This window comes from Ceratotherium simum, chromosome 27 (assembly GCF_057802395.1).
Source record: "Ceratotherium simum simum isolate JZ-2026a chromosome 27, ASM5780239v1, whole genome shotgun sequence".
Classification (NCBI taxonomy): domain Eukaryota; kingdom Metazoa; phylum Chordata; class Mammalia; order Perissodactyla; family Rhinocerotidae; genus Ceratotherium; species Ceratotherium simum.
The window spans coordinates 12,640,524-12,784,702 of NC_141926.1; the positions used below are offsets into that span (position 1 = coordinate 12,640,524).

At 44.5% G+C, this 144,179-nt stretch overlaps 1 protein-coding gene across 3 annotated transcripts; it reads right to left on the minus strand.

Annotated features, from left to right (window-relative positions):
* Window positions 1-21,437: 21,437 nt before the first annotated feature.
* Window positions 21,438-78,926, minus strand: LOC101396197 (interleukin-10 receptor subunit beta). Of its 3 annotated transcripts, XM_087418142.1 has the most exons (13): window positions 78,732-78,898; window positions 68,786-68,877; window positions 67,682-67,723; window positions 66,342-66,468; window positions 64,823-64,995; window positions 62,516-62,676; window positions 58,613-58,781; window positions 45,027-45,150; window positions 40,324-40,481; window positions 37,737-37,903; window positions 34,132-34,279; window positions 26,955-27,112; window positions 21,438-22,399 (listed from the first exon to the last, which is right to left on the minus strand). In XM_087418142.1, the coding sequence occupies exons 2-13, from the start codon at window positions 68,838-68,840 to the stop codon at window positions 22,061-22,063; spliced, it is 1,821 nt and encodes a 606-aa protein (XP_087274268.1). In that variant the 5' UTR covers window positions 68,841-68,877; window positions 78,732-78,898; the 3' UTR covers window positions 21,438-22,060. The 3 variants fall into 3 exon arrangements, with proteins under 3 accessions (XP_087274268.1, XP_087274267.1, XP_004429752.1); XM_004429695.3 differs by lacking the exons at window positions 21,438-22,399; window positions 26,955-27,112; window positions 34,132-34,279; ... (1 more) ...; window positions 40,324-40,481; window positions 45,027-45,150 and adding exons at window positions 47,409-49,681; window positions 54,355-54,485 and having other exon boundaries at window positions 78,732-78,926; XM_087418141.1 differs by lacking the exons at window positions 58,613-58,781; window positions 62,516-62,676; window positions 64,823-64,995; ... (2 more) ...; window positions 68,786-68,877; window positions 78,732-78,898 and adding an exon at window positions 46,413-46,552.
* Between the last annotated feature and the right edge of the window lie 65,253 nt (window positions 78,927-144,179).

Here is a 144,179-nt window from a genome sequence, read left to right on the forward strand (position 1 = left end):
TCATAGGGTTGTGGGAATTAAATAAAAATGCAAAATGCTTAGAACAGGGCCTGCACACAGAGAATGCTAACTAAGGGTTGGCTGTCACTCCTGCCCCGTGGGGCAGGTATGCAGCGTAACCCTCAAAGAAAGCGGAGCGGAAACTGCCCTGTGTTTCCTGTTTTTGAGGAATTGTTCAATCCAATCTAGAGTCTATTCTTGCCACGATTTCTCCTGCTCAGAGACTTTTCCCCCATAGGTTGAACTTTCTGGGCATTTTTTAGTCATAAACCAAGGGCAATAAACCTGGGCTCATAAAATGCCAGCTCATTAGTTAGTGGCGGTTTCATGAAAGTTCTGATGGGCGTGGAAACAAAGGCATTATTTCGTGCCTGCTTGGTCCAGATAGGAGTGGTGAGGCAGCCAGGAGACAGAATGTGACCTTGACTCAGGAAGAAAATCACATTAAGTTTCTGGAGCATGAGACAGACTTTCTTTTGTTTTGTTTTTCAGGGAAGTGAACTGGCTTGAGCCTTGTCTGAACTAGGGAGTTCAGCATACAAGACAGCTCGCCCTCAGTCCTTCAGGTAAGTCCCTTGCTGAGGTGAGAGTGGTCTCAGGTTCCCACAAAAGAACTAGGACCACCTCCTGCTCTCCCTCCTTCCCATTTTAAGCACTAACAAGAGGTTATAAGTAGTCAGGAGAAAACAATGAAGCCTGTCACTGCTGTGTTAGTTTCCTGTGGTGGCCTTAAAAAATTACCACAAGCTGAGTGGTTTGAAACAACAGAAATGTATTCCCTCACAGTTCTGGAGACTGGAAGTCTGAAACCAAGGTGTGGTGGGGCCGTGTTCCTTCCAAAGGTTCTGGGCAGGATTCTTCCTTGCCTCTCCCTGGTTTCTTTTTTGTGTGTGTGTGTGAGGAGGACCAGCCCTGAGCTAACATCCAATGCCAATCCTCCTCTTTTTTTTTTGCTGAGGAAGACTGGCCCTGGGCTAACATCCGTGCCCATCTTCCTCTACTTTATATGGGACGCCGCCACAGCATGGCTTGACAAGTGGTGCGTTGGTGCGTGCCCAGGATCCGAACCGGTGAACCCCGGGCTGCCACAGTGGAGTGCGTGCACTTAACCGCTTGTGCCACCAGGCCGGCCCCTCTCCCTGGTTTCTCTTTTTTTTTTTTTGTGAGGAAGATCAGCCCTGAGCTAACATCCATGCTAATCCTCCTCTTTTTGCTGAGGAAGACTGGCTCTGAGCTAACATCTATTGCCAATTCTCCTCCGTTTTTTTTTTTTCCCCCAAAGTCCCAGTAGACAGTTGTATGTCATAGCTGCACATCCTTCTAGTTGCTGTATGTGGGATGCGGCCTCAGCATGGCCGGAGAAGCTGTGCGTTGGTGCACGCCCAGGATCCGAACCCCGGGCCGCCAGTAGCGGAGTTCACGCACTTAACCGCTAAGCCACGGGGCCGGCCCCTCTCCCTGGTTTCTGATGGTGGCCCACAATCCTTGGCGTTTCTTGGCTTGTAGACACATCACTCCAGTCTCTGCTTCCATCTTCACGTGGCCTGCTCCCTGTGTGTGTCCGTGTGTCTCTGCTTCTTCTTCTTCTTCTTCTTTTTTTTTTTGGTGAGGAAGATTAGCCCTGAACTAACATCTGTTGCCAGTCACCTCTTTTTGCTGAGGAAGATTGGCCCTGGGCTAACATCTGTGCCCATCTTCCTCTACTTTATATGTGGGACGCCTGCTACAGCATGGCTTGATAAGTGGTGCATAGGTCTGCACGCGGGATCCAAGCTTGCGAACCCTGGGCTGCTGAAGCAGAGTGCACAAACTTAACCACTACACCACCAGGCTGCGGGCCCCATGTGGGTGTCTCTTCTTATAAGGATATCTATTGGTCAACATATTAGAGTCCACCTTAATCTAGTATGACCTCATCTTAAATTAACTAGTGCAAGACACTAGTTTCAAATAAGACCACATTCTGAAGTTTGGGGTGGACATGAATTTTGGGGGGATGCTATTCAGCCCAGTACAGCTACTAAACATTTTCACATATTCCTCTTCACTAGTTTCAAGTTACTTGTCATTATAGCACTGAGGTCCTCAGAAATCTGAAGCCGTGGACAACTGATTGTGTTCCAGTTCTAGGATTTATTCCTGCTTAGGACAAAATCATGGAATGGAGTGAGCCTGTCTGTGAGCAAACATCCAATGATGGCAAGTCTTGAGATGCACAGCCTGTGATTCTGCCTCCTTTGAGCATTTTAAATAGCTTTATAGACTCCTAACGGGTGTTAGGATGGGAAGGCTCCTTAGACATTCACATCCAGCTCAAACTCCAACCTGGTTCAGCCCTGACTGATTAACTTCATGCCGGGAAGGAGACCACCACCTTCTGAGGCAGCTCGTTCACTCTTAGACCAAAGGGATTGATGGACACAGCTTCTGTCCGGGGAGCTGAAGTCTGCCTCCGGGTGCCCACCTCTGCTGTTCTGCCTTCTCATCAGTCTTCCGCAAGACAGCCCTGGAAAGCTTCAGTCCCACTCTATCATATCTCCAGTTCCTTTAAAAAAAATCCCTGTCCTGTCACCCTATTCACAATGTGGGGCAGGTTTTCACGGTGGTAACAGACCTAATTATAATTTTCCACATATGTTCTGACACAGGCCCTAGACACTTAGTAATTCTCTTCCTTTTTGTTTCAAACTTTTTAAATTTTATTTATTTATTTATTTATTTATTTTGCTGAGGAAGATTACCCCTGAGCTAACATCTGTTGCCAGTCTTCCTTTTTTTTTTTTTTTTAATTTTTTTCCCCCAAAGCCCCAGTAGATAGTTGTATGTCATAGCTGCACATCCTTCTAGTTGCTGTATGTGGGACGCAGCCTCAGCATGGTCGGAGAAGCGGTGCGTCGGTGTGCACCCGGGATCCGAACCCAGGCCGCCAGCAGCGGAGTGCCCGCACTTAACCGATAAGCCACGGAGTGGCCCAGTCTTCCTCGTTTTTTGCTTGAGGAAGATTAGCCCTGAGCTAACGTCTGCGCTACTCTTCCTCTACTTTATATGTGCGTGCCACCACAGCATGGCTGACAAGTGGTGTAGGTCTGCGCCAGGTCAAAACCCACAAACCCGGGCCCATCGAAGCGGAATGTGCTGAACTTAACCACTACGCCATGGGGCTGCCCCTCAAACTTTTTATTCTGAAATAATTTAAAAGTGATAAAGAAGTTGTAGGAATCATGCAAAGAACTCCTTTATGCCCTTAACCCATGTGCACTGATTGGTACTTGGTGTTTTTGGAAAACAGAGTGGGCCAATGACAAGGCCACAGGGGGTTTCAGCAGATCATCCTCATGGCCTGCACACTGGGATTCTGAGAATGCAGACTCAGGTTACATAACTTTCTAGGAGACACGTCACACACAGTTACCACGGGCTGCGTTTGACGTCAAATACATTCTCCGGCTCCTTTTCAATTCTTACCTTCTTTCTTCTGGCACTCACCCATGAGAAACCTCAATTCCATGAGAAACCTCTGGTAAGAGTATCTTGTTAGTTTTAGTCCATCATTGCAGCTTCTCAAAGTCTTGTTGAAAGTCTCATTTAGGGGCTGGCCCCATAGGTAGTGGTTGAGTTCTGTGCACTCCGCTTCGGCGGCCCAGATTCTCGGGTTCAGATCCCGGGCATGGACCTGCACCACTCGTCAAGCCATGCTGTGGCAGCGACCCATGTACAAACTAGAGGAAGATTGGCACAGATGTTAGTCAGAGCTAATCTTCCTCACGAAAACAAACAAAAAAAAGTCTCATTTAACATGTTCATTACTCAACTTAGCTTATTTTTAATCTGCAGATTTGAAAGGAGTGGCTTCCAGACCTTTATTTAGTTTGCTGATTGACTAAAAGTGCTCCTGGTGCACAGCCCTTAGGCTGTGTGAAGTGGCTTCTTTGGCCGCAAATCCTTCTAACTATATTATTATTGTCTAGTCTCTATTTCCTCTTATTTTCCATGTGGTTATCATGAAGATGTTGTTACACGACCTGCTGAAATCTAGATACTCAATGTTAATCGTAGCAGTTTCCAAATTATGTTCCTTGACTAGTATTGTGAGTATTTATGGATGTTCTTCCAAAGAAGGGTCTTCTCATCAAATGTTTAAAAATGATATGCACTACATTCCCCCTCTGGGAAAATTCACTACATGTGTTAGCATATGGTACGCTCTGAAAGTCCTATAATAATATGTTTTCAAACTAATTTTTTTTTAACCAAGTGCTTCACAATTCCTCCGTCAATCAATTTCCCTTTTTATGGGGGCCATTTTAAGGAACTCTAGTATTATGAGAAACACCGTGAAGGAAGAGCTGGTCTATAACATTTCACTAATTCCCTGTATGAGTTACCCCATCTGTAGAAACAAATGAGGTTACTTTGACAGTGTTCAAAACCATCCATTCAAGAATCAGTCCTAGATACTCATTTTTTTTCTGGTAAATCAGAATTAATCTTAATGGTGTATAGTTTCCTGAATCTTGCTTTTTTTCCTTTTTCTGAAAACGTAGTATTCTTTGTCTATGTCTAGTGTGTTGTCATCGTCTTAATCACCATGACTTCTCCAATCTCACTCACTGGGTTCTGCAGTCACCGTTGTAAGTTCTGTGAGGCCCATGAGACAATGCACAAGCTGAGTGGCTTTGTCTTTGCTCGGGAGGGGTCTCTGGGTAACTCTTCTTGGTATTTCACAGTTCTTGTCTCAGTGCTGTGTATACGGTAGGCTCTTAATAACCTTCCTTCTGGGCCTGTGCAAGACCTTTGGAAATCTGGGCTTGCTGAGCATCCTCAACATCATCTTTAGATAATAATAAGATGTGTGGATACATCTCGGCCACCAGTTATTTTTACCTACCCTCTCTGTGTTGGTTCACTAGGGCTGCCATAACAAAGTCCCACAGACTGGGTGGCTCCAACAACGTATATTTATCGTCTCACACTTCTGGGGGTTGGAAGTCTGAGATAAGGTGTCCGCAGGGTTGGTGTCTCCTGAGGCCTCTCTCCCGGGCTAGCAGGTGACCATCTTCTCACTGTGTCCTGACATGGCCTTTTCTTTGTATGTGCGCATCCCAGGTGTCTCTCTGTGCGTCCTAATCTCCCTTCTTATAAGGACAGCAGTCATATCGGATTGGGCCCCCCTCAATTGCCTCATTTTAACCTAATCACCTCTTTACAGGCCCCATCTCCAAATACAGTCACGTTCTGAGGTACTGGAGGTTAGGGCTTCGACATGTGGTTTTTGGGGGACACAATCCAGCCCATAACACACTCTATGTTTTTTCTCATTTTATTCCTCTCTTGAATCATTTGTACTGGAATCAGAATTCCGTACCGTGGGAGCCCCCATCCTGCTTGAATCGCTAGAGTTCCTGACCTTGGAGTCATCCTTCTTTCCTCTAAACACCTGCCGTCTGCTTTCCCAAGGCCTGAGTACATGCCTGGATCATGCAGTGTCCCGTCCTTCCCTGCTGTGAACTCCAACGTAACGTGTGATGTGGGGCACATCCTGAACTGCCCTGTGCCTCAGCTGCCTTGTCTGCAAAATGAGGGGAATAAAACGGTGCCACCGCAACGGAGGTTGGGAGGACTCAGGACAGTGCCCGACAGAGCGAGCCCTCAATACATGGCAGATATTACTATTATTATTATGATTATTATTAAGATGCATTGCATCGTCCTGTTCTACTAAAAGTTCAGGCCATGGAACATAGTATGAGACATAAAATCTGACCAAAAAGAATGCATTTCCATTATTTTGTGAATATAAATTGTCACCATTTAATTGATAAAATCAAAGTTGTTAGTTTTTTATTTCAATAAGAAAACATGTTAAAAGAATCGTCTATATCTGGTGTTATTTTGTGCACATCTCACATTTAATCCTTAATTGTCTTCAAGATGGGCATCCTTTTCATCACCTTCCACGTTACAGATTAGAAAACTCGGCAGATAGATGTTAAGTATTTTGCCAAGGTCACTCAGCTAGTCATGACAGAGCCAGAATTGGAACACAGGCTAGGCTGCCTCTAGAGCACAACGTAACTTCCCCATCTGTATGAGATTCCCAAGGCTGCTGTAACAAAGTACCACAAACTGTGTGGCTTAAAACAATAGAAAGATATTCTCTCACAGTCCTTGAGGCTAAAAGTCCAAAATCAGTACCACTAAGCCAAAATCAAGGTGTCGGCAGGGCCACGCTCCCTCCAGAGGCTCTAGAAGAGAGTCTGTTCCTTCCAGCTCCTGGTGGTTCCAGACATTCCTTGACTTGTGGCCACATTGCCTCCTCTTCTGTCCACATAATCTCCCTCTGCCTCTCTTTTAAGGGCACTTATAAGAAAGGCATTTAGGGCCCACCTGATAATCTAGTCTTTAGCTCGAGATCTTGAACTTAATCTCATCTGCAAAGACCCTTTTTCCAAAGAAGGTCATGTACATGGGTTCCAGGGATTAGAACCCGGATATCTTTCAAGGGGGCATTTTTCAGCCTACCACACCATCCCATCCTACTGGCTGATTAATTCCATGATTTGATGAATGCGTGATGCCATGGTGGACAAAGTGGAGAACCGTAGCCTCCATGATGGCCCCATCGTGGAAAAGCTGAGAGGTGCTGACATCATAGACTGTAGGAAAGTCATTTCCAAATATTTTAGAATAAAGTAAGGTTGCCACCAAGGCACAGTAGAGAGAAAGAAGCCCTAAGAATTGAAATTACAGCTATACAGTAACAAGTGAAGATGAAAGAGGAGTGCAAGTCAAGTAATTACCCATGAATGTTTTTTGAGCCCAGACTCAAAGAGAATCTATTCTAAAGATTCAAAGTGGCACACAGCCAAAGCAATTGTTTCGGAGCAGCTAGAACTTCCTAACAGGTGTGCCAGCAAGATTGTAGCATCAGAATGAGCCAAGAATCTTCTAGAGGGGAGCTTTTGAGAAGCCACATTTGCAGCAGGAAGAACAAAGAGGGGCAGCCCTTTGCACTGAGTAGAAGGTGTTTTGTAAATGGGGAGCCAAGAGGAAGCAAGACTATTCACCTGCTGTTTTTGTTCTGGCTTCGCCATCAAAGAGACGAGTCAGATGGGAAAGAACAGATGGGATGAACGTGCTGCCGGGCATGTCGACTGTAGTAAAGGGGCCATTGGAATAAGCCCTTGACTCCAAGCCTAGAAGACTGCTGACTTGATTCTGGAGTCAGCCCCTGTAATGTCTGAGAAATATGGGGGATGGGTGTGCTGGAGAAGGAGTCCAGAGGAGTGAGGATGAAGGAAGTGCCAGGGACCTATGCAGATCAGGGTCCTCACATCATGAAATTCCCTGGTTTGATGCATAATATAGAGAACCCGTTAACTATGGCCCAGAGAATAATTTTGAGTTTAGGGAGATTTGCTGGGGAATGGAGACTTTTAGTTGAAAAAGCAGTAGGGAGATTTATCCAGTACTCTTGTATTGAGCCAGGAGAATCAATACAACTTTTCAAGGAGAATCAAGAGTGTATATCTCTTGGGAGCTCCCTCTCCCTTCCCCCCTCCCTTATTCCCTAAGCCAACCTGGACACAGATCCTCTTGCTTATACTCCCCACCCTAATTACTTCCCCCTTGGATGAAAATGAGGCAAATGAAGACGTTGAGCCCATGAAGGGAGACCCTGACAGCTCTGGACCAGCCAAAGGGCTGGCAGCAGAAATTATAAGAGGGAAGAGACTATCTAAGGAAGTGGTAACAAGGAGTTAGCTGGGGAGGGGATAGTAAATCCATGTAAAGCTTTACCAAGAAATGTTTCTCCATCTCACAGTGAATGTCAAGGTCCTTTAGTGGACTGAAGAAGTTGGGCTGCGAAGGCTAGAGAACTTTAAATTGGCAGAAATCTCAGCAAACATCTATTTGTTGTTTCAAGTGCTGGGGAGACTAGGTTGGGACTAGAATGTGGTCCTGCTGCTCTAATAACTAACAGTGGGGACAGACCCTGTGAAAAGATTGTTAAAAAGTGCAGAACTGCTTTGGAAAAGAGTCTGGCAGTTCATTAAACAGTTAAACATAAAATTACATGACCCAGCCATTCTACTCCTAGGTGTATACCCAAGAGAATTGAAAACATACATCCACACAAAAACCTGTATACAGATGTTCATAGCAGCATTATTCATAGTAGTCAAAACATGGAAACAGCCTAAATGTTCATCAACTGATGAATGGATAAACAAAATGTGGTCTATCCATACTATGGAGTAGTACACAGCAATAAAAAACAAATGAAGTATCGATACATGCTATAGCATGGATGAACCTTGAAAATGTTGTGCTAAGTGAAAGAAGCCAGTCACAAAGGATCACATACTGTATCATTTCACTTATATGAAATGTCCAGAACAAGGAAATTCATTGACACAGAAAGTAGATCAGTGGTTGCCTAGGGCTGGGAGAGGAATGGGAGTGACTAATGGGTCAGGAGGCCTCTTTTTGGGGTTGTGAAAATATTCTACAATGAGATAGTCATGATGGCTATGATACCAAACCTCTTAATCTCAAGGTCATGTGCCCAGTGCACAATAAGCCAATCACTGAGACATCAGGTGCTTAGAGATAGAGACAGGTTTATTTGAATTGGCCAAAATGAGAAGGCTGGAGGATAGGTTCTCCCAAATCCACCTGAACAAAAGAAAGCAGGGAGCTCTATAGAGCAAAGGGGCTTGGCAGGAGGAGTTTCAGAGAAACAAAGGGGAAATCTGTGTTTCTTTCACTCCAGATACGCCCTTGGGCAATCAGACTTCTGGGCGTCAAGGGCAGCTGGGGGCTGGTTATCTGGTGATCATAATTTCCTTAAAGGCATTCTTTTCTTCTGCAAAAGAAGCTCATAAATCCTTGTGACCCTTGAGTCACCCCTCAGGTTAAACAAAAAAACAGCAAATTAACAAGATTAACTTGTTTTCATCTGTGTCTGTGTTGGGAACAAGGCGGAAGGGCGATTGTGTTCTTTTTTTTTTTTTTTATAATTTTATTTATTTATTTTTCCCCCAAAGCCCCGGTAGATAGTTGTATGTCACAGTTGCACATCCTTCTACTTGCTGTATGTGGGACGCGGCCTCAGCATGGCCAGAGAAGCAGTGCGATGGTGCGCTCCCGGGATCCGAACCCGGGTCGCCAGCAGCGGAGCGCGTGCACTTAACCGCTAAGCCAATATTTACAGTAACCCTCAGGTACCCGGCTTCAGCTGCACAACTTTGTGAATATGTTACTGCACAAAATTGCGGTTCACTTGCCCAATGCACATAAACGGCCAATTAATTATGACATCAGCCTTTGGGAAAAGAGATCCGTTTTATTCTGCAAGATTGATCTGCAGAGAACAGGGGGCGTGTGCCCTCAGATCTGTCTCCCTGAATCAGGATTTGGGGCAAAATTGAAGAGGTTAGAGAGAACACGCTGGCACATGGAAACCCTCGTGGGACAGGTTTCAATTGGTGGGCTTCAAGCATTTCTGGTAAGGTTTTAAACATTTATGACAGGGTTCTAAACATTTATGATGAGGTTCTAAACTTCTATAATAGAATTCTAAACATTTTTGATGAGGTGGGGAAGGAATTTTGAAACTGGATCTTCCTAAATGAGGGACCCCTTACTTCTGATAAGAGTCTGATTTTCAAGTTCTGGTCATGTCCCGGTCCTTGGGTTCCATGGGAAGGAGGATCTTTGGTTCTGTGGTCATTTCAGGTCAAGATTTCTTCTTTTGCACATGCTCTGGCTACGTGACTTTGCAGATTTTCTGAAAGGCAATTCTTAATCACTCTGTTGATAAGAGATGCGGTCAGTTGAACTGGTCCTGGAGGGCCCAAGCTTACAAATATACTGAAAACTTCTGGATTGTACATGTTAAATGCATGAATTGCATGGTGTCTGAATTATATCTCAGTAAAGCTGTTATTGTTATTTTTTTAAATGCTGAAATTGCAGTACACACAGGATGCTGGGGCAGGACTGAGGAGGGCCACTCACTCAGCTTGAAGGTTCACCGTGAGCTTCCTGTGTTCTTTGAATCATCACTAGCGTTGCTTCTCTACGCAGCTTCCTGGAGGCCCTCCAGCATTGTGATCAGCCACAAAAGCTACCTCCAGCGTAAAACAGAAACTGTGACAGTGTGTTTCCTTGTTTTATTTGGCAAATACAATCTGTTGCCATATTTTAAAACCATATTTTCTAGCCATGCATTCTACATAGAATTTCTAGAAGGCTAGAAAAAGAAAGGGCAAATACTGACTTTTTTTTTAACCTAATCTTCTGCAGTATTTGGTTCACTCTCATCACAGCTCTCCATTTCTTTCTTCCTCACCTTTTGGTGAGAATGAAGTCATGATAAATTAAGTGGAATTTCTAATGACTCTGGCTATGGCTATACTCTCAGGACTCTGTCTTGGCAGGAATCCTTAGAGCCAATTTTTGAGGAAAAAACAAATTTGGGGGCACAGCAAATTAATTCTCATATCTGTCTCTAAGGATGATCAGAGCATCAAACGAGGACCGAGAACATTTGACCAAATACTGAATCTAGAACTCTCCAATACTGGGCTTATCTAAACAGCCAAAGAACTAAATTTTATTTTTTATTTTTATTTTTTTTTAAGATTTTATTTATTCATTTTTTTCCCCCCAAAGCCGCAGCAGATAGTTGCATGTCATAGGTTCACATCCTTCTAGTTGCTGTACGTGGGACTCGGCCTCGCGTTGGACGGAGAAGTGGTGCCTCGGGGCGCACCCGGGATCCGAACCCGGGCTGCCAGCATCAGAGCGCGCGCACTTAACCGCTAAGCCACAGAGCCGGCCCCCAAAGAACTAAATTTTAAAAGCTCATTTGGGTGGCCGGCCCCATGGCTTAGCGGTTGAGTGCACGCGCTCCGCTACTGGTGGCCCGGGTTCAGAACCCCTGGCGCGCACCGACGCACTGCTTGTCCGGCCATGCTGAGGCCACGTCCCACATACAGCAACTAGAAGGATGTGCAACTATGACATACAACTATCTACTGGGGCTTTGGGGAAAAAAAGGGAAAGAAAAAAAGGAGGAGGATTGGCAATAGATGTTAGCTCAGAGCCGGTCTTCCTCAGCAAAAAGAGGAGGATTGGCATGGATGTTAGCTCAAGGCTGATCTTCCTCACAAAAAAAAAAAAAAAAAAAAGCTCATTTGGTAAAAATACTGCATCATTGGTCCTTGTGCTCAAAGATGGCTTTTAACATTAAAACAAAATTTGCCATTGAGGGTGTAATTTCTAACTCGCTCTTTGGCTGCTAACTAAAATAAGGGCTACATTTTGGTGACAAGAAACAAAAATAGTAAAAATGGAGACTAGAGATGCTGTAAAATTTGGAATGACTTCTGATACACAGTTGCAGTAGAAAAACAACTTCAACTCAATTTACAAGTAGTCAGGATAATCTTACAGAATATAACCCTTTTCTTTTACCTGAAATATTTTCACTGGTCTCATTTTTCTCTTGCATATGTTTTATGATATTTTGTTAACTTACATAGAATTATCTCTATTTGGGCCAGCCCCGTGGCTTAGTGGTTAAGTGCACATGCTCTGCTACTGGCGCCTAGGTTTGGATCCCAGCTGCGCACCAACGCACCGCTTGTCAGGCCATGCTGAGGCTGCGTCCCACATACAGCAGCTGGAAAGATGTGCAGCTATGACATACAACTCTCTACTGGGGCTTTGGGGAGAAAAAGGGAAAGAAAAGGAGGATTGGCAACAGGTGTTAGCTCAGGGCTGGTCTTCCTCAGCAAAAAGCGGAGGATTGGCATGGATGTTAGCTCAAGGCTGGTCTTCCTCACAAAAAAAAAAAAAAAAGAATTATCTCTATTTAATCTGCATGTGTTAATGACTATTTAATCTGCAGTGTAATTGTCACATATTCAAGAAGGCTTCAGTTTGCCTTTTTTTTTTTTTTCTTTGGCAGGGAAGAATTTTCCCTGACCTAACATCTGTTGCCAATCTTCCTCTTTTTTTTTTTTTCTCCCCAAAGCCCCAGTGCATGGTTGTATATCCTAGTTGTAAGTCCTTCTAGTTTTTCTATGTGAGCCACCACCCCAGCAGGGCAACTGACATACGGGTGGTGTGGTTCTGCGACTGGGAAATGAACCCGGGTCACTGAAGCGGTGAGAGTGCCAACTTTAACCACTAGACCCTAAGGGCTGGCTCAGTTTACCATTTTTAATTATCCGTTAATTCAACAGATTTTTCTTAGTACTAGGCACTGTGTCAGGTGCTGGCCAGAGAAAGGGGTAGAAGCATGGAGAATTGTTTCTCAGATGACCAGTGGTGGGCAGCTCAGAAGCCAGGAGCTGTGCTGGAAGGGAAAGGTGTTGGCCATGAAAATATATCCCAGAGATGCTCACCACCTTGGATAACTTCTGACCTTCCTGCAAAAGCATGGGGTGATGGGTGGACCTCATTAGCTGGATATTAAAAACAAGAGTGACCCCTTTGAAGGCTAGAGACGTATGGGAGTGCAGGTCAACAGGTACTCCCAACCTGTTGGCATGATAGATGGAGGAGCGGTTCTCCTTGGTTGCACACTGGAATAACCTGGGAGAGCTTTAGAAAATAGTGATGCCTGGGGGCCAGCCCCGTGGTGTAGCAGTTAAGTGCGTGAGCTCCGCTACTGGCGGCCTGGGGTTCGGATCCCTGGTGAGCACCTTCGTATCTTGGGCGCACACCGACGCACCGCTTCTCCGGCCATGCTGAGGCTGCGTCCCACATACAGCAACTAGAAGGATGAGCAACTATGACATACAACTATCTACTGGGGCTTTGGGGGAAAAAAGGAGGAGGATTGGCAATAGATGTTAGCTCAGAGCTGTTCTTCCTCAGCAAAAACAGGAGGATTAGCACAGATTAGTCAGGGCTGATCTTCCTCACACACACACACACAAAATGAAAATAGCGATGCCTGAATCTCACCCCAGTGAGCCGGGATTAATTGGTCAGGGCGATGCCTGGGGATTGACGTTTCTAGAGCTCTCAGGGTAGCTACAGTGGGCAGCCATGGCTGAGAACCACAGCTGTGAGAGGAGGAACAGGATCCCTGGGAGGCTAATGGAGGGCGGGAGGAGAGCCCCAAGTGGAAATGAGGTCCTTTCCCACAAGGCTGGGCTGCTAGAAAGAGCCGGCAAGGGGAAGGATGGGGAGGAGAGGAAGTTGGCTCGGGCTGGCTTCTCTCTGGGCGGGTGCCTTTCAAACAAACAGAACACGTTTCTGTCACAATGTCTTAGTGGTGGCCCACAAGATCACCTGCTGGATCCCCTTCTGGTCTCAGAATTCTTGGACATTTTCTCACAGGTGGGGTTCTTCCTTCCTTCTTCACTTCCAGCTGCAAAGTTTGCAGCCTCAGCAGCTGGTCGCTCACATCTTCCTCAATATAACCAGGCTCCAGAGACTCAGTGAGACTGCAAAATCCACCCTGGGCCCCAGTTGTGCACGGGCTACGGCCCTTGTCACACATCCGGTGTGAATTCTTAATGTGGCTCTCGTGACTTGCCTTGGGCTTTTGTCGCAAGGTTTCAGAGTTTCCTGTGCAGGGTTCAACTACAGAGAAATAAATGAAATAATTAATGTAAAATATTTATCACAAAGCCTGGCACACAGTGAGCCTTTTATACACGATACCTTTGTCAATATTATTACTTATTTAAAAAGAAAAGATTTAAGTACATTTAAGAGGAAGACACCTGTTGTCTTAATTCCTCAGGCCTCAAATAGTTGTGTGCTCAGTATTTCTCTGCTTTTTGGGGGCCACCTCTCAGCACAGGCAGCAGCAGCCCCTCATGTGGGTGGCCCCCAACAACACCATCCCTGTCAAGCGGCAGTGGAAATGTTACCTACCAGACAGAAAGCCACTGGGACAAAACAATTTATAAGATAAAGCAGCAAAACAAATGTGATATGCCTGAACAGCTTTTTTTCTGAGACAAAGACCCGTTACCAGCCTGTTTTGAGAAAATACTGTATATTTGAATACAGGGATTGAATATATGTTGGAATGATGACTATTCATACTCATTTGTATATTCATTACAATTTTTCCAATTTTTTATTTTGAAAACTTTTAAACTTGTAAAAAACTTGAATGCCTAGATACCCTTCATCTAGAATCACTATTAACTTTTCAACACATTTTCTTCCTTTCTCTCCACACACACACACACATACACAATACACACATTTTAATTTTAACATCTCTGACATTTAGATGTGTTAACAATCCATAGTGAGGCACAGATCAAGTGACCACATTTCTTTCTGTTTGTTCCCAGTGGTTCAAATACTAATGGTGCATCTTACCGTTGATGACATGTTAGATTCAATAGACAACAGAATTGGTAATGTGCTCAGCACAGTGCCTTGGCTCATTGTCAATGCTACACAAATGTTAGCTATTATTACTATCTTAACATGATGCTGAATTTGCCTAGTTCTCCTTATGGCTCTGTCAATTTTGAAGCTGTGTTGTTAAGTGTATATATGTTTAGAACTGTTTTATCTTCCTGCTGAACTGAAACTTTTTGTGATTATACAGTGGTCCTCTTTAACTCTAGTAATGCTTTGTACCTTAGAGTATACTTCATATGATATTAATATCGTGAAGTCAACTTTCTTGGTTAGAATTTGGCTAGTCAGGGGCCGGCCCAGTGGCTTAGCGGTTAAGTGCTCGTGCTCCGCTACTGGCAGCCCAGGTTCGGATCCTGGGTGTGCACTGACGCACTGCTTCTCTCGCCATGCTAAGGCCGAGTCCCACATACAGCAACTAGAAGGATGTGCAACTATGACATACAACTATCTACTGGGGCTTTGGGGGGGAAAAAAAAGGAGGAGGACTGGCAATAGATGTTAGCTCAGAGCTGGTCTTCCTCAGCAAAAAGAGGAGGATTAGCATGGATGTTAGCTCAGGGCTGATCTTCCTTACAAAAAAAAAAAAAAGAATTTGGCTAGTTGGGGCTAGCCCGGTGGCGCAAGCGGTTAAGTGTTCGCACTCTGCTGCGGCGGCCCGGGGTTCGCCGGTTTGGATCCCGGGCGCCCACCTACAGACAGCTTGTCAGGCCATGCTGTGGTGGAGTCCCATATAAAGTGGAGGAAGATGCGCATGGATGTTAGCGCAGGGCCAGTCTTCCTCAGCAAAAAAGAGGAGGATTGGCAGATGTTAGCTCAGGGCTGATCTTCCCCACCAAAAAAAAAAAAAAAGAATTTGGCTAGTATATCCTCTGCCTGCTGTTTATTTCCATTTTTTTCTATATCCTTATTTTTTTGTTGGTCTTTTAAAAACAACTAAATCTTTACTATTATTTTTTGAAATAACAGTCTGACAATCTTGTCTTTCGCTGGATCATTTAGTCCACTTACTTTTGGATTTATTTCTATTATATTTATGTTTTCTATTTTTCTGCCTTTTAAAAAATTTTTTAGGTCTCTTCTCCTTTCTTGTCCGAGTAATCTCTTGACTGAGTGATTTTTCTTATTCCACTTTTTCTGTTAGTACAGAGTTTCTCAACTTCTACACTATTTTGGGCCAGATAATTCTTGGTTGTGTGTGGGCTGTCTCATGCATTTTTGGATGCTTTGCAGCATCCCTGGCTTCCACTCACTAGATGCCAGTAACACTCCTCCAGTTGGGACAATCAAAAATGTTTCCGGGGCCAGCCTGGTGGTGTAGTGGTTAAGTTCACTCGCTGCTTCGGTGGCCCAGGGTTTGCAGATTCGGATCCAGGCTGTGGACCTACACACCGCTTATCAAGCCATGCTCTGCCAGTGTCCCACATAAAGTAGAGGAAGATGGCATGGATGTTAGCCCAGGGCCATCTTCCTCAGCAAAAAGAGGAGGGTTGGCAACAGATGTTAGCTCAGGGCTAATCTTCCTCACCAAACAAACAAACAAACAAACAACAGACCTTGCCCAAATGTCCCCTGGGAGACAAAAGTCCCCTAGCCCACATTGAGAACCATTTCTCTAATAATGAAGATTTTCTAGAAATTTTAACAAACTTACCCATGTCTCAAATTAATCAGTGTCTTTATTCTTCACTGACACCAACAAGAATTTTGAAACACTATCTTCAATTGTTCCCCTTCCTGTGTTTTAGTTATTGGTTTTTAAACCCAGGATATATTATTATTGATTTATACTGTCAGTATTTGTTTAGATTTACTCCTATATTTACCAGTTTCTTTCTTATATTTCTTCTTTCATGTCATATGATTTCCTTCTGCCTGAAAAACATTCTTTAGATCTTTATCTCACAAAGGTCTTTTGATGTCAAAAGCTCTCATCTTTTGTTTGTCTGAGTCTTTATCTCTTTTCCTGAGAAATATTTTTTGTAGGATACACAATTCTAAATTGACAAAGATTTTTGATGCACTTGGAAGTATTCTCTCACTTTTTGGCTTCTATTACTGCTGAGAAATCATCCATAAGTATAATTGTTCTTCCTTTGAAGGGAATATGCCTTCTCTGATTTTGCTGTCCTGCAGTTTTGTTACCAAGCAATGGGCTCGCTCCCCTCACGGCGATCTGAGCCAATCAATCACAACGAGTTAGGGATCAAGAAAGGAAGCTTTAGTTTGATTAGCTGGAATAATCAGCTAAAGGCAGACTAATGTCTCAAAAAAACCATCTTCAAGAATTACAGAATCTTGAGGTAATTATATAGGGAAAGTGGGCAGTAAGGAGGGGTTTAGAAATGTTGGCCTTCAGGCATGATGGACTCCAGGATCTTTCATTGTTCTTTTCTTCTGTCAGTGATGATGAATATCTTGTAGGTGTGTTTCCCACCTCTGGTCAGCCTGTTCTTGGAGAGAAACTCATAGAACAAAGTTTTAATTTATCAAGCTATAGGGGAGTACATACATAAGCAGGGGCCATAAATCAGGAGAGCATGTGAATTTTTTTAAAGTACGTGCAGAGCAGCCAGTAGTCACACAGAGGAGGGGCTGGAGTCATTTAGCGTAACAAGATGGCCTCACTTATGTTCACTTACAGTTTCACTCTGATGTGATTTCTTCTTATTTGTCTGGTTTGGGATTTATTAGGATTCCTGAATTTGTAGACTGATGTCTTTTATCAGCCATTGTCTTTTCAAATATTCAAATATTGCTTTTGCCTCATCCTTTCTCATCTCTCCTTCTGAGACTGTGATTAGACATGTAACAGATCACCTCACTCTATCCTTCATATATCTTACATATTAACCTCTCATATTTTCCATCCTTATGTTTCTCTGTACTACACTCTTGATAATCGCTTCAGATCTACCCTCCCAGTGATGGTTAATTTTATGTGTCAACTTGGCTAGGCCATAGTACCCAGATATTTGATCAAACACCAGTGTGAATGTTGCTGTGAAGATATTTTTTAGATGAGATTAACAATTCAATCAGTAGACTTTGAGTAAAGCAGATTACCCTCCATAATGTGGGTGGGTCTCATCCAATCAGTTGAAGGCCTTAGGAGAAAAAAGACTGAAGTCCCTGATGGAAGAACTCATTCTGCCTTGAGACTGCCTTTGGACTCAACCGAAACATCAACTCCTCCCTGGGTCTCTGGCCTCTCCGTCTGCCCTACATATTTTGGACTTGCCAGCCTCCACAATTGCATGAGCCAATTCCTTAAAACAAATTTCTCTCCTATATATATATATATGTACATCCTGTTGGTTCTGTTTCTCTGAATGCTGACTTGTCTGCCCAGTTTACTTATTCTGTCTTCAGCTGTGTCTAAACTGCTGTTAAGCTCATCCTCTGACTTTTAAATTTGAATTATTATATTTTTCATTTCTAGGGGTCTATTTGCCACCCCCCTAAATCTGTTTGTTCACTTCTTAGTCTGTAGTAGATTGTAATTATTGCTGCCAATTATTTCCTCTCCCCTTGTAAGAGAATCACACATTCCCACCTGTTGCCACGTGACTTGCAGTTTCTCCTCGGGGAGCAGTACACTTTTCTGCTCTGTTGACACTGGACTCGGCCACGTCTTTGGCCAAAGCAATGTGGACAGAAGTGACATGCTCCACGTCCAAGCAGAAGCTCTAAGAACTGTTGCGGGAATTGGCATTTCTTTTCCCATTTGGCATGGTCTTCACCCTAGATCCTAGAATGAAGTCACTGAGATTACAGCAGACCCACAATTCGTCTCCAGCCACACATACAATGAGTGAGAAGCAAGTCTTCGTTATTAAAAGCCACTGAGATTTGGGGGTCATGAATTATTCAGCCTCTTGTGCTTTCCTGACATTATCAATGCCTTCTTGCATTTATTTAACTATTCTAAGCATGCTATATTCTCTGTTTCTATCAGGATCTGAAGTCTTTGTGGGTCTGGCTTAGCTGCTTGTTATTTCTGCTGGCTCTTGCTTATGATGCTTTCCTTTGGGGTTTTGTGATTCCTAACAGTTACCCCTGAATTTTATTTGACTACCCAGATCGTCTGATTTCGGGCTAAAACCAACTGTTTGAGATTATAACTTTGCAGGAAAGATATATTTTGCCCCTTCAATGAGAAGACAAAACCAAAACCAAAAAGGTTCCCTGGTAACCCCTGGTGGGAGTGTGTACTAGGCTGAATAACAATCCCCAAAGACACCAGGTCCTAATCTCTGGTACCTGTGAATGTGACCTTATTTGGAAAAAGGGTCTTTGCAGATGTGATTAAATTAAGGATCTTGAGAAGGGAAAATTATCTTGGATTATCTGGGTGGGCCTTAAATGCAAATACAAGTGTTCTTACGAGAGAGGCAGAGGGAGACACATACAGAAGAGGAGAAGGTGATGTGAATACGGAGGCAGAGATTGGAGTCATGCTGCCACGAGCCAAGGAATGCTGGCATTTGGAAGAGGGAAGGAACACACTGTCCCCTAGAACCTCTGAAGACCTTTTCAACACCTTGACCTCAGCCTAGTGATACTGAGTTTGGACTTCTGGAGTCCAGAACTGTGGGAGGATAAGTTTCTGTTTTTTTTGTGTGTGTGTGAGGAAGATCAGCCCTCAGCTAACATCTGCCAATCCTCCTCTTTTTTCCTGAAGACTGGCTCTGGGCTAACATTTGTGCCCATCTTCCTCTACTTTATATGGGACACCGCCCCGCCACAGCATGGCTTGACAAGCGGTACGTCGGTGTGCGCCCGGGATCTGAACCCGGGCCGCCAGCAGCAGAGCGCCCGTGCTTAACCGCTATGCCACCGGGCCAGCCCCAGTTTCCGTTGTTTTAAGTTACCAAGTTTGTGGTACTTTATTATGGCAGCTAATACGGGAGTGGGATGGGATTCGTTTATTCCTAGTTCACCCTTATACAGAAGGGGTGGCTCTTTACGATTTCAGATTTATGCGGGAGATCTCCTTTAGACCCGACCTTGGGTGAGCCCTGAGCTTTGTCTTCTGTCCCCTGAGCCCTTGTGAGGGACTGAAATCCTCAGGGTTTTTTAAATGCCGTCAAGGTGAAAGGTGGCACTGGATCAGCTCCTCTAGGCCTCTTTGCTAGGAAACATTGTTTTTTAGACATGACATCCAGCATTTTAGTTGATTTCATCTGAAAGTCAAGGAGATTGTCTAATCAGCCATATTGCGAGAAATAGAATTCCTTATCGCTAAGATTGCTGATATCTTGCAGGCCAAATGGCCTCTTACTACTTATCACGCCAGAGACATGAGTAGATTTCATCATTAAAGAGGCCGTCAAGAGCTAAACAGAGTTACTAGGAGGATGGTGAGTATGTGGGAGGCCTTGATTTCAGCACTAAGCAAATATCCATCAGTGTTGGGAGTCGGGCATGTGTGAGCAGACAATAGTGCATTTCTCAGCGGTTAGAGTCCTTGGTCGATGAGATGTCTCTGGTTCCACCTGCACAACACAAAATCTGGGGGTTTTCCCCAGCAGGAGGCAGCAGCTCAGTGGTCAGCTCCTGGCCCAGGAGAGCCTGTGTGTTTCTCTCCCCTCGTCTTCTCCCCATTGCATCTCCCATTCTTGGTGGGAGGTTGTTAGCCTCTCAGACTCCAGCTAGCCAATCTCGGGCTTCAACTGTTCCCCCATCGAAGCCCTTCAGGACCCCCCACCTCTGGAGGGAAGGTGGTACTGTCAACTCCCTCTGCTAGGAACCGCCCCAGAGAGGTCACATTCCTCTTACTCCTGTGCCTGATCAGGTGGATTTTTAGGACTAGAAAATCCACATCCACTCCATTTTGCTCAGGGTTTTAGTGACAAACATTAGAAACTGACTCTGGCTGATATAAGCAGAAAAGGAATTTCTCAGTATGATGTTGGGGAGCTCACAGCATCTCTGGAAGGGTTGGAGGAACAGCCTCAGGGGGACACAGGCAGGAACAAGGTACAAATGAGACCCAGTCTGGGGGGGACATTACTGCTGCTGGTGCTGAGTCCCGCTGACCACCGGACGCTTCTACTAGAACCAGTGCCTCTACTGCTGTTGCCCTCTTCTAACTCAAAGCCGGGCTGTGGCCTGAGTTGTGTGCCTACAGCCCAGCAGCAAGGGGGCTGGGAAACGAGCATGTGGCATCGTGAGCCCCTAAAAAGGGAGAGGTGTTCACATTTGCAAGGTTGGCGATGCCTCAGACATATGAAGGGGATTCAGGCGCAAAGTAGGCAAAAGAATGCCAAGTGTCCAGAGCAGGGATTGGATGAAGAATGGGATATCGCCTCTTCTCCCGAGCCAGATGCAACCACGGGGTGCAGAACCTGACAGCCGTCCTGTCACTCCACATTCAGGGAGGAAGAGCTCAACTGGGGAAGAGAATCGCTTTCTCCCTTGTCATAAGACCAGCCCCAGACCAGAGTAAGATCTTTGGGGGCACTGAGAACTGAAAACATGGTGAGCACTTCCTTACAACGTTATTGAAAAGAACTTAAAAATACTGAACTGGAAAATGAATACGAGGAAGGTCAATAAACTTCTGACTTTTCCCTCTACGATGCTTCATTTTTAAAATGCCAGGTTATTTCAAAAAGTGTTTTTTCTATTTCTGGAACCTTTGACGAATCTGTTTTATTGGGCAATCTGGCCCAGAGGAAGGGGCATTTGTTGCTGACCTAAGTTTGTGGTGTTAAAGTCATACCCATGAGACTATGTTGCTGGTAAGAACCGCCATTTATGGGGTGTCTACTCTGGGATGGCACTGGGGTGGGCATTTTTCATGGAATATTGCTAATCCTTAGTCCAGGTGAGGAAACTGAGAAGTCACAGGCCAGTAAGTGTCTCAGGTGGAGTTCAAAACCCAGGGCTTTCTATTCTTTGAAGCTTCCTACACACTGAGAGCTCGTGGATGCTGTTAGGCCCTCACACCCGGCACGGTTCCTGGCTGACAGCAGGCAGGGACCAAGGAATGTCCACTGAATGAATGGCACACGAGAGCCTCATTCAATATCTGACAATTACACAAATGTAATATCATTAACACATACGGATTAAATAGAGAATAAAACCATAGACCACCAGCACTATATAAAACACATGCAAGTAGAAAAATAAGTCCAGTGGAAGTCTCCCTGAGAATCCAAAACGTCTGCGCTCTGTACAGCGTTTGCTGACTGCTTCTGCGTTGATGCTGTTTTTTTGGATCAGTCTATCGGCCGTCTGGTGGGATTTTACAGCATCTCAGTTTTTATTCCTCATTTTATTTCTCACCATTAAAACTTGTTCCTTATATCAGTGAGCATCAGAGGCCTAAAATTACACTTTCAGGGGCCAACTATTTTTTTTAATCGTTAAGGTCTTTATAAAGCAGCCAGGTTCCAAGATGGAGTATTTTTGCCAAGTGAGCCTTTCTTTCTTTTTTGCTGAGGAAGATTGGCCCTGAGCTAACATCTGTGCCCATCCTCCTCTATTTTTTGTATGTGGGACGCTGCCACAGCATGGCTTGATGAGTGATGTGTAGGTCCGGGCCCTGGATCTGAACCCGCGAACCCCGGGCCGCTGAAGCAGAGTGTGTGAACTTAACTGCCACACCACTGGGCCAACCCCTGAAGTGAGCCTTTAAAATCTAGCTCTTTGGTTGTTCAGATGTTGTCCCAGCGTCTGAGAGTTCTAGATTTGGGGTTTGCTTAGGTGGTCTTGGCCCTTGTTTGTTGCTCTGATCATCGTCTGAGGCAGATGTGAGAAGTAGGGGGTCACTGTGCCCAGCTGAGTGTGTTCCCCCCTCAGAGACGAGCTCGAAGGAGCCCTGCCCAGATGGGGTCCTGGGGCTGCAGCCGTCCCCAGGATTAGGCTTGCTGCTTCCAGAGACTTCCGTAATGATACTCAGTTTGTCAAAAACTTCATCCTCATCAGAGGGTGGGAAAGAGAAGAACAGAAGCCTGCTGTGATGAGGGTGGCCCAAAAACTGCAAGAGAAAAACGAAGAAAGTTAATAAAAAATGTTCCCATTTCTTTTTCTGGGCTTACAAAGATTTTATACAGAACTCCTGGCTGGAAAATGCTGTTTTAAAAAAACGTGACAATAACCTTCTGACAGTTCCTCAAAAAATTAAAAATAGAACTCCCATATGACCCAGCAATTCCACTTCTGGAAGAACTGAGAGCAGGGTCTCAAAGAGATATTTGTACACCCATGTTCGGAGCAGCATTATTCACAACAGTCAAAGGTGGGAGCAGCCCAAATGTCCATCAACGGATGAATGGATAAACAAAATGTGGTCTATCCATACAATGGAATATTATTCAGCCTTAAAAAGTAAGGAAGCTCTGACGTATGCTATAACATGGATGAACCTTTTGCTAAGTGAAATAAGCCAGACACAAAAGGATAAATACTGTATGATTCCACTTGTATGAGGTATCTAGGATAGTCAAATTCAGACAGAAAGGAGAGTGGTGGTTGCCAAGGGCTGGGGGGTGGGGAATGGGGAGTTAGTGTTTAGTGGGGACATTTTCTGTCTTACAAGAAAAGAAGAGTTCTGTGGATGGATGGTAGTGATGGTTGCAGAACAATGTGAATGTACTTAATACCACCTAACTGTATACTTAAAAATGGTTAAGATGGGGGCCGGCCTGGTGGTATAGTGAAGTTTGTGCACTCTGCTTTGGTGGCCTGGGGTTCACAGGTTCGGATCCTGGGCACAGACCTAAGCACCGCTCATCAAGCCATGCTGTGGCAGGTGTCCCACATATAAAATAGAGGAAGATGGGCACGGATGTTAGCTCAGGGCCAATCTTCCTCAGGAAAAAGAGGAGGATTGGCAATAGATGTTAGCTCAGGGCTAATCTTCCTCACCAAAAAAATTTAAAAATGGTTAAAGGGGCCAGCCCAGTGGTGCAAGCGGTTAAGTGTGTGCACTCTGCTGCGGCAGCCCGGGGTTTGCCAGTTCGGATCCCGGGAGGGCACCGACGCACCGCTTGTCAAGCCATGCTGTGGTGGCATCCCATATAAAGTGGAGGAAGATGGGCACAGATGTTAGCCCAGGGCCAGTCTTCCTCAGCAAAAAGAGGAGGATTGGCAGATGTTGGCTCAGGGCTGATCTTCCTCACACACACACAAAATAAATAAAAATGGTTAAGATGGTAAATGTTATGAGTATTTTACCACAATTAAAAAAAATTTGACAATAAATCTGCACCTCATTTGCTAAGTGATCACAGGTTACCCTCTGACAGTTCCTCTTGTAAACTCGGAGGGAGATTATTAGGACCATCATGATGCTGCGGGGCTGGCACAGCCTGGGCGTCATTTCCTCTAGGAAGCAGGGATGTTGCAGGGCCAGGATAAATTTGTCTTGGAATAACAAGCAGAATCTCCTGTGCATCCTCAGGCTGAGTTAGGGGCCCTCTTTGGTGCTCCCCAGCATCCTATGTGTCCCTCAGTTTCAGCCCCCAGCCCTGCACTGTCCACTATGGTAGCCAGGAGCCATGTGTGGCTACTGACCACTTGAAATGTGGCTTGTTTGAATCAACATGTGCTGTAAGTGTGAAATACATACCAGATTCCAAAGATTTCATATAAAAAAAAGTAAATGTTTCAATAATTTTTTTTTTTTTTTTTTTTGGTGAGGAAGGTTAGCCCTGAGCTAACATCTGTTGCCAATCCTCCTCTTTTTGCTGAGGAAGACTGGCCCTGGGCTAACACCCATGCCTATCATCCTCTACTTTATATGTGGGAGGCCTGCCACAGCATGGCTTGATAAGTGGTGCGTAGGTCTGTGTCTGGGACCTGAACCTGTGAACCCTGGGCTGCTGAAGCAGAGTGTGCGAACTTAACCGCTATGCCACTGGGCCGGCCCCATATAATTTTTAAAAATGTTGATTACACGTTGAAATGATATTTTGGATATACTGGGTTACATAAAATATATTTTTAATATTAATTTCATCTGTTCCTTTTTACTTTTTATTTTTTTTGCAGGGAAAGATTTGCCCTGAGCTAATATCTGTTGCCAATCTTCCTCTCTTTTTTTTTTCCTCCCCAAAGCCCCACTACATGGTTGTATATCTTAGTTGTAAGTGGTTCTAGTTCTTCTATGTGAGCCGCCGCCACAGTATGGCAACTGACAGACGGGTGGTATGGTTCTGTGCCCAGGCACTGAACCCGGTGAGCACCGAACTTTAACCACTAGACTATCAGGGCTGGCTCCCTTTCTACTTTTTAAAAAATGTAGCTACTAGCAAATTTAAAACATATGTGTGGCTTGTGCTAGGTTTCTATCTGGCACATTTTATGGATATTGACTCCTCATAGTTTGTCTCTCCCAGTAGACGGGACTAGTTACAGACAGGAACCATAGTCTAATTATCCTAGTCTCTCCAACCATTTGAACAAGGAAGATGCCCATATATGTTTCCTGAAATATCTGATTTCACAGTCTCCATTTTTCACCCTTGTAGCTCTATGCTCTTAATCTTCAGGTTGAGATAGAGAAACATTCTTTAAAGCTTTGCATTTTTAACTTCTCCCCTCCAACTGTTGACTCCTAGTTGTACTTGCAATTGATCAGTCTGCTCCCCTCTTAATGGAATCTCCACATTCAGCCTTCTGATATGACTTAATTAAGCCCTTGGCGGCTGCACTGTCTATTGGTGTGAACTTGCAGGATCCCCTCTTACCAGCCCTCACCACCCCCACCAGCCTTGAGCAGCAGATGGAAGCGGAGGGCGGGGGGGTACAAGAGGAATTATGTTCTGTTGGGTAAAGGAGAAAGCTGGGAGGAGTAGGAACCTCCCCAAATCCTCAGATCCAGTGGATTCATAAGAACAGATTAGAAGCCACCCTTGATTCTCCCGGGAAATGGCGAGAGGAGAGAAGAACACAGGAAGATGCGCTAGATCTCAAGAAAGCAAACAGCAGGCTGGTCTCCTGGCTGGACGCGCACACGGAAACTGGTGAGCTGGCTCAATGTACCAGTATTGGATAAATCTCCCTACTGCTGTGTCAACTAAAAGTCTCCATCCCCAGCAAATCTCCCTAAATTCAAATTAAGCTCTAGGTCTACATTATGAGTCAAACTGGAGAATCTAGCGATTCGAGGACTCTGATGTGCATAGGTCCCTGGCGTTTCCTTCATCCTCACTCCTCTGGCCCTCCTCCAGCACCCGCCCCCGTATTTCTCAGATATTACAGGGGCTGACTCCAGAGTCAATTCTGCAAAGTCTTCTGGCCTGGAGGCCAGACCTCACCCCACTGCCCCCTCTAGACGAGCTTATGCTTGTCTCCAGCTCTGATTTGATTTGCCCGGCGGCATGTTCGTCCCATCTGTTCTTTCCTGTCTGACCCGTCTCTTTGATGGCGAAGCCAGAATAAAAACAGCAAGTGAACAGTCTTGCTTCCTCTTGGCTCCCCACTTACAAAACACTGTCTACCCAGAGCAAAGGGCTGCCCCTTTTTGTTCTTCCTGCTGCAAATGTGGCTTCTCAAAAGCTCCCCTGGCTCCAGCGCTGAACTGGCTGAGTCCTCTGTGGTGACTATCACAGCTCAGCCTCTCTCTCTCTCCCATCCTGCTGCCCTCACTTCCTTAGGGGTATTATTCCCAAGGGTACTCCCCATCAAGCCTTCTGAATGCAAATCTCGGTCTCAGAGTTTGTTTCCTGGGGAATGAGACCAAAGATAGGTTCTTTTTGGGCTGGACTTGGCATTTTAAGTGTTAGTGTATATCCAGAATTTCATGTCTTAGGGCCTCTTCAGTCCTACAGTCTCTATCCAGGTACATCCTTTCTTCTTTCTAAACCTTTTGAAAATAGCTTTCCTAAAGTCTAGGATACACATCCCGTAATTGCAGTCACTCTCAGATACACCCAAACTGAAAACACACCTGTCTCTCCCCCTATTCTCTCCCCCTGGCTGTTCGCTGGCACTTAGTCTAGAGTTTTCTCTTCCTTATCTTCTCTCTGAGCTCTGCTTTTTCTCTTCCTGTCCCTGAACCATCATCTTTGCTCCTTGACCACATGTGGCTTTAGGCAGGGAAGGTCAGGGAAGGAACATCCAGGTTGGAGGGAGGGCTTCCAGAACTGACCTCTGCCTCCTTCCTTAGGGCTGTTGCACGACCATGGACTTCCCTGAAATGGGTGCTGGGGAATGGACCACCATGCAAGACATGTGTCACCGCCAGGAAAAGAGGCTCTGCTGACTTAGGCAGCCCTGACTTAAAGGAAAGCCCTTCAGTGGTGTAGTGGTTAAGTTTGCACGCTCCGCTTTGGCAGCCCGGGGTTTGCGGGTTCGGATCCCAGTTGCAGACCTACACACTGCTCATCAAGCCATGCTGTGGCAGTGTCCCACATACAAAATGGAGGACGACTGGCACAGACGTTAGCCCAACAATAATTGTCCTCAAGCAAAACGAGGAAGATTGGCAATGGATGTTAGCTCAGGGCCAATCTTCCTCACCAGGAAAAAGGGAAGGCCCTTCCAATCAGGGTTTTCTCATCCACCTCTGGCTCCATCCTACCACCTACCTCTTTCAGGTGCTGAGGAAGAGCGTTCCCTGGGGAGAAGGCGTACTTGGTCTTCTTGTAAATGCACCACACCAAGGCGGAGCAGCCAAGGAGAAGCAAGAAGGCCACACAAACTGAGGCTGCGAGGACAATGGCGACAATCCAGGGGGAGGGTGTTTCTGCAAGGACGACAGGGTGTGTTACGCTCTTGTCATGCACAGATCGGGTCACAGCGACCTCAACAGTATTTTCGCCATCACAATCCAATGGCAATCCCGGGAAAGAGGGCCCACACGTTCATCTCAGGAAGGCATGAGGAGGAAACACAGCAGCTGCTCGAGGATCCACAGGTTGCCAACAAGTTTCATCCCTTTCCTACCTTCTTCCGGTTTGGTTTCTGGCATGATTGCTGATATACTCAAAAAGAATAATAAGCAAGACCTCTGGTGCACTTTATCTACTCGCAGGGTAGCAATGAGTGTTCCCAGTCCGGATAAACCTCTTCTGCCTTGAAGCAGAAAATAGGACTCCCCGGGGCCCCAGAGCCTGAATTATACTGCAGTGTTTTATACTGAGAACTGCAAGAGCTCTTGGCGCGGACGACTCCATCCAAATCCCTGCACTCAGAGACTTGCCCAAACTCCAGCGTGGCCTCTAGCGGCCTAAAGGCCGCGCTGCTGGGCCCACCCAGCACCAGTCTGGAAAAACTCAAGGCTGCCAAAAGAATTACCATTCATTCTGCCAACACCTGACCTTCCTTTCTTAGAGCACTTACTATAAAACGTTTTATGATCGTAAATCCTTCCTCTGTCCCTTTGAGATGAATATGTATCTCCTACAATCCAGGAGCCTCTTTCTCAAGAACTTGAAAGCAACTCCTTTACAATGCAATCATCAGGAAGGAGTGACCAGTCTCTGTGGGAGGGTGGAAGCCTAACTTGACAAATGTCAGTTAGCATTAGACACAGATGGCCGAACTGACTGACCCTCATGCTCACTTTTGCAATTTTTCACTTCCCTGACTCTCTGTTCCCTTCCCCTCCTTCATTCTTCCTTTTTTTTTTTTTTTGTGAGGAAGATAAGTGTTGAGCTAACATCCATGCCAATCCTCCTCTTTTTCCTGAGGAAGACTGGCCCTGGGCTAACATCTATTGCCAATCCTCCTCCTTTTTTTCTTTCCCTTTTTCTCCCCAAAGCCCCAGTAGACAGGTGTATGTCATAGTTGCACATCCTTCTAGTTGCTGTATGTGGGATGCCCCCCCACATGGCTTGACAAGCGGTGCGTCGGTGCGTGCCCCGGATCTGAAGCCGGGCTGCGAGTAGTGGAGCGCGTGCACTTAACCGCTAAGCCACGGGGCCGGCCCCCATTCTTCCTTTAAAATGCCCGGTCAGCACTTTCCCTTCCTGCAGTCATTACTGAATAAAATCCATTTTTACTGCTTTAACTAAGTCCGGCTTCATGTTTGACAGCATCCAGGATGTCGCCCTGGTCATTCGTGGTCGTAGCTCCCTGGTTCAGCACTAGGCCCCTTCCCTAGCTGCCCCGGCCTCCTAACCTCCCTGGGCCCAGCCCCTGGCAACCAGCACCACCCTCCTGATCAAAACCCAAAGCATTTGGTGCTGAGAGAGGCCAAGAGAACAAGCCCTGCCCTGTACGCGCAAGTCATTATTTGGGGGGAAAAAGGCATTTCTTCGTTACAGAGAAAGGGTTCAGAAAAAAACCCTGAAACAGCAAATGGTCCTGGAGTGACATGCTGGCCCCTCCCAGCACTTACCACTGTGCGGGGCTCAGAGACACTCCCTAAAGGGCAAAAGGCTGGGCGAGCCTGCCTCCCTTCCTCCCTGGTTCTTTCGTGTTTTAATTCACGCTGGCAGTGACCTCATAATCTTTCCAGTGTACGCCCTGGCCCAGTTCAGAGGAACTCCTCATCCGTTTCCCTATGAATTCTTGTTTCACTTACTAGTGAGAAGAAACGTTCGCATACTGAGGTATATGGGGCAGCCATTCTGGTTTAAAACTGATTCGGCTTGAACTAAAGAAGCCTGCCTTATGGCCTATCAGACATACACTGCACATCTGCTTTAACCATTAAAGAATGCATTAAACATTATCTCAAAGTAAAAGAATGTACTCTTTTAAGATAAGAATGCATCTTTCCCCTTCTATGAGGCCAGTTTCCGTAAGCCCGTATCAGTATTCCTGAAGATAAATTCCCTTTCCCGGACATCTGGGTGGTGTTGACCTACTAATTTGCAACTGCATACCTCTTTGAAACTTTGATGAATATGTATCCTGGGCATGTTTAATGACTGTTCTTTGTTCTCAAAAGGTATATGACTGTACTGAAAATCATGTTTCTCCAGAATGCTTTCTTCCCTTGTGGAAACTGGGTTATAATCCTCAGGCTGGCTCAAAAGTAAAAACTCCTTTATCCTTCTTATCTATAGAAGGGTTATTGGTAATTTGCATCGACACCAGACTCAAGGGGAGCTGTCTTCTAACCCACACTTCCAGCATGTTCGACTCAGACATGTTTTCTTGGCAAATCAGGGTCACGTCACAAGTGAGCTGGTTGGAGTGGCCCCCAGGCTATACCCTAGCTGATACTAGGATTGACATCCCAGCTCTTGAGGAAGTTCCAGGATCCTACTCCTCCGTCTTTCTATTTAATATTTCTGTAGCTAATTAAGCACGCATCAGAATTACTCATTGAATGCTGATTAAAGGCTGATTAAACACTGATTGCTGGGCCAGCCCGGGCATTGTTGATGACACTGTGATGAGGCCCTGGAGGGCAGCGTCTGGGTGTCCTTGTGTCTCCAGCCAGGACATCTGAGCATCTTAGACAAGGAGATTCCACAGGCACACCTGGTTGATGGTTGCAAAATTCAAAGGACACTTCTGTGACTCACCCCGAGAGAGAAGAGGGGAAGGAGAGAGGACCGTGCTTTACACAGGCTGTGAACTGTGGGAGAATCTATTAACCAACACCCTCTGCGTAAAGCTAACTTGTTGCCGCTCCATCTGACCACACTATTGGGCAGGTGACTTTTCTCTGCTTTATCTGCAGGGAAAGCATGCCTTCTCTTACCTAGAGAATGCATCTGTAAATTACAGGAAGGATAACCTGGGCTCAGACTGGCCTATGTTCTGTTTCACCCCTGCCATTTACTAGCTGAGCGACTTTGGGCAAGTTACTTCACCTCTCTGAACCTTCATCTTCCAGTCTGTAAAAGGGAAGAAGAGCCTTACAATGCTCTCATTGAAAACTTGTTGTGAGGTTTAAATGAGACAACTATGTTTAAACAAACCTAAAATGATGTTTGACAGAAGCGGATTTTCAACAGGTTAGACTTTTCCTTTTCTTTTATAAAATGTTTGGATTTTGTCAGTTAATGGGTGATCACTTATAGTCACAAAATATTTGAAATATTTTTCTTTTTGGTCAAATTGTATGCCTCAAGCCAGGTTTCATGACATAAACCTTTAGGAATATTTAATAATGTGATTCTAATAATGTCATTATTAATAATAGTAATATCCAGGGGCCGGCCCGGTGGTGCAGCGGTTAATTGCATGCGCTCCGCTTCAGCGGCCCAGGGTTCGCAGGTTCGGATCCCGGGCGTGCACCGACGCACTGCTTGTCGAGCCATGCTGTGGCGGCGTCCCATATAAAGTAGAGGAAGATGGGCACAGATGTTAGCCCAGGGCCAGTCTTCCTCAGCAAAAAGAGGAGGATTGGCATGGATGTTAGTTCAGGGCTAATCTTCCTCAGCAAAAAGAGGAGGATTGGCATCAGATGTTAGATCAGGGCTGATATTCCTCACACACACAAAATAATAATAATAATAATAATAGTAATATCTGACATGTATTGAGGGCTCACTCTGTCGGGCACTGTTCTGAGTCCTCCCAACCCTGCTGTGGTGGCACCGTTTCATTCCCCCCATTTTGCAGATGAGGCGGCTGAGGCACAGGGCAGTTCACGACGTGACCCACATCACACGTTATGTTGGAGTTCACAGCGGGGAAGGATGGGACACTAGGTGATCCGGGCATGTACTCAAAGCCTTGGGAAAGCAGAGGGCAGGTGTGTAGAGGAAAGATGGATGCCTCCAAGGTCAGGAACTCTAGTGATTCAAGCAGGATGGGGCTCCCATGGTATGGAATTCTAATTCATGTGGAAATGATTCAAGAGAGGAATAAAATGAGAGAAAATAGAGAGACTGTGAAAATAACTTGGGGCCTAGAAAATAACTTGAGGCACATAAACGGCCGGCTTCTTGTTATTTAAAGGTGCTGTTGAGAAGTTCAGCCAGCTCAGACTATGGGAGGAGGAACACAGGCAGGTCCACTCTGCCACTGACCTGGGGCCTGCAGAGGCAACGCCCTGAGTTGGGGGCTACAGAAAAAGAAAGAAGAGTGACAGAGAATTCTCTCCAGAGAGACAGCACGACTCTCATCTTCTGCGGGGCTCTGCAGTCCTGAGGAAGCTTGCTAATACAATCACAGAACAGCTTTGGATGACACTGGAAAGACTCTGGGCCTGGGAGAGGTGGAAGAATGCTGGATTCAAGCAAATAATTTGTGCACTTACAAAAGAAGGAAAAAAAAACAACAACAAGACTCGGGAAACTACAGGCCAGTAATCTTGATGCTTACTGATGCTATCTCCAGAAAAAATACAAATATTCCAGAATGGATAATGAAGTGGTTAATTACAAACCCTTAAAAAAGATAAGGATGATAACTAAAAATAATAACATTAGGGCACCAAGAAGAAATTAGCTCAAAGTGGCTGATTTCCCTTTTTTGGACACGGTGACTTGTTGCTAAATTACGGCATGTTATAGGCTGGTTTTTCCCAAGCTGTGTTTCTCGGATTGCTAATTCTCAAAAAATATGTTGAAAGATCAAATACGCTAAAAATGCTAACGTACAGGGCGACTTTTCTGAGAGGGAAATACAGGCACCACTGTTTCCAGGCACACCTGACTACAGGGCTCCTCTTTTGAGAAATATCCATAAACACTCATGGGACACAGTTGGGGCAACACTGAACTTGGCATTGGGTATCGATCTCAGCTGATATTTGCTCAAGTGTTTCACAATCACCTGGCGGACAATAAAATAAAACAACTTATATGACAGTCCACTATGTTCAGATGGATTGGTGACCAGTAAGCAAGTAGTTGGGCAGTCTCAAAGAAAGCTGTGTCCTAGAGCACACCAACTGTTTAAGTAACAAACTGGTAAGGATCCTGAAGCTCTTCCTAGCAAATTAGTAGATGAGACCAAGCAAAATTGGGTGAGAAATATTTCAGTGACAACAACCCTCATTCAAGAAGAATTGCATCAGCTGAAATGATGAATAAATGTGATTGCACCATTACAATTTTCGCAGAACTGCAGAGTGACACAGAAGATGAAAAGTTTTGCTCTCTCTCTGGAGGGAAATCTTTATTATTCTCCTTCATATTTTTGTAGCCCCCAGATCAGTGCCTTGCTCCCAGGAGGGCCTTGGTAAATGCGAATGGCCAGGAGTGGACCTGCATGTATTCATCCTTCCGTGGTCTGAGCTGGCTGAGCCTCTCGACAACATCTTTAAATAACAAAAAGGCCTGTCACCAACAGGCATGTGAAAAGATATTCAACATCAGTGATTATTAGGGGAATGCAAATCAAAACCACAATGAGATATCACCTCACCTGAGCATATCAGAATGGCTATTATAAAAAAGACAAGAAATAACAAATGTTGGAGAGGATGTGGAGAAAAGGGAACTTTCATATATTGCTGGTGGGAGTGCAAACTGGTGCAGCCACTGTGGAAAACAGTATGGAGATTCCTCAAAAAATTAAAAATAGAACTACCATATAATACAGCTATTCCACTTCTGGGTATTTATCCAAAGAACACGAAAACACTAATTTGAAAAGATACATGCACCCGTGTTCATTGCAGCATTATTCACAATAGCCAAGACTTGGAAGCAACCCAAGCGCCCATCAACAGATGAATGGATAAAGAAGATGTGGTATATATATATATACATGGAATACTACTCAGCTATAAAAAAAAGACAAAATCATGCTATTTGTGACATGGATGGACCTCGAGGGTATTATGCTAAGTGAAATGAGTCAGATGGAGAAAGCCAAATACCATATGATTTCACTTATATGTGGAAGATAAAAAAGCAACAAACAAATACATACACACAGAGAATAGACTGGTGGTTACCAGAGGGGAAGAAGGATGGGAGACGGCGAAAGGGATGAGTGGGCACATGTGTGTGATGATGGATGGTAATTAGACTTTGGGTGGTGAACACGATGTAATCTACACAGAAATCAAAATATAATGATGTACACCTGAAATTTTAATGTTATAAACCGATGTGACCTCAACAAAAAAATTAAATTAAAAAACGAATAAAATAAAACAAAAAATTAAAAAAATAAAAAATAAAAAGGCCTGTCATTTGTGTGCAGACATCTAGGCCACAAGTTTTATCACCTCGTATGCAACTGCAATGTGTCTGTGTGTAAATGATCTCAGTGTCTAGGCCAACTGGTACCCTTCCTTCTCTCTCTTTTCCTCCTTCCCTTTCCTGCTCTGTTTTTTAAGAAACACCAAGAGTGGAGACACTCTGTTAGACACTGAGGTCCGCGTCATATGTGAAAGACTCTGCTGAGGTCCTGGTACCATATTTTACAAGAGACCCTGAAGCAAGAGGCGCTTGCTGAGGACGTGATAGAGCTTCCAAACTCTCCCCATCACGTGTCTGAAGGAGCTGGAGATGTGCAGCCTGGGAAGGAAAGGCTTCTGAGGGGTGTGATGGGGCTTGACCTTGCTGGGTGGTCTTGGGAGGACTGATGAGACTTGCTTCAGGGAGCCCGAGAGGACAGAATGAGCACAGAGGAGGTGGGTGCCCGGAGGCAGACCTCAGCTCCCCGGACAGAAGCCGCGTCCATCAATCGCTTTGGTCTAAGAGTGAACGAGCTAGCTGCCTCAGAAGGTGGTGGTCTCCTTCCCAGCATGAAGTCGATCAGTCAGGGCTGAACTGGGTTGCACTTTGAGCTGGATGTGAATATCTAAGGAGCCTTCCAATCCTAACACCCATTGGGAGTCTATATAGCTGTTTAAAATGCTCAGAGGAGGTAGAATCACAGGCCGTGCATCTCAAGACTCACCGTCAATGGTTGTTTCCTCACAGACAGCCTCACTCCATTCCCCGGTTTTGTTCCGATCAGGAAGAAACCCTTGAACTTGAATACAGTAAGTTGTCCGTGGCTGAAGATTTCTGAGGACCTCAAAGTCATATTGACAAGCAATCGGATACTAGTAACAAAGACAAAAATAAGAACATGTCTCAGCAGTGAAGGCACACCATCTTTCCCCCCCCCCCACACTTAATAGTTATAATCTTTACCTCAGGCTCAAAATAGGAAGATGAAGGAAACAGGTGCTCTCCCAGTTCATTTCAGAGAACCCTGATACCATTCTAAGGGATGGGGCAAGGACTGACTGTGGTCCCGACCAACCCTCTCACTTCCTGAATTTTCTAGTTTAAATGACATACAAAGCATTCCACCTCCTTTTTTAAAAAGATAAACCAGTCGTATAGGTTGAATTGTATCCCCTCAAATTCATATGCTGAAGTCCTAATTCCTAGTACCTTAGAAAGCGACTTAGTTTGATATGGGGTCTTTACAGAGACAATCAAGTTAAAATGAGGTCATTAGGGTGGACTCTAATCCAGTATGACTGGTGTCCTTATAAGAGGAGGAAATTTGGACACAGACATGCACACAGGGAGAACGCCATCTGAAGATGAAGGCAGAGATTGGGTGATGCTTCTGCAAGCTAAGGAACCAGGTTACCAGGAAACCACCAGAAGCTAGGAGAGAGGCACGGAACAGATTCTTCCCCACGGTCCTTGGAAGGAACCAACCCTGCCGACACCTTGATCTTGGACTTCTAGCCTCCAGAACCTTGAGACAGTACATTTCTGTTGTTTAAGCTGCCCAGTGTGTGGTACTTTCTTACAACAGCCCTAGCAAACTAATACACCAGTAAGACTCAAGGTGGTTTTCTTTGTAAGTCAAGAGTGTCTTTCTGACCCTGGCTGCCTGTTCTCCTCTGAATCACTTCTCCACTCGTGCACCTGGGCTGTCCTCCTCCAGCGGCCCCACCTCACCTCAAGGGCACACACCATAGCCTGTCTCTGGTGCAGACAGTCCTGAACCATCTTAGTTTAATGTGAATATAAGACATCATAATTGACGATACCTTCCTGCATTTGAGAAACCAAAATAGTTCCAGGCAAATAAAGGGGATTGAAAGAGTATATGTGACTCGTGTCTCCATCGTGGTTATAATTTCCTCATAGAAGGGTCCTATGCAAAATTTGTTACATGAATAGGAACTTCAATATAAAGTGAGCACGGACTCTTATTTTATTTTATTAATTGTTATTTTTCTTTTGGGGTTGGGTTTGTTGACATCTTGTCTGTAGTCCTTTATTGTATGAGAAGCCAAGCTCATCGAGGGCAAGAATTGGATTATACCAATTGAATATGTATAACTTCTAATAATTAAAAACAAAAATAAAAACAAAAAATCCTGGCTGTCATTTCTAGAAATCCAATACCTCTAAAACCTTACAATGCTATTTTTTCAAAGACTAAACTCAGAAGCTGGCCCATAAGTGGCAGGAAGAAAAGAAGAAAGCACAGGTGTGAAGGGACCTGCTTATGTCCCTTTCATGGCTTTTTCTAGCCTTCTTTCACTTCTGGGCAACTTCTGGTTTTATCTTCTCACTTCCTCCCATCAGGAAGAAACAGAATTTCCAAAAGCCTTTTATACTCTTAGTTTAGGGACCTAACATGGCACCTTCTCATAAACATTTACATTCCAAAAGGGAACCATATTGTCTTATTCCTTTCGGGCTGCTATAACAGAACATCACAGACTGGGTGTCTTATAAACATTTATGCCTCACAGTTCTGGAGGCTGGGAAGTCCAAGATCAAGGCACCAGCAGATTTGGCGTCTGGTGAGGACTTGCTTCCTGGTTTATAGCCGCCATCTTCTGGCTGCATCTTCACGTGGCAGAAAGGACAAAGGAACTCTCTCAGGTCTCTTTTATAAGGGCACTAAACCATTTATGAGGGCCTCACTTTTATGACCTCATGATCTCCCAAAGGCCCCGCCTCCTAATACCATCATGTTGGGGATTAGGTTTCAACATATGAATTTGGGGGGAGGACACAAACATTCAGTTCACAGCACATGTAAACTGGAAATGGTGACACTGCAGGCACCAGTGAGGGAGGACCAGGGGAGCAGGCAGCCTTTCCAACACCCAGCATGTCACATCAAAGGCTTCCATACAACAGTGCAGACAAATGTGTAACCAGATGCCTGTGCTGTGGGCATATTCCAGACAAGGAGCTAAAGATAAACTGGGTTTTGTATTTCAAGCTTGGTGCAAGAGGCACCCAGGCATGGTAACTGTGGAATCCAATCTTTATTTCAAGTACACTGCTAAGTCCTTGAGTGGGGCAATCCCGTCTTATCTTTGCATCCTGGAGCTTCACAGAGACACTTGCATTTGATAAGTGACCATAAAACTAATTTTTCTGTATTGCTTTCTAGGCATACATTTCCTAGGGTCTTGACTATAAGCAAAATTGTCTATTCTGTGAAGAAGGCAGATATCCTGCATCATTTTTAATGGAGCATTTTTTAGGCAGGAAAAATTAACTTGAGATTTTTTTGGGCTACGCAGTATGTACATATAAATTTAATTACATCATTCCTAAGACAATACATATGGGTGACCCTTTCCTCCCAAACTCTTGAGAATTAAGTGATAAAATCAACATTTAACAGCGAGGAGATAACACATATGTAACTTAACTTACATAACATATATGTAAGTCAGTTTAGGACCACAAACGCCCTTTAGATCAGAGGCACTAAATATAAGAATAAAACTTGACCAAGGATGCATGAAAATAGCCTTAACATGTCTACATAAGGGGAAGGGGACCTCACGTATTGACGATATACATTGTTCAGGCAATGGAACAAGTTTATTTTTTTCATTATGTCATTAAATTCCCTAACAATCCTATGAAGCCGGTTAGTATCGCCACTTTATTAATGAAGTGGGTTATTATGCTCATTTTGCAGACATGAGGAAGTTGAGGTCAAGAACATGACCAGAGTGAGACAGTGACATGGGCAACATTCCAGTGGAAAGTGGGTCTTTCCACTCCCAGCCCATGTTTTTAAAGGAACTGTCCCCTGAAGAGGAGGAGAGGAGGAGAGCAATGGGGTGGGGCTGCCCTGACCACAGACTTGACCATTCTGTGGCATACATGGGGCACGAGGGTTCGTGACATGAAAGAGTAGTCACTCAGCTGATCATCTGATTCAGCTGACTCCAAGTTCCCCCAGCAAACCACTGAGTCAGCTCTGCCTTCTGCAACTTCCCTTCAGGGAGGGAAAAGCCTGCTGTCACTGAGCTAGCAACCCTGGAAGTCTTCTCTATGCATTTCCCTTGGGGTCCAGGAAGCGTGAGCCAGAGATACTGGTCATCTTTCAGATTGGGAATTTCTGGCACTCAGAGGACCAGGCCTTAGATCCTCTGGACCGTAAGGTACTGCCACCTTGCAAGACCCTGACTAGTGACCTCTTGGACTCCTCTTTCCATTGTCATGGCCTCAGACTAACACTGAACAAAGAACAGGGAGCTTATGTCTTGAATACATATGATTCGTTGAGCTTACCTTTTCATCAGAGCCATTTTTCCAATATTGTACATTATAAGTCCATGAGTCATAAATATTCCTCATGGTCCATGTTTCAGGTTCATTCTCAATTTGGGGGGCTAAGAAACGCATATGTAAAGAATTAGCAAGTGCTTCTACTTGCAATCCGGGAGGTCCAATAACGGCTAAGTATGAGAACAAAACAACAGTCAAAAATCACATTTTAAAAATGTTAACATTTATTTTTCATAACTGTGCAGACCACTTGGTCTACAGAAGTACTCTGCTCTTTGATATACCATCGCTATGATGTTGACTGATGTGGCTAAGGAGGGTAGTTGCGTTTTGTTTCTTTAAAAAAATCTGACAAACTTTGCCTTTATCAATCAGGTTTAGTCCATTTATATTTATTGTGATTTCTTATATATTTGGAATTATTCCAACTACATTATTTTGTGTTTCCTGTAAAGAAAACTTTTCTTTTTGGCTTTTTCCTCTCCTCTTTTTTCTTTCTGTTGGGTTGAATTTTCTTTATTTCCTTTGCTAGGTTGGAAGCTACAGATGGTATTTCTATTACTTTTAGTGTTTAACATATATAATTAACCATATACCTTTTCCAACAAAGGCTGAAGCTGTTGCCTTCTGAATGCTCTTTTACTAGATATTCATGTGGCTGGCCCTTTCATTTTGTTTGGGTCTCAGTTCAAATGTCACCTCCTCAGAGAAACTGTCTCTTACCACGCTATGTAAAGAGCAGCTCCCATCACTTCCTGCTTCAGTACCTTGCTTTATTTTCTTGAGAGCCACAGTCACCATCTGTCATAAAATATGTACCTATTTGTTTATTATCTGTGTTCCCCATTAGAATGCATGCTCCACAAGGGCAGGGATTTTATTTTGTTCACTACTGTAGCTTTAGCACTAAGAATGTACCTGGCACACAGTAGGTCCTCAAAATTAATTGTAGAATGAATAATAAATGGCTCGGGGCAACTGGACTGTTTGAGTTATAGCCTGTATTCTTCTCTGGCTGCTGTTACTGTTTGGGGGCTGCTAATGGGCCTGCTCCTGGCATTCTACCTTGTTTCTAATCTGCTAGTAGCAGAAAACCGCATAAGAAAACTTAATTAGATATTTTTCCAAAGCAAGTATAAATAGGTTCCATGTGACATCTTGAAGCACTTTCCTATCATATAAACTTCAAGACGCAAATATCCAACGTAGGGTAGTCACTGCTAAGAGCGCAGACGCAGGAGCCTGGGTCTGAATCGTTGCTCGGCCACTCATTACCTGTGTGACCTTTGGGCAAGCTGCCTATCTATTCTGTATCAGTTTCTAAAGGAAATTTTCATAGATGGGCCCTAAAATTTGGAACCAGTCAGGACCCAGTGAGTCAGTCAGCAATTATAGGAGCAGAAACCTTGTACTATGTTTTGCAAACTTGACCATTCTTAAGCTATTTGTATTTTTTAGTGTTCATTTTTTCTTAGTTTGTATAAAGATACTTTTAAAGATTTTATTTATTTATTTTTTCCCCCAAAGCCCCAGTAGATAGTTGTGTGTCATAGCTGCACATCCTTCCAGTTGCTGTATGTGGGACGCGGCCTCAGCATGGCCGGAGAAGCAGCGCGTCGGTGCGAGCCCGGGATCCGAACCCGGGTCGCCAGCAGCGGAGCGCACTCACTTAACCACTAAGCCACGGGGCCGGCCCTAAAGATACTTTTAGAAAAGATAATATAACTTTGATAATTTCTGACTCCAGAAATAAGAGTTTTTTACCTGAACCTGGGACAGAATTGGGAAAGGGCAGAAGGGCATCCTAGCCCCATTCCCTACCAGGTAGGGTGAAATTGTGGGTGCCATGGGGGTCCAGAGCAGGGGATGATACAAAGACCCCTCCCTACATTGACAATTCTTCTAAAGCTTCTCTCTGTCTACTCCTTGGAAGGCTGCACTTGAGTTTTGTTAATGTTCTTGTAACTCCTTATCCTCTTGTTCTCTCAATTGCTCTATGGCGGTTTAATTAGTTTTTAATTTCTGATGTTCTAATTATGTTCATCTCATGACCTCTGGTGAGTTACCAGGACCCTCCAGATCTAACCTGGGAACATTCTTTTCAATGCTTACCAGCCAGCCTGACCCAACTCATCTGCCATCAGCTGCATCCATCCCTCTGTCCTTCATTCTGGATAAGCTGGCTGTCTGTATCTGGTCTTCTTATCTCCACATCTGCCCAGAATAACCTTTATTCTTCTGCCTATCATGTCACATTTCTTTAAGTCATAATTCCAAATTGACTTCCTCCCAGAAAATTTACTACATTAATCCTTCCAGTTCTTCTCATTAACAGTACTGGAACCAACTCATTCTCATGCTCAAGGCACTAGTTATTAAATTTATATGTAAGTATTTTCTTGACTTTATGCTTATCCTTTCTTGTCTCTCCCACAAACTTCTTAAAAGCCATAGCCCTCTTTATCATCTTCCCTAAGCTCCTTGTGAAAGGCCATCTACTCAAAGATTTCTTGCCGATGGGCCAACCAATGGGAGAAAAACTGATGCAAGATGATGACATTACAATGAAATGGGAAACAAAGTGGCTTACTGTCATCCACGGGACAGAAGGTGATGTTTACCCAGTCTGAATGCTCGTCCTCAAATTCAGCCCTGACTCGCAAGGTATGGTCACCATATTTGGAAATACTTGAGAAATCACATTCCGTCAAGGCAGTACTCGTGCATATATCTTGGAATTTCCTATAACTACAAAATCAGAAAGAATCATGAGAGTTCTAACTCCAGTCTCTCTGAGGCTAACTGGTGCTTTATTCCCTCTGCCACCAAAGGATAATGCAGGATAATGAAAGAAAAATAAAGCAAACTCTTAATCATCAATTTTGATGAACAGTACGCATCATTTATATGAGCGTTTTCCAAACTGTGCTCCATGAGAGCACATCTTAATGATCCTTGAGATATCATAAGACATTTTGAAGCTGGGTACCTGAGAGTTACTGTAAATGCTCAATAAGAACATGATCACCCTTCGACCTTGTTCCCAACATAGACACAGATGAAAAGAAGTTAATCTTGTTAATTTGCTGTTTTCTTGCTTAATTTGAGGGGTGACTCAAGAGTCATAAGGATTTATGAGCTTGTTTTGCAGAGGAAAAAAGATGCCTTCAAGGAAGTTACAATCATCAGATAACAGCGCCCAGCTGCCATTGATGCCCAGAAGTCTGACTGCCCAAGGGCTTATCTGGAGTGAAAGAAATACCGATTTCCCCCTTTGTTTCTCCAAAACTCCTCCTCCCAAGTCCCTTAGCTCTATAAACTCCCTGCTTTCTTCTCTTGTTAAGGTGAATTTGAGAGAACTTATCTTCCTGCCTTCTCATTTTGGCCAACTGGAATAAACTTTTCTCCATCTCCAAGCACCAACGTCTCAGTGATTGGCTTCTTGCGCATCAGGCAGAGGAACTTGAAAATAAGAGGTTTGGTATGTTTCAAAAATAATCCATCGTGTGGTCAAACAATTTGGGGCAAAAACTGGGTGAAACATAAACAGGTGTCTGTCTTCACAACAGAACTTTCATACCCTAAGTGAAAGTTTCATATCAGAGACTTTCATATTCTTTTTTTTTTTTTAATAATTTTATTTATTTATTTTTCCCCCAAAGCCCCAGTAGATAGTTGTATGTCATAGCTGCACATCCTTCTAGTTGTTGTATGTGGGACATAGCCTCAGCATGGCCGGACAAGCAGTGCATCGGTGCACGCCCAGGATTTGAACCCCAGACCGCCAGTATCAGAGCACACGCACTTAACTGCTAAGCCATGGGGCCGGCCCAGACTTTCATATTCTAATGAGCATGTGCCTCTCCAAAAAGGAGTTGAGTATTCAACATATTTGACCAAGAAAACTTCCTTCCTTGATTATGTATTTCTGAAAGCAGTGGGACACGGTTTGTACAATATTGATATACACAGATTAGCCAAAATAAGTACCTTACAATGATTTAAAATAATGTCTTATAAGTGACTATTGTTCAATTACTTTAGAAAAATTGTAAAACAATTAATTGATCTCAGATCTCTAGCCCTGACACCAACCACTGAAGGGAGCGTGGCAGAAACATGAAGTGGATGAAGAAAAGGGATGGTTGGAAACACCTACCAGGGGCTGTAACTTAACCTCACAACAGCCTGAAAGGTGTAATAAGCTCCACCTGACTTAAGGAAACCCAAGCTCTTGTCTTGCAAAGAGTGAGGATTTTGTCTGACTGGTTCCTCAGTACTCCTTCTGGTCTTGGTGCTAAAGCCGGTTTGGCTGCCTTTAGAGGTGACAATGAAGATGATGCTGATGAAAATAATAACAGCCAACACTTGTCAAGCACTTAGGTGTCAGGCAAAGTGTCTTATCAGTCTGATCTCACTGAATTTTCACAACCTCAGGAGGGCAGAACCGAAATCACTCCTATTTCATAGATGAGGCACAGGCCTGGGGAGACTAAGAAACTTGCCCAATGGAACTCAAGTTTGACTTTAGAGCCCACAGTCTCAGGGCCCATACTACACCCCATCACACTCCTAGTAGGTAGAGATAATTAGGCTCATACTATTTACAATCTGCCCTTTTTTCACTTAATATACTACAAACATTTCTCCATCAATCAACTCTTCATGGCTGCCTCACAGCCCATCATTTGGAAAATCCAAGGGTCATTTCATTAAGGGGGTTTTCTCACATGGGGTCATATCCTTCATTTAAACCAGTGCATCAGTTGGCTGGAACACAGAGTATTTCAAAAGTTGTTTTCTAATAACTTCTCTTTCACTAGGTCATTTTTATTACATTTAAAAATATTTTTCTTCCCATTAAATAGGTAATGTGACCCATTCCCCATATTTATACCTCATTGCTTTAGATGGTTGTATATTAAAATCACCAATACATCCTCTGAAGTGCCCCTCCTCTGGCCAAGCCTACCCAATGCATGCATATAACAGAGTCTGTGCTATGCAACCGCTCAGGCTAAATTCTAAAGAAATCTCTTACTGAGCCAGAGAAGAGTAATCAGATTTTTCAGGATCAGATGTCTTCTTCAAAGACACACCCAGTGCATGCCACGCTTGGTCTGCACTTCCAGGCTGAGCAGACTGGAACCCAGGCATTGACTCTGTTACTGGGGAGTCTCTGGGAACTCTCATCTAAAAGACGAACACCCCAAACCAAACACCTCTACTCTAAAGGCAAAGAAGCAAAAAATCGAAGAGTCAAAAAATAAACTCCAGAGGAGAGAGACAGACAGAGAGAGAAGTTAATTTTCCACGGTGAAATCTCTAGAGCTATCAAGATCGAGCGGAGAAAACACAGAGATGAAATTGTAAAACCAATCAGTGCTACGAAAAAAATAAGTCGCAGAATGACTTAAGCCCTTGGGAAAACTGACAAAACTGGACTATGGACCATAGATTGGATGAAAGTATTTTATCAGTGTTAAAGCTGCTAATCTTGGTAACTGTACTGTGGTGATGTAAAAGATTATCCTTGCTCTTGTGAAATACACAATGAAATATTAAGGGCCAAAGGCATTATGTACCAGAGAGAGGGTGAGAGACAATGTGGTGAACCTGAAAAATTGGTGAATCTGGATGTGAGCTGTTTGGAAGTTCTTTGTACTATACTTGAAATTTTGAAATGTTCTGTCGTCTTGGAATTATTTCAAACTAAAAAGTTAAAAAAAAAAATGTAAACAAGGCCCATCTTATTCATTTTTCTGCTTCTTCGCTGACTTAGCAGGCCTTGGATAGGTTTGTAAAATGAAAGCTGGATGAGAAGGAGTGTGGGATTAACGGGATCCAGGACTCACAGTGGGTCCTGCCTCACTGAAGGGTTGTCTATCTTTGTATGTTTCTGAGTCACATTAGAAGCAGGTGTGTTGGCTCATCAGCCTTTGGCCTCCTGCTGCTGTCTGCACCTGGCATAAAGGTGCATCACCTGCAGTCCAGCTCGTGGTATATGGTGGCAGGCTGCCAGAGGAGGGCTGGCACAGGGAAAAACTGATAGGGCAGGGGGTCAAAGCACCACTGAGATAGTCGCTTTGAGTGACACTCATCCTTCCTTCATAGGCCTCTGCTGTTTTCAGAGAACAGAGCTTTTAAAAGCCCATAGCTGTCTCACTTGCAATTTCAGGAAGTAGCCATGGAGTAACCAAGCACCCACTACACAAACTATCTGCACCCCGCAGCACTGGAGCGTGCAGTTATAATCTATTAGAGGGGGTGGGTGGTAACACAGCAAGGGCCTTCCTCACTGCTTTGCATATCTCAGTTTTCTTGGATAGCTTCCAACCATAAATTGTTGATTTCTAGCAATACTACTTGATTAACTGGAGATGTTATCAGCAGCATTTTTCTCTTAAAAAATATCAATTGTGACAAACCTGATCCATTTGCATTGCAGTAGGCTACCACTGTGGCCAATGACACCCACACCCACAAGATAAAATGTATCTACCAGGCAGCCCAGTGGTAATCACCAAACCATGAATCATCACAACAGGAAAAAGTAAAAAGGATTTTACTTGTCTGTTTTCAGAGAACAGAGCTTTCACAAGAATTTCCCCAAAAGAAAGAAAAAAGCCAGGAGGGAGGCTCCCTGTGGGCTGTCATGGTCACGTGGGTGACAGCAATCAGATTCTCTCCCGTGATCCAGCCCAGGGCCACTATCCTCTGAAGCCTTCCTGCCAAGAGCACCCCAGAGCCATGTGGGGGATCAGAATTGGCCACTCCAAAATGTGTCTCTTTGGCTTGATTATTTTTGAGGAGAAAAGAATCTGAAGGAAACTTTGACCTTCTTCCTAACTGCCTAAAAGAATTTAAAATAGAAGGCCTGTTCCCAGGACAGTCCATCACCACAGATAACTCTGGATATAATAGACTGGGAGGATCCTCGCTGAGCTCATTCTTATCAAAGTTCTCTCTCAGGTCACACTGTCTGTAGATGGCCCAGCAAACATTTGTTTATCAAACATTTGCTTTTCCGTCTCCACGTGAATTGCCTTCCTCCTCTTTGAAGTCCCAAACCACCACCCCCAACATCCTGCTTTATCTTTAGCTGAAGATGGTATTTAAGGTGATGGCTTCGGCCACTTTGGTGAGTTACTCAGTTTTCTTGGGTTTCTCCCATGTATACATGTTATCAAACTTTGATTTTCTCCTGTTATTCTGTCTCACGTCAATTTATTTCTTAGACCAGCCAGAAGGACTTAGAGGGTAGAGGAATAGTTTTTCCTCCCCTACACCCACCTTTGGTATTGAGCTCTGAAAGTCAGATTCCCTTTGGGAAAAGCAGGAGACTCCCACTGTAGAATGTTCCTGAAATTAACTGAATTCATTCTGACATTTTCAGGAGGTGGCACCATTCCTAATGCTGTAAAAATAAAGAGAAAACGTTTGCAACTTTTTTCCTCAAAAAGGATGCCCCAGGAAATGACCATATCCTGCACTGGGCAGTGTCTCCCCTAGTGCTCCATGTCTTCAAATGGGCACGTGGGTGAGGGAGAGACACATGGTAGCTGTGCTGAGGAGTCTAGGTTTTACTTGAAGAGCCACGAGAAGAAATTGCTGGGGGTGGGAGGGAGCAGAGACCCAGAGGGAAGTGGGGATGGATGAGGGTGACCTGGATTTGGGTGGTGGTAGAAAGGTGTGAGGGGGTGGGTAGATGGATTTTAGGTATATTTCCAGAGGTATAAGCTCCAGACTTCCTGATACATTGGGTGTGGAGAAGCAGAAGTTAATATCCATTCCTGGTTTAAGCATCTGATGCCCTGACTGGGGCTGGCGGCAGGGAAATCAAGAATCCTATTTTAGAATTTGCATTAGGTTTGAGAAGCTGGAGGAGGTACAAATAGGAATGTCAGAAACAGCTGGATGAACAAGCCTGGAGCCCAGAGACAGATTTGAGCTAGAAAGAGAAATCATTTTTAAACTTTTAAATAGAAAATGTCAAACACACACAAAAGTAGAGAGAGTATAACAAACCACCACTGGCCCATCATCCAACTAGTGCCAACTGAAATATAAAGTTGAGAGTCACTGTCCTAGCTGGTATTTAATGCCAGGGCTCTGCTGCTAGCCCCCAAAGTGGCGGTGTAGCGGAAGAAGACAAGAGGGCTCTGGCATGACCTTGGCTGTAGAGAGATCTGGGCGAGGTGGAGGATCCCAAGTAGAAACAGCCTGAGACGCAGGAGGAAAACAGGGCGAGTGTGGTACCCGGGAAGGCTAGGGATGAGTTCATTAGAAAGGAGGGAGGGGTCCACTGTGTTGTCTGAACTTGGGCAGGCAATTTAGAGCATAGTAAAGGTTTCACTGGATTTAGAACTCAGAGTCCACACAGCTGCGGAGGCGAGGGGCAGAATTCAGTCTTGGGGTGCTGAGGATTGAATGAGAGGCCATGGCGACCCGATCAGTGCGTCTAGGGGTCCGATCGGGGATCGCCCGTGGGGCCATCGCTGCCGCGCGTCGTAGCAAAGCGCACCTCGCCGGGCCTCCCGGTCCCCAAACGCACCTCGGGTGGGGACGCGGCGCCAAGGCGGGTCGGGGTCCCTGCGCAGGCAGCCAGGCCCGGGAAGCCGCGCGGACGAGCCCGCGCCCCGGAGATCGCCCGGCGCCCCCTCCCCGCAGGCCCCTCACCTGACACCAGCAGGCAGCCGCCCAGCCAGCTCCGGAGGCTCCGCGCCATGGCCGCGCCGGGTGCCCAGGAGGGCACTCGGGGCGCCGCGGGGCACACGCCCCCGAGCCAGCGCCCGGGAGCGCCACCCCGCCCCCAGCGCCGACGCTTCCGGGAGCCGGCGGGGCGGGGCGATCCGGGGCCCCGCCCCCTCCGCCGCGGCCCCGCCCCCGCGCGCTCGCCGGTGCCCGCCCCCCGGCCGGGGTCCTCCTGCGCCTCCGCGCGCCCTGCTGGAGAGGCCAGTGTTGCGGTCTTGGCAGAGGGCGACGCTGAGGAGGAAGGTGGTCTTGCTCCTCCCTCCGCGAGTGGAAAACACCGATTGCGAAACAGGTGGCAAAACTGTGTGCACAGTGTCCCGATTTGGGGGCCGCTCCCGCCAACATCAAGTGCAGGCTTTGAAAGGAGCCTACAAATTAAATCAATACACGACAATGCCAACCCAGAGGCTGTGTCTGGGTAGTGGACTAGTGGGTGGTGGTTTTTCTTTACACCATTCAGTATTCCCCAGGCGTTCTCCAGTGAAACAGCACGGCCTCTATAATCCTCTCTCCCCACATATAAAATGATTTTAAAGCACTCCATTAGCAAATCCAGCTTGAGAGGGTCTTTTTGACTCCCTTCCCCCCAGGGATAGAGAACAACACAAAATCAAGTCATTTATTTGGCAATAACTCGTTTCTCTCACAAGACTGCTGAGAAAGGTTTAATTTCCTCTTTTTAACCTTGTGCAGCGGTGACTCGGGGAAACCCACAGCAGGGTAAGTACAGGGTGATGTAAGCGCAGCCCGAGGTTCACCCAGAACACTCCACGTGAACGAGCGCAGGAGGCGGAATGTGCCCTCCCCTGCAGACCACCGCACAGTTAGAGGGGGTCTTGTAACCCTGGAGATGCCAGCAGACCGCAGACTTGCTGCATATATACACTCTCTAGTGAGAAACAACTCTGAAGACATCCCAAGTTTGTATTAAAAAGTGTATTTGTACTATCCTTCACCAACCGTTATACAAAATTAAAAAATACACATACACACACACACACACACAAAAGCAGCCATAAAAAGGTTATCCCAAAAGATCACTCTGGAAATCTTTCAAAATATGATAGATGCATTCAGAGGGCTGAGAAATGGACTCTGTATATGATAAGGTCCCTTTCCTATGGAATTTTGTTAGATTATTATTAAATAACAGCTCCCGGTGTCTCAGCCCTCTCCTTTGAGCTCCTTTAGAGCAATTAGAAAAGTAATCTATTTAAAGTCCTTGAACTAGGACTCATATAAATTTGTTTCCCCTTTTGAATGGGCCCAGAAGAAAGGTCTGAGAACTCTCCTCTTGGGGTGAGGAGAGTGAGATAGGAGGGTCCTATACCTTTCATTCTCCCTGGGAGGGTCTCAGGGTTGCAGTACCTCCATTCCTATGAATTTTCTAATACTTCTCCCAGCATCACAGGATCTTGAAGGTTACCTAGTCTAATCCCCTTATTTCATAAATTAAGAAACTGAGGCTCAGAGGCTAAGCAAAGTGCTCAGGGTCACAGAGTGAAATGGCAGCAGTCAGACCTCTGAGACCTAGTCCTTGTGCTGTTTGCCACATGCTATTCTAGAACTTTCCTTGCCCCTTCCCCCCTCCTACCCCCCAGATTCACAGGAACTGTAGTCACTTGTAGGACATTTGGAATCAGCACACATAGCACTCCTTAAATTTTATGCCTCATTGCTTCTGAAGACCTTGAAGCACATTTGCATTTGTTCTCTCACTTGCTTTTTTTAAATCTTAAAATATTGCACCAAGATTCTATCCCTCTCCCGCATGCAAATGTTTCCTCTTTTAGTCACCTGCCTGACACAAGTTCTTTTTGTGTGCGAATCCTCACATGAGGGGCTGAGAGTCACATTCTCAGAGTGTAGGCGACAGAATATGACATCTGGAAGGTGCCCACACTTGCCTGGCCCTGCCCTACTTCCAACTCAGTGCATATGCTGCTGTTTCTTTTTGAGTCTCCCTCCTTTCCCTCCACTGGCCCTTCCTCACTCTTTTCCTGCTTGCTTTCCAGCTCCTTCTTTGAGCCTGCTGGGCTCAACACTGCTGACTGCTCCAGCTATGAACCCTGCTGAGTGTCTTCCTTTTCCCTCCCTAGTCCCACTCTGGCCCAATTTAATTATTTCCCAGAAATATTACAGGGCCCTGGACCAGCCCCTGAAAACCACAAGGATCCTTGCTCCTCACTCTGGGAAACATAATGCAGAAACATTATAAATGCATGAGAGTAAAGGGAATGGGCAGGGCATTTTCCCTTCAAAGTGCATCACTTTGAACCTGTAAACAATGCATTGAATGATACTGTTTCCCACCTCCTTCTCCTCCATATTGACAATCTGCATAGATAACATCACCAGGGAGAACCCAGCCCACTCTGCAGTCTCCCACCCCTTCCCTCAGAGAACACTTGCAGACCACAAAGGAGCAAGTGGGGGTGCAAGGAGAGAGCACCCTGGAGGTATTTGTCAGTCCAAGTTAAATATTTTTGGATTCATCTCGTTATATAACCATCCCCAATGTCAACATCTGACTCAGAAGTGTCACTTTCATCAGAAGGAGCATCTTCAGGCCACAGGCACTCCACAGAGGGGTTGGGGAAGGGCGGCTGTGTGCCTTCTCCGCTGGCCACCAGAAGGCTTGTTTCCATTTCGTTGGGATCCTCTAGGTCCACTGCCTCTTCTGGAAGACATGATAACATTGGAGGGACTTCTGCATCGTCGTCATCTTGGACCCTCACGAACACAGAGTTTAAATCCACATTGAAGACAATTCTGTCCTCGGACCCCTCAGTGGAGCTGTTGTCCTCCTCGGAAAAGCGGTCCTGCAGCCGGTTCCCTCTCCTCTCATAGTCCCCATCTGTGCATTCCGACTGGCAGGGGCCAGGCCCTGGTGTCATCAGGGGCTCAGACTCAACCCCAGGCTCAGGCAGGTCAGGCTCCTCAGCGTCTGGGTTGCCGCAGTTCTCCAAGGAGGCGGAGGAGGTGGAGGCCAGTGGACACAGGCCTGTTAGTCCATGCATAGTGTAACCACCTGCGCTTGCCCGGGGGACGGCTTCATTATCGCTGTCACTTTCATCACCGTATTCATAATCCCACACTTTCTTCTTTCTGTTGATGTGAATGACCTCCACTATAGCCACGGCTTCCAATGGCGGTAGCTCAGGAAATACCCAGGCTGACAGGTTATAAAAATTCTTAAAAAAAAAAAAAAAAAAGAGAGAGATTATCAACTCTGAGTGTTTGTTCTTTATTTTTTGACATAATAAAACTTAGTGAGATTAACTGCATAGTGATAAGGATGGTGATGATGACAATAACAACAACAACAACAATAGCTAACAGTTATACTACAGTGTTTACTATTTGCTGGGCACTGCTCCTAGTACTTTACATGTTATAATTCATTTCACCCTCAAGACAAGAGATTTTCACATGTTGAGGTATATGGGGTAGCTATTCTGGTTTAAAACTGATATGGCTTGGGGCCGGCTCCGGGGCTTAGTGGTTAAGTGCACACGCTCTGCTACTGGCGGCCCAGGTTCGGATCCCAGGCGCGCACCGATGCACCGCTTCTCTGGCCATGGTGAGGCTGCGTCCCACATACAGCAACTAGAGGGATGTGCAACTATGACATACAACTATCTACTGGGGCTTTGGGGAAAAAAAAGGAGGAGGATTGGCAATAGATGTTAGCTCAGAGCCGGTCTTCCTCAGCAAAAAGAGGAAGGATTAGCATGGATGTTAGCTCAGGGCTGATCTTCCTCACACACACAGAAAATAAAAACAAAAACAAAAACAAAACTGATTTGGCTTGAACTAAAGAAGCCTGACTTACAGCCTATCAAACATACATTGTACATCTGCTTTAACTATTATAGTAAAGAATGCATTAAACATTATCTCAAAGTAAAAGAATGCACTCTGTTTTTTTTTTTTATTTTGGTGAGGAAGATTAGCCCTGAGCTAACGTCTGTTGCTGAAGAAGATTGGCCCTGGGCTAACATCTTCCTCTACTTTATATGTGGGACGCCTGCCACAGCATGGCTTGATAAGTGGTGCATATGTCTGTGCCCAGGATCCAAATCTGTGAACCCCAGGCCACTGAAGTAGAGCACACAAACTTAACCACTATGCCACCAGACTGAGCCCAAGAATGCATGCACTCTTTTAAGATAAGAATGCATCCTTCCCCTCCTAAGATACTGGTATCCATAAGCCGTATCAGTATTCCTGAAGATAAATTCCCTTTCCGGGACATCAGGGTCATGTTGACCTGCTAATTTACAACTGAATACCTCTTTGAAACTTTGATGAATATGTACCCTGGGCATGTTTAATGTCTGTTTTTTGTCCTAAAAAGGTATAAGACTGTACCAAAAACCATGCTTCCCCAGAACTCTCTCCTTTTGTGGAGACTGCCTTCCTGGGTTATAATCCTCACCCCGGCTCAAGTAAAACCCGCCTTATCTCTCTTATCTATAGAATGGTTATTGGTTATCTGCCTTGACACAACCACTCTATGAAGTAGGCTTACTATTCTTATCCCCACTTCACTGTTGAGAAATGAGGCAGAGAGGTTAAGAAACTTGCCCAAGGTTCCTCACCAATAAGTGGCAAAGGCTAGATTTCAAATGAGGATAGATTTCAATTCTAGATTGCTAAGGCATTCTTAGGGGGGTCAAGGAACTATGGGTGAGGAGAGACTCTAGGGAGCCAATTCTACTGGAGCCAAAGCCCCCTGGACTGGAGGACCTTAAAGATGATGATGACCCCTTAAGGGTCAGGGATGAGAAGAGTGAGGAGATGGGAGCCACTCTATTACAGCCCTTGGAAGAAAACATCTTCAGGACACAGTGGGGTGGGGTGAGCTAAGGAGAATAGGAGGCAGGCTGCATTTCCCTGTATCCAGAATGACTACAATGGGGCCAGTGGTGAGGAGGGTGGTCATGAGATTCTTTTCACAGGCCTGGAATCATCATCAGCATCCTCCTCCTCTCTATTCTCCTATGCCTGCTTGGGCTGCCCAATTAGACAAACCTGCTCTTCCCCTACTCCACCCAGCCCCAGCCTTGGGGTAAATTTTTCTATTGAATTGCTCATCTTTCTTCTTATTGATTCATAGGAGCTCTTTACATAACCTGGATGCTAGATATTTGTCAATTTATGTTACATATATTTTCCCCTAGTCTGTGGTTTAGCATTTTACTCTCTTTATGATGACATTTGATGAAAAGAAATTCTTAATTTTAATGTAAGAAAATGTATCAATTTTCTTCCTTTATGGTTTTTGCTTTTTGTGTCTAAGAGAATCTTCCTTACCCCAAAGTCATATAGAATCTCCTATATTGCCTTCTAAAACTTTAGCAGTTTTGCCTTTCACATTACAGTCTTTAATATGCTTGGAATTGACGTTTGTGTATGGTGTGAGGTAGGGATCCAATTTCATTTTCTCCCACATAGATAACATTTATTGACCAGCCAATCCTTTCCCCATTGCCATTCCTACTTGTCATCTGTCATGTTTCCATATGTGTGAGACCATTTATGGGTTCCCCATTTGACTAGATCTTTGTTAATGCCTTTCAATAAGGTTTGATAATTTTCTCCACAAAGGGCTTGTAACACCTTCTGTTAGATATCTTCCTTAAATGTTTAAAAAATATTTTTTATCACTATTGTAATGGTATTCTTTAAAAAAAAAACAAAACTGTATGATTCCAAGTGCAAAACCAGGTAATACTAATCTATGCTGTTAGTAATCAGGGTAGTGGGGGGGGGGGCAGTGACTAGGAGGTGGCAGGAGAGAGACTTCTGGGGAGGCTGGTCACTGTCTCTTTCTTGACCTGGACATGAGTTAGGTGGGCACGTTGAATCTGCGGAAATTCACAGAGCATTACGCTATGACTTGTGTACTTAATTTCTGGGATGTTGAAAAGCAGCCTTATGTTTATTTTCTAGTTGTTGCTAGTGTATAAAAATGCAAGCATTTTTAAACTGATTATTTTGTATGTAACAACTTTGCTAAACTTATTAATCCTAAGACTTTAGATTCATGTGAAGTTTTTACTTAGCCAGTCATATCATCTATAAATTATCATTGTCTGTACCCCTACTCCTCAGACTTTAAGCTCCATGAGGGCAGGGTTTTTGTTTGTTTTCTTCACTTCTATATCCCAGCACCTAAAACATGTGGACACACAGTAAACACTCAAAAAATATTTGTTAAATGCAAAAAAAAAAAAAAAAAAGAAAAAAGAAGAAAAAGAGAAAAGATGCCATTTAAAAATTTTAATATCTATTCTTGATTAAACATACATACACAAACACACTAGACCTAGAGTGTTCTGTTTTACTATTCCTAGAGTTTTTACTTAAACACAAGAAACAATTTAAAATGGGGAAATACTAGACAGACACAAGATAACAACACCTCCAGTCATTACGTGGGGTTAACAGAATAACAGGCATACGTATAATTGGCATATAATTTGGATGCATCTTAAGGAGGGGAGGAACCCCAGGGAGACCTGGAGGAGGGTTAGTAACGAGTTTATGTGATTCAGGCAGAAGATTTATCTAGGAGGGGATGGTGGTGCTAAGGGCCTTCATATCTCAAGGCTGCATGAGAAATATAAGTTGAGGTAGGATTTACTTAAGACCTCAAGGCCAAAGCAATGCATGGCAGACAGGAAGAGTGACAATGAAGGCTGAGAGCAAAGTCATAACCAAACACTAACATAAAAGACTCTAAAAGACACAGCACACTGATAGATAAAAGACACCCATTCTTGCAAGACAGCGATCACAGTGTGGATGACACCAACACAGAGCCATCTACATCTCAGAAGGCAGACCCAAATGCCAGCTAGGATCAAATACTAATTGTAATTAAAATCTCCCGAAATACATACACACACACCCAATAAACAATCCCATCCCCAACCCAACTCGAACACACAGAAACAACAAGAAAAAGAAGAGTACAGTTTTATCAACTGTGGTGGGGTATTTGAATATGCTAAAAAATTAGAAGAATAGGTGAATGAGTTTAAACATAGAAAAATAAGATACCTCTGAGTGAGAAATTACAAAACTAATATAGAAAGAAAGCAATGGGATATAATGATTAATGATGGGCAAACATAGTTGAGTCAAAAGACATGAGGTTTTGGAAATATGTCAGATCAATACCCAGATGTGCTGAGTGGTTAAAATCTCTGAGCAGAAAGTATGTGCCTTTGGAAGCACAGAGAAAAAACAGACAAGCAAAGTGGCTGGTTTCACTAATAATTAAAGTAACACAAATGAGAACAACTATGGGGGACTATGACACATACTATAAATGAAAAAAAGTAGTAAAAATGATTAATCAAAGCCAGTATAACTTGGGGGAAATGTGGACACCTATACAGAACCACTGGCACTATAAATTAGTTCTTTCTCTTTTTATAAGATAAATCTACTTTGTGTATATGTTCCACTGAAGTAATCCAAAAATAAAAAGATAATCTGTATAAAAATGTTCACTGCATTCTTCCTAATGGCCAAAGAAAGAAGGCAAGGAAAGAAAAATAAATGAAAGAGAAACTAATTAAAATGACCTACAGCTGGGAAACGATTAAGAGAAAAATGTTACATTAATAACAACTGAATACCACATGATCATTAAAAATAATATGTGGACAAAGTATGAAAAGAAAACATAAAATGCAAAATATATGTTTGCAAGGATGGAAAAGAACCCAGAGTGATAAAACATCTTGGTGTTTTTAGAAAATGGGATTTTCTTCAGTGAAACTATTTAAGTATATAATAAAAATTCTTAAGTTAAAATAAAAAACAAAGAGAATTGAAAAAAACTACATACCAGAACTTTGGGGTAATCATGTCTTAAGCATATATAACCAATCCGTTTCAGTGTTATTATGGTGCTTATGAAGACAGCTGCTATTAAAAACAGAGTAATTATTCCTCCTATTTTGACAGATTCTGACGACTCTGTTGATAAAAATCAAATGACTTAATTTCAAAACAAATCCAATTAACCATCACAGGTGGGAATCAATGCACATTGGTCTGGTGGTGGAAGGAGATATTGAGGGAGCAAAAGTTGGAAAAACTACTGTTAAATACAAAAGAATGGAAAGTAATCCAAGTATATGTTTTTATTTATTTATTCATCTATTTATTTTTTTGTTTTGTTTTGTTGTTGTTGTTGTTTTGTTTTGGTGAGGAAGATTGGCCCTGAGCAAACATCTGTGTCCATCTTCCTCTATTTTCTATGTGGGTCGCTGCCACAGCATGGCTTGATGAGTGGTGTAGGTCTGCGTCTGGGATCCGAACCTGTGAACCCAGGCCGCCAAAGCGGAGTGCATCGAACTTAACCACTACACTACCGGGCCGGTGCCACATTTTTTTAAAATGATAAAAATGACAGAATTAGTTTTTAAAAGTCAAATTTCTTCCAGTTTATAATTATGTTCTAGACTGCGCTATCCAATATGGTAGCCATTAGCCACATGTGACCATTTAAATTTGAATTATCAAAATTGAAAAACACCCCCTCAGTTTCTGAGTCACAGTAGCCACATCTCATATGCTCAATAGCCACAAGCTAGCATGCACTGCAGGCAGGAAGAAGTGGAAAAGGGGAGTTTACCTGAAGAAAACAACTGGGTCTTTCTGAGGCTGGACTTGGGCCACACGGGTCCCAAAATCAGGGCTCTGCAGAACTCCCTTTGTCCTATTATGAGTCCCCCTTAGATTCTTGTCGAAATTCCTTTTGGACAATTTTAACCTTCTGACTGAAAATAGCTTTATTCCATAAGTCCAACTCGACTGAGAAGAAATCAGTAATTATGTAACCAAGCTTCTCTTAAACTTCCAGAAAGACCTTTACTAACATTAATCCTGTAACCATAGCTGCAGGCAAAACAGATACAGGAGAGAAAAAAGGAAATCAAGGGGGATTATATGTGTTCAAAGTCTTTCAGAAGGTTAAGGAATGAACAGAAAGAAACTCAGTGAAGACCCTTGCACTGTTCGATAGCAAAGGATTCATGAACCCACTCTCATTTCTATCAAGAGTGAATGAGGGAGTGTCATATCATTGACAGTTCTAGAATTAGATCTAGCCACAAAGGCAGACCTTTATGATACAAAATTCTTATACATATAGAGTTTACCTTCCTGAAAAGGGCTCTGTGAACCCAAGTGATTTCTTTGGAGCAGCAATGACGTAATGGGATTCTGATCCGTGTGTGCCCACCCTCTCTCCCACACCCAGTAAATCACTTGAACCAGAATTTCCATTTTAGGCTAAGCTTAATGTAATGTAAATGTAATGTACACCAAGGGAATGTAAACCGAGACACCACCCTATTTAAAATAGAGAGCTACCACCCTCTACTCAACATCGCCCCCATCTGCTTCCTGCTTGATTTTTCTCCATAGCACTTACCATCACTTAACATACTATGTATTTTAATTTTTTAATCTTGTTTTTCTGTCTTCCTACTGCAGTGTAAGCCCCACAAGGTCAGGAATTTTTACCTGCGTTGTTCACTGCTGTATCCCCAGTATCCAGAAGAGAATCTGGCACATAGCAGGTCCGAAATAAGTATTTGTCAAATGGATGAGCAGAGATTTCTCTCAAGGCCTTACTAAGTGAGCCAACCAATTCATTCAGGGCTTGACAAAGTGGAAGGCATTTCTCCAGATCTCTGGACTAAAATCCCCCCATAGGAGTACTGCCCTAAGATAGCAGTGTTCACAGCTGAGTCCAAGTAAGTTAACATTGCTCCCAGGTTATCCTTCAAGAATCCCCCCAATCCAAACCTGGCTGGTTCCCGAGTTTGGCTAGTTGAGGGTAGTTCAGATGGCAAGTCTGGACGGTGAGAGAGGCCATGTTATCTGACCCCACTTGGTTCCTGAGTTTCAGACAACAAGAACCGGGACTTCAAATATTTGGATAGCAAAGGATACCTGTACTTTCACTGTCTTGAGTGATGACACAAGAATGGAGGCTGACTTAATAAGCAAAATGATGTGTTCACACCAAGGAAAGATGAAATGACCTGACAGCATGCCGTTGCATGACCATTTCTTAGCAGGTGAAACAGAAAAGTCAGGGGAGAAACTGAGTCATCACAGAGCATGTCAACCTCCAAAGGACCTGTGTCTTGGGTCAGCCTTACATTCACCTCAGTGGGGACTGAGTTTCAGCAAACCAACGTCTGTCCTGTCACATTACTAACTTGAGTTTTTTTTTTTTTTTTTTTTTTTTTTTTTTTTAAAGATTTTATTTATTTATTTTTCCCCCAAAGCCCCAGTAGATAGTTGTATGTCGTAGTTGCACATCCATTCTAGTTGCTGTATGTGGGACGCGGCCTCAGCATGGCCGGAGAAGCGGTGCGTCGGTGCTCGCCCGGGATCCGAACCCGGGCCGCCAGCAGCGGAGCGCGAGCGCTTAACCGCTAAGCCACGGGGCCGGCCCCCTAACTTGAGTTTTTATTGGTGTGATATTGTGATTTATAATAAGAAATATATAACTGGTCTTCGTCCCCAGGTCGTGGCATAGAGCTCTAAAAACACTTAGAATTTCCTGTGATGAGAGCAAAGAAGGTGAAAGGAGACTTGTTATTTATAACGAGTCCCTTTCAACCACACTTGAGTTTACTTTTAATGAGGTGACTTTTGGAAAGCCCCTAAGGATGGGGGCTGGTTGCCAGGGGAACCTACCAAATCATTGTTAGAACTTGCACAGCCCCACCCCTCAATCTCCGGGGAGTGGGGAGGGACTGGAGTTTCAATTAATGGCCAATGGCCAAGGATTTAATTAGTCATGCTTCTATAACAAAGCCTCTATAAAAATCCTAAATGATGGGGCTCCGAGAGCTTCCGCGTTGGTGAACACATGGAGATGCTGGGGGTGGGGGTAGTGTGCCCAGAGAGGGCAGAGAAGCTCTGTGCCCCTTCCCCCATATCTTGCCCTATGCATCTCTTCCTTCCGGCTGTTCCTGAGTTGTATCCTTTTATAATACACCAGGAATCTAGTAAGTAAACTGTTTTCCCAAGTTCTGTGAGCCATTCTAGCAAATTAGCAAACCCAAGAAGGGGATTGTGGGAATCTCTGATTTATAGCCAGTCTGTCAGAAGCCCAGGTGACAACTTGGAGCTGTGACTGGTATTTGAAGTGGCGGTGGTGGGGCAGTGTTACGGGACGGGGCCCTTAACCTGTGGGATCTGACATGATCTCCAGTGACATGGTGTCAGAATTGAGAAAATAATTTTCTTCCTGAGAAAATAATCAGCAGTCAATGTTCCTAAGCCTGATTGTTGTCACCGCAAATTTCTCCATTCGGAGGAAGGTTCGGGGATCACGCTGTTTACTGTTCTGATGCCTTTGCCACAGAAGGGCTTTCAGCCTTCATCAGTGACTATCTGGTCCACACCGGCCAGGTGCCCTCTCATCTATGAGCTACAGCCAACCTTCCCAAGAGTCAGGCCACATCAATGAACCACACCCAACGCCACTGCTTCCACGCTCTCACCCTGATACCTCTGAACGCAGCTGCTTCCAGCAACCCTGCCTCCTCTAGCACTTGGCTCGAATAATGGCCAAGCTGAGGGGACACAGAACTGAATTTAATCCTGACCCCCCGAAATCAAAGCATTTCCATTTCAGGAGGATTTCTGACCTTAAAAAGGTAGACACCTCATTGTCCCTATGATACGGCAACATAAAAGTGACTCCACCACATAGTAGACATGACCAACAGAAAACACCGCTGTAGGGAGCTGCCCTCGTGGCCTAGTGGTTAAGTTCACGCACTCTGCTTTGGCGGCCCAGCGTTTGTGGGTTTGGATCCTGGGCAGGGACCTACACACGGCTCATCAAGCTATGCTGTGGCGGCATCCCACATACAAAATAGAGGAAGATGAGCACAGATGTTAGCTCAGGGCCAATCTTCCTCAGCAAAAAAAAAAAAAAAAGGAAAACACTTCTGTGATCCGCCTTTAGTGGAAGAAATACCTTTAGTGCCCCACAACCTTCAGATTCTTTTCTTTAAATAGGTTTGCCCTCAGAGTAAAAGCAAAACATGAATTTTCAAAAACTGTCATACCTGATTCTTGTCCAGGTTGAAGGCGGGTACATTTTAAGGGAGATCTATGTATTTTCCCCAGATTTTTAGGCTCAAAATAAACAGATACACAGTAGTTTGTGTTTGGAATTAACTTGTCGATGACATAAGTGAAATTTCCAGTAGTGTTTCCATCTATTTTGGGTCTATGCTGTAAAAATAAGCAAAAAATCAGTAAGACTTTGAGTGAGAATTGCACGTAGAGGCAGGCCCTAAGAGTCTCTGGGAATTTGTCTTCAAATCTTAAACAAGGATAGAAATATCATAGGCTTGGCAAGAAAAAGTATTTATAAGTGACTTGGGGCAAGTAATTTATCACAAAACTACATGTACATGTACACACACACACATTTGTAAACCATGAAATCTAGTCTAGCAACTTCATTTTACAAATGAAGAGAAAAAGTCCCAATGAAGAATAAAGGTCTTCAGGATGTTATTTTTGCAAGATTATTTTATCTTGCAATAAGATAAGCTTGCAAAAATAAGAAAATAAAAACATAAGATTATCATATTTCATTAACAATATGTCTACTTTACACTTCAAAAAGTGCTTTCATACATATTAACTCATCTGATTGTCAAAACGGTCTGCAAAACAGGCATTATCCCCATTCTCCAGATGAGGAAACTGCAGTTCAGAGTGGTTAAGTAACTTCCCCAAGGCAACACAGCTTGTCTGTAGCAGAAATAAGGCTGATGTCTAGTCCCCTGTCCTCTCCCTTAAAACACTTTGCCTCTCCTTTCCCAGGTAGTTCTGTTCCATTTTGGAATCGAAGAGATGATATGAAGGTTCTTTCAGGAAAAACAATTTTTGTATAATGTTTTATAGTTTTCAAAATAGATTCTTACTAGCAGTTTTATAACTTAGGATTTCCAGCAGTTCAAATACAGCCTTCTGTAATAATGTTTTTCTGGAAGTTTCTATTTGCAAGGAGGAGGAATTATTTAAACCAACAAACTAAAAGCTCATGCATGGCAAATAAGCAATGAAGAAGAAAAAGGGGCCAGAGCAGAAACAGCGTCATGGAGGAAGGGCTCTTGCCTTGCAATGGAACAGCATGATGGTAGCTGAGAGTGAGAACATTTGAGTTCTACACCTGGCGCTGCCATTGTGAGGTCTTAAGTCTGCAATGCTCGCTTCCTGTTTCTCAGAGCAAATGGAACCTCCCTCCTCTATGGCCCTGGGCCCGTGGACTCTGCCTCCCCTCTGTGACTCAGATACACAGTCCCTGCTCCTAGCCAAGGCCAACCCCTTCTCATGCTCTCGAGATTCCATTTGCTCTCATTTCCTCTAGGACATGGCTCCAAGAATGCCTCTGGAACATTCCATCTGTATATGAACATGCTGTAATTTCTCTCATCTTAAAAAGTCCCTCCCTTGACCCCCCTTTCCCCTCCAGCCACCTGCGTATCTCTCCTTCCCTTTAAAGACAAACTCCTTAGAAGAATTAGCTCTCCTCACTGTCTCCAATTTCTCTCTTCCTTTTCTTTCTTGAACCTACTCTCACCAGGTCTTTACCCCATCTCTCCGCCGAAACCACTCTTATCAAGGTCACCATGACTTCCACGTGGCTAACCCCAATCCTCAATCCATAGGCCTCTTCTAACTTGTCCCATTTATAGCATTTGACTCAGTAGATCACTCTCTCCTTCTGGAACTTCCTTCTCTCAGCTACTAGGACATCACTCTCACCTAGTTCTGCTCCTACCATGCTGGTTGCTCCTTCTCAGTCTCTTTTGCTGTTTCCCCCACATTTGTTAGATCTCCACATTTGGGAGTCTTCTGGGACTTCAACTTCTCTTCTTTCTGCATGTCCACTCCTGGGTGATCTCATCTGGTCTCAAGGCATTCGATACACACCAAGAAGCCAATGGTTCCCCAGCACATCTCCCTAGCCGGGAGCTCTCCTTTGACCTCCAGACTTGGTACATTCATCTCCTGCTCAGCATCTCCTCCTGGAAGCTTTATACGTCTAAAACCGAGCCACTGATATCCAACCATCCACCTGCTCCATCCATAATCTTTCCCATTTTAATCAATGGAAACTCCATCTATCCAGGTGCTCGTGCTGAAAGTGTTGGAGTCCTAACTTCTCTCTTTCTTCACCACACTGCATATCCCATCCATCCAAAAATACTGCTGGCTCCACTTGCAAAATATATGCAGAATTTAACCACTTCTTACTACTGCCAAGTGGTCCAAGCCACCACCATCTGTCACCTGGATTACACCAACAGCCTCTTTTTTTTTTCTTTAATTTAATTTAAAGACTAATTTTCTTTAATGAAGAGGATGCTTATTAACTATAGTTTTCCTCTTACAGTGTTGTCAATATCTTAATAAGCACAGGTCTCTTATTTTAGAAATAATCTGAAACAGAGTTAGGAGTTCATGGGTTGAATATAAATTAGATGGGACCAGAATATGATATTTAATGAAACTTGGAGGAAAATAAGCTTATTTTTTCCTCTCTTATTTTTGCTCCCTTTTCCTAATCAAAGGATTAGGGTATTGATTATAATCCAGGTGAATAATAAAGGAAAAATTATAATAATTATGTAATTTGCTTTCTATTAAGTAATTAGCATCCCAATAGCCTCTTAACTGGTCTTCCAACTTCTACTTTTGGCCCCTATGGTTCATTCTTTCTCTCTCTCTTTTTTTTTTTTGGTGAGGAAGATTGGCCCTGAGCGAACATTTGTTGCCAATCTTCCTCTTTTTTTCCTTGAGGAAGGTTAGCCCTGAGCTAACATCTGTGCCAATCTTCCTCTATTTTGCATGTGGGACACCGTCACAGCATGGCTAGATGAGCAGTGCATAGGTCTGCGCCTGGTATCCGAACCTGCAAACCCTGGGCTGCCAAAGTGGAGCACATGAACTTACCAGTACGCCACTGGGTACAATCAATGAACTATGGAGAATTCCATAGTTCTATGGTCCATTCTTAACACATCAGCTAGGATGCCCTGTTGAAGGCTTGGGTCCTCCAGTGGCTTCCATCACACTCCGAAGACTTAGACCCACAAAGCCCTATAAGATCCGGTCTCACTACCTCCCTGACCTCACCGCTTTCTACTCTCCTGTCTTGGTCACTCCATTCCAGCTCCCTGCTGTTTCTCAAACCCACTGGGCCCGCTCCAGCCTCAGGGCCTCTGACATCCTGTGCCCTCTGTCCGAAATGCCCCGCCCTGATATTTTGCGGGCTGGTATTACTTAAAAGGGTTTTATAATTGCAAAGGGCTATGCAAATGTAAGCTGCTGTTACAGCAGGGCCCACCAGTGAGCACAGTTTGTCTATTACAGCAGGGCCCACCAGTGAGCACAGTTTGTCTATTACAGCAGGGCCCACCAGTGAGCACAGTTTGTCTATTTCATTCATTCCAGAATTCTGAGGGATTGAGAAAACACATAATTGAAGATCCAGGTCTGTCTGATACTAGGATCGCCCTGAGCTTACCCACATTCAGAGAAATCAAGAGGGGACAGAATTACTGGACAGAGCCACTTCCCTTACAGTGTATGAGGGCTGGAGTGGTAGAGATAGATGCTTTTTATGTGCAGCTAAACCATCCCTTTCAAAGAAAATCTCACCCTGGCATGCTGAAATTTGCCTGTTTTCCTCGTCTACACCACATGCCTCTCTCTCTTCTGTGTCCCTTCATGTTGTGCATGTGGCTTATTCTTTGAAAGAAGACTGCACTGCTAGGCTAAGTCAACATATTTCCACAATGAATGAACTATGGAGAATTCTTTCCTAAAGTCAGACCACACTGACGCAGACCCTTTAGCTTTAATTGTTCAAATCATTACAAATGTCTTTTTTTTTAAAGAAGAGAGTCAAATGTATTCACTGCCAACTCAGAACTACTTTGACCACTTACCAGGTTAACAATGCTCCCTGACTTTTCTTCGATGACAAGTGATAAATAAGTCTGTAAGTTTTTCCCAACTAGCATCTTGGGAATGACAGGTGGAAATTTCACTATCACATCAATGTGGCTGATAAAACCAACAATCTCAAATTCTGGTGGTTCCAAAGACACTGTTTAGAAAACAAAGTCAGAAACAAACCCCAATGTTAGTCAATGATTGCACAACAGTAATGCTCCCATTGTCATGACACAATCTTACATCTTCACAGCTATCTTCTTTTTAATCTGCCTATGGTCCTAGTTAAGGAATGAGTTATATTTTTTTACTGGTGAAAAACTGAGAAACAATAAGATAAAGTGATTTGCTTAACATTACCAAAATAAATGGAGAACAGATTTTGAGATGGAAGTCAGTACTTTCCCAGTTTTCAGGCTGTATTCTAAACACAAAAGTAAAAATGACTTCTTTTCATATTACAGTCATGCATCGCTTAACAACAGGGAAAAGTTCTAAGAAATGTATTGTTAGGTGATTTTGTCATGTGAACATCATAGAGTGTACTTACACAAACCTAGATGGTAGAGCCTACTACATACCTAGGCTATATGGTACTAATCTTATGGGACCACCATCATATATATGGTCTGTCATTGACAGAAACATTGTTATGCAGTGCATGACTGTACAATAATAATACATAACCATTGCAGAAACATCAGAAAATACAGACAGGCAATTGTCTCTGAATGTGGTTAATCATCTTTTGTCTATGCTGTACGTATGTAAATATATATACACGCACACACATATATAAACTGAACTAGTGTGTATACACACACACATACACATATCTAAACTAAAATCATTCTTACCCACACTATTTTGCATGGTATATATTTTCACTTATTTCATAAACATATTGATGCATATTTATCTACATCAAGGGCTGGCAAACTATGGCCTGTGGGTTAGATTTTTGCACAGCCTGCAAGTTCAGAATGGTTTTTATTGTTGAAAGACTTATAAACAAATGAAGAAGGATATGTGACAGAGACCATATGTGGCCCACAAAATCTATAGTGTTTTTTTTCTGGCCCTTTACAAGAAAGTCAGCTGACCCCTGATCTTTATCATAATTTTTCATGATTAATTCTATTCCACTAAGTGGCTATACCATGATTTAACTGCTTGATGATTCGTGATTTAACTGAACATTTAGATTATCTCAAATTTTTCTAATAGAATCTATGTATCAATGAGTAGTCTTGGAGCTAAATCTTTGCATCTCTCCATAATTATGTCCTTAGGACAAATTATTAAAGAGGAATTCTGGATTAGAGCAGACACATGATAAGGTTTTAAAAACATACACTGACAAATACTTTCAGAAAGACTGTGCCAAAGTACCCTCCCTGCATTTCCTCTAAACCTGGGCATTTACATACTTTTCATATTTACCATTTTGAGTCTTGAAAAATGATATCTCATCATCACTTTAATAGACCTTCTTTCATAGTCTGAATACCATGATCTATAAATTGTGCTTTTCTTTCTTTTCTATGGGGACACAGACAGATGTGTCTATTTATACACACTCATAAACATGCACCAATTCCAGTGAATCTCATAAGTATCTAAGTCATTTGCTACAGTAGGAGTCAGTTGTCAATTTGCTAAGCAGGTACATGTGAGGGTACACCCACACAGCCTTTAACATGTAATCTTTCTCTTAGAAACAGGTTGCAAATTAGGATATTGAAGAAGTGATGGAGTCTGGCTGTGGGCCACCGACAACTGCCCCGGAGCTGTTAACACAAGTGCGCTAGGGAGCTGACTCCAGTCATAGGGTAAGAAAGAAAGGGCAGGCCCACTCTCAAGCGCCAGTCCTCTCTGAGTCTGGGCCCCAGGCGCATGCGCAGCTGGGCGTTCGAACGTACAAGAACGGCTGGGTTACGATCTGGCGGATGGGCTGCAGGATTAAGGAAAACATTGGACCAAAGAGTTGTGACAGCTCAGATACAGGCCTGTCACTTCCTTTCAGGTTGTGAAACAGCCCCAAAAGCAGCAGCTCCTACTGCCTACATGTCTGCCTTATACAGACACTGAGTAATCATCTGCAAAGCAGGGATTATCATTCCATTTTCTGGACAAGAAAACCCAGCTCAGAGAAACAAAGTAACTACTCCACGGTTACAGGGCTAGGAAGTGGCAGGGCCAAGAGGGGACCCTTGCCCTGAGTCTAAAACCCCTTCCTATTTCATGGCAAAGCAAATAATGATGACCTTGATGATGATGATACAACAGAGATAACTCACTGTCCAATGCCACGAAGACCTTGTCCCAACAACTGACCAGCACTGTGTTCCCTCTGAATCCGACTACCGTGAGGAGGTATGTCTCAGACATGCTTTCCCACACATCTGTTAGGTCACAAAATGATCTTGTGATATTTATACAGTCCTCAACAACCGTCTCACCTGCTGGTTTACTTTGAAAGGAAAAGAAATGGTAAAAGGAAAGCATTAGCATTTATGGGATAAGAATCCATTTAAGGGCATGCCCCACTTCCTCATTCCTTTAGGGCTCTGCTCACATACCACCGTATCAAGTTGCCTCTCCTAACCACCTTGATTAAAATGGAACACCTCACCCTGCTCCACCCACCCACCCTCTCCCAATCCTTCTTACCCTTCTTTATTTTTCTTCATACCTTTTACCACCACCTGCTACATTATATCTTTCTTTGTTTACTGATATCTCCACCTACTTTCAGAATGTCTGCCCAAGGAGGGCGAGGACTTTGGTTCATGGTTGGACCTCTGGCATAGGAGGTGCTGGGTAAATATTCGCTGGATGAACAAATGAACAGACCTTGGGCTTTCATGGTAGAAGCCCCAGATCTTCCTGCCCCTCCAGGGCAATCATGAATGCCCTCCCTGAGACCCCCTCTCTCTCCAGCCGAGGACCACATGGTCCAGTCCAAAGGCAGCCTGTGCTACATAGCGACAACACAGACGTCTGATCTCTGCAGCTTCAGAAAGGTGGATGGGTGATACATGTGGTCACCTAACGCAGAGACAAACTTAAGACTTTAGCAGACACCAAAGAGAAACTCACAAGAGGCCCTCTACTGGGTCAGTCAGCAGTAGGAACAGTTTATAAGCCAAATAGACAATGAACAAAAGGACACTTCCAGGGGCTACCAGATCAAAGTAATGACTTATGAGGTGATTGTTAGATGTGGGAAGAAGAGAGCCAGAGAAGGCTCCGTCCATTATGTCATTAATCTCGCAACAACCCTTAAGTAGAAGGGTTAGCTCAGAGAGGCTGAGCTCTACCTGCAAGGGTTCCAGCCAGTTAGTGACCAAGCCAGACTCTGGACCTGGCCCTCTGCTAGTCTGGGCCAGGCAGCTTTCTGACATGCAACATGCCTCCCTGAGTAAAGAAAAGTGAACACAAACCATCAATATGGTCACCAGACCTTTGGACTCCTGTCCTCAGAAAATGTAGCACTTTTAAACATTCAGATTTACTGAATTAGAGAAATAATTGTGAAAATCATATGCAATAATTATTTTGCTCCTGAGGCTCTGACCTGCAGAAACTGGCTTTGGTTATAACTACAAGCTTTGTCAAAAATAGCTTTGGATTGTTAAAGTAGTCAATTTAATTAAAAATGGATTTGTGTTTTGTCTTTGGACTTTTAAAGCTCTGAATGAAAAAGAGAGAGAAAGAGAGAGAAGCTCAGTCACAAGAAAGATTACCTCTTCTCTACTCCCCACATAATAAAAAGATAATATATTTAGCAGGAGAAAAATGAAATGTTAAACCAACCTCATGACTGTGTAGGATAATGTATAGTGAGTTGGTACAATTGAACGGTTCTTTAATTCCCATGATAAAATTGACTGGAAATTTCGTAATGTCATATTAAAAGAAATGCAGGATTCATCTGGAGAATCTAAAGGAAACAGGAGAAAAAAAGAAACATTGAAATCTGGAACCTAGGGTTGTAAATTGGTCACTGTTCAAACCGTCCCTTGGGATCTGGAGCTCACGCTTCCAGCAGAGAAACCCTCCCAAGAGTCCTGGGGTCTTGGAAACATGGGAAGGAAATGGTTTTCCCAGACTCGAGAAGCAAACCAATGCAATTAATTAATGAGCAACACACTGTCAGGGCAGGCAAGCTTAGGAAACAGGAACTCAGCACTGTGTAAACAGAATTTGGGCTCACCCAGTTATCATTGACTCTCAATGGCTCATGGGATCAAAATTATCCACGTCATCCCGGGGCCCCCTATTCTCTCAACTCAACTCCCAACTCCTCCTGCAGTCCTCCCTAGGAAGCTCAGCCCACTGCCAGCTTTCCCTCCTCTGAAATCCCCCACTGCACTCAGTCCCCCATCACAGAGGGGAGGGAGAGAATAATGTGTGCTCAGACTGGCTCTCTGCAGGCATTTAATCCTCACAACAATGCTGAAGACCCAACAATGGGTCTATTAATAGACCCATTCTACAGACGGTGAAATTGAGAAGTCGAGTTATGCAATGTTATACAGCTGAAACTCAGCAGCACAAATGACTCTAAAGCTACGCTTATCAAATCGCGCCTTATATGGTGAAGGTTTTGAAGATCATATAAGTTTCCTGTGGTTAAGATCTGGGCCTTTGCTTCTCAGTTGCCAGTTCTTCATCTTCCAGTGTTCACCAAAAGGCTGGACACATATTTAATGTGTAGTGAAGTTTTGTGGAAAGATTTATATATGTAGGCAAGAAGTTTAGCTTAAAAAGAACTATTTTTCTTTATCTAGTACCCGATAACAGGTGGAAGAATGCAAATTAAAGGGAAATTATTTCTAGATCGCTTTTTTTGGCATCGTCTGTGTCTCCTCATTCTTCTGTTAAGGGGTTTTAAATGGAATATTCTTTTAAGGGGTTTTAAAATTATCTCTAGTGTTAATTTCTCCTAATAGTTTCATGAGACAAATCTGAAAACCAGAATTTTCTGATTTTGGCGCCTTTTACAGAGAAAGTATTTGAGAAAAAGGATTCAAACAAAATGGGCAACAGATCTGGGATCAGAAATCAAATTTCCCACATTTTAGACTTCTGAATGGTCACCCACACATGCTGACCCTTATACAAAATTTAGTCAAGCCAAGAAAATCTCTTACCAGACAAAGCATGTAAAATACCAAACGTGAGGCTGATGAACACTAGGAAGAAGAAAAACATGTTAGACAAGTAACAAGGCTTTCTCGGGGCTCAGTTTACGATCATTGCTCTGAGAATGACATTCTTTTATACATATATATTAATATTAGATGGAGACTTTCTTGTGCTAAAAAAAATGCTCAAGTAAATGATGCTTAGAGAGTTGGCATTGGTATCAGAAGCACATGGTCCAAGGATTTCATTCTAAGTGGATCCAAAATAAGATCTGTTTGGGAGCTGACACTAGTAACAAGGGTTGGCTGGTGAAGGAGTGTCCTGAGCAGCAGTTATCTGTCCGGAAAAATTCTTAGAATATGAATAAGCATGATGCTAATTAATACACATTAAAGGTAAAGATATTTACCAAGGGTGGTGGAGAAAGAAAGGTGTTGGTGATGGGAACTGGGGATTCTCATTTGTTTTCTGGATGTCACAATGACTTGGGGGGAGGGGTTACTGATATTTATCGTAGGTGGAGGCCAAGGATGTTATATACTCCAGTGCATGGGCACTACAGTCCTGCACAGGGGAGAAGTGTCCCACTCATGGATCCCCTACTGATAAACTATGGGACAGATGACACAGTGATACTGAAACAGAATCAAAAGAAGGGAGAGAAAAGGCACAAATGAATAGGACTATGGAAAAAAAAAATCAATAACGAAGTATGGAAACCAAAGTTCAGGGATGATTTTTCAGTCTGGTGACGTAGAAGGAGATAAGGGGTTTGGCCTCTTCCCAGATACAGAAGAGTGACAAACTCCAGCCTGGATTAGAATGGGGGTATTAAGAGAAATTACTCTCAGAGTACATAAGAGGATACTCCCCATCATCCCTGAACCTTAAGTCGTTCTTGTTTATTTGTTTGTTTTCCTAAAATTAACAGTAGGGCAGAAATCCATATTTGAATCCAAACCATTAACATAGGCTTCCTATCTATGTTCCATTTGGCTCTTGACGTGGGGCAGGCTGAGACTGGGTCCTCTAGCGAGGGAAATTAATTTGCTACTCCCCAACAGGGCTTGCTCCTACAAGAGCCCCCCAGGATAAAAAGTAACACTTACCTACAGGATACAAATTTAGTGGTCGAATCGCCAAGGCATTCTGGCTCAAAAGCATCTTTGTTATTTGATAAGTCTTGTCTTTACTGTCACATCTGAAAGGAAATCAATATTAGGTGATCAAAATTCTGAAGTGTCTAATTAAATTGCAAAGATAAAAATGGACAAAAACAAGACAACAAGACCAGCAGGAAATTTCTGGTTCCAGGCTTTCTCTGCCCTCCTGGGAGCTGGACCACTTACCCCATTGACACAGCAGCCTATTTCAGCTTGTGGGACCAATTCCCTATTTAGTCATGGAGAAATTTTTAATTTCACTTTGGAACAGGTAACAGTCATTTGGTTCTGAAATTCTAAACATACAAAGAGTAAATAGTGTAGAGTTTTGCTTCCTTCAGAAAACTATTTCTATTCATTTGTGTGTGTATGTGTGAGAGCACTTCAGAATATCTTTGTGCATAAGCAAAAACAAATATACATTCTTATTTCCCCCCCTTTTTACACAAGAGATAGCATATACATTCCCTGCCCAATCCCTGCTTTTTCCACTTAAAAATATATTTGGGGGGCCAGCCTCATGGCCTGGTGGTTAAGTTTGGCACTCTCTGCTTCCGTGGCCTGGGTTCAGTTTCCCAGTGCGGACCTACACCACTCATTGGCAGCCATGCTGTGGCAGTGACCCACATACAAAATAGATGAAGACTGGCAACAGATGTTAGCTCAGGGCTAATCTTCCTCAGCAAAAAAACAAAAACAAAAACAAATATATACATATATTTGGGAGATCATTCTACATCAGCACCACAGAGAATTTCCTTGTTTTTTAAATAGCTGCATAGTCTACTCTATGGACATACCATTATTTACATAACCAGTCCCTACAATGGACATTTGAGTTGCTTCCAATCTCCTCTGCAATGGATTATCTCAGACATGAGTCATTCTGCATACGTGCAATTAAGGAATTAGGAAATTAGGAAAACTTCCCAGCAGTAAGATTACTAGGCAAAAGGGCATATCAGTCAGGGTCCCAGCAGGAAACAACACATTCAAGTTAGGCTATTTTTTTTTTTTTAAAGATTTTATTTATTTATTTTTTCCCCCCAAAGCCCCAGTAGATAGTCGTATGTCATAGCTGCACATCCTTCTAGTTGCTGTATGTGGGATGTGGCCTCAGCATGGTCGGAGAAGCGGCGCGTCGGTGCGCGCCCGGGATCCAAACCCGGGCTGCCAGCAGCGGAGCGTGCGCACCTAACTGCTAAGCCACGGGGCCGGCCCAAGTTAGGCTATTTTGAGGGACTTTAATCAAGGGACTATTTATGAAGGTGTGAGCAGGATGTAGGCAAATCATAAGGAAGAGTGTAGTTCCTGGAGCTAACAGCAGTGGGGGCTGTTACCATCCTGGGCTTGAAGGGGACAGGGGAAGTGCCAACACTGGAATCTGGAAGGAGAGAATCCTGTGTGAGGGGCTGTCATGTAAGCCAGACTTAGCCAGCCCAAGGTGGCTATGCAGGGAGGGTGCTGGGGGATAAATATCCCCTGACTTCACTCCCTTCTCTTACTTGGGGCTCCTTCTTGGCTGAATCCAACCAGATGTCATAGGACGAGGGTGTTGGGGGCTGTACCCCTAAAAGACAGGATCCCAGGGCAGAGTAAAGAGGGGAGAAGGTGGAGGTTGGGTCTGGAGGGGCAGACAAGAGAAACCCGGCACAAAGTGCCCATGCATCTCTAATTCTGATAGAAACAACCACACTCCCACCCTCAAGCTGTACTGAATTAAACAACCGCCTGCGGTATGTGAGAATTGTTGCTCCCCACAGCCTCTTCACAGAGGTCATCATCAAGTTCTTGGATTTTTTAAAAATCAAATTCATAAATGAAAAACTGTCTTCAGACTAATATTAATTTGTATTTCTCTTCTTCTGAGTGAGCTTGAGTGTATGTTCACATAGGTAAGAGTTTCTTGTACGTCCTTCCTTGTTAACTGTCTGTATTTTTGCCCGTTTTTCTACTGAGTTGTTGCTTTTTTTCCTATTGGTTTGCAGGAGCTTTTTAAGTATGAAGGAAACTGGCCCTTTGTGATATGACTCACATCTTTTGTTTTTCCTCTCCTTGTCATTTGCCCTTTGATTTGCTTGTGCTGTTTTTATTTTTAAACCACGCAGAAGTTTCTGAGTTTCAAGTTTTCAGATTTAAAGGCATTTTCTTTCTTAGTGTCTGCATTTTGAGTCATGGTTAGAAAGCCTGCCTCATTCTAAGATGAGGAAGGAATTCTTCAAGAATTTTAAGGAGCCCCCAATCGGTCTTGTTCCCTCTCTCCCTCAGCTTTTGTCTCCATCCAAGCAGCTGGGCCCTATAGACTCCGGGTGTTTTTCTGTCCCCCAAACACTGGGGCAGCATTCAGCCTCAAGTCAAAATGAAAAATGACCACAAAGTAGCCGACTTGAGTTCAAGCTAAAAACAAATTAAAGAGCCAGCCCCGTAGCCTAGTGGTTAAGTTCAGCACGCTTCGCTTCAGCCTCCCGGGTTCAGTTCCTGGGCACCGATCTACACCACTCGTAGGCGGCCACACTGTGGCGGTGACCCACACACAAAATAGAGGAAGACTGGCACAGACGTTAGCTCAGGGCGAATCTTCCTCAAGCAAAAAAAAAAGAAGATGGGCAACAGATATTAGGTCAGGGCGAATCTTGTTCAACAAAACAAAACAAAACAAACACAACAAATTAAAAAGTCCTCTTGACTATCACTGTAACAGGTCTCACCAGGGTATTCTAGAGAAATCCAAGATTCCAAGACAAAGTGGCCACCCCTGCTGCAGACTCCACCACCCATGAGATATCCAGGCACCTGTGCCCACAATGTATCCCATAATACCATATCCATTTAGAACATGTACGGAGAGATCTTTGTGATATGGCATCTCCCATCATCACCCTTCGGCAGAGGGCTTGCATGATTGTGGACATTCCCCAGATGCTGGGTGCACCTGCATTATAGAATGCCACATTAGGAGCTGACTCCCTTATAGTTGAACATCTGCCCTGTGGCTTCTGGTCCCTCTGTTTTGTTTTGATGGCGTTTCCTCTTCACCTCTGTTCTGCATCTGCAGAACACCCGGTCCCTTCAGCAGCCAAGAAACACATACACACAATTACACAATTAGAAGTCCCGCTCTCCCACTCTGAGCCAGGGGCTGCCTCCTCCCCTTCTGTGTTCCTGGTGATCCATACTCCACTTCCAACCAGATATCTGGTGACTAGATTCTTGCTTGCTTGGAAAATCGAATTTCCCACCTTGGTATCCTGCCTGAAATTGTTAATGAAGCCCCTTAAAACTCTCCCTGAGTACAACAGATCAGCCTTCCTAAAGCATAGCTCTCGTTACTCCCATCTCTTGAGCCACCGCTGGCTTCAGTCCCCCAGGGCCCTGCACGCAGAAGGGTCCTACGCTTGGTTTACTGCTCTCCTGTCTTGACATTCTTAATAATTTTATCTTTGAACTTGTGTTTTGTTAGTGAAGTCTGGGACAATGGAACACAGAGTGGGCTTGGAGCCTTGGCTCACACTTGGTCTCTCTCCCCGCTCCCCTGCAGGATGGGGTCCCAGATCCTGCCTGGCCTCTCTTTCTACACCCCATGACTGCTGATGCCCTTTATATGGGGCGGTAGCGAGGTCACATCATCAGAGAATCCCATGTTGCATTGAAGCCCTCCTGGTGTGTGTGCAGAGAAGGTGGGGATCAGGCAGGGTGGAAGTTGTCCTTGCTCTGGGCTGGCAGTGCCCCGCCTGGCCCAGGGGGCTGCAACTGGTCAAGTGCGGGTGAGCACATGGGTCAGCCTGGATCCAGGTACCTAGCAGGTCCAGGAGCAGAGGTTTAAAGACCTTTGGACGTTGCCAGTAGGCTGTGGGTTGGGAAGGCAGGTCCTTGGGAGGCGGAGACTTAGAGCTCGAATTGTCCAGAGCCCATCTCAGACTGGGGTGCAGGGCGGCTAACAGGAGGTGGACTCCGGCATCCTTCAGGCCCAAGTGTATGCATGCGTGTCCAGAGTCACCAGGGTAGAGGGGCCCCAGACACCTGTGGGGAGCTGCCTGGCCCTGGGAGTGTCCCTCTGCACGAGGGAGTGCTCCTTGGGCTGGCTGTGTGAGTGGGTGCACCCTCTCTTCCTCCTTGCTACCTTGCTGAGTCTGGTTTAAGTTGCTTCTTCTGGTTACTTCGAGGCATCCTCCCAACACGCACTATGAAATGCCAATTGTGTAATTCGGTGACTCCCCATATGAATGAAATGCTACTCATATTTGCATTTAGATCTGGTTTTGCACAATATAAAGTAGAATGGTAAAATTCATGCTAAATATTAAATTTTTTTCCCTTAGAATGCCATTAAATAGCAAATTAAAAAATGACAAGTTGAGAGACTGAGTTTATTTTAGTACCTTCAATGGTACTTTTTCCTGCTTTTTAAACAAGTGGGCCATGCATTTTTACTTTGCTCTGGGCCCTGCAAATTCCGTAGACAGCCCGGCCTGCAGCTCACTGTTGCCTAATGAGGCACCAAGAGGCTTAGGTTGAATTCAAGGCTGTCATCAGCCTTTCTAGGTTTCCCTAGAGTCACTATCCTACACAAGCGAGGAGCTCTGGGTGATGCATCATGCCCTACTGGCTCTCCCCATTCCTCCCTGGGAGGGAGCAATCCTTGCCACTGACACCTGAACAAACACTATCGATTTTCAAGGCCCAGCTCAAACAGATGCTACCTGGGTGAAGTGATTCTTCTCTGAATTTCAAATTCTCCTAAACAGACAGACATACAGACAACCCTCATGGAACTCGCTGCCTCCCAGGCTCCTGGGAGAGAGCATAACTGTATCTTTTCTTCTATCTGGCATAGCTTGATGCCTGGCATATCATTGGTAGTCAATGAGTAATGAATGAACTGGATTCAGAAACATTATACAAATATAATTTATTTCTGGAAATTAAAAAAAATACAAGAGTACAAAGAAGAAAGTAACAATTATCCCCATTTCTTATTCCACCCAGCAGCAACCTTTGTGAACCTCTTAGCCTGTTTCTAGTTTATTTTTCAAATATCTTTCTTGTTTCTGTAAAAATCCTTCTACGTGTTCATTAAAAAATTAAAAATAATGTATAAAAGTGTAAATTCTAGTATCTAGATATTTCCATCATTAATATTAGGTGAACATAATCTTTCTATGCATAAACACATTCACACACAAACACACGCACACACACACACATACACACAGTGTTTCTGTCTAAATTTAATTTTACTTGGAAAAAAAGTGAAGCCAAGGCTGAAGGAATTGTTGAAATTTAAATTATTTTTCTCCTTAAGAAAGAATAACTTTCTGAATTATCCCTCTAAGGCTTTTAAAAAAAGATTATGAAAGACATTAGGAAGTTGGAGTATTATATGTTTGCAGCATCTTTTAATTTTAAACCATATTTATTGATCCACGATTTCAAAGATGAGAACTTCAGTATTCTCATATTTCCTTATATAGTTTTTGATTGTTTTCTTTGCATCTAGGTTTATATAACAATTCCATTTTATTCTACCTACAATTTCCAAAGATGTTTTGTAATAATTCTACATTTAAATAAGTGTTCACCAACAGTCCTTTTTATCGTGAGTTCCCCATGCCTGAGATCTTTATTTTGGTTTATCTCTTAATTTGCTATTTGCTGGATTTTGTTATCCAGTAGTTTTTTTTCAAAAAGCACTCATGGGAGCTGAATGCTCTTTGTTCATTCATATTTGAGAAGGCCTGCCTATTGGCTTTCAACTTCAATGACATTTTAGCTGGACAAAATACCCTCTTGGGAAACGTTTCTTTCCCTTAAAACTGGAGAGGGGCCGGGCTGGTGGTGTAGCGGTTAAATGCGCGCAATCCGCTATGGCGGCCCGGGATTCGGATCCTGGGCGCCCACCTACGCACCAACTGTCAAGCCATGCTGTGGCGCCATCCCATATAAAGTAGAGGAAGATAGGCACGGATGTTAGCCCAGGGCCAGTCGTCCTCAGCAAAAAAAAAGAGGAGGACTGGCATGGATGTTAGCTCAGGGCTGATCTTCCTCACAAAAAATACTGGAGAAGTCTGAGACCATCTTGATTTGGTTTTTCCCTCCTTTACTTCTTTTTCTTCTTGGATTCCTAAATAATTCTATTTCTTTGAATTTAAATCATTTAAGATATCCTGGCACTGAGCATGCCCATATGAAAGTTTCCAGCAAAATGGCATGTTCTTTTGGCCTACAGATCATTTTTTCTTCATTTCAATAAAATCTCTTTTATCCTATTTTTATTTGCATTTCTGTTCCATTTGTTGGTTTTTCTGCATCAGGGATCTCAATTATCCTATGTTTGATTGTGCTTGGCCTGTCCTCCACACCAGATTCTTTCTAACAGGCTTAAGCTTTGTCTCTTTTCATTGGGCTTAAGTCAAGACTTTCCTCTATTAAAATATTTCTACTTTCGGGCTGGCCCCGTGGCTTAGCGGTAAAGTGCGTGTGCTCTGCTACTGGTGGCCCGGGTTTGGATCCCGGGCGTGCACCGACGCACCACTTGTCCGGCCACGCTGAGGCCACGTCCCACACACAGAAACTACAAGGATGTGCACCTATGACATACAACTATCTACCGGGGCTTTGGGGAGAAAAATGGGGGGGGGGGGAAGGAGGAGGATTGGCAATAGATGTTAGCTCAGGGCCAGTCTTCCTCACACACACAAAAACATTTCTACTTTCAGTAGGATTTATTTTATTCTTTCCTCTTATTTCTTCTGTAATTATGTTTCTATGGTCTTCAATTTACTTCCTTAAGTCTGCAATCTCACTTTTTATCTCAATTTTAAAATGATCTCATCTTTGAGTTTATTTTATGGAATTCATGTCTTTGTCGAGTTGTTGTAGAATGTTAGCTATTGTAAGGAGTTTCCTTCTGTTCCAAGAATAACTTTTCTTTTTAGTGAGACCCCTTGCAAGCTATGTTGTTCTTTCCTTCTCTTTCTTTCTTTCTTTTTACACCATTTCTGTTCACCTTGCTCATACCTGGATGGCTTTGTCACCCGTTACTGTGATACAGTGGTGTGAAATCTTGACCTCCTGTTTATAACTGTACCTGATTCCAGTTTGTTCTGCCAAGACTGGGCAGTTTCCTGGCCCCACGGATCAGTGCTGGGTTAGGGGAGCTAAGTCAAGGGAGTTCACAATCTGCCAGGATACCTGGGCCCTGGTCTCTCCAGGAAGATTTTGTTAAGCGCCCTGTATGCAGGTCCACTGCCTCTGGTGGAGAGGTGAGGTCAGGTCATCCACGGGGTCTTTTGGTGGTTCTCCTGACTGTGGTGCTGGCTTTCCCCGCTCCCCACCCAGCCCAGCTGACTTTCTCTATCTCACTCACCTCTGACCAGCATGAAGAGCCCACTCACTGCTCTTCTGTCAGAAAAGGAAAAAGCTAAGTATACTAAGACTCAGTTTTCTTCTTTCCTGTTTATTAGGAAGCATTTTCAAGATTTTTGTTGACTCACCAGTATAGTTTCTGGTGGGCAGGCACACTCAAATGTTAAACACATTTTTAAAAACCTCATAATTAAAACAACAACAACGCTTAAGAATAACCCTCCCATGTACCAGTTTGTAAAACCTTGGCATGTGGGGAAACTAAATGTACTGATTTTCCTGTTGGCTTATTTTCACTGGGTCTGAGCTATTCCCCATCCTACATCTCTCTTTTTTCTTTGTTTGTTTTGTCTTTTTTTTTTTTTTTGAGGAAGATCAGCGCTGAGCTAACATCCATGCTAATCTTCCTCATTTTGCTGAGGAAGACCGGCTCTGAGTTAACATCTATTGCCAATCCTCCTCCTTTTTTTTTTTTTCCCCAAAGCCCCAGTAGATAGTTGTATGTCATAGTTGCACATCCTTCTAGTTGCTGTATGTGGGATGTGGCCTCAGCATGGCCAGAGAAGCGGTGCGTCAGTGCGTGCCCGGGATCCGAACCCGGGCTGCCAGTAGCGGAGCGAGCGCACCCAACCGCTAAGCCACAGGGTGGGCCGTTTGTTTTGTCTTTTCTCCACTTCTCATCACCTTTACTTTGGCCAACCTGCTCTCCCAACTGACTACTTTTCCTTTATTCTTCCTCAATTGCAGACCGCGAGTTCATTCTTCCAAGGAATGAAAAATTCTAAGGGAAAAGTACTGTCAATCTGCTTTAGCTCATTATATTTCCCCAATTACAAAACACACATTTCCTTCTTGCATTTCAACACCTCTGAAATCAGCATGCTTCGTACAGTGGCATGACATAGCATCATTGATTGTTTTTTCTTACTTGGTTACATAAAATAAAAGTGCATCTTATACTCAATGGCATTTTAGTTTTGGTAAAATATGATGACAGATAGTCAAAGATATAGTACATGCCATCGACTCTTCGATAGCTGGAAGGTTTATAAATGTAAGAGGAAAATGAGGCCACTGTGGCTCTCTGCGTGCAAACAGGAGGGATGGAATATATATTTTAATAAAAGTTTCACTGCTAAGACAGTGCCTCTGGGCTATGGTTCTTATATATATATTTTTTAAGACATATTGTTTGTCAAATCACAGGAACCAAGTCTCAGGTAGATTTTCTTTAACTTTTAAATGAATACATGAGAAACTTGAGACAATACAGTTAAGAACAAAAGAGCTATGCAGATTTTTGATAATCTAAAATTGAAAAACAACTTGTAAACTATGGAACTTAAAAGTTCAAGTCATTTCCTGAGACAACCAGGTCAAACCTTATCAACAATGCCCAAATTGCTAGGAAAGATTACCAAATATTTTCCTTAGATCATATTTTGGTATGACCTCACTCCCACCTCTCCCCTCCCTAAGCCTGAACAGCGGGGGAGGGGTGGGATACTTCCAAACCTTGCCAAGGTGTGGGACAGGGGACAGCCTGTGGATATTAGCCCCCAGAGTCAGTTAGTATGACACCCGGGATACGGGACGGACCCCCCACCCCCACCCCCGTGCCTGCCTCTGCACCTCCCACCTCGTCCCGCTCAGATCTGACTCCTCAGGCATGTTATATTAGTTTCAAAGACCTCTTGCCAAACAAAAGGAAATCAAACAAATATTAAAAGAAAAAAAAAGGAGGCGGGATATCTAGAGTTTCTCAGTAACGCCATCGTTGGCCATATAAGTGGGCTGATGGATCCAACCGTAACTGGGTTAACTGATTCATTTGCTTGGGTTGAGAGCGTCGATTCTCACCCAGTTCCTCATTCCCTCTCGACCCTGGAGGGGAGCCCACTCGTCTGTCACCGCGACGATGTCCCCTTCCCCTCTCCTCCCTCCAGCTTGCAAGCGATGGATCTGGAAGGACGTAGGACCCTCCAGCCCGGGCTGCCCCTCTGTGAGCCTCTCCCGCACAGGAACAAAGGATGGTTAATCCCGGGTGTTCTCTTGGAGGGCGGGCAAAAGACCCCGAACCGGAGGCCCGAGCGGGTAACCCAGTTTTGCGAGGCGGAGAGGATCTTGAGGAATGTGACCCTCCAATTTCACAGCGGCTCACATCTGGCAGCGGCAAGTGCCCGGGCGTCCCAGGCACCCGTGGTGGGGCAGGTGGGGTGCAGGGCTGAGAGCAAAGCAAGAGGGCTCCCGGGAGAGGCGATGAGTGGAGGGGCTGGGCAGGGCCTGGGGCAGCGCGGCCGCGGGGGTCTGCCGGCGGAGGCCCTGGAAGACCCGCACGGCTGCGGGGGCGGGGGGCGCAGCCGGGAGGCGGGCAGTGGCGCGCGAGCCCGAGCCCGGGGCCGAGAAGACAGGAGGGAGGGGAGGAGTCCGGGAGGAGGATTCCGGGAAGCGGCTGCAGGAGGCGGCGTTTCCCCGGTGCTCAGCCGCACTGGCGGTCCCGTCCCCTGTCCCCCTCACCCCCCGTTACCTTGGCAGTGTCGCCTCGCCGCTGCCTTCAGGGGTGCTAGCCTCGGGCCCCCCGCGAGCCGGGCTCCGCCACCGCCCCTCCGCTCCCGGGTTGGGCGGTCGCGGCCAGGATGCGCGCTGCTGGCAGCCCCTCCGGCGGGCGCGGGGCAAAGGCGGGCACAGCGGCCGGGCGGCGGCCCGCGGACTCCGCCCGGGAGGGCTCGACCGCCGGGGTCCCTCCGGTCAGGCGGACCAAGTCCTCAGCGCGGGCACGCGCCCCGAGCGCCGGCCTCCGGCAGCTCTCCGGGAAGGCGGGCCGGGGCGGGCTGGGGCGGGCCGGGGGCGGGGACACCGGATCGTGCAATTGACTGACGTTTATTGAGTTGGTCCCTTAACACCTCCCAGCCGCCCACCCCCGCCCCACGTAAGCTCCACGGGGGAAGAAAGAGGGGATTTTGGCTGTTTGTTTACTGCAGCATCCTCGGGGGCTAGAACAGTGCTTGCATTTAGAACAATGCCTGGCACACTTTATTAACTCAATAAAAACGTGTTGAATGAATGAATGTGCGAATGGATTCTCTCCTGGCTGTCCCACTTACTAGACACTGTATAAAGCACTCCGATCATAATTCTCCAATCCATAAAACAGGGATAAAAATAGCTACTATTGAGTTATAAAGGCTTGGTATAATGCCAGGCTGAGCAAGCCTTTGCAAATATTGTAAATATCGACCCCCTTCTCTGTGGGTCTCTCCTCCAGTCCCCCACCCATCAGCGTGTTCGGGGTAGGTGGAGAAAATACAGATTAGTCCGTCATTATTTTGTTTACCTGTTATTTATATCCTATCAATTTCCAAAATAGAATATAAGGTAGCTTTCAGTAAAATGTATGCATATTTTAAACATTAAAGCTACTTAAATGGAAGTGTTACAATCCTTTTGAAGGAGAAGAAATGAAATACACTAACCACCTAGGTTATACTTTTGTTTTTTTTGAGGAAGATTGGCCCTGAGCTAACATCTATTGCCAATCTTCCTCCTTTTTTCTCCCCACATCCCCAGTAGATAGTTGTATGTCATAGTTGTACATCCTTCTAGTTGCTGTATGTGGGACACTGCCTCAGCATGGCCTGATGAGTGGTATGTAGGTGGTCACCCAAGATCCAAACCGGTGAACCCCAGGCTGCCCAAGCGGAGCTGGCAAACTCAACCACTATGCCATGGGGCCAGCCCCTACATGCCCCCTTTTATATAAACCTATATATAATAAATAGAAATATATCAAAATGTTAACTATGATTAATTGTAGATTAGGTGATTATAGGTGATTTTTATTTTCTTTTTACTTCCCAAATTTTCTAAGTAAATATTTTTACTTATATAGTCAGGAAAAGGATTTTTAAAAGCAAATGCAGTCCGCTCCAGGATATAAAGAGCTTAGAAATTGAAACTCCATTCCTCGCAACAAGAGAAAAGCTGAACCAACTGAAAATCGGTAACTCTTCTTTGATCCATCAGTGAACTGAGGTCTCAAACACCGCCTAACTCTTAGCCAGATAAACATAACACCTCATGCTAAAGGATTATTTACTTCAGCTCCCATTATCTGATACATCATGCCCAGTTTTCAACAAAAAGTACATGCATGCTAAAAGGCAGGAACAAACACAATCTAAAGAGACAAGGTAACCTTGAGAACAAGACTAAGATGTGGCAGAGAATTTGGAATTATTAGACTAGGAACTTAAAATCCCTATGATTAATATGGTAAGGGTTCTGCAGTATCATAGAGAGTTATTTGGTCTTTGGCCTCAGTTCCTGACACAGAGCTTCTAAATCGCTTGTAATTTCCTGAGTAATAGAAGTGATAGACAAACCTTATAGTCAATGAAGTCTGGAACTTTCAGTCCTCATCCTCCAACCTCTGGGGAAGAGAGGGGACTAGAGATTGAGTTAATAATCAATCATGCCTACATGATGAAACCTCCATAGAAACCGCTAAACAACAGGGTGTGGAGAGTTTCTGGGTTGGTGAACACGTTGAGATACTGGGAGGGTGACACACTGGGAGAGGGCATGGAAGTTCTGTGCCCCTCCTCCCCATACCTTGCCCTATGAATCTCTTCCTGAGTTATATCTTTTATAATAAACCAGTAATAGTAAGTAAAGCACTTTCTTGAGTACTATGAGTCATTCTAGCAAATTATTGAACCTAAGGTGGGGGTCATGGGAACTCCCAACTTTGTAGCCAAGGCAGAGAGAAGTGTGGGTAACCTGGGGACCCAATATTTGTGACTGGTGTCTGAAGTGAGGGCAGCCTTGTGGGACTGGGCCCTTAAACCTGTGAAGTCTGATGCTAATTCCAGGTAGTTAGTGGCAGAATTGAATTGAATTCTAGAACACCTAGTTGGTGTTAGAATTGGTCGGTATCAAGAGGAGAAATAATTCTCAGGTTCTAATGGAAAAGTGGACAACTAGCAAGAACAGATAAGTAATATAAGTAGAGAGATGAAAATTCTAAGAAAGAATCAAAAGGAAATGCTAGAAATAAAACACATTGTAACAGATATGAACACTTTTGGTGGGCTCATCAGTAGACTGGACACAGCTAAGGAAAGAATCGGTGAGCTTGAAGATATAGCAATAGAAAATTCCCAAACTAATAGAGAGAAAAGAATGGGGGGAAAAAAAGGAACAGAATATCCAAGAACTGTGGGACAATTACAAAAGGTGTAATATATACACAATAGGAATATCAGAAGGAGAAGAATGTGAGAAAGGAGCAGAAGAAATATTTGGTAAAAATGGCTGAGAATTTTCCAGAATTTTAATGAGTGACACCAAACATCTGACTTCTCTTCAGAAACCATTGAAGCAAGAAGAGAGTGGAGTGAAATATAAAAACCCCAGCAATCTAGCATTCTATATCCAGCAAAATTATCCTTCAAAACTGAAGAAGAAATAAAGACCTTCTCAGGTCAACAAAAACTGAAGAAGAAATAAAGACCTTCTCAGGCCAACAAAAACTGAAGGCATTTGTTGCCAGTAGACCTGCCTTGCAAGAAATGTTAAAAGAAGTTCTTCAGAAAGAAAAAAATGTTAAAAGAAGTTCTTCAGAAAGAAAAAAATAATATAGGTCAGAAACTTGGATTTACATAAAGGAAGGAAGAGTGTTAGAGAAGGAATAAATGAAGGTAAAGTAAAATCTTTTATTTTTCTTATTCAAAATTGATCTAATTGATTACTTTTCAAAGTAATAATAGCAGAAATGTATTGGGAGATTATAGCTTATGGATAAGTGAAATGTATTATAGTAATGTTATAAGGGATGGGAGGGAGGAATTGGGAATATTCTAAGATACCTACACTACTCATGAAATGATATAGTGTTATTCAAAAGTAGATTTAGATTAGTTGTAAATGTATAGTGAAAACTCTAGGGCTATCACTAAAGATATGTTAAAAAGAAATATAATTGATATACTAACTGAGGAGAGAAAATGGAATCATGTAAAATGCTCAGTTAAAACGAGAGAAGGGGGCTGGCCCAGTGGCGTAGCAGTTAAGTTCCCACACTCTGCTTTAGCGGCCTAGGGTTTGCAAGTTCAGACCCCGGCGCGGACCTACGCACTGCTTGTCAAGCCATGCTGTGGCGGCATCCCACATAAAGTAGAGGAAGATGGGCACGGATGTTAGCCCAGGGCCAATCTTCCTCAGCAAAAAAGAGGAGGATTGGCAACAGATGTTAGCTCAAGGCTAATCTTCCTCAAAAAAAAAAAAAAAAAACCGGAGAAGGCAGAAACAGAGTAGAAGATAAAAAAAGAAACAAAGAACAAATATAATGAATAGAAAGCAGTTACATATATGATAGATATTAGTCCAACTATATCAATAATAACTTTAAGTGTGAATGGTCTAAATATGCCAATTAAAAGACTGAGTGGATAAAAAAACAAGACCCAACTATTAAGTTATCTACAAGAAACTCACTTTATTTATTTATTTATTTTTTTAAAGATTTTATTTATTTTGTTTTTTCCCCCCAAAGCCCCAGTAGATAGTTGTATGTCACAGCTGCACATCCTTCTAGTTGCTGTATGTGGGACTCGGCCTCAGGATGGACGGAGAAGTGGTGCCTCGATGCGCACCCGGGATCCGAACCCGGGCCACCAGCATTGCAGCACGCACACTTAACCACCAAGCCACAGGGCCGGCCCGAAACTCACTTTAAATGTAAGACACAGATAGATTAAATGTAAAGGGATAGAGAAATATATGACATACTAACATAAATCAAAAGAAAGCTGGAGTAGCTATGTCAATTTCAGACAGGCAAATTTCAGAACAAAGAAAATGATCAGCGATAAAGAGGGCATTACATGATGATAAAGGGGTCAATTCTCCAAGAAAATATAACAATCCTTAATGTGTATCTGCCTAACCACAAAATGTCAAAATATGTGAGGCAAAAATTGATAGACCTGTAAGGAGAAATAGACAAATCCATGATTATAGTTGGAGGCTTCAAGATCCCTTTACCAATAATTGACAGATCCAGCAGGCAGAAAATCAATAAGGATATGGTTGAGCTGACCCACACCATCAGGCAACTTAATCTAATTGATATTTATAGAATACTTCATCCGACAACAGTGGAATACACATTCTTCTCAAGCTCACAGGGAACATTCAGAAAAATAGATGCCATTCTGGGCCATAAAACACACTTTAACAAATTTGAAAGAATAGAAATCACATGAAGTATGCTGCTGGATCACAATGGAGTTAAACTAGAAATCAACAGCAGAAAGATAGCTTGAGAATCCCAAAATATTTGGAGATTAAACAACACGCTTCTAAATAACACATGGGTCAAAGAAAAGAGAAGTCTTAGGAGGAATTAAAAAATATTTCAACTAAATGAAAATATTTATACAACTCATCAAAATTTGTGGGAAGCTGTGAAAACAGTGCTTAGAGGGAAATTTATAACATTGAATGCTTATATTAAAAAAGAAGAAAGATCTAAAATCAATAATTTAAGCTTCCACCTTAGGAAACTAGAGAAAGAGGAGCAATATAAATCTAAAGCAAGCAGAAGAAAAGAATTAATAAAAATCAGAACAGAAATCAATGAAATTGAAAACAGGACATCAATAGAGAAAAATCTACAAAACCAAATCTGGTTCTTCGAAAAGATAAGTAAAATTGATAAACATCCAGTCAGGCTAACCAAGAAAAAAATAGAGAAGACACAGATTACTAATATTAGAAATAAGGAGGGGCCGTTGCTACTGATCCCATGGACATTAAAAGAATAATAAAGGAATATTATGAACAACTCGGTGCCCACAAACCTGATAACTTAGATGAAACGGACCAATTTCTTGAAAGACACAATCTATCAAAACTCACACAAGGAGAAATAGATAATCGGAATCGTCCTATATCTATTAAAGAAATTGAATCAACAATTGATAACCTTCCAAAAAGAAAGCAATGAATTACAAATTAAAACAACAACGAAGTACGATTACATACCTAATGTACATAACGTACATACTACATAGAATGGCAAATATCCAAAACTGTGACACCACCAAATGCTGCTGAAGATGTGGGGCAATAGGAACTCTCATTTCTCGCTGGTGGAAGTGCAAATTGGCACAGCTACTCTGGAAGACAGTTTGGCAGTTTCTTACAAAGCTAAACATCCTCTTATCATTTGAGCCAAGAACCATGCACTTACCGCAATGAGTTAAAAACTCATGTTCACACAAAAACCTGCCCACAAATGTCTGCAACAGCTTTATTCATAATTGCTAAAAACTGGAAGCAACCAAGATTTCCTTCAGTAGGTGAGTGGATTAACAAACTGTGGCACATCCATACAAGGAAATATTATTTAGTTATAAAAAGAAATGAGCTATCAAGACACGAACAGACGTGGAGAAACCTTAAATGGATATTGCTAAATGAAAAATGTAAGTCTGAAAAGGCTATATACTGTATGATTCCAATTACCTGGCATTCTGGAAAAGGTGAAACTAGAGACATAGTAAAAAGATCAGTGGTTTCCAGGGTTTTGGTGTGAAGGGGATAGGGATGAGTAGGTGGAATAGAGGGGATTTTTAGAGTGGTGAAACTATTCTATAATGGTGGATATATGACATTACGCATTTGTCAAAATCCATAGAACTGTATAATATAAAGAGTGAACCCTAATGTAAACTATAGACTTCAGTTAATAATAATGTATCAATATTGGCTCATCAATTGTAACAAATGTGTTACACAAATGCAAGATGTTAACAATAGGGGAAACTGTGTGGTGGAGAAGGGGTATATGGGAAATCTCTGTACTATATGCTCTATTTTTTTGTAAATAAAGTCTACCATATTTTCAAAAATTCTCATTTGTTCATTCACTCCGAAATATTTATTGAGCACCCACCCATGCCAAGCACTGTTGTAGGTTTTGGAGATAGCACAGTGTATGACACAGGCCAAGTTCCTGCTCTCCTGTGGGCGGGGGGTGGTGGTGCAGACACAAACCATAAGTGAACAAGATAATTTCAGAGTGACATGAAGACAAAGCAACAGGTGGTGAGCTAGAGAGTGCCTGGGAGAGCTATGGCAGACAGGCTGGTCTGGAAGGGCCTCCCTCAGCTCAGGACATCTGGGCTGAGACCTGAACAATGGGAAGTCTGAGGCCAAGAGTTCCTAGAGAGCCAGGCTGGAAGAAGACCAACTGCCAAAGTCCAAAAGCCCCTGTGGCAGGAACCAGCCAAGGAAGGAAAGAGCCTAGCGTGGAATCCTAGATGACCGTACTTGTGGGTTTGAGTGGTGGAGTGGCTGGTGATATCATGAATTGACGTGGGAAAGCCTGAGAGAGAAAAACGGTCTGGAGTGGAGGATGGAAACCCAACGTTCTGTTTTGTAGTGATAAGTATGAGATGCCTATTCACGCTCAGGCAGAGAGAAAGAGTCCTAAAGCTACTAGGTGGGGCAGAGCAGGGCAGGGGGTCATGCCAATGGGGCACGGGGGAGTCATGGAAGCCCATCGCAGGTATCGGAATCTGAACAAGGTAAGGGGGGACATCCCTGGGCGCAACCTGGAATGAGGAGTCAGAGCACGTCAGAGAGTGAGGGTTGCACCCACTTTGGGGCAGGGCCAGTGTAAGGCACCAAAGCCTAAGAGGGATGAGGAAGGAATTCTCATTGGGACAGCCTGGAGTGGGGTCTTGGGGCCCAGGTGGGTTGAGGAGGGCATCCATGCTGGGAAGGGGGTGGCAAGGGAGATGGGAGATTGGTTACATACAGGGGATCAATCAAAATATAAATCTATTAAGGCTGATGGGAACTAGGGTTCTCACTGTTGGAGAAGGAAGTTACAAATATTGAAGGGGAGAAACAAGAACCAACTCTATGGTGTTGGATAGGAATTGGAAGTGTGGATATGAACTCATGATTTTCTATAGATGGAGAGATAGATCCATAGAAAGATAGATATAGATATAGAAATAAATATGGATATAAATGCATATATGTGTATGTATGTGTGTGTATATATATAACATATATATAATGTATATATATTCCCCCTAACTCTGCCCTCTGAGATATGAATGCATGTATGTGTGTGTGCATATTTCCCCCCACCCCCAGCTCTGCCCTCGGAGGGGCCTGGTGACACTCTAATAATGATGAGCACACCTAGTACCCAGCTCTTTGATTCTAAATATAATTCCCCAGTAAAAGGAACTGGGTTCCTTGCAGAAATGGCTGATACCAGTGTAGGGGCAGGGAAAGCACAAGGTAAGTCTGGAACATCTTATTCCAACCAAGAAAGTTCTCAAAGAATGATAGGGGCATGTCAAAAAGACTGGCCCAAACAGGGACAATTAGAGTATCAAAATAAATATTACTAGTCATGGATTATGAGCCATTGAATAAAAAAGAAAATCATGAGTCCATGCTAGTGGTTTCCTTTTTTTATACTGAATAAATTGAAAGTGTGATAAAAGTCAGGATATTTACATAGTTTCAAAGTATCTCCCCACAAAAATACTTATCAATTACAAAAGGGAACAGAGTAGCTTTATAGTGGCAAATCCTGGCAGAGGTCATCTTAATCAAACAGTACAATTAAACATCATCAATGATGGGACAAAGCAAAATTGTGCACCACTCAACAGGGAGCAATGAAGAGAAGACAGCAGTACCACATCTATGATACCCCTGCCAAAGCTGCATAACCAAATAGAGGGACATTCTACAAAATAACTGGCCTGTAGTCTCCCAAAGTCATGAAGGTCAAGGTCACGAAGGTCAAAGTCTGATGATCCCTGCAAGACTGAAGAAGACTAAAGAGACATGCCAACTAAATGCGAACCGTGACTCTGAACTGGATCCTTTTACCAGAGAGGACGTGACTGGTGACCTGGAAAGGAGTCAGAGGATTAGATGGTTTTAATGTATGAAAGTTAGTTTCTTGATTGTGATGGTTGTATTGTAGTTAGGGTGAAGAGTGCCCTTGCTTGTAGGAAATAAACAGGAATTATTTAGGCGTGATGGGGCACCAGAAAATTGTTCAGAAAAAAGTTCTTTGTACTGTAGTTCAACTTTCCTGTAAGTTTGTGATTGTTTAAAAGTAAAAATTGAGGGCCAGCCCCGTGGCTTAGCAGTTAAGTGCTCGCACTCCGCTACTGGTGGCCCGGGGTTCGGATCCCGGGCGCGCACCGATGCACCGCTTCTCCGGCCACGCTGAGGCCACGTCCCACATACAGCAACTAGAAAGATGTGCAACTATGACATACAACTATCCACTGGGGCTTTGGGGAAAAAAAAAGCAGGAGGATTGGCAATAGATGTTAGCTCAGAGCTGGTCTTCCTCAGCAAAAAGAGGAGGATTAGCACGGATGTTAGCTCTGGGCTGATCTTCCTTAAAAAACAAACAAACAAAAAAAAAAACAAAGAAAAAAATAAAAGTAAAAATTGATTGAAGACATACAAAGAAGGCAGTGAAATATGCAATTTTGGGTCTCAGTGGAAATGTATGAGCTGGAATTATAAATTTGCACATCATCAGCATAGAGCCGAAATGCTGTCATCAATTGTGTGGGATCACCTAAAGAATAGATGGAGAAGAGGGCTGAGGACCAGGCCCTGGGTCTCACTAACCTTTAGACGTCCAGGAGAGAAGCGAGCCCAGGAAACTGCCACGTGATCAGTGTGGATGGGAGAAAACCAAGAGATTGGATGTCGTGGAAGCTGAGAGAAGCGAATTTCTTGATCAACTCTGTTGAAAGTGGCTGAGGAGTCAGGCAAGATGAAGGAGTGACCATTGGACTTCGCAGGGCAGAGGCTGCCAGTAACCTCCTGACAAGAGCTGTCTCAATGGAGCCCAGTTAGACAGGGTAGCAGGCTGAGTAACGGCCCCCACAGACATCCACGTACTCATTCTCAGAATCTGTGACTATGTTACCCAGATGGGAAAAGGGACTTTGCAGATGTGATTAAAGATCTTGAGATGGGCAGATTATTCTGGATTATTTGGAGGGTCCAAGGTAATCACAAAGTCCCTATAATAGGGAGGCAGGAAGATCAGAGTCAAAGAAAGAAGATAGGACAGAAGGAGAAGCCAGACATTGGAAGATGCTATGCTGCTGTCCTTGAAGACTGAGATAGGAGTCATGAGCCAGTGAATGCAGGTGGCCTTCAGAACCTAAGAAAGGCAAGGAAATGGATTTTTCCCTACAGTCTCCAGAAGGAACACAGTCTTGCCATCACCTTGATTTTAAGACTCCTCACCTCCAAAACTGTAAGATAACTTATCTGTGTTGTTTTAAGCCGCTAAGATTGTGATAATTTCTTACAGCAGCAGTAAGAAGCTAATACAGAGAGAGAGGGCTGGGAACAAAAATGGGAGATGAGAAAGCAACTTTGGAGAAGTTTTGTTGTGAAAGTGAGCAGAGAAATGGGTGGGAGCCGGGGTAGGCCATGGGGTCCAAGAGTGGGTATTTTAATTTTTTTAAATTAATAGACTACTTTTTTAGAGCAGTTTTAGATTTACAGAAAAATTGAGTGGAATGTATAGAGAGTTCTCATATTACCCCTCCTTCCAGTTTCCCCTAGTAACATCTTGCATTAGTGTGGTACATTTGTTAAAATTGATAAGCCAATATTGATACATTATTATTAACTGAAGTCCATAGTTTATATTAGGGCTCACTCTTTTGTACATTCTATGAGTTTTGACAAATGTGTAGGGGGAAGGCAGAAAGAGTAGGTAGATTTGGAGGCAGAAGATGAGAGAGTGTCTGATAGCTTCTGCTTTTTGCAGGAAGTATGTGGCTAAGTCATCCACTGAGAATGAGGTCTGCAGGGAGGGTCATGGAGGAGGTTGGTGGAGAAAAAACACTCTAGATGTGGAATACTCTTGTGTATCAAAGACTTCATGATGGAAAGTGACCCAGTGAAGGCATTTCTCTGGGCTAGAGTGAGTACAATGCGGCAATGCGGGTTTGATCCTTCCCTTCATAAAATCTGTACCCCTACACCTTTCAACTCTTCTTGGGGTGGGGGTGGGGGGTGGGGTCAGTGGAGAGAATGCCAAATGAGGAGTGTGGAGAACTGGATCTGGTCTCAACTCTGGCATGACCATCTCATCGGTCAAGTTTACTTCTGAGGCCAAATTCTTAGCTCTAGCTTCCTCCTAGCTTCCTTCCTTCCTCAGGCAGGTCCTGGCTGAGGTTCTAGATGGCTGTGCCCATGATCAGTCATGAACTCTCCCTCAAACTTGCATGTGTGAAGACAGGGGTGGGGGGGGCCAGTTCCACCTTGAGTCTCTGACCAAGAAACCCCAAACCATAATTTGACTGCACTTAGCCTCTCTCTTTCTGCAGCTGCCCCCTTTAGCCCAGGCAGGTGGGAGGAAATGGGGCAGGGTGGGGCTGCTTCTTCCAGCTCAGCTGCAAGATGTCTCTACTAGTAGTTCAGGGCGTTGCAGCCTTGGCATCTTCTGGTTGTGTGTAATAGAGAAAGAGGGCTGCCTCTACCACCCCCAACCTCAACTCAGGGACTAAACCATATGCACATGACCCCCGTTTCCCACCTCTGATTCTCAGAATTACTCATTTCCTTCCTCTTTCACCCTCTCTTAAAGCCAGTATCATCCTCTAGAGCTTGGCTCTAACCATACCTTCACCCTACTAGACTTCTTATGAGAGAGGTACCAGGGTCCTGGGGTCATCCTCCAAGCTTGCTTGAGAAATGGGTGCCACCCGTGTTTGAAGGGAAAGGAAAAAGGAATTTGAGACAGCTTTCTCATCTAGAACATGACAATGGACCCAGGAATTCCCAAAGTCTCTTGAAACTTTGTACTGTGGCAGTGAATTAATGTTGCATATATATTAAGGAATTTTATCTAGCTAGTTATTACAGAAACATAGAGTAATTTAAAAAGAACCCTAAACCTCACTCTTTTCTCAGGTACCTTGAGTCTCCCAATGTCCCACGGCCATCTGCTGGGAGAACCATGTACATGGGTGGGGGGGCGGGGGGCGCACTGATGGATTCCCAGGGGACCCTGATTTTCTGGGAGAGTAGCCCAAGAGGGCAGGTAGCTCATATGAGGCTGGCATGGACTGATCAAGGTGCCTAGACTCAATCCTAAGTCCTAGTGGGTTGTTGGGGAGCAGTAGTGTCTTTGGGTATAGCAGCCCTCAAAGGTCCCCCAATCTCACCCAGGGAGAATTCATTCAGTGTCCCCCAGAGTTTCAGAAAGCTGTAAGAGACTCTAAGACAGATGCTATGGAGAATTCCCTCATGACGGAATTAGTGCCCTTATAAGAAGAGGAAGAGACCCTCACCAAAAACCTTGGTCTTGGATTTCCCAGCCTTCAGAACAGTGAGAAACAAATTTCTGTTGTTTAAGCCACTTGATCTGTGGTATTTTGTTATAACACCTCAAACAGACTTAGTATGGTTTTAACATAATTAAAATTTCCAAAAACATAACTGCTGTGTAAATTGAGAGAAGATTGTGCTTCCTTTTGTTCAAAACTTTACCACAAGTTTTCCATTCTGGAAAATTCCATGCCAATAACACTACTCACTATAGATTGCGCCTGGATCAGACTGTGTGGTCGCTGTGACATTTGTGGTGAGTCCAAAGCAGGAAATTAGCACGACTCAATGTACAGACTAGCAAATTCTCTCCTTGCTGTGTCTAAAGAGGATTTGAAGAAGGAGAGACCAGAACTGCAGAGTGCCCCGTGGAGGCTCTTGTGGTAGCTCGGATATGGTAGGGCCCTGGACTAGAATATCAGTGGTGGGGTTGGATTAGAAATATTTAGGAAGATGAATAAATATGACTTGCTGCTAGATTGCTGTGTGGAGTTAGGGTTATGTAAGGAGGCAAGGCAAACTCCCATCTGTTGGGTGGTGGTACCATTTTCTAAGATGGCACATGTGGTGGTTAATTTCATGTGTCAACTTAGCTAGGCCATGGTACCCAGTTTTTGGCTAAATCCCAGTCTAGATATTGCTGTGAAGGTATTTTTTAGATATGATTATTATTTAGATGAGTGGACTTTGAATAAAGCAGATCACCCTCCATAATGAGGGTGGGCCTCATCCCGTCATTTAAAGGCCTTAAGAGAAAACACTGAAGTCTCTTGAGGAAGAAATTCTGCGTCCAGACTCAAGCTGCAACATCAGCTTTTTCCCTAGACCTCCAGCCAGCCAGCCTCCATAATCACACGAGCTGGTTCCTTAAAATAAGTCTCTCTCTCTCTATGCACATCCCGTTGGTTCCGTTTCTCTGGAGAACTCTGACTAATAGAGAGGAAGAGGCAGATGCGGGGGGTGGGTGGAGGAATGATGAATTCAAGATGCAGGGACACTGAAGAAGTTTACAGAAGGTAGTTGGTTCTCTGTGCTCAGAGTGAAGGAGGTTTCGGCTGCAAGAAAGGATTGGGAGACCAGCAGTGTACAAAGTGCAACTGATGCTGTGAGTGCAGACAGGCTACTCCAGAGAGACTAGACAGCAGGGCGGGGGATGTGAAGACAGAGCTCCAAGCAACCTCAGCATTTACGGAGCAGCAGAGGAAGATGAACCCGCAGATGAGACAGGAGAGGGGCAGTCAGAGACATGACAGAAAAACCAGAGTGCTGTCAAAGCTGCCAAGGAAAAAGAGTTCACCAAGGAAGTGGTTGACAGAGTCAAAGGGAGCCAAAATGTCAGGAGAGTTCAGCGCTGAGCAGCCGTTGGGGACATGGTAGAGGGCAGCTCTTCCGCGGTGGGGAGAGTGAAAGACAGGTGGCCACAGGCTGAGGACTGAGACTGAAAATGCAGAGGACTTGTTTGCAACAAGTTTGCTGGGAAAGTGTGGGAGGGAGATACTGTTGCAGCTGGCGGGTAGGGGGAGGATGTGGGGAGGAGAGAGGTCCTGCCTTATTCTTATTCTTTTTCTCCCCAAAATAAGAGACCCTCGAGTGTGTTTAAATGCTGGTGCAAGGGAGCCAATGGCCCTGGGGAGGTGGAGTAAACAGAAAACAGGGATAGGAGAGAGCCTGAGGTCTGAGTGCGTGAAAGCGGTATCTGATCTTCCCAAGTATTTTCAGACTAGGCTTTTCTAAGAACAAATGATAATTTCTATTTACATGTTGGAAGTTTTCCAGGGTGGTGGGTTTGCCTGAGGAAATCAGTCACTGCCTCTTTGGTGCTATCTGGGACTCAAACTGCTTCCCCGGCCCTAGAGGGAATATGCTTTTTAATTCCACAGTATGTTCTTTCATTTAACAAGTATTTTTCCTTTCCTTCCTCATTTTTAATTAGACCTCAGGTGCACAGAATAGGATTAATCATAATTTTTAGTTCAGGACATCCTCTCATCATTGGTCCATATTTGTCTTTCTTCAAATTAATTATTTATTTTAAATAATGTAATAACATCTATGAACCCAGTTACTACCCTCCCCCCGCCAAATCTATGTCCCTAACAATAACCTACATCTAACCCTCCAGCATCCTGTCCCCTGCCTCACCCAAACCGGGGACTCAGAATCCAGTCCGTCATCGGCTTGCTTTATTTTTTATGTCGCTTTGTTGCATCTAAATGTATCCTTAAAAGTACTTTTAAAATTTTAGTTGTTTTGGGCTGGCCCAGTGGCGTAGTGGTTGAGTTCGCGTGTTCCACCTTGGCGGCCAGGGTTCGCCAGTTTGGATCCTGGGTGCAGACCTACTCACCGCTCATCAAGCCATGCTGAGGCAGCATCCCATAGAGAAGAGTTACAACTCTACAACTATGATACACAACTATGTACTGGGGCTTTGGGGAGAAAAAAGAAAAAGAGGAAGATTGGCGACATGTTAGCACAAGGCCAATCTTCCTGAAAAAAAAATTTTAATTTAGAGTCTTTTGGGACTATATTTTTTCATATAATATTAAATTACTAAAGTTCATCCTGATTGTTGCAGGTGGCTATAATTCATTCCATTTGATTGCTATTTAATATTCATTGTGTGAATAGCCCATGATGGAAGGCAGACTTCTAAGATGGCCACCAAGCTAAGATGGCTGCCAAGCTAAGATGGCCACTTAGGCCCTGGTGTACACACACATTATTCAATCCAACACTAACCTAGGTGCTACTGCGATGGGATTTTGAAGATGTAAATCAGGTAAGGAATCAGTGGTGAGGCAAGGACCAGTGGAAAGGGAGTTTGACCCAATCACGTTGTAACTGCAGGACCAGTTTAAACTGAGCCCATCTTATCAACAACAGAAAGTTAAAGTTGTTTCTCAGGGGCGGCAAGCCAAAACTGCAAGTCATGTAGCCAGAGCACGTGCAGAAGAGAAAATTTTGACCTGAAATAACACCTGGAACCAAAGATTCATCCCACAGAACCAAAAAGATTGGGACACAACCAGAACTCGAAAGATGGACCCTTTTCAGAAGCAAAAGGTCCACTGTCCAGGAATATCTGATATTAAACCTCCTTTCCACACCTTATCATAAACGTTTGAAGTCCTTCCGTTGAAATCTGTCTTGCCAGTGCTTCCACATGCCAGCCTGCCCTCCCTAATTCCTTAAGTTTTACCCCAAACCCTGGATGAGGAAGACTGATTTGGGAGCCTTGCCTCCTGTCTCCTTGCTAGTCAACCTCACAATAAAGCCTTTTCTTTTCTCAAAAGCCCATGCCGTAGTATTGGCTTTTTCTGTGCATCGGGCAATGGTCCTTCTTGCTTGGTAACAACCTGAGCCCTTTAAATCTGGGTCTACAGTCAGAGATTGAAAGCTGCAGTCAAGTTCCCCTGATAGCCTTGCAGAGGAAAACTGTCATGTTGTGGAGGAACCATGTGGCAGGAGGCCTCTAGAAGCTAAGAACAGCTCCAGCTAACAGCCAGCAAGAAAGTGGGACTGCAGCCCTGCAACCACAAGGAACTGAATTCTGCCAACAACCAGTGAGCTTGGAAGCAGATTCCAGGTGTGATGGCTCCTCTGTCCAACACCTTGATCCAGCCTGGTGAGACCCTGAGCAGAGAACCCAGTCATGACGTGTCCAGACTTCTGACCTACAAAAATTTGAGATAATAAATGGGTGTTGTTTTAAGCCTCAAAGTTTGTGGTAATCAGTTATGCAGCAGGATAAAACAGACACAACCATAATCTATTCTCCTTTTCCTTTATGAGCACATGGATTATGTCCAGGTTTCTGTTATTGAGAGCAGTCCTACTATAAATATTCTTGTATATTTTCCCTCTTTTATAGTGCAAGCGCTTCAGGTATATTTCTAAGAGTGAAATTTTTGAATCATAGGGTATGTGAGTTTTTAACTTTAGGAGGACATGCCAAACTCTTTCCCAATGTTCTTAAGTCAATTTATGCCCCCACCAGCAAATATGCAAGGATTTTTGTTCATATTAACTTCTATCTTAATTACATCTGGTTAGAAGATCTGGTTTGTGTGATATCCATTCTTTGAAATTTGTTTAGGGTTTCTTTATGGCCTAGTATATGATCAATTTTTGTAAATGTTTCACATGTGCTTGAAAAAAATGTATTCTTTAAGTTCTGGGTACATAACTCTAATTTTTGGGTGACATTCAAATCTTTTATATTCTTGTTGATTTTTTGGTTTGTTTTGATGAAAATAATAAGATGATAACGTTTCCACATATTGAGGTATATGGGGAAGCCATTCTGGTTTAAATCTGATTTGGCTTAAAACTTGTTTTTCCCAGAGCAGCCTGACTTATGGCCCACCAAACATGCATTGTTCATGTGCTTCAAACATTTTCCCAAAGCAAAGAATGCACTCTTTAAAGATGGGAATGTAATGTCTCCCTCTCTCTGACCCCAATACCAGTACTTCTTTAAAAATAAGCTTTTCTTCCCGGAGAACTAAGGTCAAGTTGACCTGCTGTATGTGTGCTAAACTGGGGCAAAACATCTCCTTTGTGACTTTGGAAAAAAAATTGTATTCCTGTCATGCTTGATGTATGTTCTTTGTTCTGAAATGGTAGATAAATATACTGTAAACCACACATCCCTGGAGTGCTTTTTTCCCTGCAGAAGGGAGCACTTCTGGACTAGTCCTTAGCTCAATTAAATATCACTCTATCATTCTTATCTATAGATTAGTTATTGATTATTTGTATCAACAGTTTGTCTACTTGACCATTGTTAATTGAGAATGGTGTATTGAAATCTCCCACTGTGAAGGTGGATTTGATCAATTTCTCCCTAGGTTTCTATCAGTTTTCACTTCATACATTCTTGGGGAGTTAAATATTTTATCATTTTTAGAGACCTTCCTCATTTTTAATAATTCTTTCTGATTTACTTTATATCACAAGACTGACCACACATCCTGATTTGCCTCACAAGACTGACCACACATCCTGATTTGCCTAAGACAGTCCTGGTTTACTTCCCTTTTCTTGGTGTAATTCTTAACAATACCTTTTATTCTCAAAGGTATGCTTGTTTAGACAATAAATTAGACATTAATTTCTTATGATATTAATATTGCTACATGTGCTATCGTTTGGCCAGTATTTGTCTCATATGTCTGTTTCATGCTTTGGTTTTTAACCTTTGTGTGCCCTTTGCATGTGTATCTCATATATTATAAAGCAGAATATGTCTGGATTTTTTCCCATTAATCTGTCAATCTATGTCTTTTAATTGGTGTGTTTAGTTCATTTACATTTATTGTCATTATTAATATACTTGGACCTATTTCAGCTGTCTTAATCAGGGCTGAGACTCATGTGAGGCAAGCATGGTTCCCAGGGCACAAAATTTAAGGAGGCACTCACTCTCGGCGTCATGCAAGGTCAAGGTCATGCAAGCATCTGAGAGTGAGTGCCTCAAATTTTGTGCCCTGGGAACTACCCTAGTCCCAGTGTGGCTCTTAATTTGTTACTCAGTTTGTCCCATTTTTGCAATGTCTTTAAAAATTAAAATTTGTTTCCTCCATCAAATTAGACAAATACTTAGCACAGTCTCGTAAAACTGGTGTCCTCCATTCCCAACATCATTGTATTGATATTATCTGGAGCAATGCTGCCCAGCACAATAGCCACTCGCACTTGTAGCTGCTGAGCACTTGAAATGTGGCTAGTCTGAACTGAGATGCCCTCTGAGTGTGAAATACACATTGGATTTTGAAGAGTTGGAATGTGAAAGAGAATGTAAAAGACCCCATTAACAGTTTTTATTGATTATATGTTGACATGATATTATTTTGGATATACTGGGTAAAATAAAAATATTATTAAAATCAATTTCACCTGTTTTTAACTTTTTAACGTGCCTTTAGTTTAAAATGACACATGTGGTTCCCATGATATTTCTGTTGGCCAGTGCTGATCTAGACTTTAATTCTGGATAATCATAAATGTGTTTTTTTTCTTGTTCTTTGTTCTCAGTATTTTTTAAAAGACAATAACCAACTTTTCTAAGGTATTTGATCACTTTTATTTCTATGTTTCTTGCAGCAACTCCTTGGTTTATTTCTCTCCTTATTCAAGCTTTGAATTCTTGTATAACTGAGAATATTTATTTCATGCCCTGATATGTAAATGACAGTTTGGCTGGATATATATTTCTAGGTTCTAAGGTCATTTCCTTAAGTATTTTTTCAAGTATTGAAAATTATGTTCCATTGTCCTCCTGCATCCACTGTTGCTGTTGGGGAATCTGGTGTCAATCTGCTTTTGTTTCTTTGTATTAATTGCTCTTTTCCTCTAGAAGCTTTCAGAATCTTCTTTGTCTTTGATAGTCCCATATTTTACTATAAGGTGTCCAGGTGTGATTTTTTTCCTGCTTATTTTTCATCTTTCTCATTCTATAGACCTTTTCATTCTTAGGTATTTCATTTTTTTTTTTAATTCTATGAAATCTCGCTCCATTATTTCTTCACCTATCCCTTCCTTTTCATTTTATTCCTGTTTTTTTGAGTCTCATTATCTGGATGTTAGCACTGAAACCCTTGAAGGAAGTAAATTATATTAAAAATTTAAAAGTTAATACCTTAGAGACAGGCACCTCCACACCCTAAGGATTCCTGGTATAAGGGGGAACGTTTATCGATCCTGACTGACTCTATTCATAGAAGACTCGCCCTAAACTGTTCGGGGAAAATTGAGAACAAGAGAGTGCTCCAGAGGGATAAGTTTGGGAGGGTCGGGGTGGAGGGGGTCCAGATGGGGACGCGTGTGTGTAACCTGATAATTGCTTCACGCCATAGCAATTCGCGCCATAAAATGTAACTGTTTAAATGTTTTAAATTAGCCAATCATGTAAGACCGCGCCAACCTTTTCCCGCTTTATGCTTCGAATCCTATAAAAGAGCTTGCCCCTTAAGGTCTGGGTCGCACTCTCTGTCTCCCGCGAGAGATACGTGTCGACATCCGAGCCCGGCTTAATTAAAACCTCGTGGCATTTGTGACAAGCTCGGTCTCCTGTGTCTGTGGGTCCGCGCTTTCCGAGACTGGAGTTGGATTTCCTTTTGGAATCCTACATTTGGGGGCTCCTGGGATCTGCAGCGTCACCCCAGACTCAAGACCCCTTGGAGAGTAAGCCTGAGTGACTGGGTGTGCGAGTGTGTGCGGCGCCGGCATTGCTTTGGTCTCGGTATCTGGGCAGCCGCTGCCGAGAGGGCCCAGCGGCTGCAGTGGCAGACGAAGTTGGGAACTGCAGGCTGCAACCCTGGGGGACGCCCCAAGGGACAAGGGGAGTCAGGAAAGCCTGACTACCCCTTTCAGGTAGAAAAAGAAACGGCACTCTTTTCCCAGGAGGACACGAAAAACCCCTCCTGCCTGAAACCGCCGTTGGCTTATTGTACAGACACCAACCGGGCAAAGTTGTTTTTGTCTCTGCTGTGTTTTTGATGTTCATTGTTCTGTTTTTGTTAGTTACGTGGACCTCATTTGACGGATGGGACAGACTATGACGACCCCCTCTCTTTGACCTTAGACCACTGGACTGAAGTGAGAGCGAGAGCCACGATTTGTCGGGTAGAAATAAAAAAGGGCGTTGGCAGACTTTTTGCCTCTGAGTGGCCCTCCTCAATGTGGGTTGGCCCCCTGAGGGGACGCGACCCAACTGTTATCCTCAAGGTGAGGGCTATTGTTTTCCAGGAGAAACCGGGTCCCATCCTGACCAACCCACCATATATTACAGTGTGGCAGGATCTGGTGCAGAACCCACTCCATGGTTAAGCCATGGGTAAAAGCAGAAAAACTAAGCCTCCTGAGTCCTGGCGCTGCAGGATGGAGACACGGCAAAATCGAAATCAACTCGAACAGCGGAGTCGGAGACCCTTCGGCCCCCGGGTCTACCCTGAGATTGAGCTCTCCTCGAATGGCCCCCTTTCGCCTCCCCTTACCCTCCCCGCTCCAGGATCGCAATCAGGACGGAGGGCGACTGGCTCGGGTCCCTCCGCTGGAACCCGAAGCCGCGGGAGCCACTCGGACGGGGCCTGATACTACGGTGGCGCTCCGCTAAGAGAGTATGGAGCTCCTGCGGGCCCAACCAGCTGTCACCCCTCCAGTACTGGCCTTTCTCTTCCTCAGACCTGTATAACTGGAAAAATAACCATCCCCCTTTTTCAGAAAAACCCCGTCAGATTAACCGCTCTGATAGAGTCCCTAATGTTTTCCCATCAGCCCACTTGGGATGACTGTCAACAGCTCTTACAGGCACTCTTCACCACGGAGGAGAGAGAAAGAATCACACAGGAAGCAAGAAAAGAATATCCGAGGCACCAACGGGCAGCCGGCAACGATAGCTGAGGCGGAAGAAGGGTTTCCGCACAACCGACCCAACTGGGACTATAACACGGTTGAAGGTAGGGGGTCGCTGTCCGCTACCGCCGGGCTCTAGTGGCGGTCTTCCGGAGCCGCAAGGCGCCCACCAATTTGGCTAAGGTAAGAGAGATTCAGCAAGGACCCACTGAACCCCTCCGCTTTTTCTAGAACGATTGATGGAGGCTTATCGCAGGTACACGCCTCTTGATCCGCCTCGGAAGGGCAGAAGGCCTCTGTCATTATGGCCTTTATTGGACAGTCAGCCCCAGATATAAAAGAGGAGATTACAAAGGCTAGAGGGGCTGCAAGACTACGACCTGCGGACGAATAAAGGAGGCTGAAAAGGTGTATCATAAAAGGGAGAGTGAAGAGGAAAAGCAGAGAGAGAGAGAAGGGAGGCTGAGGAGAGAAGACAGGAGAGACAGGAGACGAAAAAAACTAACTAAAATACTGGCCGCAGTGATAAAAGCGACAGGGCCAGATCACAGACAGTCAGGGAACCTGGACAACGCCCTACGACCAGGCTCACGCAGACGGCAACCCTTGGACAAGGACCAATGTGCCTATTGTAAGGAGAGAGGACACTGGGCAAGGGAATGCCCCAAGAAAAGGGCCACACCCAAGGTGTTGTCTTTAGGAGAGGACGAAGAATAGCTGGACAGGGCTCGGGCCCCTCCTGAGCCTAGGTAACCCTAACTGTTGAGGGACCCCTATGAGTTTTCTGATTGATACTGGGGCTGAATATTCAGTACTGAAGCAACCTTTGGGGAAATTAAAAACTAAAAGACTCTGCTGTTGGAGCCACTGGGCAGAAACAATACTCATGGACTACTTCCCGGACAGTGGACTTGGGGAAAGGAAGGGTGTCCCATTCCTTCCTAGTGATTCCTGAATGCCCGACTCGCTTGCTAGGTCGAGACCTTTAACCAAACTGAAAGCTCAAATAGATTTTGCTCAACCTCGGCCTACAGTATCCTGGTCCGCACCTTACCACTCATGATATTGGCCCTGGAGCTAGAGGAAGAATATCGGCTCCATCAGCAGCCTAAGCCTAGAGCTCGGCTCAATACCGATAAGTGGCTGATCGAATTTCCAACGGCATGGGCTGAAACCGGGGACTAGGGACGGCTACGAGAATTCCCCAGTCGTGATAGATCTTAAGGCCGGAGCCCTCCCGATAAGGGTGCGCCAATACCCAATAAGCAAAGAGGCCAGAGAAGGAATCCGCCCCATATCCAGAGGCTGCTCCAACAAGGAATCCTGGTTCCTTGCCAGTCTCCTTGGAACACCCCTCCTGCCTGTAAAAAGCCTGGAACTAATGATTATAGGCCGGTCCAGGATTTGAGAGAAGTAAATAAGAGAGTGCAGGATTTACACCCCACCGTGCCAAACCCATATAACCTACTCAGCTCCCTCCCCGTCACTAAAATGGTACACTGTCTTGGACCTGAAAGATGCATTCTTCTGTTCACGGGCTTCACCCAAAAGCCAATTACTTTTTGCTTTCGAGTGGCGCGACCCTGATATGGGGATCGTTGGACAACTGACTTGGACGAGACTACCTCAAGGTTTTAAAAACTCCCCTACCCTGTTTGATGAAGCCTCCACAGGGACTTGACTGATTATAGGTTAAAAACCCTCAAGTGACTCTTTTACAGTATGTAGATGATCTACTGTTGGCGGCGGAAACCCCGGGAGACTGTGAAGAAGGGACCAAGCGCCTCCTGGCCGAAAGTTGGGTGAGTTGGGATACCGGGCGCCGAAAAAGGCACAGTTGTGCCAGGAAAAAGTAGTCTACTTAGGGCTACACACTAAAGGATCGGCCAAAGGTGGTTAACCGACGACGGAAAAAGACTGACCCAGATTCCGGCCCCAACCTCCGCTCGCCAGGTAAGGGAATTCCTGGGGACAGCCGGCTTCTGCCGATTGTGGATCCCTGGGTTTGCTACCCTGGCTGCTCCACTGTACCCATTGACTAAGGAAAGTGGGAACTTTGTCTGGACTCTAGAGCACCAGAAGGCTTTTGAGACTCTAAAACGGGCATTATTAGAGGCACCCGCGGTGGCCCTACCAGATTTGACCAAGCCCTTCACCTTGTATGTAGATGAAAGAAAGGGAATCGCCCGGGAGTCCTAACTCAAGCCCTTGGGCCCTGGAAGTTTCAGTCGCATATCTATCAAAAAACTGATCCGTAGCCAGTGGATGGCCCTCCTGCTTAAGGGCAATTCCCGCCACTGCCCAGCTGGTAAAAGATGCAGATAAGTTAACTCTGGGCCAACAGATAACCGTAGTAGCCCCCCATGCCTTAGAAAGCATTATCAGACAGCCTCCAGATCGATGGATGACTAACGCCCGGATGACTCACTACCAAAGTCTGCTCCTAACTGAGAGAATTACCCGAAGCAGATGATGAAATACCTGTTCACCAATGCGGCGACATCTTGGCATCAGAAACGGGGACCCGACCCGATCTGCCGGATGAGCCATGGGCTGGGGCCCCTAATTGGTACAATCGACGGCAGCAGCTTTATGGCAGAAGGTAAGAGGATGACTGGGGCTGCTGTGGTAGACGGAAAAGACTTGTGGGCAAGCAGCTTGCTGGAAGGGACTTCTGCACAAAGGCTGAGCTTATCGCCCTGACACAGGCGCATGTTAGCTGAAAATAAGACTGTGAATATATACACGGACAGCAGGTATGCTTTGCTACTGCTCATGTTCATGGGGCTATTTATAAACAAAGAGGGCTGCTTACCTCGGCCGGAAAAGATATCAAAAATAAAAAAGAGATTCTGGGCCTCCTAGAGGCTATACATTTGCTTCAAAAGGTGGCAATCATCCATTGCCCAGGTCATCAGAAAGGCACGAATTCCCCATAGCTCAAGGGAACCGCTTAGCAGATTTGGAAGCCCAAGCTGGCGGCACTAGGACCTATGGTCCTGACTCTCCAGGGAGCTAAGGTCAACAAAACTGTCTCCTCGGTGGGGAACTAACTAAAGAAGAGAAAGTCCTTTCCGTTGCAGAAGGGCGAGAATATCTATCACATCTACACCAAGCTAACCCACTTGAGCCCTCAGAAACTAATTAAAATTATTGAGGCCTCTGCATTTCAGGTACCAGATTTGAGAAAGGCGGCTGAGAAATTTATAAGTGATTGTAGAGCTTGCGCTCTCACAAATGCTGCAGTTACCAAATACCGCACTGGACATAGACTGGGGAGACAGGCCCGGAACCTTTTGGGAGATAGACTTTACTGAAATCAAACCGGCCCGGTATGGGAATAAATATCTTCTAGTATTTGTAGATACCTTCGGGATGGGTAGAGGCTTTCCTCAATTCGAAAGAGACTGCCTCTGTAGTAGCCAAGAAGATATTGGAAGAAATCCTCCGAGATTCGGGATCCCAAAGGTAATTGGATCTGACAACGGTCCTGCATTCGTTTGCCCAGGTAGCCAGGGACTGGCCAGTCAACTGGGGATCAATTGGAAATTACATTGTGCTTATAGACCCCAGAGCTCAGGCCAGGTAGAAAGGATGAATAGAACAATTAAAGAGACCCTAACTAAATTGTCCATAGAGACTGCGATAGTGACTGGACAGCCCTCCTGCCTCTTTGCCCTGTTCCGCGCCTCGAACACCCCACAGGACCCTTAAAACTTACACCCTTTGAAATCCTCTATGGAACCCCTCCCTTTGGCACAAATAGGGATACATGACCCTGACATTATACCTTCTATACCTTTGTCAGCCCGCTGAAAGCACTCGAGGCCGCCAGGCGCGACATCTGGAACCAGCTAAAAGAGGCCTACCAGCCTGGTGATCTGCTCATCCCGCACTAATTCCCCAGGCTGGGGACTCTGTCCTTGTGAGACGACATCGGACGGGGTCATTAGAGCCACGCTGGAAGGGGCCTCACGTGGTGCTCCTCACTACGCCCACAGCAGTCAAGGTGGACGGTATAACCTCTTGGGTTCACGCCACACACGTAAAGAAGGCACCCCAGAATGCAGCAGATCTCTGGAAGGTGGAAAAGACTGATAACCCTCTTAAGCTGCGCTTATGCGTCATGGGAACGGGCGAGCAAGTCGCCCAATCCTAATCCCCACGCTCCTCAACTGCTCACGTGGCAAGTCGCCTCCCAGGTAGGAGATATAACCTGGTCAATCCAAAAACTGCTTCCTTGACATGGTGGCCAGACTTACACCCTGACCTTTGTAAACTGGCTATAGGAACCCCGACTGGGATTTCATGGGTCGACGAAGGGGGCAAAACAAGCGGAGGATGCCACTCCCCCATCGCAAGGGTAAACTAAAGGCATACCCTTTACGTGTGCCCCGGTCACCACAGACCTCGCTCAATTGACTCCTGGTCGCGGGGGCAAAGAAGACTTCTACTGTAAAAACTGGGGATGTGAAACCAGTGGGACTACTTATTGGGAACCCTCCTCTTCTTGGGATTTAATCAGGGTTAGAGCAAATTATAGCCACCAGATGAGTCGGGCTCAGAATGCAATACTGGTGCCACCCCTTAACCATTCAGTTCAGGGAAGGGAAAAACAATTAAAACCTGGATCGAATGGTCATTCATGGGGAATAAGATTGTACAAAGAACTGCAGTACGATGATGGCCTGACCTTCTCTATTAGATTAAAAATAGAACCCCGCCAGCAGACCAATAGGGCCAAACGGGATCCTAGCCGATCAGAGGCCCCTCTGTCCCAAAAATCCCCGCCAGCAGACCGATAGCAGTTAAATAGCCCCAAACCCCAGGTAAAATCCATAACTCCCAAATGGGGCCGTAGATATGGTCACCAGATCTGCTCTCACGACCACCATCTACGCCACCTCCGCAGTACCTACTGGAGCAAAGATGGCACAGACTGTTTAACTTAGTATGGGGAGCTTACTACGCCTTGAATGATTCCAACCCTGAAATGACTGAATCATGCTGGCTATGCCTAGCGGTCAGCCCCCCTTATTATGAAGGAATTGCCACCATGGGGGTCTATAATAACACCCCAGACCACACGACTTGTCTTTGGGGCAAAGAAGGGCGGCTAACCCTAACGGATGTGTCGGGGACCGGTTCAGGACTATGCTTAGGAAAAATTCCCCCAGGCTACCAAGCTCTATGTAATAAGATTGAAGTCAGCCTTCCGACTACTCCTGGTCATTTTTTGGTACCAGGACCCAATAGGTGGTGGGCCTGCACCACGGGCCTAACCCCCTGCATCTCAACTAGCGTATTCAATTCGTCACAAGATTTTTGCATGCTTGTGCAGTTGGTGCCTAGAATTTATTATCATACTGCCAATAGTTTCGAGGATGAATTTGACCAGAGATCCAGATTATGGAAAAGAGAACCAGTATCCCTCACCCTGGCTGTACTCCTGGGACTGGGAGTTGCCGGGCGTAGGGACTGGCACTCACGGCCTTAGTCACAGGAGAAAGGGGATTAACTGCCTTGAGCAATGCTATAGATGAAGACCTCAGGACTTTAGAACAGTCCATCTCTAAATTAGAAGAGTCCTCACCTCCCTGTCTGAAGTAGTGCTCCAGAATAGAAGAGGATTAGATCTGCTGTTTTTAAGAGAGGGAGGACTTTGTGCGGCCCTTAAAGAAGACTGCTGTTTCTATGCAGATCACACAGGGGTAGTCCGAGATTCAATGCAAAGATTAAAGAAAAGATTAGACATGAGGCAGCAAAGCAGGAGGCTTAACAGAGCTGGTTTGAATCCTGGTTCACTAAGTCCCCCTGGATGACGACCTTACTATCCTCCCTAGCAGGACCCTTGCTGATTCTTTGTCTACTTTTGGTCTTCGGACCGTGTGTTTTCAATAGAATTACTGCTTTCATAAGAAAAAGAGTCAATGCAGTGCATGCTATGATGCTCCAACGCCATTACCAAGCTCTCCCACACAATGAGCCACTGATAGTAGACACCAAAACTAAGTTCTAAGATTAGAACTAGGGACAAAAGAAGAAGTGGGAATGAAGGAAGTAAATTATATTAAAAATTTAAAAGTTATTACCTTAGAGACAGGCACCTCCACACCCTAAGGATTCCTGGTATAAGGGGGAACGCTTTATCGATCCTGACTGACTCTATTCATAGAAGACTAGCCCCTAAACTGTTCGGGGAAAATTGAGAACAAGAGAGTGCTCAGAGGGATAAGTTTGGGAGGGTCGGGGTGGAGGGGTCCAGATGGGGACGCGTGTGTGTAACCTGATAATTGCTTCACGCCATAGCAAAGCGCCATAAAATGTAACTGTTTAAATGTTTTAAATTAGCCAATCATGTAAGACCGCGCCAACCTTTTCCCGCTTTATGCTTCCGAATCCTATAAAAGAGCTTGCTCCCTTGCTGGGTCGGCCCCTCTGTCTCCCAAGTAGAGATAGTAATGCCGACCCGAGCTCCGCTTAATTAAACCCTCGTGCATTTGCATCAAGCTCGGTCTCCTGTGTCTGTGGGTCCGCGCCTTCCCGAGACTGGAGTTGGATTTCCTTTTTGGAATCCTACACCCTCAATCACCCATATTTTTTTTTGCTTTTCTTTGATATTTTCCATTTTTTGTCCTTCTTTTAAAGGATTTCCTCAATCTGAATTTCCAGTTCACCAATCTGTTCTCGAGTTGTATCCATTCTGCTATTTACACCCATCAATGTATTCTTTACTTCAACTACTTATATATTTTTTATTTCTTAGGCTCAGTTTCTTTTTCATGTTTCTTTATTATTGTTTCATTTCCTCTTATTTCTTAATAATTTATTAGGCTAATTTTGACTTCTTGAACTTTAACAACACTTCTGCTTCTGATGAAATCTGTAATCCAGTATTCGTATTTGTCTGTTTGTCTTGGGATGGTTATGCTTCTCAAATGTCTTTTGCCATTTTGACCTGTGAGCTGATTTTCCATGGTGGGGCTGTGAGGGATTGGTGTCTCTGTCAGGAAACACCCATGGAAGGAGGCTGAACTCCAGTCCACATCTGCCCCAGGGAGAAGGGTGGGCACAGATCAGTTCCAGACACCTGTACCACCTTCAGTCACACCACACCTAGTAGAACAAACTCCTCAGGTCAGCCCTCCATCCTTTGCCCCAGGAAGAAACAATTTAGGAAGAGAGCTTTTTGGATCGAGATTCCCTTGGCCGGGAGGTTTGGAAAGGGAGGTGTCAGAGAAGGGAAGCAACTGCCTGGGATTTGTCTTTCCCCACCTGTTTTTCTCAGCTCCTGGCAAGCACAGGACTTCTGAGATGCCTGGATTTTTCTCCTGGGGACATCTGGACCAGAGGTCTGAGTCAGCATTGGTTTGCCTGTGGCGTTGGTGGGAGAGGAGCAAGCGCAGAGCCCACAGTTCCTTTTCTAGTTAACTCTTTCCACAGCCAGCCCACCAAGTCCTGCTTCTGACTGAAGCCCTGCATTCCTTCACAACAACCCCTCATCTCCCAGGGGTTTATCATAATTTTATCAGTTCTTCTTCTTTTTTTTTTTTTTAACAAATGAATGAAAACTTTTATTAAAATACAATTACTTTCTGTTGTACAAATAGTCACTTAGCATATTGCATTACTGTGCTCTTTGTGGACTTTTTTTCTTTTTCCTGAGAAGGCAGAGACTGCTCTGAACCAGGAATTACATGTGCTTTGGGTTGTTGGTTGTGGTTCATTGGTTCCCTGGAGTAAGAGTTCATTCAGTCATCACCAAGCCTACCAGAAATTTGAGTTTTCAAATAATTTATGTTAGTTTCCAGGCAGTAAATATAGTTCCATACTGTCATGGAAACAAATACCATTTTTTCTGTTGTCTGAAACACAGACGTGTCTTCAATAGAGCTATGCATGAAGGCTAAGTTGGAAAATGCTCATCATAGAAAAATTTACTCCCTTCTAGTGAACAAACGCATCTTCTTAAAGCAAATGCCCACTTAAGATTTGTGATACTTCCATGACTTTTTTTTTTTTTGCTGGGAAACATTTGCCCTGAGCTAACATCTGTGGCCAATCTTCCTCTTTTTTTTTTCCCTCCCCAAAGCTCCCCAGTATATAGTTGTATACTCTAGTTGTAAGTCCTTCTAGTTCTTCTATGTGAGCCACTGCCACAGCATGGCTAATGACAGATGAATGGTGTGGTTCTGTGCACGGGGACCAAACGCAGGCCACTGAAGTGGAGCGTGCCAAACTTTAACCACTAGGCCATCAGGGCTGGCTCCATTACTTTCTTTTAATAACACAAAATATTCTGATAGGCATCAAAGATTTGAGTGATGTCCTTAAATTCTTTGTATCAGTGAATATCCCTGAGCAGTTCATACCTGAGCTGTGCTTGGAATCCCTGGGGAGCTTTCAGTTCTCCTTCTATAGTTCCTCCTGGGTTTCTTTTGGGAGAATCACTACTCTTGCTGATTCATCATCTTAATGGAAAACAAAACTGGAATCTACCTATTAGCCACTGTGCTGGGTGCACAGGACCCTCAATGAACGAGACTGGCCCATTCCTTGGCCCACACAGCTGCTTCCAGAGCAGTGAAGAAAGACATTTAATAAACAGTTTCACAGCCAGGTAATTCATGGCAATTGCGATCGGTTCTAGAAAGGTGACAGACTAGGAGCCATGAGACCTTATGGGGGGTTCATTCTCGGGGGCTAGGGAAGGCTTCCTGGATGATGTGGCATTTGAACCGATACTCTGATACTAGAGAAATGTTAGCATCAGCCACTGGGAGGGTAGGAATAGGTGGGTAAGAGAGAAGAGCATTTGCTAAGGTGGGTGTTTTTTTTTTAAATTGTGTATGTAATTAGAGTTAATTACAGAGTAAAGGTTTGGTTAACATAATAAAATGTTCTTTTAAAAAAATAGTGATTAGGTAGTTTGGTTAGTTTAAATGATCAGAAACAGTAAATATATTTTTTGCCAATAAGTCTCAAAAAAGTTTCTTAAGTAACCGAAATTGTTATTTTGGGTAAAACAAAAAATTATAATAGTAGCTAGAATGTATAGTGCCACTAAGGAGCTGGCAGGAGGCCACTGTGGCTCAAGTAACCTAACAAAGGGCGAGAGATGCTGGAGAGGCAGGCAGGGTCTCCTTCACGGGCAGTGATGAGATCTGAGGCTGGATTCTGAGAGCAGTGGAAAGGCACTGGAGAGTCTAAGCAGGAGAGTGACGGGATCAGAGGTGCCATCTTGGAAGATGACTCTAGTTGCTATGGGGACAGAGACTTGGAAGCGGGGAGATCTGTGAAGCAGCTACCGCAGGAGCCCAGGTAGAGATGATGGAGGCAGAGACTGGGTGCTGGAGGAGATGTGGAGAAAAGTGGATGGGTTTTGCAGATATTTAGAAGCCGGACTTGGTAGGGTTTGGCGATTGGATTGGGTGCAGAAGGCCAAATGGTGATGCTGAGCATTGAAGAAGGACATCCTGGAGGGGAAGCAGATTTGTGGGGAAGATGAGGAGTTGACCTTGGACATAGTGACCTTGATGTGCCTGTTAGATGTCTAAGTGAAATACCAGAGCCGGGGGGAGAGGTCTGGCCGGGGAGTCGTTGGCCTGCAGATGGTGACTGAATCCATGGGAGTCGATGTGGTTGCAGTGTTTCTCAGACGGGGGCGAGTATTGAACTGGAGGTGGACTGTGTTTTTGGCGACATTGCCCTCTGGCCTCTCTGGCCCCCACCCACGAAATGCTGGTAATGCGGCCTCCACCCCATCATTGCGACAACCCCAAACAACCCTCACACATACCCAATGCCACCTCCTCTTGAGAACTTGTAGCCTAGACAAAGACTAGAGAATGAAAAGAGGAAAGGGCCTAGGCCAGAATCTGAACGTTGAGGTTTTGTAGAGGAAGAGGAGCCAGCAAAGAAAGCAGAGAAGTGGCCACAGAGACAGGAGAGATTCCAGGAATGTGCTGTGTCACGGGGAAGCCAAGAGAAGAGAGTATTTTCAGAAGAGGGGGTCAAAATTGTATTGAATGCCGCTGAGAAGTCAAGCAGGGAACCAAAACGTGTCTGTTCCATTTTAGAGCCTGGAGATGGATGAGGATCTTAGCAACGCTGGGTCAACGGAGTGTCGGTGAGGGGTGTCAGGCAGGGTGAGGCGCGCGGAGAAATGGGAGATGAAGACAGCAAGGGGGGTGGTCTGTGAGTACACCTATGCCTGTGCATATACATATACTCATCTATGGCAGCTGTACAACCTGGATTTTCTAGGACAGTACCATTGAAAAAAGTTTAATTCTTTCCCACAAAGGCGATTAATTAAAAATATACTTAAGTAGAATTAAACTTTAGAATTTTGTTATAATTTTCATTCACATCAGAAAAATGATCAAATTAAGACTCCTCGGCATAGTGTTTAGTTGAGAAAATTTTTTTTCTTGTTTTTAAGAGACAAATCCAACTAATGTGGAATATTCCACTAATGCTTCCTGGAGACTCCTAGACTGTCTAAGGACTGCATTGTGGCTTTGAGGGAAATTCCAAAAGTGGAATTCCCACACGTCTTGAGCAGTGGCTCATTGCTGGCACAGGCTTCTATGAGGAAAAGCAAAGAATGATGTTGGCCTGAGGGTTTCTGAATTGTCTCTTAGGAGGGTGAATCATTCCATTACTGTAGGCCCAGTCCTACTCAGGCCTGTTTGAAACAGGGGGAATGGTAGCTGGGTTTAATATTAACTAGGAAAAAAATTGGTGGAGAGAACAGACTACTTAGCTCTCACTGAGTCATCATCTGGCAGGTTCAGTCACGAGCTGTGTGCATCGGATATTTTCTTTGGTCTGTAGTTTCTTGAGTCGCTTCCATCTGTACTTCTGTGTCTGAATCACTGGACACGATTGATTCTTTCTGCCCTGGATTTACCGTTTCCCCTCTTTAATAGCTGGTTTGAAGAAAAGGTACAACACAGCACACGCACGCACCCCCCGATGCCGCCATACAGATCGGGACTAATCTTTACTACGTGCCCTGTGCTCTGCCCATTTTATTCTAAAACATTCCATTCCATTTCTTTCTTTCCTTTTGATGCTCTCTGAGACTCACTAAAGAGATTTCACGGCCCACGAATAGGTCTCAAGCTGCAATTCGGAAACATTGATTTGGAGGAAGGTGGAGGAAACCCACAGGCCACTGTAAGCGAGGGGGTGATTAAAAACAGACACTGGTGAGGTTCCTTAAGTTCAAATTAGCCACGCAAATACACCGAGAGGCCCTCTCCTGCCAGCTTCCCTGTCAGGCTGTGAGGCTCTGCCCCTCCCCATTCTTGGCTGGGACAGGCACAGAGGTGAGGTGGCCTGGTGCCATAGCTGTGTCCCGGGCGGGGGCCCCCCATGCTTAGAGTGCCCCCGCAACCCCCCTGCTCAGAGATCAGTGGCAGACAGCACAGCAGAGCTCCACTCTGCAGCGGCCTGCGGGCCTCCTTGGCCTCCCTCCACATCAGTGTTTTCCAAACTGCAGTTCGGGACCTATTCATGGGCCATGAAATCAATTTAGCGAGTCTCAGACATCTCTAGAAAAGGAAAAATAAATAAATAAATAAATGGAATGAAACGGAATAGAATAGAATGAAAACAGTAGAATAGAAAATAGCAGAGTGGGGCCAGCCCAGTGGCATAGTGGTTAAGTGCACGCACTCTGCTGCAGGGGCCCAGGGTTCGGATCCGGGCGCGCACCAATGCACCACTTGTCAAGCCGCGCTGTGGCGGCATCCCATATAAAGTAGAGGAAGATGGGCACGAATGTTAGCTCAGGGCCAATCTTCTTCAGCAAAAAAAGAGGAAGATTGGCATCAGATGTTAGCTCAGGGCTGATCTTCCTCACAAAAAAAAAAAGAAAGAAAATAGCAGAGTACATGGTACATAGTAAGGATAAGTATCGACCTGTTTCAAGTCTGTCTGCTGTATACAGTATGTGTGTGGTGAATGGTGTGTGTGGTGTGTGGTGCATGGTATGGTATGTGTGGTGTGATGAGTAGTGTGTGTGGTGTGTGGTGTATGTGTGGGGTGGTGTGTGTGTGTGTGTGTGTGTGTGTGGTGTATGTGATATGGGTGTATAATAATAAGAAACAATAATAAGAAATGGCTTTACCCCAAGGCTAACGAAGCTTGAACGTCAGGGCCCCTTGCAAAGCCCTGTACCTATTACCGTATTTGTAATGCTGTATTGTATTATTGTTCTTAAAGATGGATAAGCCCCTTTCTCCTCAAACCTTGGGCCTGTTTCTGGTTGCGATGTAGCATGCTTTACTTTCCATGGGTCACAGCCAAACAGGAAAAACAAAACCCCACGCTCTCACTCACTTTCCACAGAGCAGCCAGTGCCATCTTGCTAACACGCGAATTTGATCCCTCCGCTCCCTTGCATAGACCTTCCCAGGCTCCTACGTCTTCAGAATGAGATGCAGACTCTTCAGTTGGGCCCAAAGGCCGCCTGTTCTCATCCCTGCTTCCTGCTCCAGGCTTATTAGGGACACTCCTCACCCTGTTCTCTGCCTCTGCTGGCTAAATTAGTGTCTTGCCTGACAAGAGAGTCTCACATATTGAGGTATATGGGGTAACTATTTGGGTTCAAAACTCATCTGGCTGGAACTAAAAAGCCTGACTTGTGGCCTATCACATACATTGGACATCTGCTTCACCATTAAAGCAAAGAATACACTCTCTTAAGAGAAGAATGCATACTTCCCCTCCTACGCCCTATTGGTAACGCCCGGGTTAGTCCCTTTCCCGACATCAGGGTTATGTTGACCTGCTAATTTGCAACTAAATACCTCTTTGAAACTTTGATGAAAATATATCCTGGGTGTGTTTAATGTATGTTCTTTGTTCTAAAAAGATATAAGACGCCACTGAAAACCATGCTTCTCTGGAATGCCTTCTAAGGCCTTCCCAGGTTATAATCTTCACTCTGGCTCAAGTAAACTCACTTTACTTCTCTTATCTATAGAATGGTAATTGGTTATTTTGCATCTACATGCCCTTGAATGCTTCATTTGCCCTCTTTTCTGGTTCCTCCTTTCCTTCCTGGACTCCACTTAGCTGTCCCTTCCTCCAGGAAGCCTCCGCTTCCCCGAGTGTGGGCGAGGTGACCCTCCTGTAAAGCGCACAACACCCTACACTTCCACCATCATAGCACTGCGACCCCATATTGAGGATTTACTTGTCCCCACGCTGGCTCATCCTGTGCCTACCACGTAGCAGCACCTCTTGCCCTCTTACTCCATGCTGGACGCTGCTGGACATGCTTGCCGTGTACTAAGTCATCCCTCACACCAGCCTTCGTGGTCAGGAGCTGTTATTGTAACCACAGGGCCAGGAACAGAATTTGCCACCCCAAAATATCCCTCTTTGGCGTAAGGATTATTTTCAGTCGATGATGATTGGATGATTGACAAACAGCAGACACAGGAAACGCTCTGAAAACCTAGCAGAAGTTACCCTTTTGTAAGGGAAATGTACATTTATAAGAGAAATCTCCATTTGTAAGGGTGTCTCCCACGCTGTGCCAGGAAGAGGAGGATGACCCTAAATCTCTAGAAACTCTTATCAACGGAGAAGAAAATGACTTAAATGTGCATAACAACTTTACCCTTGTTTACTGTACTTTAGCTGATAACCTCCATTAACTGACCCCATCTTAACAATGGGATGTTAAAGCTGTTTTCCAGGGGCAGGGAGCCAGCCAGGAGCATGAGCTGCAGAGAAAATTTTGACCTGCCAATCAAAACTCATTCTGCCAGCCTGTGCATACCAGCCAGCCCTCCCTGATCCCTTAAACTTTATCCCACACCTTGGATGGGCGAGACAGATTTGAGAGTTTGGTCTCCCGTCTCCTTGCCAGTTGACCTTGCAATAAAGCCCTTTCTTTTCTCAAAAGCCAGTGTGTTATGGTGTCAGCTTCTGTGTGCATCGTGTGACGAGCCGTTGCTCAGTAACATTATCACGTTCCCCGTTTTACAGATGAGAAAACAGAGGCCCAGAGAGGTTAAATAACTCACTCAAAGTCACACATGATAAAAAAAAAATGACAAGCAGTAGGATATTGGAGCATATGAGGAAGCCATTTGGTGTAAAACTAATTTGGCCTGAACTTTTTTCCAAAAGGGCCTGATGTGGCCGTTGAGCATGCATTGTATATCTGCTTTAAGTATTTACTATGTCCCAAGGACAAGAACAATGCCCTTAAAGATAGGGATGTAACTTCCCCCACATTGGCATTTCCTTAAGGATAAGCATCTCCCCCTAAACTAAGGACTGATTGCTGACCTGCTGTGCTCACTCTGTGACCACCCACCTTGAGACTACAGACCTGCTGTGTTCATTGAATTACTGTGCCACCAAAGCAATCTCATGACTATCATAAAAGGGGCATTCCAATCATATGTGATACATGCTGTTTGATGGCATATAGCCACTCTGTACACCCCACTTCTTTGGAGTGCTCCACTCCTTTGTTGAAGGACTCTCCTGGGCTAAATGGTCCTCAGAGTTGACTCATAATAAACTCACCCCAATTTTGATTTATAGATTGATTATGGATTATTTGCATCAACACACAGTAAGTGGTGAGGCCACGGTTTTAACCTTAGGGTCTGACTCCAGAGCCCTCTGTGTGAACACAATGTAGAAGGCATTCAAGGAGGATTGGTTAAATGGGTTGTTAAGAGAACAGAAAATTTAAAAGCTATATGTAACCTTAGCTGATCTTTAAAAAGGGTGGATCATGTTAAAAAGAATTCAGGGGAGCCCCTAGGTGGGGTTGGGAATGACAGGTGGCTTGGAGACTGGGGAGCACTAGATCTCCTTGTAAATGCCCACCATAGCACTGTATGGGTTAGAGGTAGCCTGGGGGTGGGAGAGGTGCAGGATGGAGGATGGGGGCTCCAGTGAGGAAGGCGCAGTATGGGAGAAGGAGAGAAAGAGAGAGGGCACTCAGACATGGGAGAGCAACTCCCCCCAACCCCCTGCAGGGCACAGGGAGACCAAAATATCAAAGCATATATTGTGAGGTTGTTTGCTGTGGATTATGTGATGTAACCATTGAACACTATTCCCCCTACTCCCCAGAATATTTTCCAGGGTGCTTATAATGCTTTACTTGTGTGAGTGGGTTGCTTTGGCAGAACTCAAAGAAACGCTGAGATCATCCAGGCATAAAGAGAGGGAGATTCTAAGAAGGCGAGTCCAGTGAGCTGATATCCTGGGTCGAGATATTGATGGACCTGAGCCAATCACACTCTGACCTCCAATGGGAAAGGGTCCCAGTTGACTTCTGGGATCTAGAGTGAATGGCTGAGTGAATCATTGTTGATTCAGAACCACTCTCTTATTTCTTTAGAACTGCCCTTGCCCCACAGTCTGAGGGGGTGGAATGCCTCTCCTGCCTCTGGACCCAGACTCTGGCTTTTAATCTCTTTCAAAACTTAAACGAAACCTCAAATGTCCTGACATGCCTGGTAAGTACAAGTCATCTCATGGTAGAGCAAGCGCCCTTCAAGCAGAGAATCCTACTTTAAGCAAAGAATTGTTCTTTCCTAGTCGCTTCTACTAGACTAGTGGTGGTAATGGTGTATTTTGCATTAAATCTCTGATACACGAAGGTGTAAAGGAGTATATACAATAATTTTCTAATGATGTTTATTTGCAATTAACTGATTGTAGATAAGACAACTGGTTACTGTTGAGATGCATTTTCTCATCCTTAAGTCATCTCTTTAGACCAGGCAGACCACATTTTAAGACTGCAGGGTGAGAGCTGTAGTGGGTCTAGGGGCCATTAGCCTGACTTCTCAAGACACCCGTGATGCCCTTGTCCCCGCTCTGAGGCTCTAAGTCGGGGGTGTACTGGACAAGGCTCCGTCAGCCTGGGGAGCAGAGGGTGCTCCATTGTAGTCAGATTGTTGTTGTCTAACTGCAATTGATGAGACACAGTAGGTCTAGTGAGGTTTCTTTGTGCAACTCCAGGCTAGCCAATCAGCAGAACTGCCCCAGCCTTGGGTGTATGGAGCTGCAGCGGGAGGAGGGGAAATCAGCAGGAGAAGGGAATCTATGAGATTGGGCTTGAGGATGTCTGGGATGGCTCTTACTCTCCTGGCTTCATCATCTGCAACTCCCCATTCGGTGCCCCTGGAACTCGACTTGACCTCTGCAGATGGCTGCCGGCCGCCCTGCTTGTGTCCTGACCTCACCGATTTCTTTCTGTCTCTTTAGATACATGAACATGCAAGACTTTCCCAAGAGGAGCCAGGGTCTAGGCTTTCTGTCAATCTGAGCACACCACTCATATGTGCCAATATGGTGGTGGGACAGAGACCTTTGAGCTTTGAAGACCGTTTATTATCAAGAGAGTAAAAGCAGAATGGGTGATTTAATTTTTAGAAAACAGTGGAAAAACATTTAAAAATATACATCTTTTTGAAAGCTAACAAAATTGAAAACAGGTTGGTTGTTATGGGGCTGAATTGTGTCCCCCCAAAATTCATATGTTGAAGTCCTAACCCCTAGCACCTCAGAATGTGACTGTATTTAGAAATAGGGCCTTAAAGAGGTAAATAAGGTAAAATGAGGTCATTAGGGTGGGTCCTAATCCAACAGAACTGGTGTCCTTATAAGAAGAGATTAGGAGGAAGACACGGAGGGAGGACCATATGAGGACATGGAGAGAAGACAGCCATCTGCAAGCCAAGGAGAGAGGCCTCAGGAGGAATCAACCCTGATGACACCTCGATTGCAGACTTCTGGCCTTCAGAACTGGGAGACAATAAATTTCTATTGTTTGAGGCACCCCGTCTGTGGTACTTTGTTACCAGAGCCCTAGCTGCCTAACACAGTGGCCATCTTGTTAGTTCCCGTAGCAACTTTCATGCTGGGGAACAGCTCCCTCTGCTGGGTCTTTATGTTACAGGCCAAACGCCCTGAAAACGATGAATTTCATGTTTGGTACAGAAATAAGAACCAAGTACTTAGATGCTTCTTTATAAAATCCCTGATAGAATCTTTATAGAATAAAGACTATAGAATCTTTATAGAATTCTTTATGGAATCCTTCACCTGTAATCAGGGTTGATATTAAAAATTTTCGGCAACTGGGATGGCTCCCTACTGTGCCAAGTGTGGATGCTGGGATGCTGGACTGTGCGGAGGTGGTGGTGGGGTCCTGCGGTGGGGCGGGCGGGGGCGCTGGGGATAGAGGTGGGGGGGGGGGAGTGGCTTGGGCAGTGTGGGGAGAACTGGGATCAGGGCGGCGGGGGTGGGAGTGGGGGAGTGACTATGCACCAACCTGCATGGAAGACGCAGCTGTGCCAGGACTCCGGCTGAAGATCGGTTTGTAATCATATAAAAATAGTTTCCAAGTACCTTTTTATAATTTTATTTTATTTTATTTTATTTTATTTTATTTTATTTTATTTTATTTTATTTTATTTTATTTTATTTTATTTTATTTTATTTTATTTTATTTTATTTTATTGTTTTCCCCCAAAGCCCCAGTAGATACTTGTATGTCATAGTTGCACATCCTTCTAGTTGCTGTATGTGGGACGCGGCCTCAGCATGGCTGGAGAAGCGGTGCGTCGGTGCGCACCCGGGATCTGAACCGGGCTGCCAGCAGCGGAGTGTGCGCACTTAACGGCTAAGCCACGGGCTGACCCTCCAAATAACTTTTTATAAAACTGCAAATCTGTAACTTAGTCTAGTGCTCCTAGAAATAGTCCACAAGCAGTACTCTTTTCTAAGCAGGAAATCACTATCCTGCTGTGGTTTGTGGTTGTTCAGCACACATCCTTTGTAAGTTGGACTAATGCTGTTAACCTCACTCTCCTCCTGGGGGTCAAGTTGCGTTGCTAAGGCTATGGACAAGACAGCGAGTCTGGAGATCAAGCCTGGTGCATCGCAGTTAGAATGTGAAGCTTTCCACCACTTTCGGCCTCTGTTATTGCCATGGCAATTTGTGCTCCAAAAGCCATAATGAGAATGGAAAAATCAGCTTGGTCCACATAGTAGGTGCCCAATAAATATTTTTCGAATGAGTGAATGGTGATTGGACACCATGAAATGAAAACCCTGGCAGCCTGTGCTCCAAACTTGGGTAGTAATTCGGCTGTTCTAGATGTCCTCTGTGAAGCGAGGATTTTTCTTCTATTGTACAATCTGGGAAAGACGATAGCACATTTTTATAACATGCGCAGAGCATACCTCTTCTGGACACAGATGAGAAAATTCAGGGTGAAAGTGCAGAAGAGGCTAGCCCGTCCCGCCTCAGCCTCCGCGACCCAGTCTGATAAGAGGACCCGGCGTCTGAAATGGGAACTGACAGGCCAAGTCCAGGCTGCATGGACGGGAGAGTGTGGTCAGACCACTCCCTTTAGAAGGATGAAGTAGCTTCCAATGACTCCTAAGTTGAACCTCCCATTCATCCCACCGTTCATGTATACAGGAAGCATTTACTGAGTGCACCCCACGTGCCCGCACGTGCAGGGGATACAGCAGTGAGCACGAGGGACACAGACCCTCCTTTCTGGGAGCTTCAGCACTCATGGGGAGAAAGACAATTTCACAAGTGCTTGTAATTGTGATGAGGCTAATTAGGGAGAAGTACAGGGCACCAGGAGAAGGGAAAACCGAGCAACTTCCAGGTGTGAGAGGCTGGGAAAGCTTACCTGACAGTTGCCTCCAAGGTGAGACCTGAAGGGGGAGGGGAGGCAGTGGTGTGGGGAAGCATTTCAGGAAGACAGAACCCGAGTAGGGGCTCCAGGCAGCACGTGCCATCAGAGCAGGGCTCAAGTCCAGCTGTGGGGCTGTGGGTTTTACCCAATTCCCACGAAGGCGGCCTCTGCTTGCCAAGCCCACACCTGCACTGCACTGGCTCAGAGGTTATGCCAAACTTGCACCAAGCAGCTTTGTGGGCTGGCGGGTCCCGAAGCCTGGCTCATTCGAGAAACTGCAAGTACGCCAACTTAAACTAGACTCTTTACCAGTCACCAGTCAGTCCTCCTTGATAACTGTCCTCCACTTTACCTGTTTACCTACATCTTTACTTGTTTACTCTCCATTCAGGTAAAACCACCTTCCATCCATTGTCCTGGTCCATCAGGGAGATATTGCTTATCCCTCTGCATAAACTCTCACCTCCTCTGGATCCAGGCAATGCCTGCTCTGCTTACATTCCATTCGAATCACCCAAGATCTTGGTTGGTTGTGGTCTTCGCTCTATGCCCAGTGCATGACACATAGGAGTGCCGTACAATGTGTAGTTGAGTGAATCTGCTTTCAAACACTTGGGGACCTCCCTATGGGAACATGTCTTACTCCGCCTGAATCGAGTCCTCGCTGTAACACTATTAACACTCACTTCTGCACATGCATCAAAGATGATGCATACTCTTTTTTTCCCTCTCTCTCTCTTTTTTTTTTTTGTGAGGAAGATCAGCCCTGAGCTAACATCCATGCTAATCCTCCTCTTTTTGCTGAGGAAGACTGGCCCTGAGCTAACATCCGTGCCCATCTTCCTCCGATTTACATGGGACGCCGCCACAGCATGGCCTGACAAGCCGTGCATCAGTGCACACCCGGGATCTGAACTGGGGCCGCCAGCAGCGGAGCGCACGCACTTAACTGCTACGCCACAGGGCCGGCCCCAGATGATGCATACTCTTAATCTCTAACATCTCACCTCTCTGGAGCTACATCAGCCCTCCAGACTCCACAAGAACAGAAGAAAGCAGTCTCAGAAAACAGTGCACTGAGGAGCATGCTCTGGATGGGGCAGAAGCAACCCTCATGACTCTGTCCTAGCTTATCAACTCTTATTTTATGCACAATGATAACTAATACTGAGTCTCTGTTGTCCTAGCCTCCTGCAGATTGAAAATCATAAAAAGGAGGCATGTGTAATTGAGGGTGGGGTGAAAAGAAGGAAAAGTGGAGGCTAGCAGGGTTAGAAACATAGACAACATTGACGAATGACAATGGATTGCTCATCTACCGTTATCATTATATGGGTTTGAGAAGGGTTTTACCAGGTTCTGATCAGGATTAGCTCAGCCACTGCTGCTGCTCGTGGGGTTCACTGCACAATCCTCTTCCAGGGACACATGCCATGCGGTCAGTTCTGCTTTCCTCCTCCAGTTCATCCTTGGTGGTTGCCTCTGTAGCGTGACCATCAGCCCCGAGCCGGGCTGGCTCTCTTCTATTTCCTCCTTCTCAGTCTCAGCTTCTGAAACACCAAGCAAAAGCTGAATAACAACCATCAAGCATTTCTTTCTCAACTTCTAACTGGCTGCCAAGTGGTGATCACTCAATTTTGAATAACATAATTTCCTGCGAGTCTAAGAAGATGCTTAAAATTGAGAAATTCCTTGCTTACACAATATGTTATTCTTTTTTATTTTCCTGGTGTCTGCCTTGAGATTTAGATGTCATATCTTAACTTCTCCTTCCCCAAGAGGTCAGCCCAACTCTGGTGTCTTGTTCCACCTAAGTCTTTTCCTGCTCCACCCCCAATCCGAAGTTCACAGACACTGCTCCCATCCCCCTCTCAGCTCACTCCTTCCTGGGCTCTGTCCTAAAATAAAGTAGCTATCATCTCAAATATGTCTGATCACCCCAGCTTGTAGAATTCCTGTTTTCTGCATGTAGACTATATTTTTTTCCCTAACACATCAGCAAATATTTAGTGACTTTGTATTTCTGTGCCCAGTATTCTGTAAAGTGTTACGGGAGATAGAAAGACTGGAAAATGCGGTCTTGCTAACTAAAGTCATCAACATATATGAATATGGGAAAGCATGAGATACGCAGCCCAGAGCACCATGGCACTGAGCAATGGCTCCTCATCTCTCTCCTCAGTGATGCACAGGAAACATGGTATTTCCAGATAATGCATCCTCACGGGCTAGCAGATGCCCCGCCTCTTTCCCAATCAAGAAAACCTATGGAATTTAGAGAGTGGTGGGATACTATCAAAGAGACAGTCTTAAATATTCTCTGCTCTATTTCTGAGAAGAGTCAGCATTTAGAAACAGTAATACTCAGTAACAAATCACCATATCACACCTTATACTGACCTCATCCATGTGGTTGAGGGAGCTGCAGCTAAGGGTGGCTGACAGACATAGGGTCATTTCCTGCGTACAGATCACACCTCAGAGAAATAAGCCAAGTTTTTGAGCTGCCCTGACTGCTGTTGGCAACTGACAGAACAACACTGTGCTGAGAGGTAAGCTTTTGAAAAAGGGACGTTGCTGTCATGTTCTTGGTTGACTGTGGTCCATCCTTACTCAGGAGGACTGTGTGAACATGTGTGTCTGCATATTCAAGCTTGGAGGCCAGAGCGCTCCCTTCTGGGTCTCTCTGATTCTGAATTTCCTTGTGTTGAAACATGGGGATCTTAATTCCTACCTCGCCAGGGCTGTTGTGAAAATTCAATAAAAATCATTTTGTGAGAGCCCTCAGCACTGTGCTAGCATTAGTAGCTGCTTGATAAATATTTGCTGGGTGGAAAAAATGGTATTTATTTAAGACTCTGTTATGTAATTTTTCTTAATAAAAGTAGACAAGGGATATCTCCAAGTAGATAGTGTGCTAAAAGAAGAACAGGTGGAAACTGTTGTAAGTGGAATTGCTTAAAGAAGAAGTGTTTGTTATGATTGTTTTATAGGCTTCAGTTAATCCAGCGTGTTCCTTGCTTCCCTTCCTTCCACAAGGAATTGTTCTGTAGGTGAGCTCCACTAGCAGGGGGCTGTCACAATTATACCAAGGTCATGCATCTGTCTCCTGTGGACCAGTTAGCTCAGCTTGGCTCCATGTCCATACACATTGATTTTAACCCGGCTGGCAGTCTCAGAAATGTGTGACCACGTCCCAAAGGACACCGGGGGAAGGGTTTCTGTGGATCTGGCAAATACCTCCTGTCTGCTGGAGAAGCAACTCCTGGGGCAGCTCTGTTATGGTCTTTGTGACCTGCAGGTGGCGCTGTTTCTCAAGGAAGAAAGGTGTGGGTGCTCTGTTTTAAAATGCGTGTGAAAATGATAGGATATAATTTCTTTTTTTTTTTTTTTGTGAGGAAGATCAGCGCTCAGCTAACATCTGTGCTAATCCTCCTCTTTTTGCTGAGGAAGACCGGCTCTGAGCTAACATCTATTGCCAATCCTCCTCCTTTTTGTCCCCCAAAGCCCCAGTAGATAGCTGTTATGTCGTAGTTGCACATCCTTCTAGTTGCTGTATGTGGGACGCGGCCTCAGCATGGCCGGAGAAGCGGTACATTGGTGCGCACCCGGGATCCGAACCCGGGCCACCAGTAGCGGAGCGCACGCACTTAACCGCTAAGCCACGGGCGGCCCAGGATAGCATTTCAGATACAGACAGAGTTGGAGAGAATCTGCAAGGTAATTTGGTTCAATTCTCTCACTTTCCAGGCAAGAAAACTGAGACTCAGAGATATAAAACTCTTGCCCGAAGTCACACCCCAGAGGCAAGTCTAGACACGGGTCTCCTGGATCGTAAACTTTTGCGATTTTCTCTACACTAAGGGTTTCCTGGTCCCAAATGGAATCAAGCAATTAATAATGCTTAACACTAAGTTGAATGAACCATTGATACCTAAACTGGTGATATTTCCAAAGAATCAAATTGTCATTGAATTTCAGATGTCTATTACTTGTTTTTTTTTTTTTTTTGAATATTTCTTTTTTTTTTTTTTATTGCAGTAACATTGGTTTATAACATTGCAAAAATTTCAGGTGTACATCATTGTACTTCTATTTCTGCACGGACTACATCATGTTCACCACCAAAATACTAATTACAACCCATCACCACACACATGTACCGAATTATCCCTTTCACCCTCCACCCTCCCCCCTTCCCCTCTGGTAACCACCAATCCAATCTCTGTCTCTATGTGTTTGTTTATTGTTGTTATTATCTACTACTTAATGAAGGAAATCATACGGTATTTGGCCTTCTGCCTCTGACTTATTTCACTTTGCATTATACCCTCAATGTCCATCCATGTTGTCACAAATGGCTGGATTTCATCGTTTCTTATGGCTGAGTAGTATTCCATTGTGTATATATACCACAGCTTCTTTATCCATTCGTCCCTTGATGGGCACTTAGTATCATAGCTCAGATTCAAGCTGTTTTGGTTTTTATTATAAAAGAACTTTTAGATATCTGTGATTTAACAGATGATTTATTTTTCTTTTCCATACAGCTGAAAGAAGCAAAATAATTGGTATGGGTGGAATTTTATTCTATACTGACTTTTTTTTTGAAATGTAGGTAAGCATGATTTCTGTTTAAATGATCATACTTGAGACAACATGTGGGTTTTTAAAAGATGCTTGTGGATAGCAGCCAGATAATGAAAATAACTCCAAGGTAGCTATTTTTAATCCCTCTCATAACTCATAGAAATTGGAGCACATTAGAGAGAGGATGTGGCAGGTACCTCCCCACAGGCACGGACAGAATCGGAATTCAATCTTTTAGATGTTTCTGTTGTGAAAATAACTTTTTTTTTTTTTTGCTGAGGAAGATTGGCCCTGAGCTAACATCTGTGCCCATCTTCCTCCATTTTGTATGTGGGAGGCCACCACAGCATGGCTTGATGTGCGGTGCATCAGTCTGAGCCTGGGGAATCGAATCTGCGAACCCGAGGCTGCCAAAGCAGAGTGCCCGAACTTAAGCACTATACCACCAGGCTGGCCCAACTTTTTTTTTTAAGTAAGCTTTTGCTTACTTTCTGGGGATAGTGAGAACTGAGGAAAGTGAGAGACGTTCCTACGTTCTCAGGGTGGGGTTGTCAAGGCGAGGGCAGCAAGGGTCCTCCTGGGGGTTCAGAGCCTGTCTTACAGAATTCAAGGTCACTACGAAAGGCGGGGCCTGTGCCTCTGCTCTTGGCACCAGTTAAAACTTTCCTTGAGATCCTGACTAAACAGAAAACGTCATCTCAGTGGTAGCAGCACCATTTCCCCTGTTTATCTTGGAGAGGTGGTTTTTATTATTCTTTGTTTTTTCCTTCAGAGCTAAGGGAGACTAATAAGAACATATTGTTTCTGAAATATGGGTCTACTGGATTCAGGAAGACTGGATTTCTATTTTCTGAAAAATATCATTTATCAGGTAACTTAGATTTCCCCCATCGTACTTTCCTATGATGTAACAGAATTGCAGAATCTTCAGGGTGTGATCTGCTCTTTATTTTTACCCTTTATTCACCTCTCTTAAACGACTACTCTCTTAAATGGCTACATCAGCATCGCCTGGGAGCTGGTTAGGGGATGCAGACTCTTAGGCCCCACCATGGACCTACAGTACCAGCGTCTGCTGCATTGGGGTTCCCCAGGTGAGTCGCCAGCGCTTGAAGGTTAGGGGAGCACTGACTAGAACACACAGATCTATCAGGCGAGCTGAAGCGACTGTAAACATTCGCCTTAGTTCATATCAGTGTTTCATCCTTCCCCACATAGTCACTCTCATTCACGCAATTCCACAAATATTTATGGAGGCCCACGATGTGGCAGGCACTATTCTAAGGACTGAGAACAAAGATGAAAACCCTTGGCCTCATGGAGCTTATGGGGGAGATAGAAAATACACTTTACTTGTTTAACATATATAGTATATCATATAGTAGTGATAAGCTATGGAGGAAAATAAGGCAGGATAATGGGGATGGGAGTGCGGGAAAGGAGGCCAGTGTGGGTGGGATGGTCAGGGAAGGCCTCTCCCACGAGGGGCCTCTGAGCAAAGATGGCAAGGAAGTGAAGGAGGGGCTATGTGGGGCTTGGGGAAATCCTCCACCACCCTCCTCTAAAGTCACTATGGGGGTCACTGTGTGCCAGGGCTGCCAGATTTAGCAAATAAAAATACAGGATGCCCTGTAGTTTTGAATTTGAAGTTGAAGTTGAATTTCAGATCAACAATAAATAAATAAGTTTTTGGTATAATATACTAACATTTAATATTATAATATATGTATATACAATTTAGCACATATACTAGTACACAGTCCATGTACTAAATATACTATACTTTTTAAAATATATCCTATGCTACATTTGGGACAAATTTATATGAAAAAAATTTCATGGTTTAGCTGAAATTCAAACGTAACTGGGTGTCCTGTATTTTACCTGGTGACTCTGTGTGACCAATGGCACTGGAGCAGGCCATGGCTGGAGGAGATGGTCTTCTCAGCAGAATCACCATTTCCCTTCTCTGTCACCCTTCACCCTGTTCCTGGGGCCCTAGCCAGGGGCTCTAGGAGGCAGTGGCCGTCTGTGACCTTGTTGCGTTATCCCCTCATGTGACCCCTGGATGTGGTTCCCCTGGATCTGTCTTCTGTAGTCAGGTAAGAATTTCCTGAACTAAATACTAGTCCCCAAAAGTCTTTTCTAGAAAAAAACCCCACATTTAGAATACCTCTAGGGGGCCGGCCCTGTGGCTTGGTGGTTAAGTGCGCGCGCTGCGATGCTGGTGGCCCGGGTTCGGATCCCGGGCGCGCACCGACGCACCGCTTCTCCGTTCATCCTGAGGCCGAGTCCCACATACAGCAACTAGAAGGATGTGCAGCTACGACATACGGCTACCCGCTGGGGCTTTGGGGGGAAAAAATAAAATAAATAAAATCTTTAAAAAAAAAAAAAAAAAAAAAAGAATACCTCTAGGAATACATTGTGTTGTGAACGTACGCACATCACTCATTGGAAAAAAATGCTAATTGTCCCTTTGTCTGTCTAGTATGCGTGAGAGAAACTCATAATTCATTTGCGGGCAACCTTCACACAATTTGCAGTTCTCCAAGTGCTGTTTTTGAAGTGGGATGTGTAGCTCCTCCCATCTCTTCCCAGAAGAGTCTGTGGCACAACATTTGTGTGTCTGTGCTCAGTCAAGCCATTAACCTTACAAATTTAAATAAGAGAAATCCTCCTCCTCTCTTTTATTTATTTATTTTTTAAATGATATCAATTGGCAAGGATTTGGCTGCTGAAATAACAGCAGCATTACATCACTTTTCGGTAATTATCTTTTTGCAGAGCTCAACTTTGAAAGGAGGTTTCTAGAACTTTCTAGATGACTGTAAACAGACTACCTGACTTAGCTAAGATAAACTGAGGGGCCACTTTGATATCTTCTGTCTTGAACACCCGCCATCATAAGTTAAAATAATCAACAACACCCCCAAAAAACAAGCTTTAGTTGCATTTCATAATAACAAGCCCCTCCAGTCAGAGGTTACCGCTGACTTTAGGAATACAACTTCCTCTTTGCCTCTTGACTTGGGACCTCCCCACGTGGCAGCGGGTGGCAGCAGGGACTCAGCCGGCCTGTTGCAATGAGGACCTGTAGGTCCTGAGCTGCAAATGTGACAGGTTCCTGGGGCAGGGCTGGAGTAGGCCAAGTAATAGGACAACTTCTGCAGAAATATTCTGTGCAAGTAACATCAACACTGCGAACTCAGCTTCAAGCGGTTTTAAATACATTGATTCTAAATGTACCCCTCGAGTGAACAATTTTTCCCAAGTAATTAGGGATACAATTTCTCTTTGTTTCTTATGCTCTGCTTTCAGTAAAAAGTGAGAAGGCCTGTATGAAAAGAAATTAAGTTGCTGTTTAAATTAATCTGTGGCTCTACTGGGGGTGTAAACGAATTTAGACTTGTTCCCCGCCGTTCTTTAGTGCGTAAAGTATATTTGTTGAACTAGCTAGTTTGTGATTTTAAAAACTACTTTCAAAATTTGGGATGGTGAACTAAATTGTAGTGTGTGTGTGTTGCGTTTGTGTTTTTCACATTTTACAGGCTTTCCTTCTTATTAGTTATGGCTTGGATTTGCAAAACTGGGACCCTTTGTTAGAAACTTCAGGATGACAATCAGGCAAAACGCTCAATAAAAGTGAAGAACAGGAAAACCACCACCAAAGATCAGATGAAACCAACCAACCAAGCAACCAATAAATAAATAAAAAGAAGAATAGCTACATTTTAATTATTCACTGGGATATATCAGCAGGAATTTGAAAGAATTTAACATAAAGGTCAATTTTTTAAACAAAATTTAAGTAGGAAGATTAATGGCAATATTAATTTTTTTGTTTATAAATAAAGTTTTCACATTAAGTAACTTAGAAGTGAAATTATATGTAATTTGCACATAAACTATAGAGGTCATGCTACTGATAGCAATTGTATATTTTTAAGTATAATTGTTTTCTTATTATAATAGTGAGACATTGTAGGAAATTTAGGACATAGAGATAAGCTGAAAGAAGAAAATAAAAATCACAGATAATCGTACCAGGCAGAGAAGACCTCTGTGAGTTTTAGTAAACATCTTCGTGATCCTTTTTTCTATTTGCATTTATTTTTTAAAAATAGTATCGCCCAGGTTCTTTTAAAACAGTCATTTAATTTGTGCGCAATATGAGGAAGGGAGGAGACTGGAACGGAGAGGAAGGAAAATGATATTTTGCAATGACTCTAATAATAACATATGAAACAAAGAATTGCTGGACAAATAGAAAGCAGAGAGCCGTTGTTCTCTGCTGCTTTTATTTACGTCGTAGTCGCAGTCTATGACACCCTGAAATTCCCAACAGCAGAGTCATATATACATATGTATAATTCACATATATACAAACGTGAATTAAAGGCACATTTCTGCATGATTTCAGAATGAAATAAAAATGAAAAGAATTTTCCTTTTTAGCTGTGATTAATTTCATTTGAAATTTCTATCCTTGACGTATTTGAACCTTGCAACTTAAACACATGGGATCTAATGGTTAAGACTCTTAACACATTTTCCTCTCTGCTTTTAACAGACAAAAGCGCTTGTCAGGAAATTCCTAGCTTCAAGCCTCCTGTGTTAGAGGCGTGCATGATGAAGGAGAAACTGAGGAGGCAACCGTAATAAACTTACACCCACGCCAGAGGCCGCCTCGAGACCCTGCTAGGTTAAAAACCCACTACAGCGAAATATGCAGCGAAAGAAAGTGAAAAACCTCACACATTTGCCCAATCCCTGAAAATAAATGGAAAACGATGACTCCGGGAAACCAATGTACTTCTTCTTCATCGTCAGAAAGATTTGCAACGGTGCACACACAGACAGAAGCCGGCATGAAAACAAGAAGAACAAAAACAGCTGTGTGTTTCAGCCCGGTGTGTCACCACATTGTTCTCAACATGAGGATATTAATTTCACAGTTTTTGTAGATAAGTTTAAACATAGGAACATGTCAGAAATAAGCAGCAATCTCCTCGAGGCTGCGTCAGCTGGGATTTCACAGTCTGCAATTTTTAAATTCAGCGGGGTCTCCAAGGGCCAATCAATATTGGTGGCAATTATTCTTAGTACACAGTCCAAATGAAATGGGTGTGTTTTTTTTTCTTTTTTATCAAGGTGGGAGACTGTGATATAGAAATAAGCAAATTCCCTTGTGGATGGCAATTGGACTGCCTAACAGCTGCAGCAGGTCTGCTGTGGGTCCCTTTTGCCTGTTCCTCGGGAATAGCCCAATAATGACCCCATTATTTTAACCCCTCAACGTGAGCAGTGTTTGATAGCTGGCTCGGAAAAACCTAGCGTGTGTCAAACAAAGAGAGAATGAAAAAAATAAATAAACAAGGCAGGAGAACCTCCCAAAGCAGCTGCCAGGAGCATTACCTTATACACAGGTTTTATTTACACCCTGGTTTCTAAGCCACAACCTCTAGAGGGCCGAAGCTTGGGACACAGGGATGTTTTCACTAAGCAGAGTCAGTTTACATTCTAGAGCGAAAGGCAGTGAAAACCTTTTTTTTTTTTAATTTCTGAAAGGCAGACATTGAATTATGCAAATCCCTAGATTTTATTTTTTGAAAAATTAGTTTTTTTCTTTTTAAAATTTTTGTCTATTTGGAAGAGTTTAGGGGGTACAGGGGTGGTAGTGAAGGTGGGGAATGAGGTACAGAAAATCAGAGAAGTGGGCCTCGAAATGAGAGTTCAAGTTCCTTTTCCTGGTGGGGCCCAAGTTTAAGTTAGTCAGCACTGACCTCGAGGGATTAACAAGGCACAAGTCATCAAGGGAGAGAAGTAGGGACAGAAAAATGCACCCCATTACACAAATTAGGATTGGTGGGTAGTTGAGTTTCTTAATCCTTGGAGTAGGGCTTCTTTTTTCTTCAGCTCAAACCCAAATTGGGCTTTATTAATCACTTAAAATGTCAGAGTGCTAGGAATCTAAAATTACTGTAATGTCATTTTATGTTAGCTGATATAAAAACAAAATACAAATCAAAACTGTGTGCTCTGTTTCTACCTGTGTTTTCAAACCTCCGAGTCTCCTAAATAAATGTTACAAGAAACGGAAAATTCTGGAAAAGAGCCAAAGATGTAAGCAGAAAAGGCCCATGATAAAAACAAGCTAGTGGTTCTTTCTATAAACCCAATAGCCCATTAGTCACTTTGGAATTAGGGATTTTTTTCATGGAATTTAGTTATTTTTCTCTTGCTTTGAAATAAAAACTGGAAGTGAATGAAAGGGAAATTTTAGGCGAGTTTTAAGGTCATAAAAATCAATCTGCCCTTTGAAAGTTCCAGGTACACGTGGATTATCATCTATAATTTGGAGGGGCCTCCAGGAGGAAGGTAAAGATGAATGTAAGAACAGAACTGAATGCTATCAAGTTCAAGATGGTATTTAATTCTTTCTTGTCTAAAAAAAGGGTATGAAGGAGGTATTTGTTCACCTGTACTGCCTTTTTGTTAATCACATATCTTTCTTTTAGTTTCTTTAAGAGAGTGGATCAAAGTCACCAGGAATTGGTGGTTAGAAGTCCATACTCTAAAGCTTAAAAATACTTTGTTTTTTCCCTTCCTCCCCCACTTTGAAAATGTTTTAGAATAAAGATTCCTGATTGCAACCGTGATTTGTGGTTAATATCATTAGACTTCTGGTTTGGATTAATGCTGCTAATTAGTTTCTGTCCTTGACTTTTTCTAATTAAAGCAAAGAGGCCTTGGCGCAAAACACCTGGGCAGATTACCTAATTAGATGACAGAAACATACACAGTTGTTCACAGGTAATTATTTTAACTTTCACTGCTTGTTTGGTATTAAATACGCTGATGAAAAGGGCATCCTTTCTACCCTACTAACCACACATCAGCTCCTGGGCAAGGCAGCTGGTACTGGTGCTGCCTTCTAAATACACAATGTGGAGTCCGTTTGGGGTGAATATGTGCAGAAGTGACTGATTTGGTTTTTTCTGCAGACACAGGAGAAAATGCACATGCTAGTGGCTCCCACTCTGTCCCCTACGTGTCCCTGTGAGAAGGCAATTTCCTTTGATGAGCCAAATAGAACCTGGACTTTCTTTGGGTGCACAACGCACTTGGCCATTCTTGGAAGCGTGCTTGTCTGTGTTGAATAATGTTGCGGGAGCCTCATTGCTCTACAGGTGGGGTGTATTCTCTTTTTTAGAATTCAGAATTGAAAACCCAACTTCTGCACTTTACATTCTTAAAAAAGGAAAAGACTGAAAGCTACTGGGATCCTTTCGACCGTACGAGTGGCGCCGTGGATCCCTCTGTGCTCACGGGAAGGGTCAGGCCCAGATGGAGCTGAGCAAGAGGCGCCTGTGCGGAGTTCTCCTGGGACCCAGAGAACGCGTTACCCTTTGAGGCGCACTCTGGAAGCTTGTGACAAATCTCCACGCACTGTTGCAACCGGCCTTTGCAACCTCAGCCCCATCCACTCCCTACGGACCAGCCCAAGGACACCACTCGCCATGTTCTGAGCATGCTCGGCCTTCCCTACCTCGGATTTTGCTCTAACTAATTCCCCCTCCAGTCACTCCTTCCGTTACTCCTTCCTTTGAGACCTTCTTTCCCCTTTGGGGCACATCCCCCACGGTGCCCCTTCTCCAAAGCCTTTCCTAGAGCTCTCAATTGATTGATTTCTCTTTCCTTTGAAGCCCTATAGCTTTGTGTACCTCTCCTCCAAGCCTGACCGTGTTCCGTTTCATGTTAACGTCCTCTGAGGCCCTATCTTAGCTCTCTGATGATGATATCAGCCTCTTCATTCATCTGCTCAGCAGCGCTTACTGAGTGCTTCGTATGCACGAGGCACTCTTCTAGGCGCTGAAGACTCAGTGACAACAGAACAAATTCCCTGCCCACGTTGAGCTTACCATCCAAGGAGAACAGACCGCAGACAAGTGAACCCACAAGTAGATATAATAAGGTCATACAGTGATAACAGCTCTGAAGGGAAGAACATCACGATACAGAGAGTGACGCAGGAGCTCATGTAGAAAGTAGTAATGAACACTCACCGAGCGAGCACTCCCGTCATCATTTCTATCTATTGATTTGTCGAATCCTTGCCACAACCCTATGAACTAAGTGGTACTAGTAAGCCCATGCTAGAGAAGAGAAATTGAGACCCAGAGTGGTTAGGAAGCTTGCCTGAGGTCACACAGCTAGTCAATAGTGGCACTGTGTAGTCTGGCTTCTGAGTTCACTCTCTTGCCAGCACATGCGCTCCTGAGCCTGGTCACCCTTTCTTCCCTCTTGTCACTGCCACAACAGTGCCTAGAGCAGGACTCAGAGGGGCGGGCCCTTAATGATAACCCTACTTGGCCCACATACCTGTGGATTTCTTCCTCTAAAATCACTCACGCACCTGTCCCTTCTTTTCCTCCCATCCTCCCTGCCATCAGGACACCTGGCTTCTGTCTTTCTCAGCTCTGGTCTTCCTGGTTTTCTGCAGCTGGGCAGCTGCCCAGGCCGCTCGGGAATTTTTGGCTCTGAAGATGAGATGAAAACTCAGAGGATGCCCCCCTCTCCCAAGCTCACTCCACGGAACCCCAGTGGTGGGAGAGTCCAGTCAGAGGTGAGCAGGGCTATTGAGAGCAGCCTGGGGGCAGCGCAGGAAGACCCAGCCATGGCTCAGATGCAGGCAAAGGCTAGAGGGCCTGTCCCTGCTAGGAGGCTCGTGGGCTCCTGGGAAGCCTGCCACCCAACCGGACTGAACCAGGCCCTGCCATGTCCCTGGGTCTGGTAATAATGCTAGTGCTCACAGAGCTTCATTCACATGCAGCGCATTCACTAGGTACCAGGCCTGTGCCCAGATCCTTACAAGTGTATATGTGAGGCGGCTGTCCTCTGGTTGGGCAGTGTGGATCACAGGCAGGTTGAGTCCCCGGCTGAGCCTCTGGGTGAGGTGTCCACAGGAATGCCCTGGCCCTTGGGCTCCTTCGAGCACCCTTTCCTTGTTTGGAGAGATCTCCATGTCTTGATCTGCTCCTCCTCCAGGAAGCACCCAGACATTCGCTTCCCCAGCCTCCCTTCCCACCGGGGTTCGCTTGTGGGACCTGGCCCACCAGTCGAATGCCCCCACAGCCATGGCAGAAGTTCTAGCACCGAATGCAGTGTCCAGCACCCCTGGTATGAACTCCGGGGGTCTCTGCCCAGGAGGAGAGGCACAGGGCACTCGCTGCCGCACTCCTGAGGTGCACTTCGGACCATGCTCTTGGCTGCAGAGCTGCTGTTCTGGTCATCTGTTACTGTGTAAGCAACCACCCCAAACCTAGAGGCTTAAAACAACGGCAGTATTTAATTTGCTTATGAATCTGCCGGGCAGGGCTCTGCAGGGACAATCATTTCTGTTCCACTCAGTGTCAGTTAGAGGGATTGGAAGGCGGGTGGGCTGGGACCATCTCAGACTTGCTGGTGGTTGATGCTGGCTCTTGGCTGGGCCCTTAGCTGGGGCCGTGACCAGAACACCTATGTGCAGTCTTCCCGTGTGGCTGCTTGGCTTCCTCACAGTATGGTGGCAGGGTTCCAAGAGTGAACATCCAGAGAGAGAGATAGAGAGAGAGAGAGAGAGAGAGAACCAGGCAGAAGCTGTGTCACCTAGTTTCAGAGGTCATGCAGCCGAGGCCAGCCCACAGTCAAGCGGAGGGGAATTAGATTCTACCTTTGATGGGGCAAGTGTCCAAGAATTTTCAGACAGATTTTAAAACCAGCACAGCTGGCATGTCTGCTTTCTCACTTTTCTGAGACCTTCTGTGAGCTAACTAATATTTGAAATAAATTCCTTTTAGGTTTAAGCTATCGGGAGTGGTTTCTATCCTGTTATTCGTATAGCTGGTATGGGTAAGGTCAGGCTGCACACCCAAGTCTGTTTGATTTCAATGTCTGTTCTCCGAGTCCTGCATTGTCTATCTCCTGGAGGGCACAAGAATAGAGCTCTCATGGGCAATTAATTAATTCATTCAACCAACCAATCAAAACTCTCATGTGTAATGAGCACCTCCCAATTTGTCAGGTCATGAAGATACAACAGTAAATACACTTCTCTGCCTTATATGCACAGCCTGATGAGAGCCTCACTACAACATGTAGTGAGTGATGAGAACTAAAATAGGGAAATTTTAGGAACACAGGAGGTGCACCTAACCCAGAGGAATTAGGGGGTTGAGGGAAATGACATCAAATCTGGGACTTGAAGAGTGAGAATGAATGAATTAGGCTAGTGGTGATGGTGGTGGTGGTGAAAGAATGCTCCGAGAGAGAGCAGGATGTGAAAAGGCCCTGGGGCAGGAAGAGGCCTGCTTGTGTACAGGAGTGTAGGAGTGTATATGGCGGGAGCACCGTGGGTGGAGGAGGGAGCAAGCAAGACATGAGGCTAAAGAGGTGAATTGTGGACAGGTCATGTAGGGCCTTCAGTAGCCTGGTCACTTAATTTAAGAATATCCTCAAAGTTGGACATCAGAAGTACTTGGGGAAAAAGTAGAATTATTTGATAAAGTCAGGAGCCTACATTTAAATTCTGAGCATTCAAATAATTATATTGGACTATCATTGAGAAACTGCCTGAATTGATGCCCATTCATTCATTCCACAAATATTTATTTGAGAGCCTACCACATTCCAGGCATATCCTAACATGGTTTGATAAAAAGGATAGCCAGCATGGCAGTGTTTGTTTTTCTGTGACCTATAAGGGGGATATTGCTTTCTTCTCAATGGACACTCCAGTCACCCTATGGTCAGAAGGAGGGGCCAAATTAATGCCAGTAGTGCGGTGACAAATGCTGACTGGCTAGAGTCACAGATGTGGTGCCATTGAGCTGCTCAGACGTGACAACCTTAGCTGTGAATGGGCAAAACCAGTTGGCTGCCTTCCTGTTGTGGAAACACAGAAACAACAGCATTTCTTCATACGGAAAGGGAACAACACGCGAGATTCCTGTTGTCTTATTTTTTTTTTGAGATATAACTGACATACAATATATTAGTTTCAGGTGTACAACATAATGATTGGATATTTGTATATATTGCGAAATTATCACCACAGTAAGTCTAGTTACCCTCCAGCACCATACATAGTTACAGAACTTTTTTTCTTGTGATGAGAACTTTTAAGATCAGTAGATCTTAGCAACTTTCGAATACACAATACAGTATTATTAACTATAGTCACCATGCTGTACATTATACCCCCAGGACTTATTTACTTTATAACTAGAAGTTTGTACCTTTTGACCCACTTCACTCATTTCATCCATCCCCCAACCCCCATCTCCCACCAATCTGTTCTCTGTATCTATGAGCTTGTTTTTTTGTTGTTTTTTAATTTAGATTCCACATATAAGTGAGATCATACAGTATTTGTCTTTCTCTGTCTGTCTTATTTCGTTTAGCATAATGCCCTCAAGGTCCATCATGTTGTCACAAATGGCAGGATTTCATTCTTTTTTATGGCTGAATAATATTCCACATTTTCTTTATCCATTCATCCATTGACCCTTAGGTTGTGTCCATATTCCTGTGCCTTTTTGGATTGATGGCTTGAAAGAAGCAGATGCAGATGAAATATCTCCTTGATTGAAGGCACATGAGAAACGAAGAAGGCCTAATGATGGGCATAGACCTTTAGGCAGACCACTCCTCGCTGTGGTCTTTTGGTTTCTAGTTCACTCGCTAGCGGGAGCACCTGTAAGTTACCGCATGCAGGGAGCTGTAGGGGAGGACGATTGCATCCTGATTTGCAGAGATGTGTGCATCGATCCCAGACCAACAGTTTCAAAAATAAGTTAAAATTTTAAGCTAAGGCTCTAGAGCTTCACTGATCAAGATCAACATGGCTAGCGACTTTCTGTTCAAACAATCAAGGACAAAGTGAGTGGGCAGGATAGTGAGAGGCTGAGAAACTGGTGCATCTTCACCCCTCAGGAGCCCGTGTCCTGGGGTTATGCCCTGTGACCCGCCTGAGATTCTGATGTGATAATTTCCAGGAGGAGGTAGGATGGTCTTTCAGGCTTGTCCTGCCTCAAGGGAGGGAGCCAGACCTTTATATCCCGCAATTCCATTACTGGATGTGGGCTGCCCCCAGGAAGGGGCGTGACCTTGGGCAAGATGGCTATTTTCAGCTGAGGACAATCCCCAGAGGGTGACCCACTGAGAGCCACCAGCAGCCACACTTCCGCAGGGTGTCAGTCCTCAGGGGGTCTGCGTACTAAGAGCAGCCACGGCATCCACTACACCACCACTCTCCATTACCTCCTCAAGCCTGAGGCCAGGTGTCACGTCTTGTTTGTAGGTGCCCTTGCACTGTTGTTGGTCTTATAGTAGAGATCATTTCTCTTTTACCTACATCTCCAGCAGAAGTGAGAACAAAACACCCAGGGAAGGCTATCTGTTTCAAGAAAAATGAAAAAATATATTGGTGCTTTTGGACATGAAGAATATTCATTCCTGTGTGATTGATTTGCAAACACTCCACTCACTCCACTTGTCTACATGACTTGCCTAGCCCCGTAAGTATTTGGGTGTATGAGACCTTGGGGAGGCTTGGGCAGGGCCGTTTAGCTCAACAGGAACCAGGGCTCCTCTGACTACACTGTTCTTTGCATCTACCCCCTAAGATGGACCAGGCCTGGCTGGAAGGGCTTTTGAATGGAGCTCCTCTAGAGGCGTTGGTTCTGCAGAGTCTGTGGTGGATTCTCTGTGTTTCCTGTTGGCTCCAACGGAGTAATAACGTGTTGTGTATTCTGCATAATATATCACTCCAAAATTTAGTGGCTTAAAACAATAACAATGTATTAGGTCTCAGCATCCTGTGGTTTAGGAGGTCAGATGGGGCTCAGCGGGCTGTTCTTCTGCTCCAAGTGATGTCAGCTGGGACCACACGTGTGGCTGCACTCAGTTGGGAGCTCGACTGGGGCTGAAATGTCCAAGACGGTCACTTGTCATCCAGGTCCTCTCTCTACGTGACCTCTCATCGTCCAGGAGCCCGGCTCATGGCATGGTAGCTGAGCAATCAGAGCAAAAGCAGACACTGTAAGACCTTTAAGGTCTAGATCTGGAACTGGCCCAAGGTACCTTCTATGATTACATAGAAGCCACATTCTATTGGTCAAAGCAACTCATTAGACCAGCCCAAAGTCAAGGGGAGGCAAAATAGACTCCACCCCTCACTGGAGGAGCAGGAAGAATGAATGACCATCAAATGCACTACAACTACAACTACAATGCTCTCATTTCTATAGATTTCTGATGAATCATTATTAGAAGCAGATTAAAAAGGGGCATATGGCCATCGCTTTCATGCGCTCCTGGGTCTGGAAGCATACTCTTTGGAGGCTCTTTTCTATGCTTACTGATACAGGCTATAAATGCCCTGATATAGACATAGAAAGATGGGCTGTTTCCAGGGGGGAGTCAACAAATCTGTAAATTTCAGCATCAAGAGATTTTGACGGTTAGCTTCACATCCCTCTGCATAATTTCATTCAATTGCTCCCAGTTGTGATCATCATCACAGCCATTGCAATCATTACTGTCATCAGCAGCTCAGAGCCTCTATTAGGCACTTAATTCATGGGGAATGATGCTGGGAGACGTAGGGCAAATACAGGAAGGCGCAGTGGAGGCTGCACCGACTGAGGACTGAGGCTGGATCAGAGGTGCCAGAACTCACGCAGGGGCCGTGCAGGCCCTGATCAAGAAGCGTGAATGAGCACCCAAACAAATGCCCAGGAAGGGCTTACATCACATAAGGCTCAGCGAAGCTGACTTAGCGTTGAAGAACCACAGCACAGCATTTTGAGTTCAAGCTCTCTTAGTTCTGCTGGTTACTGAGGCTCAGGTTCAGTTTGCAGAAAATTAATTCATGGAACAACCCACTTGCTGAAACTGTGAGATAGATTCTTCAATCTGGGTCTGAGCAGATTTTGGTTTTGCCACCAAAGGCAGAAGCAGAAGCAGAGGTGGGACACAAGTCTGCAGAAAGAGAGGACAGTGAAATTCAAACATGGCACAGCTCGTGCATTCACACACAAGATGTAATGCAATGGGCAAGCGCTTGACCCCAGCGATATGACACAGCAGGAGCGCCAACATTGAGCTGCACCGGGCCAACAAATTTGGAGCAAGCCAAATGCAGTGAAAAGACTGGAGTGAAACTGTAGTAAATCTGCAGGGAAATGAGGACGTCCATAAATCATTTGTACGTTCAGCAAACTACTGAGTGGTCATTCAGTGAGCTGATCACTCAGCCAACGGATCATGCAGTGAGTTGATTTTTGGTGACTCAGCTAGTTGTCATTACTGCTATCTGACCTTGGGCACATTTTCTCATTGGCAAAGTGGAGATGACCAGGTAGCTGCTACCTTACAAGATAAAATAATGAGAGCAGAGAAACTTCCAGCAGTTGATGGAAAGGTAAGTTTATAGAGAAACTAGGGTGAATCACATTTACCTGGAGAGAGTGTGGAACCGTCCAAAATGGCCTCTCGTCCTCTGGGCCTCCTCCACATGACAAGCAGGTTCTACTGAGCCAGCCCTGATGGTCTAGTGATTAAAGTTCAGTGCTCACTGCTTCGGCAGCCTGGGTTCTGTTCCCAGGTGCGGAACCACACCACTCATCTGTCAGTTGCCATGCTGTGGCCGTGGCTCACATAGAAGAACTAGAGGGAATTACAACTAGGATATACAACCATATACTGGGGCTTTGGGCAGAGAAAAAAAAAGGAAGATTGGCAACAGATGTTAGCTCAGGGTGAATCTCTCCCTGCAAAAAAAAAAAAAAAAAAAAAGAAGCAGGTTCTGCTCCTCCTGGGGAGATTTCGTGGTAGAAACAGACTTTCAGGAACTTCCTATTGCACTCAACATGTTCTTTCTTCCAAAAGTTCACTCCATCTCCATGTACCTTCTATCTCGCTGACTTGAGTCTACCTTCACATGGGCAGGAAATCAGAGGAGATGGTCTTCCCACAAGTAGATGGAAATTTTACTCTGAGTTGCACATTTCGCCTGGGGGAAAAAGTAGGAATGTCACATATAGGGAACACCAAGTGGATTGTTGCCTGGATGAGCTGGAGCGCACATGCAGATGTCCCCAAGTTGATAATAACGGCCATTCCTGCCGCATGCCAGCCTCAGGAGCCCCTGAACAAACACTTCACTTTCTTTCTTCTCTCCCATCTTTGATTTAGGCAGGAATGACTTACCAGGGTCCATTCACTCATTCATCCCTCCATCAGAGTTTCATGGAAGCCCCGAAGGCGCCAGGCATTGTGCTAGGCCCCAGGGGTGCAATGACAACCAAGAACAGTTCCAGAAGAAAGTGGAAAACACAGGACACAGCTGAAGAACAGTGGATACAACTCCAGGCCAGTCCCCTTATCAGATAGGGTTTCTCACACTGCCGCTGGACTGCTCAGCCGGGTGCTGCCTGCAGACAAGCCCAGCCCTGTCAGAATCTGCCCTAGCCTGTGAGACTGGAGGAATGAGGTCTTGCAGAGGTCAAGGCAGCTGGCAGGAGGGACTGGACCCCAGATTAAACTCAGAATCGCTTGGCTGGGGGACCAGTCAGCCCATTTGCTTTCAAGCCACTCAGCAGCCAGGCCAGACGCTTGGAACCCAGCTCCTCATCTCCGAGGGCCAAACCTCAGGGTCCAGCAAACCTCCTCCCACCTGGGCAGCATCATCTCCTGGCCCCTCAGGACCAATCAGGTGCTCTCTCCCCTGTGAGCCACTATAAGTCCATCTTCACTTCTGTAAGAACACCTGCCACATGGTCAGCCCCACCTCAGGACCGTGAGCAGCTCAAAGACAGACAACATCAAGAAGAGTTGTCATTGGATCCCTGGGGGCTCGCACAATGCCTAGTGCTTTACAGGCTTCCAAGAAAGTCTGATGGCGCGATGAGTGAGCGGATCGTGGTAAATGAGTCCTGCCCATATCAAAAATGGCGGAGCAGAAGGAAGTGAAGGGAAGTTCTGGAGCCGGTGCTGCACGTGGCCACTCCCTGTTCATGGTGGAGCTCCTCAAAGCAGGCTGTCTACACCATCGGTCCAGGTGAGTTCATCTAGTCCTGGGGCTTAAAATGTCATCTCTATCCAGATGACCCCCAAATGCATCTCTCTGGCCTTTACCTTCTAGGGCGGTCTCTGCAGGTTTTCTGCATGATCTGCTGCAACCTCTGCCACCAGGCATCTCTCCCCTGGCTTCTCTGTGTCTTTGCTTCTAACAGTGGCACCTGCACACCTGTGACTGTCCTTAGAGCCCCGCCCCAGGCTACTGGAGCCGCCTGTCTGCAGGTGGAGAGCGTGGGGGGTGCCTGGAGCTCGCACCCTCCCTCAGGCAGCCCTTGGCTCACTGGTGATGGACACAGCAGGACAAAAGCAGCTCCCCTGCCTCCAGGTGGGACAAATGCAAGGTGTTCCTCATGCCCCAGACCTCCCCTGAGCCATCCGGCCACGGAACTTCGGAATCTCACCCTAGCCGGGCTGCTTTTCCATCCCTTCCCAGTTCTTCCTGGGAGCCCGGCCCCTCCCCGCCCCCCCCCCCCATCCTCACACAGAGAGGCCTCTCAGTGCTCAGGGAGGGAGGTGGTGGCGGAAAGCAGAGAAATTAGACTTTTTTCAATTATAAAAAATTAAATTCATGTATAATAGTAAGAAAATATTATGTTGAACTCCATCCACCCGTCACCCAGATCCAGCAATTATCAAAATTGTGCCAGACACGAGGGAGCTTCGTAGGATGAAAGAAATGTTTTAGTTCTTTTTTTTTTTTGAGCTAACATCCACGCTAATCCTCCTCTTTTTGCTGAGGAAGACCGGCTCTGAGCTAACATCTATTGCCAATCCTCCTCCTCTTTTTTTCCCCAAAGCCCCGGTAGATAGTTGTATGTCATAGCTGCACATCCTTCTAGTTGCTGTATGTGGGACGCGGCCTCAGCATGGCGGGAGAAGCGGTGCGTTGGTGCGCGCCCGGGATCCGAACCTGGGCCGCCAGTAGCAGAGCGCACGCACTTAACCGCTAAGCCACGGGGCCGGCCCTTAGTTCTTGACTGTGACGGTGGTTACATTTGTCAAAACGAGTCAAACTTGAAAAGGGCGAACTTTACTGTATGTAAATTATACATCAATAAACCTCATTTTAAAAATATCTTGCCATATTTGTTTCATTTACCCCTTTTTAATATGCTGGCATATTTTAAAGTAAATCCCAGATATTACATCAATGAATCTCTACATCCTTCAGTACATCACTGTGAACATTTTCTTACCTAACCACAGTGCAATTATTTTATCACACAGTGGACACTGCTTTTTTGGTAATATATTGAATGTCATATCCAGTCCATAATCAAATTTCAAATTTCTCTTCTTGTCTCTAAAGTGTCTTTGTATTGTTTGTACAAATCAGGATCCAAGCAAGATTCCCAAGTGGCATTGGTGGTTAGGTCTTTTGAGTGGCTTTTAATCTAGAGCAGTCCCTAATTTTTTTTTCCTTTCCCCTTGATTTGTTGCAGAACCCAGGTAAGTTGTCCTGGAGAACGTCCCACAGTCTGCCTTTGTCCATGTGCTTACAGTGTCATTTACTTGTTCCTCTCTCCCCCACATTCCCAGGAAGTGGAGGTTAGCTGTAGAGGTTTGATTAGATTCAGGTTCACCTGTTTGTGGCAAGAATATTTCATAGGTGGTGCTGTGTGCATTTGTGTTTCTTCAGGGGTACGCGATGTCTGGCTGAAAACAGGCCTGTGGATTTCAAGAGCTAGTTCTTGGGGAGGAATGGAACGGACGTAGGCATAGCTCTCAGATATAGGGAAAAGCATGATGATGTAAAAACAAGGCTCGTGGCTTCTGAATGAGAGAAGGATGCTCCGGGCCATGGGGAGAGAATAACTGGAGAGAGGTGGGTGTAGAAATGTTTGTGGTCCCTGAGAAGAAAGGGTCCTGCACCCTTATCTCTTGTCAGCTGAATTGGGTGGGGGTTAAGAAAGAGGTTTGTGGGATGGAAGAGTACAGGAAGCTTGTGTCTCATGCTCCAGACAGAGCCTAGAGAGGCGGCAAGAGCCCAGAGAGAAAAGGAGACTGTTGGGGTCTGGGTGGGCTCGGCCTTAGAAGCCTCAAAGAGTCCCCTGCAGGCCAAGTGCCCCAGCTAAAGCAGAGTGGCCACTGCACGCCCCTTCCCCCCTTGTAACCTTGGAGCCGTGCGACCACGCCCTCCTGGACACAGAAATTAATCCTGGAGAAGATTTAGCCAAGAAATGGACTGAAGTGCCTTTCTGCCAGCTGAATGGGGTCTTGGAGGAGAATTCGGGTAATGTTACTGTTGTATAATAAAGAATTTGACTGGCTTTTGTTCCTGGTTCATGGGAGGGAACCTCTTAATCCTTGGACTTTCTCAAGTAACAGGAGTGTCTTTGTTATTCCTGAGCCTCTTGGGTCACACCCGAGTTTACACTAAGTGATGAGATGACTCAGGATGGGGGCTGGTCACCAGAAAGACAAACCATGTGATTAGATGGCTGGATTTTGGGCCAGCCTAACCTCCAGGGGTGGGAGGGAGGCTGGAGATTGAGTTCACCACATGGCCAATGAGTCAATCCCTCACGCCTATGCAATGAAACCCCAATTAAAACTCTGGACACCGAGGCTGGGTGGAGCTTGCCGGTTGGTGAACACATCGATATGCCAGGAAGGTGACATGCCAGATTCTATGGGGAGAGGGCACAGAAGCTCTGCACTTGGGACCTCTCAGATCTTGGCCTATACGTGTATTCATTTGGCTGGTCCTAATTTCTATCTTTTATAACAAAACTGTGATTATAAATATAGCACTTTCCTGAGTTCTATGAGTCGTTCTAGTGAAGTTTCAAAGCTGGGGTGGGTGGTCATAGGAACTTCTGAATTTGTAGCCAGTCAGTCAGAAGTGCAGGTGGCCTGGGAACCCCTGAAGTGAGTTGGTGTCTGAAGTAAGGGCAGTCCTGTGGAGGACCCAGCCTTTAACTTGTGCAGTCTGTGGTAACTCTGGGTGGTTGTGCCAGAGTGTAGTGCGGGACACCAGTGGTGTCAGAATAGTTACCAAAAACTAAAGTTGCATACTCACCATGAGACCCAAGTACTCATAGGGTTGGGTTTCGAGAAGCTGAGACAGGTAAAGACTTCTCACAGTGCTTGGGACATAGAAGATCCTTGGTAAATGTTGACTTTTATTGTTTTGCTATTAATATGGTTTTTGGGAAAAGTCATGATTCATGACTTTTTCCTCAGGTAACTTAGAGTTCTTTCATTCTACCACATTAACTTTTTTTTCACAGTGAGAGGAGGAGGTGGGAGGGGAGACAGGAGAAATTCTTGAAAGATTTATCTTTAGCTCTTGTCTTTCTTTCACGACCATTCATTCATTCGTTCCCTTAATAATTTATTCACAAATTATAACTACTGTGTGCCTGGTACTGTCCTAAGCCCCATGGATGTAAAAGGTACTGTCCTCTTAGTGCTTACCTACTTACTGTGTGTGTGTCAGGATGCGAGGTGGGAAGACCGACTATACACAGTAAATGATTGTAATTGATAGGTAATTGATATTATACATAGGTAATTGGTAATTGATATTATACATAAGAAAGCAATAAGTGCCATGGGGTAAAATGAAGCAGGGTCTGGGGGATGGGAGTGCTGGATGGGGGGGTTACAATTTTAAATAGGGAGGTTGAGGCAGGGTTACTGAGAAGGCAACACCTGAGCAAAGGCTTGAGTGAGGTGAGGGAGTAAGTCATGAGGATATCCAGGGGTGTGTGTTCCAGGCAGAGAAACAGCCCTGGTGTGTTTGAGGAAGGTGGGAGGCCGGTGTTCATGGAGCCGAGTCAGCCAGGGGGAGAGTCGTAGGTCCCATATGAGGTCCAAGAGGGACCAGGGATGGGGTGCAGACAGGGAATTGTAAAGACTTTGGCTTTGATTTTGAATGTGTTACCCCAGCCCCTGGCCCCATAAGACATTAACCACAACCCTGCTCAGAACAAGCCTAACGTGTTGTCTGTAGCTGGCAGGAAACCACAAAGAAAGGAAGGAGAAGATGGCTAAACAAAACCAGTCAAAACTGGTTGAAGGCAACATGGCAGTCTGACTTGACCTGACATAGACGCTGCAGCTCATATGCTCATTGTGATACATTACTATATTATGGAACACACCCACTGGCACCATGACAGTTTACAGTTGGCATGGCAAGGGCAGGAAATAACCACACAAGAAAAGATAAGAGGTGGCAGCCTTGTTCCCCTGAAAAGCCTGCCAGGTTCCCTGAATACCTATGAATATTCCTCCCCTTCATTACCTTGATCCTTTATAACAGCTGCTTACTCAAGGCTGAGAAGTTGATTTGTGAACTTAGTTCCCACTTCTCCATTCTTTGGCCATTGAAAAAAAGCTTGCGCTGTTGAATGCTCAGCTTTGGTTTCATTTCAAATCCATGACACTGAACAGGAAAGAACGCTCTGAGGAAGGGATGGATTGTGAGTACGAGGCCCATCCGTGGGCCCCTCCTCGGAGTCCTCTGAGTGTGGGTGGGAGTCCCATCAGAGTGAGGTGAAATTGTTAACAAATGCAGTAGAGGAGTCCCTGAAGAGTTTGGAGCAGAGAGCTGACTTGATCTGACTTAGGTTTTTAAGGAACATTCTGGCTGCTGTGTTAAGAACAGACTGTGTGGGCCAGGGAGACCAGGTGAGGCTACTGTAAGAATCCAGACACCGCACCATGGTGGCCCAGACGGAGGTGGTGGCAGCTGAGGTGTGAGAAGTGGGCGTATTCTGGATATATTTTGAAGTTTAGGATTTGCCAACAGATTGGATGTGAGGAGAGAGAGAGAGAGCGGTCACAGTTGCCTCCAAGGTTTGGCTGAGCCACAGCTGTCACTCACTGAGATGGGAGAGACCACGGCCACCTTTCAGGGACCATCTGCTAGTCCTTCGAAGTCATGCCCTACTTGGTCATCTCCAGGTGGTTTATCGCTTTTTATTTCTATCAAAACAGTCCTGTTTTGTCCAGCCTTTGGTGAAACTTCCCACGGAAAGTTCTGGCTTTTCTCCCACAGACAACTCAGCTAATGTTGGGTTTGTCCATGGAGAAGTCATTTGTTTTGAGTGCTTGTTTAGGAGATTGGGAAACTATTTTTAGAAAAGGATGTGAATGATAAACATCTCAAATACACAGCTAGAGGTAGACTCTTCTGAAACGAATGCTGGCAAAACTGTTATTTATATTCATAACCTTTCAATACAATAAAGCACTTTAAATTGGGAAATGGGGGGGGAGTCCTCAATGGTTGTATGACCTTGGTTACATTATGCGACCTTCCCAGGCTTCAGTTTCCACAGCTGTAAAATGGGGATAATACCGGTAACTCTCTGAGAAAGTGGATATGAGGATCGCCTGATATAATCCATATCTTTTCTCAATCAATGGTTATTATAATAAGCAAAATTATGCTTACTATTTTATGTGACTCTTTCTACTTTTCCCTGCAAAATAGCTGCCCCTTTCATATATATGTACATGTATATACACTTATGGATACACACACACATATACACACACATATGCATATACACATACACATACATATTTTTTAATGTGGGGGTAAAAACTACTTTTAATTCTAGGTCTATCCTCTAGAGTTGAGGTCTCTTTTACATTGCTTCTTCTCAGTGATAAAAAATATTAATGTGCTAATTTTCTCTTAATTCTATTTCCCCCAACTCCAGAAATATTATATGATTGCACTGAATTTCCAATTTTGGGATGCGTTTGGAAATACAGTCTCAGCGTTTGTGAAATTGTTTTGCCTGCTCAAATCTCAGGCT

What these genes read in the sequence shown, in the direction of transcription:
- LOC101396197 (XM_087418142.1), bottom strand. Translation starts at nt 68,840, where the DNA reads ATGCTTTTGAGCCAGAATGCCTTGGCGATTCGACCACTAAATTTGTAT. An exon ending in ACTAAATTTGTATCCTGTAG is followed by an intron (nt 67,724 to 68,785) that starts GTAAGTGTTACT and finishes TCTTCTTCCTAG; the next exon opens with TGTTCATCAGCCTCACGTTT. An exon ending in CTTCTGTCCCGTGGATGACA is followed by an intron (nt 37,904 to 40,323) that starts GTAAGCCACTTT and finishes TCTCATACTTAG; the next exon opens with CCGTTATTGGACCTCCCGGA.